Source organism: Neopelma chrysocephalum, unplaced genomic scaffold (assembly GCF_003984885.1).
Source record: "Neopelma chrysocephalum unplaced genomic scaffold, ASM398488v2 Primary Assembly neopelma1_42, whole genome shotgun sequence".
NCBI classification, from domain to species: Eukaryota; Metazoa; Chordata; class Aves; order Passeriformes; family Pipridae; genus Neopelma; species Neopelma chrysocephalum.
The window spans coordinates 11474768-11596663 of record NW_020897700.1 but is presented as its reverse complement, the minus strand read 5'-3'; the positions used below and the strand labels follow the sequence as shown (position 1 = coordinate 11596663).

The following is a 121896-nucleotide window of genomic DNA, read 5'->3' as shown; positions in this document are numbered from 1 at the left end:
ATAAATGAGAAAAAAATCCATTTGCATTAGGTAACCTGTATTGACCTCAAATAAGAGTAGTATTTTGATTCACTTTTAAATAGTGATACTAAAAATCTGCAAAAGTCAGATGGCTAATGACTATGGACATGTGGCAAAGGAAAACACTTCCTTAATGATGGTAAAAAAGCTCAGTACGTAACATAATCTAAATGAATTATGGCTGGAAATTGGATAGGTGCTCTCAAGAGTTTTGACATTTCAATCTGGTAGCAACTACTGAGAAAATGAAATGAGAAGTAAAGGAAAATAAAGTAGAATAAAGTACAATTTGCATTTTTCAATTATATATCTTCCTAAAGCAACGTAACCTTTGGTAAGGCACATGATCACATTACCAGAATTAGAAGTTAATGTCCCTAACTCAGTTCAAGCATAAAGCATACACCTTCTGTGCCGGCTGCAGTCATTGTCATTTGTCTTTTGCAATAAACACTGTAAACCTGCTGTGGAGTAGTGGAGTATGTTACAGCTTGTTTTGTGCTTTTTTGTGTGTTTGCAGTTCTGGTTAATGGTTGGACTTGATGATCTTAGAGGTCTTTTCCAGCCTAAATAATTCTCAATACAGATATATAAACAGCTAGCTTTGCCTTTACTACCGTGACCTGATAACTCCTAAATGTCATTTTTGGACTAATAATGGATGCAAAATAATAGTCAATGATTTCTTGCTTGCAGGAACTAATCAACGAGGTTTAGAGGGGGATTAAAGTTTGTGTTATGAATGCATTGTAAACACTCGTTATTAATGGAAGTTATTGCACTGACTACATTGAGAAACTCTTGTTCTCCAGAGAGGTTGGAGAAAATCTGCTTTCCAAAGGCAGAATTTAACTTCTCTTTCAAGTAGCACTGTGGAAAAGAGCCAACAGCTCTGAACTACTACTGCTTTTTCACAAGCAACTGGAGAAAAATTTTTATTAGAGCATTTTTATTACCCAAGAGATATTAGCTACTCTTGACCAACTGCATTCAGAGAAAGGAGAGGCTAGAAGACTGGCCAACAAAAGCTTTTGTAACATTTTAACTAAGGGCTGGCATGCCTGCAATTTTTTTTAAATTTTATTTTTGACAAGTAATATTTGCCTGTCAATGTGTAAGTATCACACAAGGGAGAGAAAGAGATCACCTCCTGTATGTGATTAGCAGCCAACTTGTTCCCTTACATCACCCAAAATTATAATTCCTGCCATGGTGAAGAAATGTACTTTGTCATCCTAAAATAACTTTGATAGTTTATATCTGTTTTGGCGGGATTGACCCTCCCACTTAGTGATGATTCATATATGTCCTAACCCTTAGAACTCCTGTGTGTCCTAATGTACACCCCACTGCAGCATTTTAGTACTAGGAAATTTTAGCACTAGCTTAATTGAAATCTCTTTGTGCTCTTCTGCTTAAGCCATCTTTTTTTTTTCCAAATTCTGCAAAAGTCATTTCAGAAGGCTGCTTTGTGGGTGGCAGTGGATGCAGGAGTATGCCTGGTATGCCATTACAAGTGTGACCCTCCAAAGCTCTCTACCTTCAGAACAGAGCTAAACTGACTCTCATAACTCATTTAGGGCTGCTTGTGGTATGCTCTTTTATAGAGGAAACTGAGCATAGATTAGAAGTTCAGCACAGCTCTGGCTAGACAAATAGTGAACACTGATGCATGGAGCAGGTGAAGCAGAAGAAGAGCTTCAAGGACAGTCTGAAAAATTTTGAAAATCTGTCAAGCAGATTTACAGTGTCCTGAATTCTATCCGTTTCTATCCGTTTTCTATACATACTCAGTAGTTGCATATTTAGTGAAAAAATATTATATTTTCTCTCCAAAGTGAAACAGTCCAGAATTATCCCTAATTTATATAGCAACATATGCTATCTAACCTAAAGCTTGACATACTCAGAGCCAGTGCTAGTAGAGTGCTGCAGTTTGCCTGTTGAGGGATTTGTGCTGCAAGCATGAGGAACCTTTACTCTTGAGAATATTTTACCATGTTCTTTCTTTGTCGCATTTGTCTACTGATCTATCTGGACAACACAACTTGCAGAATTTTAATGGTGTTTAATTCCCGAAGTATCTTTATCTATATATTTTTCAACACCTGAGGACTTACATTCAAGTTGTGCTCTATTTAGCAGAACATAGGGCTTAAATGTTACTTTGACTTGGAGGTAAAGCCTGCTGGTTGGGTGGTTTTGGTCTCTATTGTGCTCACACTTGGATTAGATTATTTTTGTACTCTTCTTGTAAACAAGAATTAGCTTTTTTTTTTTCTGCTGAATATCTGCTCGCCACTGAAACGATTCCGAAAGGTAGTTACAGGTTATTTTTGCTTTATGAATGTTTTAGTTTGGGTTATATCTTCAGAAACAAATAAACAAACAAAAATGAAACAGAAAATTGCTTGTATTAGGTATTTTGATTCCAAATGCAATTTTCATTTCAGAAGGGAAAATTGTGTAAAACTTTTGCAAAAGAAAATAATTACTGATATTTGAACATTTTCTGTGTAAATACACTCCTCACAGGTTTAAGGAAATGGATTTAATCAATGTTTGGTGTATCACATGCATAATCCCATAGAGTTCAAAGTCTTGTTTTACACTTCAGCACTGGGAATCAGGATTTCCCAACACAATGTGGTCAGAAAAAATGAATTAGCACTGACGCAGAGCTCATGACCTCTTTGGCGCCAAGGGGCTACATTTAGCCAATTTCCTGCAAGGATGTAGTTCAAGGAAAGTTTCTCACTGATGCCTAATGTAATTTATATGAACACATTTACCTTTTTCTTTTAACTTTTATGGGAGTGACTTTAAAAAAAACCACAATTTTTAATAGTTACTTGAATACCATTCCCTTGTTGAAAATAAGATTTAATTCCATTGCCTTTGTATATGCCCTGTATGACTGCTAAGTCCAGTGTTTTGTTATTTCAATAGACTTCAAACATGTCATAAATAAATTTCCACTGGGTTGGCACTTCCTTTTTGCTTCCTGATGTAGGGATTGATTGTTCTTTGCAAGTCTCTCGGGATTTTATGAGCTTTCTTAGAATGACTGACTTGACCACAAATTCAACCATCATAATTTTCAGAAACCGTTCACACAGAAGAGCCAATAGAGGCAATTTTTAGAACAATAGCAAGTGCTACATACTATAGGAGATCAAATGCCTTCTCAGGTGTAACAGGAGACACAGACGATGGAATTTATTCAAAATGTTTTCATTTGTGGGATTAGAGTCAGTTGCAGGGAAGGTTGTTAATATGAAAGTTGTATAACATAATAGTCTTAGAGTAAGTTTTTCTCACAAGAGGTGTCTTTGTATATGCATAAAAAGAAGAATGTGGTTACTTAGACTACTCAACTATTTGAAAATTTAGCAAGTACTATGGAGATGAAACAATATTAAAACTATGTAGTGAACCCACTTAGGATAAGAACATAGTAAAATTTTAGTAATATATAAATTCGCTTAATAATGTAATTCAAAAATTAAACATCCCAGACAGAAACAAGAAAAGAAATTCAAGTAATAAAAATGATTAACTGAGAAAGTAGAAGTTCGGTATTCAATCCAAGTGCTTAGATAGAGAGAGAGATGTCCATTTGCATCTTAGATATCCAAGTGAATACTGCTCTTCTGTAGACCTTGCATTTATACCTGACAGCCCACAAGTGTCCAGGTATGCTTGGTGCCTGAAACAAGACAATAGCTATGTTTAGTCTCAGAAATCACCTTCTAATATTTTACTAACTATTCAGTACTATTAGTGTATTCTGGTCAGTAATAAAATATTGTCTCTTAGTTAATAAAATAGGATGAATAAAATCAGCTCTTCTGGATAGTTCAACAGAATTGCTAAACATCTGAAATTTCGTACAACCTTGTTTTCTTAAGCACTTTTGGCCACAGCTGGGTATAATTTCTCTTCTGTGCCAAACTGTGTGAAATGTTTGTGAAGGTGTCTGTGTCCAAGGAATCAAATAATCATATTTGGACACACTGCCATTTGCTTAAAAGAATTGAAATTACTTCTTGTCAATCTACCTATGCCCTATATAATCATGATAATTCAGCCACTTCAATGAAAATTTTATGCCCAGTGGCATAACTTCTAGTCTTCAGTTTTAACTAATGTGCACCTAGTACCCAAAATGAAATTGGAATGGTAAAACCACATTCAGCAGAGCACTTTATCTTATCCACCTGCATGAATTTAGAAAATTACTACAGAGACCAGAACTAAGAGTTTGATCTCCACTGCTCAATAACTAATTCAAAGTGGGAGAAGTTGTATGTAGAACACTATCAAGACTGATATTTTCATTATCACAGCTTATAAAAGAGAAGGTGAGTAAAATTAGAGGAACTGCTAAATATCAGTTCCTGCAATGTCTGCAATATCTGAAGTTCTGAATCACTGGGCTCAATTTTGAGTCTGAGCTGCTTTATTAGGAGAGAAACTATGTGATGCCATACTCAGGCCTTCATGACAGCTTACTACTATGGAAGGCAGAAAAAATAAAGAGGTTGGATGCCACGACACTGGCTGTGGTACGATCCAGGAGCAAACAGCAGTCAGTCTCAGTTTTGGAAGTGGGAGATTATCTTACACAGGGAATCAACCAGTGACTACAGAGGCAATGGTGGGAAAGAAATCACTCTACAGTGATTGTGCAAGAAATTAAGTGGTGAAGCTAAAAGGTGAGAGAACTCTGAGAGACTTGGTGTACCATTTTACATAAAATTAACTTCAGGTAATATTACATAATATATACTTTCTTACAAAAAGCTAAACGTATGGTTTTCTTAACTACTGTATAATTGTAGGTAAAACATACATTTTCTCTAAATCATTCATAATATGTTCTGAGCAGATGGTGCATCATGGGTCACACTTGAAAGGGTTTGCAAATTTCTGCAGTATCAGAGCAAGACTGGTAATCTCAAAGAGCTAGCAGAGGGCTCATTTCTTTGCTCACAGTAAAATCTTGTCTTCTTCATTGTAAGAAAATTATGATATTTGGAAATAGACACCTTCTATTCTTGGCAATCTTATTTTTGTTTCTACCTGTAATTGTATTTTATCTAGCAAAATAGGAAGGAGTTCAAAACAAGAGTTTTCCCCCAGATTTCACTTCAATTCAAATATTTGATTTATTTTTTACTCTAATTACCGCTATATATTTATATATATATTTATATTTATTTATTTATTTATACATGTATTTATATCTGCTTTCTTGGTTATCTGTATACCTGTATTAAATAAATCTGTAGGAATTTAGCAGCTGTTGTAAATATTTAGAAAAAACTGTTACACTCTATACTTTAAAGGGAAAATTAATTTAATTTTTTTTAAACAATAAATAAGAACATAAACTATAGCACACTTCTTGGTGACCTCTCACAATTATGTAATTTTTTAGTCACAGGTCAAGAGAGGAATTAAGCATCTTTTTGCTTGACTTGGATGCTAGTACCTAAATTCTGCCCATGAACCACTTCCCATTTAAAGTATGTTAGAATCTAAGACCTACTTCTCTGTACAAATGGACCGAAATAATTGATTCCAACAGAAAGCTATGGGAAGGAAAAAGAAATAGCCTTACCTAGCTACAATTCCGGCACTCTTGGGGGAATGGGAACAGATGGTTTTACTACTGATCCAGGATTGTTATGCATTATTTTTCTCACTGTCTCTCCTGTCTTTCAAAGACAACAATTCCTCCTTTCTGGACCACGATACAGATTTTGTTGGATCTGGGTACTGTCTTGTAGTCATTTGAGATCGTGTAGGAAACTACTCAGGCATTTGAGTTAGGCATTAAAGGTAAACTATCTGTAGAGCTTTGTAAAAAAGGAAGAACTTTGCTTCTTAGCAGGATGTGTATAGATGTGGGGTTATGAGATTCCACATAGAAGGATGCATGAAATAATAGCCAGAAAGGACACCGTTGTTCTGCTCTTGTGAAGATACTGGTGTTCCTCCCAGAAACAGCAGCTGCTGGAAAAGGACAGAAATGGATCAAAAAGTTGGCCAGAGGCTGTATTGTTAATATTGTAGGCAATCAGACTACATATAAACTGTATATTATGTATGATATTGTAAGACAGCCTATCTCACTAGTGCTTGATATCAGACCTTAGTACCTGGTTGGGCAGAACTTCAAGCCTTTTTAATTCTCATCCAAGTCTGCAGTGCAGCAAAACAGAGAATATGTCTTATTTGCACCTTGTCATGGGAATCAGTCTACTGTTTACGAACTGTTTAGAAAACCTAATGCTGGTCTGAAAAGGCTTATGCAAGAGAAAGCTATTTCTATTGTTTTTATTTTTCAATGCATCTGTCATTGAATATATTATTTTGTCTACTGAAAAAGTATGAAATATATAAATAGCACTGGAACAATGATTTTATGGAGTTATATAAAAACCTTGCAGTGTTCTCTGTTGAATTTTTAGTTAAGCATCTCTAGAGGATATGTTTAATGTTGTTTTTTTCTATATTTTGGGATGAGATGGAAAATAGGTGTCTGTTAGAAATGCATACTATTTGGTGTAATCTGGAAATAAAACAGAATGTATCAGAATTCTAACTAAAGAAAGAAATAAGCTAGTGTGGTACGATTTTTTAAGTGCAGTAAGGGTATTTTGTTTTTCTCATACACAGTGCATCTCAGTAGATGAAAGGATCCAGCTGAGCAACTTTCTCTGCTTATGAAGATGTTTTCTACTCAGCCGATGACAGTTTAGGTAAATGATTGTTCTCTTTGGTGTAAAGACAAAATATAATGTATGCAACCCAAGTAATAAACGTAAATTAATATTCTCCAAGCGGGAAGAACATACTTTCAAAGCTTCAGAGATAGAATGGATCAGCTCTCATCAATTCCAGAACTCTTTTGTCTTTAAAAGGCAATTAAATTTTACTTTTTTTTTTGTTTCTGCTAAGACAAATTTTGATATGTGAGTTTTAGGTATCAGCGCACATTTGGATCTTCAAGGTAGGCAAGCACAACATTACCTGATTGCTGCAATCATGCCTTTTTATCGCAAGAAAATATCAAGTTAAGAGTTTTCTCATTTAGCAGACAGCTTCATCAGAAACAATCCAAATAAGACGTAAAATTGATTCATGGTCGATGTGTACATCTCTCATACCTTATATAAATTCAAGTTAAGTGTTTTCAAAGCCCACTAAGAGAATTACTAGCTTTAGTGACTACAAACTTTTCCCCTTCCCTTAGAATCCTGTATTTTCTTTAGTATTCAAAATGTGTCATGAGAAGTGTGATAGATTTTTAACCTTTTTCTCACATTTGGAGAAACAAGTTAAACATTCATCACCTCAAAACATCCCACCAGAATGTAGGGTGTCAATGACATGGTATTGCTGATAAGCACTATGAATATGAGTGTTTCATTCTTTCACACCAAGCTCTACAATAATATGTGCTCTTGGTTTGCATAAGCATGTATAAATCCTTATGAAAGTAGTTTCAAGAAAGCATCTTTTGTAAAATTAGTGATAGACAGATGTTCACCATGCACATTGGCCAAAATGCCCATATAATGGCAGCTGTACCACTGAGTTCTGCACTGGCTTGTTTTACTGCCTGGAATGCAGTGACCAGCAGGACTCAAGAGGGAGGTTATCACAATCAGCCAAAGAAGAATATGTGTTATACTACTGATATTAAATTGGAACTTGCCCTGACTTTAGTCCAACAGTAAGACTTTCTTAGTCAAAGAGAGTAAAGCATGTCATATCCCACCTAAGAGAGGCACAACAGAAGTGAGAAATGGGAGACAGTCACATAAACTAGATGAAATGAATTTATTCCCATACTTGTCAAATCTCCAGAACTACCAACTTGAAGCAGGTGATACCACCCAGGACAATTCAGTCCCTTCTCTAACATCTGCTGGCTTACTACAAGAACATGATAATCAAATAAATAGTACACAATCTCGGTATTCCATTTTAAAATCAACAACAGTTTAGCATATTCTCCATTTCTGACCTGAATTTTATTTACTTATTTCATACAAAGTATAATAATTTAAACAGAAGGGAGGGAACCTTTTCCATGGCTTTTGGGCATAAAGCTGTCAGAACATTCTGAATACCTACTGAATTTTACTTCACAGGTAAAATAGAGAAGTCATCAGTTCACATATCTTGATGGAGTTTAGGCATATGCTGCATTATAGGCATTTGCAGAAATGCATATTCAGATTAGGGAAAATTACCTTGGAAATTGTCTCCTATGAATTGGAAGCAAATGAATGAGGATTTTTATGGTCTAAGTCTAGGATTTAGGTACCCCTCACAATGACTATAAAGTCAACTGTGGATCTAATCTCTTGTATATTTTTCCTTTATGTGTCCTTTGATTTTACTCTTAATAGATTCTTCAGTGATAAGGAAGTTTTAAGTACTCAAGGGTGAGTATGCTTAAGGCTTAATTACAGTTTGATGTGACATTTCACTGTGTTGCAAACTCTCACGGCAGGAACAATACAGCGAAGACCATAATCTGGTCTAAATTATCTTTTTAAAAACTTCCTGAAACTTATATAAACAGTTTTGCTGTCAGTGGAAGTTGTTTCAGATGCACTTAATCTTAATTAACACATCATAAATGGTGGGTTATTTAATTTTCTTTGTCTTATTCTTTAAGTCCTTTTCCATGAGCCATGCTTTGAGCATGCAGTGTTGCTCGTTCTCTTGGAAAAATAACAAAAAGTCTAGTAGCTATCTGTTGCTTCATTTTGCATGAAAACAGGAACAAAAGTTATGGATGATGTCTTCTCAAGCTACAGAGTTCTAAGAGTTATATTTACCTATCCAGTAAATATAAGGAGTTTCCAGGTAAAACATTCCTGAGTATATGTAGTTCTTCCCTCCTTCAGTAATCAATGATGTTAGAACAACCTGTAAAGAACATAAGTGCTTGATGACATTCACCAGGCCTTGCTACTCCGAAGACTGATCACAGAGTGATGTCATTAAAATGAATAATACCATTTAAATCAGAAGAAAGAATCAGTGATATCAGCAACAAGCCTCTATCTCTAGACATAATGGTTTTGACTTGTCTTTAGCTGCTATCTTCTTGATAGTCTTCTCAGAGGCCAAGATAACTATGTTTGTATTTATTTATTGATTTTTGCTTTTCTGATTATTGATTTTTCTTCCTGGGAATTTGAGAAGCCTCCTAATACAAAATATCTTCATTCTAAGCTACAAGCAGGTCTAAGAAGCTGTCCAAGGGGTAAGTCGAGAAGCCAGGTTCTGTCAGCACTGGTGGCTGCAGTTGCATGCCCAATTCGAAACTGCTCAGAGAGCGTGTGCTGGTTTAGGAAACTGTGTACACAGTTCTGCAGGACCTAACTGCTGATAGAGTGAATGACTGAAATGGGACTGTAGGCTGGGAAAGGTGAAGTTTTATTCACCTGATGGTTGTTTATCATTGTTAGAGTTATTAAAATAAAAATAGTTATTTTGGAACTATTTTTCAAATTAAGTTACAGTTAAAGAATATAAGATACACTTCCCATATGTTTTAAAGAACAATGAAAAAAACTTAATAAAGGCAAATGTTAAATGGCAGATCTTTGGCAGACAAAGACTTGCGATTGCAAAATCTGAATGTTTTTAACTTAATACATTGTAAAACTAATGCAGTAATTCACTAAATTAACAGATAAATTTCTAACACTTGGATTCTTTAAAGCGTAACCTATTTTTGAGTATTAATCTTTAAAAAAATACTGATTTTTTTATATATATACTTATGGCAATATTAAAACATTACTGCCCTGTCTGTTCTTGCAAAATAAACAGGCGTGTGTGCTGTCAGACAGGTTTATAGTTCCCTGACAGATGATACCAATATGTATTTGAAAACTCACTCTCTTATTTTTGGAAATTACCTTTGATAAAAGCTTAATCTCTACATAAAGTATATATTTGTATTTTGTTCATAGTTTGGAAATGAAATTAGATGTTAGTACTACCTCTTTCTCCAGTGGATGTAACTGACTTGATTTAACCTCAGAAATATATTTTAGTGGTTTGGTTTTTTTTTTTTTAAGCTTACCTTAATTTTACTTGAGTTTAACTCAAGCTAAGGCAGTGTGTCTGCTTATATGTTTAGAGATTTTTTTTTTTCTGAAAGCAATACAAGTCCATAGCATTTTAGTGCCTCAGTTGCAGGTAATTTGCTGTATTTTAAAATAAGTATCTCTTAAATGGTTTACAAAAACTGATTGGAGCAAGTGAAACCAATATAGTATCTACCTCGATGTTAACCCATGGACTACACTGAGGCTAAAGTGTTCTGTGACTTGGTAGCTCTCTGCATCCAAAGTGCTAGACAGGGTGCAGGCTGGTGAAAAGCACATCCATCCTATGAAGGCAACCTGAGCTTAAAAATACTATCTATCCTTAAAAATGGCATTATCCTTTGGGGAAGGATCCTGTAACCCCATTTCATCTGTCTTCACAGTGTTGTCAAGCATGGAGGAGGGTATGTCTGTGCTAAGGAAGAGCAGGGAACTCAAAGGTTTTGTGGTATGTTTAAAAAGTCTCCTTACTGGCCCTTGAGCCCTGGATTTTTTTCTCTCATAGCATGAATGACATGCGAAAATAAACTCAATTGCAAGGCTGAATTTAGTTCCAAAATGCTGTGCTGGACATTGTTGAGGACTGGGTGAGTGCACTTTTAGACAGTAGGGATAGTATCGAGCATCCAGCAGAATTACAGCTTGGGGTTTTTTACAGGGAGAGTGATATTATAAACCGTCTTTTATGTTTCAAGTGTAATATGCTACGGTGATTTATACATCTGTTATTTTTTTGGAAGTTTGCTTTGGGGAGGTCTCAATTGCAATACTTTTTATTATTATTATTTGCTTGGACAGATTGGATTTGCAAACTTGGAATGTGAAGTTTCAGACTTCTTTTTAACACTTGCTTTCATGTATGTGTAGTGAAGAGAATCGCTAAGCATCTAAAACCAGATTAATCCCTATGTTGGCATGATTATTTAAAGTAGAGAGAAGAAAGAGGTCTTAATGATAGAGAGGAAAGCTATGCTATTATTAGTGAGAGATTGGATATAAAAGAGAAATGGAAGGGTTAGAGTTAACAGTTATATGTGAGAAAGGCTGACAGGGAAATACAGATAATCTTATGGGGAGACTGAGATATGGTCCAGAAATGTAAGAGAAGTGATTTAAGTTGAGAAAGGGGGCAAAGGGGAAGAGTTCAATGACCACATATGGCTGATTATAAATGTAGAAAAAGGATAAAAAATTTGCTGAAACTCAGCTGAAAGGTCAGTGTCTGTCAGGAATGGATACAGTATCCTTACCCAGGAGAAATATCTGAATACAAAAAATGTAATTTTCATGACAGAGTCTTGCTCAGAAGAACAGGGAATAAATGGTAATACACAATTAACAGAGATTTCTGTAGTTTTTCTCCAGAAGTAGAAATGCTTACACAAAAGAGCAAAGCATTGTGTTTTAAGATTTTTTTTTCCTAGAATGTGCTATGCTTTGTATTTCAATAATTCTCAAGATGAAGTAAGGTCCCTGATTCATAGCTTCAGACTACAGATAAAATATAATTTTTTTTAATTATAAATTAGTGAAATTTTAGAAACTTTTATTGTAAAATTGGTGACTTCTTAATGCTTTCTACTGTTCACATTTCATTAAAACATTTGCAGATGAAAATATAGATGAGTCCAGATATGTATTTTATAAAAATGTTTTATCTATCCAGAGCTTTTAAGAACTCTAATGTAATCTAGAGTCTTAAACCTGTATTAAACTGGTCTAATTTTATTAGTTCTTATTAGCTAGTAATATTAATTAATTTTAAATAATTAAATACCTGGTCCATTTGATCTTATTATTTCATCACTCAATCAGAAGGTTGTCCTGTGTTCTTTCTCAGAAGTTTTATCTGCAATGCAAAATGAAAAAAGAAAAAGAGCAAAAGGAAGCTATTAAATAAATTATCAACTATTACTTTCATTTTTTTCAAGAAAGATCCAATAATATTAAGAGTTATTACTATATTGTATTTTCTAAATTGAAAATTTCTGAAAATTCTGAATTGACCACTTTTAAACTTTTCTACTTAACAGCAACCTTTTGTACCTCCAAAGAATGCAAAATTAAATAATATTTTATAAATTACGTAATCTTTAAAGAATAAATTCTTAAATTAAATATAAAATAAATAATATTTAAAAGAACATAGTCTATTCCTCAGGATAATATCTTGATGAGCTTACATAAATGATTCCATTCCTGTCTTTTGGCATAGATGTGATAGCTGGTTATACTTCAAAAAAAATCACACAGAGAGAGAGAGATGTTAAAATTCAAGGGCATCTGGAGTTGTCACTGAGATCTAAAGACTAAAAATGAGAATACTGAAAGCAACCCTAACACTAAGCCTTTCAAGATGATACAGTACATATGCAAGATTTCAGGCTGGTCTTTCAAATAGAAGTAAGAGAACTGATTTACTATCAACTTGTTCAACGTGAATTAAACAAACATGTCAGCAGACTAACAATATTCATACTGTAAATAGTATGTCCTTCTGGTAATACAGGTAGAGAGGGTTTACTCTGCATAATTTATGGTCTCCATACAGTACAATATTGAAAGAGTACAGAAACTGTTGTAAATTCCTGATGAAATGCAAGCCTAAGTCTGTTTACCATTAAATGTGATTTACTGCAGTTACATGCGTTCCTCCTCTCCTACCCACCTTGTAAGTTTTGTACAAGGTATAGGGGTTTTAGACAAATAACAATAAAAGCTTTTTACTCAGAATTAGTGCAGAATAACTTGTATATAGAATTATCATCTATCTTGTTAGATCTTTTAAGCTGTATAGCCTATTTTTAGATATTTTAAGAACAGTAAATTAAGATATAAAGTGAAGACAAAAATCTCAAGATCATTATCAAATAACACATCAAAACTGAAAATAGTGTAGACCTATCAGCTGCTTTATATAATATATGCAAGGAAGACCTGTTATACAGATTAATTTGTGACAGTATGGAGATAAACAGAATCACATTTTATCACACAGAATGGAAGTCTGTATCCAATACTAATGGTAATAATCATGATGTTTGTGTTGTTGTATAAAATGCATTTTTAAAACATTATTATCACAGAAAGCAGAATTGGAAAGCCTGATAATCATAAAATGTTATCAACTGCTTGTATGTATTATTGTACACATCTCCATAACTTTAAGAATGGTTAACTAGTCACTTTGCTCAGACATAAATTTATTTGAGGTAACTTTTACAAGTCAGGACTTTACTTTTTCTAAATCTTAGTTTTACTTAGTGATTAGCATAACTTATGTCCAGAAGTTTTCAACATTTCCTCGTTCCAGATTTGGTTTGTTCTTCCCCCCACTGCCTCTCTTCTGTTTGAGCTGGGGTAGCAATTTTAAAGCTTATTTTGGGAGCTTTACCTACAGTATTTCTTCTCAAGTCTTCATAGAAGTTTGCTCTTTAATTGATTTCTTAAGGTATTTTACGCTTCCTTCAAGCAGCTGACCTATAGACATGGATGCCTGGATTCTTACCAATACTGAATTGAAGTTTGATCGTTAGCCTCTTGCTATTATGTGACATTGCCAATTTAGACACTGATGATTTGCATGACTACAAATCAAACCGATGGGAATTGTGGGTTGTTAAGTTGTATATCAGTGTTAATTGTCATCCAAAGTTCTACCTGAAGCAATATAGTAATAAGGACATTCCTCAGTATTTGCATGCCTAAACTTCACTCTGTTGGCCTATTTGGATAACAAATAGCCATCCTCTGAGGAAGAACAATGAGCATACTAGGCATACAGTGGAAAGTGCTGTTTCTCATCCTGTTAGACTGCCTCAACCCATGATGGGAACTGAGTAATTCAAAGCAACTTTCCCTCCTTTAAGGAACTATGATATCCAAATATCAAGAACCTAGAAAAGCAACTTCTCCTAACCAACCTTCTAGGATATAATAACTACTTCATTAATAACTTCATTAATAACTTTTAAAAACACCTGCTTAGAACCAGCACGGATGTCTACAATTATATTTACAGATCTGCCCACTCCTTTCACAAAAATCTTGCTTTGCAGCTTTGCTTGTTCCACTTCTGCACCCAACAAATTTTCCATACTTTAACAGTCCGATATATTTTAATTTTGAATAGATTGCTCTTCCCATGCAAGTTAAAAATCTTACTTCTTTTTAGAATTGCGGATATTCAATTTCACATTTTCTTAAAAAAAGAGAATTTTTTAATGTAGAGACTATGTCAATCCACACCAGACTGGTATAAGTTCTTTTATCTCCTTATTGGAATACAAATTGCTTTTTTTCCCCTTCAAAATATTTTTGCGTACACATACATTGACCAGCTATATGAAAGAGTAAAGCGCATCAAAGCATTTTGAATTATTTAGCTGTAAAATTTACAGTGTAGTTTGTTATACTAACCAAAACGCAGTGTTGTTATTTCCACTTTTATACTAACAACTTTGAATAGACATTACTTTATCTTATTCCTTAGGAATATTAACAAGAAATAAAAGAGAAGGTGAATATATTGGAATGCGAGTAGTTGCTGCTGTGCTTTAAACATAGTCCTTATCCTTAGGCAATGTACAGGATCTCCAATGTTTTCATTAGTTCTTAATTGTACTTGTTTTGCTAGTTTCATTCTAGAGGCAGAAATATCACTGGTCATGAAAACTCCAGTATAACTGTTTCTATTTCAAATGACATACACAAAAGGTATGAGACAATGTCTGTAGTCTTCCTTTCCTAAAAGTGCTTTCTCCTAATCACCTTTTCCTCTGTTAAAAACCCTGAAAATAAAGCTGAATCCGAGTTCCTTTTCAGCCAGATGATTAAACATTCTCACTATTATATAATACAATTTCCATTTTATTTTAAACATACTTTGCATGATATAAAAATATTGATCACAGTGAGCTTTAACAATTGTTACTGCTATAAACAGAAATGCTGCACGATGGTTTTAGTGGAAATAAATTATATAGTCATTATCTCTTAAAAAAATCACAAGAAGGAGAACCTAGGCTGTTTGGTCATTGGCAGAAAATAAGTTCTTATTGAGTTCTTTACAAAACATGAACCCCAGTTATCTTCTACATTTGCTTTCCACATCTTGAGAAAAGCATGAGTCTGTCTCTGAAAGCCCCACAGGGTCTCTGGTGAACATTTAATTCCAAATATTAGCAAAGTTTCTGTTCTTCTTTTGTTCTAATGGAAAAATGTACACCAACATAGCAAGTAGTGATCTCTTCACTAATTCATAAGTGGTCTTTTCCAATATGTGGGTACACAGCGGCACACTTCTTCACTAAAGTAAAATCCAGCATCACAGCGTTTCGTTCGGACTGTACATGGTGGTCGGTAACAGCTAAAGAAATGAAAAAAGTGGATATTAATATAATATGATCATTTATATTTGCCTGGAGTAGAAATCTGTGTGCCTTTACATTGCCATTTCCCAATGTGATATTTAATTCCTACAAATACATATATTTTAACCTCTTTTTATGTTCTTTGCACTAATTTTAGTTGGACTACTCTTCACAAAAGACACTGAAAGAATAATGAATGCTACTGAAGAGAAATAATTCTATTGTCACAGATACACATGAGTATTTTTTACCACATTGACTGGTTGTAGTCACACTAATCTTGAGCAGTGTTTCCTTAAATTTAATTTTGAAAATCAGATATTTTTCTGTACTCAAATTGGGTTGTTATGACCTACTGCATGCTGCAAGTTTGAGTTGATGATCCAGAATCACGTAATAATCAAATCTATCATCTACTCTCCCAGGACTGTTTCTCACCTTATTCATTATTGCAATAAGCCTGAGAGATTTGTCTACATATATTACACTGTGACTCTGATCTTGAAAATGAGACCATATTTTCTTTCAAGCTGCAAATTCCCATAGCCAGTCTCCAAGTGGGAATGTATCTACACTTCATATTGTATCTGTGTGCATTCTGAAGAAAAATCAGAGCCTATTTATCATGTTTCTGATAAATATTACTGGAAATGGACAGAATTAGTACCTACTTGATTAAAATAAGTTTGACAGAAATAGAACATTGAACCACAAATAACATGTACCGAAGGAGCAGCAGAATTTTTCTTCCATCAATTCCTTGACTGAAAAATAGAACTTATACAAAGATAGTATCTGTGGTTGTCCCTGAACCCTTCCTTTTCCTATTTTACTTTTCTATTAAAACAAGAACTTGACCTAAAATAACCCTACAATAACAATGATGAATACTTTCTGGTGTATAATGGAGACAAAGTACAAGTCTGGGTTTTTTTTTCCTACACTGGCAATGAGTCAAAAGACAAAAGTATATGTTTTGAATTTCATCACAGTTATACTTAAAACTTGTACTTAAATAAGTTGCCGATAAGTTAGAAATGCTGGATGCTTGCTTTGGATACCAAGTTACTACTTCACAATAATTTGTTTACGATATGAGGTCTGCATTACGATTACATTAATTCACTCCAGCTAGTTCAACCAATGAATCTGGCTATGAGGAAAACAATAAGGAATGAGGAAGACTGCAAACATGACATTTATTAACTAGTCACATCTTGTTCAGTGTTTTCAATGTCATTTATCATAGATTAGTTCACCAGTGTGGTCTCTGTAATTAAGGGAGAAACATTATTTTGTGCCACTTCATATAGATACTTGAAATCAGTGTAGCAGCTCATGGGAATGTCTCAAAGCTCTATTCATCTTTTCCCCAAAAAGTTTGTAAATGGTGGTAAAAGGCAACAAAATGGTTTGCAAAAGGATCTAATTGTGAGCAAACAGGCAGCCAGCAGTAGGTTTGTTCTGGGGAAAAAGGTACTCCACAGATATGGAATGGATAAAATACTGAACTCACCTTTTTGCCTATCTCTGTCATGCAAGTTCAGACCATTTCATGTACTGAATGACAGCAAAATGAAATAAGATAAGAAGAAAAAGAGGCAAAGCCAAACTCTTCCACACACCTATGATTGTACATAATGTAAAGCAGTCACACAGACATTAAGTATGAGGAGTTCAGTTTGTTTAGAATTCATGCTTCCTTGTGAACTTCAACTTACAAAGGAGAGTGCTATATAGCATCTCTCCCATGTGATTTTATGTCTAGCAGCAGTTAAGGTCAGGTTACTGCAGTCTTATCCTTACTTGGGACTTTTCAACTGAACAAGAAAGTCCCTATCCTCCTCTAAAATGCTTTGCAGCTGAAGTGCCTAGTTATCTGACCCTACCAAAACTGACCAAAAATAAATTTTTGAGATGGCAGCACAGGGTGAATAGTGGTAGAGTCATTGTAACTACATAAATGTGGTTTCCTTAGGAAACTGCTGAACAATAGACCTGCTCTTTCAAAAGATTTGGGCTGAATGCTGTTTACAGGGCGTTTTCATGTGACAGATGTCTGCTTTGATGAGGATAATCTGAGCATGCTGGAACTAAGACAGATGTTCAATCACTATACACAGTTCTGGGCAAGTCAGCAGCAACTTTCTCTTTGTGGTCAGTAATTGCGATTTTTTGCTGCAGAATGCCCAGACTCTCATTGGGGCAGTCTTAACAACAACACAGATGAAACAAGTAGAAATGCTACTTCTAGAGCTGCTAACAGTGTCATCAGCTTTAAAGTCAGTATGCTTTTTTTCCCTCCCCTTTTTATCTTTCATCCTGTGCTTTGTATTTGTAGATGACTTTTTATTCCTTTTCTCTGAAACAAGGCATAACCCTAGGCAGAGGGATTTTAGATACAGTGCATGAAAGTATTGGTGCTTCAAAACCAGAAGCTGCAAGGATTACTTCTCTCCACAGGGAGCTGCCTAGGTCACAGCTACAGGATTCTGCTCATGTCTAGGGCTCAGGCATCTTGCACAAAGCTATAGAGTGGTATCTCTATTTTTGTGGTCTCAGGACAGCAAGGGATCTTTCAAAGACAAACAGGATGTCACAGAATTTTTATTCCTTTTTGAGTTAGGTTGTGCTGGACAGAGCCAAAACGTGAGAAACCTATGCTAAGTCCCTTCTTAAGCAGGAGAGATTGTATCTGCTATTTTCCTTGACAGTGCTAACCTCTACAGGACTATTGGTTGTAGATGTATAGAGTAACACCATAAACAAATATTTCCTTCTGCACACAAACTGCTTAGAAAAGAGAAACAGCTAAAAATATCCTATATCACACTGTCCTCAGAAGTGAGAAAGGGATTCAAACTGTATTATATTCAATCACAACATAACAGAGAAAAGATGAACTCAATTTCCTCTTTCAAATACTAAGTCTTTAAAAAAAATACATATTTCTTATGGCATTTCTTAGCTTTTTAAATGCCTGACTTCTCCAGTTATGAATGTTCTTTTAAAGTGCACATGGTTTATATTTGTTGCTGGAAGTGCACACTAGAGTAGTGCCAAGGCTTTGCAATATGTAAAGCTTACGTAATCAGGTTGTCTTCTTTTCCTCTGCAAACATAAAATTGAAATTATATGAGTTGAATGATAGAGAAGAAGTTATTTCTGATGTTTAACAACTCTAATATTTCAGTCAAAAGCCCAAATGTAGAATAATAGGTAATGCTCATTACTATTAATATTCCCCTATTTTAGTGACTTCAACACGTGTCATTCCTAAGAGTAGACATTTTTTCATTAAGATAAACTAATGTATATGTGGCAATATATTTACTCCAACTAATTACGTTATATTAAAAATTACAGAAGATTTTTTGATAAGTAACATATTGCTATACATTTAAATGTCCCAATTTGCTATTTTCCATTTCCAGTGCCTTAACAGTTGTTTGTTATTGATATAATAGAAATAATTCACCTTATTTAACAAATAAGTGATCTTTCTGCTCCAAACTGCATTGTTTCTGCTTTAAGAAATTTACAAGAGAACTGACTTTACAGTATAACTTTTGTCACATAATATAAAAGCAGAAATAACACTTTTTGTTTCTCAGAACCTAAAGTCATCCACATTTATATATACGGACTGCTAATATTATGAGTGTAGCAGTCATGGAAGGAAAAGGTCCTGTGACATATAAAGAAATTGCAGTTTTCTTCTTGACTAAATCTCATTTTAAATGATGGATGCAGGCAGTCTGTTTTATAGTTACATATGTCCACTTTTCACAGAAATCACCCAGAGCTGGGTGATTCCAAAATTTATGAAGTGAAAATGAATGATGGTATCTCCAGAACTAAGGCCTGAAATCTAACTAGGAATATCTGAGTTATTTGAATATTTGAGTTACTTAAATTGGAATATTCAGTTCTTGGGAAAAATAGAGTGGGACTTTAAATAATATAGAAGACAGGGAGCTTGAACTTACACTTAATTTTTGCGAAAAGGAAAAAAAATCACATGCTGTAGTAGTAGCAAGAGTACAAGAAACTAAATACGCTTTAAAATACTTATTATGCCTTGTAGTTACCTTTTAAGAGTTTATAAAAGTCAGAGAAGATAAAACTGAACTGAAGACAGGCTTACTGTTTACTTAAGACTACAAAGCAATTCAACAGCCAGCTAATGTCACAACGCAGAATTTTATGCCTTAAACACAATGAAAGAACTAAAGACTGAGTTTTTACCTGCATGTCTGGTGGTGGAACCTTTTTCCTTTTAAGAAGCATTTATTGGGAGATTCTATACATTCACAGATGCATTTTGCAGGATTTAGAGGTTGATGTTTAGGACAGGTCTTTTTACATAGACACTGGCACTTTTCTTCATCAAATTCCTTGTTGGGCCCACAGGAAGCAGGGATAAGTTTGTTTTTGCACATACACTGACATGATGATCTGTCTAATTCTTTGTGAGGTCCACAGCTTGAGGGCCTCATGCCTCCTTTGCAGACACATTGACAGGTTTCTTCATCCAGCTCTTTGTTTGGTCCACAAATATGGAATCCTTCAGATGTATCTAGAAATATAGCAGAGAAGTTGCACTATTACCAGAATTTTGTGTCTATCCACTCACCCAGTTTTATATGAAGAAATGACAGCAAATCCATACCTTTTAAGATGTTTCAAGAACAAGTACATGCCAAAAGACAGGCAATACAGAGTAATATTATCAATACAGAAAAAGATACAACTAATTACTTCTTCTTCGTTTTTAATTTCTCCTTTAGTTGAATCAAAATGAATCAAAACATTCAGTCTTATAAGAAAAAGTGCTTACCAGAATTTCCAAGGTGAGAAGAGAAACCAAAATCATGCTGCGACAAACATCTGCAAATTTGATTATTCCAAATATGATTTTTTGGACAGGTTTTGTTTGCCACGTGACACCTGTGAAATTAAATATGCTGTTCATTTACTACCATAAGAATTCAACAGGAAAAAGAATAGTTTCTAGGTGTTGATTGCTTTAGTTTCTCTCCACTAAAAATATCTCTCTAAGAGTGTCACCTCATTAATAATCTTATTTTTTACTCCTATCAAATCTGTTACTCTTTAAGGTTCTTCCCAATACAGGGACTTCCAACCATTTGTTGAAGAAACCACCTCACATTTCAAGTTTCAGCTATAACTTCTAGAAGCTGATATTTGTACTTTGCTAATGCAGTTTGGAAACAGATCTAATCCTGGAATATAAGCCTCATCTAGAAAATAAAAAAATATAAAAAATATGCCAAACACAGCATAGTGGTAACAACATTTTTTATGTTGCATTTTGAAGTACAAAAATGTTTTCACACATAAGATAGCAGATAATAGTTTCTGAATGAATGCTGTAGACAAAACTGTGATTTAAAAAATACAGTTTATCAGATTCTTTTCCCCTTTATGCGAAAGTTATGTGTCATTAACTGACACTTTCTCATTAATCATTCAAATTCTAGACAGGTTTCTTGAACCTAAAGATATGGATGTCAGCAGTGATGGCTCTTCACTTTGGAAATAAAAGACAATAAAGAAGTTAACTCTTTCTCTGCTCTTTATCTGCTACAGTTTTGCAGCCAAGGTAATTATACCCAAAAAAAGCAAAAAATTCAAGCAGCAGCTGTTGCCTTTTTAAAGACTGAGTGAACTGAGCTAGTGGGTGAGCCACAGATAGAACGTTTATGTGTATTATCCCATCTTCCTTGCTTGCAATTTCTTTATCACCAGAGCTGACATTACCACTTTGATACACCTCATGTATCCAAGCTGTGTCATTTATTCATTGTTTCTGTAGTATTTCTAAAATCCTCCTAATCTGTTAAGGCAACGCAAATATTACACATCTGATGCACTTTTCTTTCCCCGGAGCACCATAACTCATGCATTCAAAAATACAGGTGCTGGGACATTCTGTGATCTTCATTCAAGTACACCACTCTCCTCCAACACATTAAACCACTCTGATTGTAAAGGCTGCTGTAATTTAACATCACACTGCATCGCCTCATGTTTTATCAAACTGGTGTTTTCTGATTTCATTCCACTAATGTTCTCACTCTTGCTCCCTCACTTGGCACATTTCCTTTAGCCTGCCTCCTGATTCTGCTCGAGAAATAGTAAAGATAATTTACAGACATATTACTCTATTCTGTTAAAAAAAAATAAAATTAAAGAACCAAAAAAACCCCACACTCACACTTGGAGCAGCCTGGCTCTAGCTGGGAGTGTTTAAAACTAATTAGAGAAGGAAACCAAGGTGACAGTATGAAGAAAACACCAAGCGCATGTGAATGCATGAGCAATGTTGATACAAAGCCCAAATTACCAGAACTTGAAAAGAATTAAATGAATTTCAGTATCAGGGTTGGAGACACCCAGCAAAAGGAATGGAGCTGCTTGTTTACAAGTTCTACTCTGGTTTCTAGGACAGACAATTTAAAAAAATTTAAAATGACATTTTAGAAAAGTTCAGGAAGGCTAGAAAAAAATAATCAGATGCAAAACCACTTTGCAGAAAATGTCATCACCTCTTTTTGTATTAGTGTCCACTCAACTGAAAAAAAAAAAATCTTGAGACAAAGAGGTAATTGTAGAGACTTGATCTGAATTATGTATCTTGAAGTCCTTTCTGTTTTGCCCTACCTCTAATCACCAAACTTCAAAAATAGGGTGACAATTTTGTAACTCAGGTGCATGTCTTGACGACATTCCATATAAATGGAGTAGAGTACTACTTAAGATACCATTATTCCAGGATGTGTTCTGAAACACTGGGCTAATACCAACTGACATGCCTCTGTTCCACAAATACGTAGAAACAGCTATTAGTTTTTAGAAGGGGGGAAAGAAAGGAAAAAAGTGGGAGAACAGGCAAAGACCTAGACCTTAATTCTCAGGATAAAGTCATGGAGAAAACATATTTTATTTAAAAAAGATAAACTATTTGTATTATACTTTAGATGTGGTCTCTCTCTTCTTTCTACGATATGCCTGTGCATCTTGGTATAATCCAGCCTTGAATTCTTATTAAATCCCAAGGGTTACTACCCTAAAACCAGAGACTGTACTCTTAGGCTTTTCTTTTCAGTAATACGTAAGAAAGTAATTTATATTTTTCTGTTAAAATGAGCATATACATAAATACATGCACACATGCAGATCTGTCACTGTGACAAGAGAGTAGATTTCCAAGTTTTGGCTTAATAATAGCTTCACTAGCATTCAAACCTATAAATCAAAATGTTAAGGAAAAAATAATAGGTTGAAAAGAAATACTTCACTACAAATTAAAAAACACTAATGGGATTATGAAACCCATCCAGGAACCCACCAGGAACATGCAAATGTCTTTCCTTTCTAGAATCTAGAAGCACTCAACTTAGTATTTTATGGGTTTTTTTTCTGTTTTATTGTACAAAGCCACAGATTCTAAACATAGAGACAGTACTGAACAGTAGAGAAAGCCTGTATATATTCTGATCTAGTACTAGTTTGTCTTATCTTTGTTGAAGCTTGATTCCTTACTCACAGAACAGACAGGTACCTGTGTGCTGTTCAAAGTCTTGTATTTGTACACCCACCTCCCTCAACTACAGGTAGCTGTTTCCTGGCTAGAATAACTCTTGCACTGGTAATTACAACAGCTCTTAACCTGGAAACACTGAGAGGCTGGCAACAGTCAGCATAATTTAACTTTACTATTGACTCTTAGGTTTGTGGTTTTTTAATAATCTGTTAATTATGTGATTAAAAAAACTATTCATAGATTAATTTCCTAATATATTTCTAATCCACTGTTAATTATCTATCTTTTGATGAACAAATTAAATGATTTGTATTCAAATAGAATACTGGAGTATTCCAGAGTTTAACTGGAACGCGTCAGAAAACATCCAGACTTAAACTGAGTGAAACCACAGAGAAAAATACTTAGCTTAACATCTCTGGGAAGTTTGCACTGTTCACTCACCTTATTAAAAATGTCTAAAATTAATTCCAGTTCAGCTTCTACTAATTGGTTCTTCCTTAAAGCAACCATTAGTCTATTATATATTTTTGGGCTCCTAAATACATATACATCATGAAATCATTACTCAGACCTCTAAATGAAGGAAGGAGTTCTTCAAGTGTTTTAATAACACTTGTTTTGGTGCCAGATTTCTTCTGTGGCTTTTTTAATTCAAAATCACACAAAAAAATCTATATGGTAATCCTGTGGAGTGCCAATTAACCCTTTATTTTCCCTTTCCATTTTATTTTCATCTCTGGCATATGAAACTGTCACAAAAGATTTGTAGTTAAAGATTCCGTAAAAAACAGACCTTTTTTAAAACACAGCATTTTAACTAGGAAAATACAGATTTAGAGAGAAATGTGGTCTCCTACTTATTTGCAAAGGTAAGTATTTTTAGCTTTTCTTGACTACTTTTAAAAAAAATAAATTGATTTTGCTGGTGTTTCCTTCAAGTCTCAATTGGATTGCAGCTCTTTCCATCAAACAACTCCCACAAACAACATTATTATTAATTTTTAAATTATCTCACTCTAGTTTATCTCCTGGATAAAAAGGTAATGCTAATTTAGTAACATTCTCTTCATGTAAAATATAGTAGCTCCCTTGCACAATGCATTCTGCTACTACTACTTATCATAACTGTAAAAACTTCCAGCAACGTTTATAATCTAATTATATAGGCTTGCTCATAATGTGAAAGGGAAGAAAAGTCTCATACTTACTGAGTTTGTGTTGCTGGTAAGGAACGTCTTATGATAGAATGAACTTGTCTGTAAACATCCAGCTTGGACATGCATCGGCAGGACGTGTGATTGGCAAAACTCACGGTTACAGGTTTGGGGCCATGAGAAAGAGGCACTGTGATCTCAAACAACTGCAAAAGGGAAAGCAAAGCAAAAAACTTTTTATATAGATCCATAATGGTCCAACTAAAACTAATGTAAGGATATACCAAAAAACTTATGAGGAAATTAAATTCATTCTTCTGCTCTCTTCCACCATTCAGTGGCACATTCAATTATACTGTTAAATAATTATTATGTGCAAAATTAATACAATAGCTATGGTATGACAATAAACATTTTTAGGATTAAACTCTCTTACGTGCCTGTTTGCTTACTATAACATTTAACATAAAAGTGTAAAATGTAAAAGGAACTCATTTTTCTAGGAGATGATTTCAAAAATGGTAGTCTTTTAAAAAAAATCTGAAATGAAACATTTGGAAGGTGCTTCAAAAAGCTGAAAACCAAAAATAATATAAAAAAGCAGGTAAGTTACAACCTAATACATCAATTATACAATTATAAGAGCTTGTGTAAAAAAGGAATATATTGGACTTAGATAAAACCTTTTTGGTTCAATAACTATAGAACTGCAGCATACTGTATCTTTTTAATTTTTTAGTATTTGTATCATTGCAAATTATATGCCTACCATAATGGAATGCATCTTGAACTATTAATTTGTTTTCAAGGTATTAAGAAATAACCACTACTGATAAAATAATCATGTATGTGAATTCATAAAATCCTAATTTTAGTGGGAAATATGTTTCAACTGGTAAAAAGACAACTTCAGTAATACCTTGTGGTAAACTGAACATATGATAACAGACAGTGAGACTCATTACAGTTTTCAATTCAGGATATCTACTTTCTCAAATTGAGTAGGTTTCACTGTAAGCCTCAATTATCAATAGTCTCCTGAAAAGTTAGGATAAATACGTTAGGTCAAATTCTTAAAAACTATTTTTTGTAGTGTTCTAAATAGGAAAACAGTTCACTGCTCATTTTAGGTGTTTAGTCATTCTTCCAAATATTTTTAAGAACAGTTCTGCATCTTCTGGGGACTTTACTACCTTTAAAAACATGGTCATTAGTTATTATTTCAGTTTGGGTTGATAAGACTGTATAACAAGACTTTAATTTTTAGCTGAGATCTATTTGCAATGCTCTTTTATAATCAATAACTTTATATATGGCCTATGGGCAGCATGCAAATGTAACTAAAATACTGGTAATTTTAAATGCTTCAAAATATGAAATACATCTACAGGATGTCCTAAAAACAGTATCTCGCAATGAAGTATGCAAGTGACAAGCATGCAGGTGCAGGATTATGTGATGTATTCACCAACTAAAAGGGCACTTGTGCAGCCAACAATAAAGCTCATACTATTGATAACTTAAACTATGTAACTTAAATTGTATAAAGCATCATCAACTCTAATAGATATTATCTATTTTACAAGAAAGATTTTGACATCGTTTAGTGACTGAATCCTTAAAAAAGTTTAACATTGGGAGTGTCACCATACAAGAACTGAAATGGCAAAACTAACATTGGGAGCGTCACCATACAAGAACTGAAATGGCAAAACTAACATTGGGAGTGTCACCATACAAGAACTGAAATGGCAAAACTATTACATTTCATTTTATTCTGCTACAGAAGATGACAATGCTATTATTTTTTCTGCAAAAATGTACCACATCCCTTATATAGTTTTAAATGTTGGGTTTTTTCCCTCACTAGAAGCTAAAAACGCTAATTGGTTTATGTTTACTTCTGTAGAAGACAAACAAAAAGAGAAAATAGTTTCTTCATATTTCAAATACTGGTGAAAAAACTATCCATCTAGGGTACTACCATGAAAAGAATTTCTATTATTAGAAAGACTTCTAGACAAAGTATATTAACACCTGTATTCTTGTTCCATCTGCAAAATAAGTAACACTTCTTAAAATTTTGGTCCTGAGTCATTAATAAGATAAAGGCAGAAGTCCATGTCTAGTTTAAAGTTTAGTACCAATAAAATCAATGCCTAATTATCACCAGACATACCTCCAGGTTTTTCACTAAGTTCAACAGAGACCTCTGGAAAGAGACTTTCTAATCAACTTTTTATTGTATTTATAATCTTTTTTGCCTTTCAAACCAATATTGGATCCATTATCCTTATCTATTATAAAATTTCATCTAAAATAATGACAAAAAGCATTCTTACTAAGATGCCTCATGCAAGGAGAGCAATAAACATAACACAGAACTATCATTTTCATACTAATATGCTTTATGTACTTATTAATTTCTTTTAAAAATATCCAACTATTTGAAGGCCATCACAGATTTTGTTTTAATGCACATACTAGGAAATTGGAAAGGAGGAAGGTGGTGGTGTACATAAAGAGACAGAAAGGACCATGTTTATGAAAAATAGCTTTCGTTTCTGCATACAGTATACATTTGAGAAAAATACATGCTGAGTTTTTTGAGTATGTTTTTAAGTACTGATCTTTAATCAGATGACAAAACTCATCTACATATGCCAGACTTCTACCTTTCTTGAAACAAGCTGTGCTTTCTGAAGGACAGCACAGCTGTCGAGACCTCTGAAAATCTGGACAGCTAAGAATCTACAAATGCAAAAGCTTTTATTATATTTAATATCTTCTAAGAAAACCAATTCTTAGAAGACATGTATGAATTGAAGGACAGAACAGAGAGTATGAACTTAATTACAACAGTGCACATGAAAAGAGGATCTTGTTTTTCTTGCTCTTATGACAGTATGAACTTGCTTTTCTGAAGCTGAAATGAAAACTCACTATAGGAAAAACTGATAAATCTTAGAAAATAAAATAAGCATGAGTCTTTAAACGGACCAAACTGCAGCTAAAAAAAAAAAAAGAGGATGTAGAGGATGTTCTGTTCTTCCTCTGTTCTTGCAGTAGATCAGTTTGCCATGCTGCAAGGCTTAGCAGACTTCAGACCACCGGAGATGGCAACATAAGACTATTGCTACACTTCCAACCTACCTAGAAGAGGTACATCCCTGTCCAGCTATCCTGTTCAGCTTCAGTAATCACTGAGAGAAATTTCGCAAAAACGGCTGAAACATATCAATCGTGAGTGGACATGATGGTGAACATGAATTGTCTTAATTTACATTTATCCTTCCATTTAACCTGTGAAAGGTATCAGTTTACAGATGAATATTGCTAACAATTATTCCCATCAACACCTCAGTGGTGCAATGAGACAAAGGTCTAAAACTACTAAAGGCAGACTAGATTCCCTGACCTGACTGAACTAGCTTCAGTTTGCTCAACTAAATTCTCTTAATAATAATGTATTTTACATCCCCCAATAGTTGCTACTATTCATACATGAAGTCAAAAAACTATATATAGCCAACTATTTATATTAGATATTACATCATATATAGTATCTCATTTCTAGTCCTGACTTTCGTAAAGTGCTTAAGACAATACACAAACTAGCATTTTGAAAAAGAATAGAAAACACATTTATTTTCATTTATGAAAAGGCTGGAAGTTAAATACTGGGGTTGGTATTATTGGTTTGTTCTTCTAACACTTTTGTCTGCACATGCTATTGGGAATCTATATTCTCATGTATACTGGAAAAAGAGATATTCTCCTCTTCTGATAATAAAAAACTATCAAGAAGATATTTCAAAAGAAATAAACTCTTGAAAAGTAGTCTATTACAGAAAATGTATTTAATACTAAGAATAATTCAGTTTAAATAATCTCTGGCATTTGAAAATAAGATGCTTTCTACAGAAAATCTGTATTCTGCTTTCAGCTGAGATAGTAGCATCTCTAAACTCAATGAAGCTGTTAAAGTGTAAGTGAATAACTCTCAGTATGCATAAGTTGTGTTTGAATCTTCAATTTAGGTAAAACCTCACTATGTGCAATGCTTTCTGGTTTTGCTAACATCTAATTTATTTTTTGCTTATCTTCCTCATCCAATAGAATAATAAGCTCAAAATCTGCTGTTGCTATAGGGCATGTTGGCAACATGTAACAGCCGAATGTCAATATCTAGAAAGGATATTTCTGTGAAAAATTCAATATAACATCTATGCATGAGGCTGGTTCTCGACTCTTCTTTTCTGGCAACATTGTTGGCTAGGGCTACTACTGCTGGTACCCACACTGCCCAAATGGGTAACTCTTCTTGGAGATCAAATGGCTCATATTTCTGGCTGATCCCTCATTCAGTAAACAACTGGTTTTACTGCATTCTTAGGCATCTAAATCTTCTCTTCCTTTTCAACTTAAAATCATAGTAAAAATCCAACTAATTCACACTACAGGCAAAAGGGAAAAGACATTTCCCACATATACCAATGCCTGAAGATAGACATTCAGGAAAGACTACAAAGAATGAGTTTCAGTTTCCAGAAGAACATGAGATCTGATAATATTAGGGATTAGGGCGGTTTTTCAAAGTGGAGAGCTTCTATTGCCTGCAGTCTTCAGAAAAATGTTAGTAATTATGGTACATTAAACAGCAAATTAAAGTACCTTGAATGAGTGTTGCTTGAGTTAGACAAATACTCAGAAGAAAAAAAATAGACTCAACTTGCCCATGCTGTCCTGTACCTTTTTGCTACCAACACTGCATTATCAGGAAACCAGAGGAAAGTAGAACAGAAGCAATATATGATCACATAACTAAAGAGAATTGTATCTAACAAAAAAAAAAAAAAAGAAACCAAACAAAATCACAAAGCTCTGTCTCAACTGCTCCACAGAAGCTAATAATCATAAATATGACTCAGTAACACAGTTAATCTCAGTGTATAACACATACTATCGGAAGCTCTGCGTAACTGAAGAAGAGGTGAAAACCATAAATAGTTATTAGTTATAGTGCATTTCATAAGAATTCAACTCCTGCCATTCAGCCATCTGACCACAGAAAGTCAGATGAAAGATCTTCCAGTCTTTCTGACTGTTTCTAATATTTCTCTTCAAAGTACTGTGTTCAGCCCTTGTCTCCTTAGGTCTTCATACAATTTGATAATTCTCCATGACAACCTTCCCTCATTTAAGCCTAAATGAAGTTTCCCTTTCAGCCAGCACACAAAGCTTGATTTCCCTTCCCTCTTCTTGGGATCCTTAGCATGACTTCTAGCATTCTGGCACCCATACATCTTGTCCCCAGTAATTCTTGATCAAGAAGGTTCCCTTGTTCCTTCCCAACAAGATAAAGGTGGGTGTATCAATAACAGGCTCTCCCTGTAAAATGGCATTTTGGTGCCTAGATCTGACACTGCATGAGATTTTTGTTCAGCTTCAAGTTATGATGCATTTTAGTTACCAAAAAAAAAAACAACAAACAACAAACCACTTTCCCCCCGGATTTTCTTTCTTTTACATGTCAGTTTTTTTAAATCCTTGAAGATCAGTGCATACGCTCTGTAATGTAGTTCTCAGGTGAGAAGCACAATAAGAGGATACCAGGCAAAGGTGTCTCTGAATTACTTCACCCAGCCAGACTTGGCCATTGACATTCTGCAACCGGCAATTACTGTGATGCCAAATCCACCAGTTCCCCTTCTTTCCCACCTTGTCATTTCTTCAGACATCCTTGCAAGAGCTTCTGAGTGTGTGACCAAAAGCGCTATTAGAACTCCTGAAATAGAAATCTTCCATGTATTCCTCCTCAATGGAGGAGGAATCACAGAATAGTGAACGGACGTTATAGACACGTTCCAACCAGCCTGCCATGGGCAGGGACACTTTCCGCTAGACCAGGTTACTAAAAGCCCCAAAAGGTGTGTAGTTTTGATTCACTGCATTGATAGCTTCTTCTTTAGACTAGACAGACTTTGTGCTACACTTTCCAGAAGAACTGTATGTTGCTATACAAAGTATTTCTTTGCTTCAGTGGCTAAATTAATTTATTCAGCACCATCATCATATGTGCCAATATCCACTGTATGAGCACACTTAAAATTATTATTATGCTCACTGACTTATGAAATATAAATTATCCAAAACTGTTATTTTCTTATCAGGATAAGGGAAGGTTATCATTCTAAATACTTTTCAAATACAGAATATACTTTTTTTTTTCCAAGACTTACATTAACTACACTATGTTCTGATGGATGTTAGTTTATTTTGGCAATTTTCCCTTAAATTGATTGAGTTTAAGTTTCCATCACTTGTGATCTTTGCACTTCCTTAAGTGTCAGTAAGGCCAGCCAAATATAACCAGTGTAACAGACTACAATGTGTCTGGAGAGATTTTTAAGGTAAGGATATAAGACTGATTTCAAAACTAATCATCTCTATACTGAAAAAAATGAAAATAAACTATTTGAGAGATGGTACATCATAGTTATTTTACTATCTAACTTTCTTGAAAGACAGTATTTCAAGGCTTATGTGTGATACAACAACAGGTAACTTATCTGATGTAATAAATTTAATACTTGTTTAATATGCTTGTTTGGTTTTTTTTAAATCCTTTTTTTTTTCTTCCAGAAATTTCAACAAAAAACACCATTTGGAACTTACATATCTCCCACTATTAATAGCACCTACTATATAATTTCAATAATCACTCTTACACAGAAAAATGCATGGGAAAAGGTATAAATAGTAACGTTCAAAACAACTGAAAATCTTGTGACATATGCATATCCAAATTTTGAAAAGGAACACCATGTAGACCTCAAACATGGCCAACAATTTCAGCTGTTAACTTGTTTCCTGCAAGAAAAGCTCCACTAAATCTAATTTCTAACTGCTTGGATAGATGTTTTCCTTTGAGGGATTATTACTGTAATCATGAAACAAAAAGATTTAGGACCTTTACAACAAATGATCTGAAAGAAGTCAAAAAATTGTCCACCCTGCCAGTCAAGAGGGAGAATGGAGTGAGACGGCTCTTTGACATCTGCTCCCTGCTTCCCTTCAACCTATAAACAAGTGCCTATAGGTAGGGCATAAAAAAAGTGCAGCTCAGGGACAGGCTGTTGCTGCACCAGGGAGTCCAATTTTTGAATTATTCTTGTCACGGAAACAGAGAACAGCTGCTTGTACTCTGCATTGGTGAGGCCACACCTTGAGTATTGTGTTCAGCTCTGGGCCCCTCAGTTCAGGAAGGACATTGAGGTGCTGGAGCGGGTCCAGAAAAGAGCAACGAGGCTGGTGAAGGGACTTGAGCACAAGTCCTATGAGGAGAGGCTGAGGGAGCTGGGGTTGTTTAGTCTGGAGAAGAGAAGGCTTAGAGGCGACCTCATCACTCTCTTCAACTACCTGAAGGGAGGTTATAGCCAGGCGGGGGTTGGTCTCTTCTCCCAGGCAACCAACAATAGGACAAGGGGACATGGGCTCAAGCTCTGCCAGGGGAGGTTTAGGTTAGATGTTAGGAAAAAATTCTTTACAGAGAGGGTTATCAGACATTGGAACGGCCTACCCAGAGAGGTGGTGGATTCACCATCCCTGGAGGTTTTTAAAAAGAGATTGGACGTGGCCCTTAGTGCCATGATATAGTAACTGGAGTTGGATCAGGGGTTGGACTTGATGATCTTGGAGGTCTCTTCCAACCCTACCTATTCTATGATTCTATGATTGACTGATAACAAATTAGAGAAAAAAACCAACACAACTACACCACAAACCAAAACATCCCCTATAGACCTTTACTAGACAAGCCATCACTTACAAACTGGAGTTTTACAGTGTCGCAGATAGAGAAGGTCTACTGGATTTTATGAATTAGCCTAGGGGGTCCTCAAAAGTTTTTGTAGACCTTATACTATATCTTAATTAAGAAACTATCTCATATCTCAATCATGGTTGTATAAACATCCCTTAGCAACTACAGAAACAGTTTTTGTGGGAAAAAAGATGGCATTAAAAGCAAAGCAGAATACTTTTCTATTTTTTCTCAATAAAATTAAGTAGCTAGAAAAGAGGAACACAGCCTGAACTAAACTATCGACCCCTCTCTGGACCACCAGAGTGTTCCACAAGGCAATCTGGGAACATCTGACCTGGTCCATCCTCCTAGCAATCAATGATTTGCCTCCTATAAAAATAATTTCTATGCTTAGTTCTTTTATTTTTAATTAATTTTGATGAAAGCTGATACCAGCTTTCTTTATACTTTAATATCTGGAACTAATGCTAGAGCTTGCCCTCACAGTAAGACCTCCAGCTGAAAAATTAATTTCCCATTAAGCACTTTTTCTGCAGGGTGAACATTATGAAGTTATCTCATGAAGTTTATGCACCAAAAATAAAGCTAAAAAATGGTGAACTATGAAAAAAAGATTCCTGGTTATTAATCATTTGCTCCCATTTCATTCAGGAAATAATAGAGAAACAGTAGTAAAAATAGATGTGTAGGGTACCTGAATTCCACAGAAGGTCTTGAATCCAATAGTTTTTTTCTTCCTGATTCTCATCTAATATAGGGTAAGCTGTGGTCACATAATTTTAAAACTATTTGAGACAGTGACAGATGAAGAGATATAGCTACAGGTCTATTCCTTAATTAAGGGTTTTTTTAAACTGCATTCTGTCAAGGACAAGATAAAACTGGAAAGCAGATGCAAGATAGAAAACTCAGAGATTAAATCACCTGTTTTTTCAGGATAGGTAAGAGAATAAAACAATGTTATTTCCTCTTTCTTCTTTATGATAACACCTTTAAGATTTTCCTGTTCAGAGTCTCTCAAATCTTTAACTAGAACTACATCGTATCATTACCAATAACATCAAGAACTTCAAAAGGAAACTCACTACTAAACATTTTCTACTGGGTAGAAACCTACCAGAGAGATGAAGAGAAAAATATTATTTACCCCAAAATGACATGGTGCTCAAAGACTAGGAAATCTGTGTTACATGGAACAACTCTCTCTGTGACTAGATCATCCTTTGTTTCAGTAACCTAAACTTCATCAATACATGTGAAAAAAAAATCATATTTCTTGGGTTTTAACATGAGAATTATATTTGTATCTTAAAGTAACTTAGGAATTAATTGCATCTTAAAGTAACTTAAACAAATTAAGACAACGGTTTCTCCTATTAATGAGAAAAACAACAGGGCTTGAGAAAAGTCAGTGTTGTAGTTTTCCTCTTTAAGCTATTTGAGTTACGTTATTCCTGTGCTGTACAGCTGCCTACCACTAGGTTAAATTTGGGATTGAAAATTCGTGGTAAAATATACCATTTCAGACAAACAGATTGGTGAGAAATTAAGGCAGAAAATGCATTTAAAAAAATGCGTAGTTTTTTCTGTTTTCTTTATCTCCCTTTTTCCTAATTCCCTCTCAAGAAGCCTCAGAGCACTAAAAAGTCTCATGATAAAGGAGTGACATTTCCAAGGGCTACGATATTATAGCTGGCTATGCAGTTCTGGATCTTCATTATAAATATGTACTGCATCTTCAGCCAAATGAATCTAGTTGAAAGAGGAAGCAAGATTTACACTAAAAAGTGAAAAACCCACAAACAACAAACCCCCTACCAAATACTGTAACAACAGCAAAATACCCTAGCAAACCCTTTTAAGTATGATTATTTTTACACATTCTTTGAGGAAAATGTTGTTGTAAGATAACTGTGATAATTCCTATAGCTACTTAAAATAATGTAACATATGCTTCTCCTTTAAAGGCAGCTCACAAGCTCAGTGCATGATCTCTACACCCGATCACAAGCCCTGAACTGGAAGAATAAAACCCACACATAAACCTGGAGGAAGATGCATTAAAACAAAACAAATAGGTACCTTATGCTAATATCTTTTAATACAGTAAAATTCAGTTCCTAATAGGCTTTATTTGTAACGTATCCTGTCTGCACATGTCCTACAACAGTCCACACTAATAAAATTATAGGCTAGTTTTCCATAGAGTGCTTGCCTCATACAGGTAAGTGGCAGGTGCAAAAAAAAGAAATGGATAGAATTAAGTTTCATGGGTAATCTCAAAACTGAGAACTGGACATCACAATTTATTTTTCCCCTAAAAAAAAAAATAATATATTTTGGGGAAAAGAGCATTAAACATTTTTTTTCCAGGTAATAGTCTTCAGCTGTTTTTCCTCTCTAGTCTGGAAAATACACACGAAAACCAGCTGAAAGCAGCTGATATATTTTCCTTTGTCATAGTAGCAATAAGAAGGTTTAAAATAAGCATGGATTAGCAAGGAACACTTGGACTGTAACAAAAGAGTGAGAACTTACTGTCTTGCTGATGTAATTTGTGCTGATGTTCATACACTGGAGTCCTTCACTATTGCAGCAACCTCCACATCTGTAGATGGATACACATGGGGGTTTAAAGAAGGTGTTTGTAGTTGCTCCAAACTCTTTTCCCACATCCACACACACTTCACGTGGCATGCACTGAGTTTTTCTCCATTCAGTATCAATACCTGCCAAGTTATAGGGAATGTCATGTGTTATAAAGTAACTGTTGAAAAACAATACTCTCCTGAAGTAAATTAGGATTCTTTTTAAACTTTGGAACCATAATATCCATTGCTAGAGTCACACCCCATAGTCAGTGAAATACACATCTCTCTGTGTTAACTCCTACCTGATTTTTCTTCTTCATAGGAACATGACATATTGACATGCAGCAGAAGAAAAGTCACAGCAGAACTAAGAGGGACCCTAACAGGGAGACCTTAAAACACAGAATCATAGAATGGCTTTTGTTGGAAAACACCTTTAAAGGTCACCTAGTAAAGTCCCCTTGTAATGAGCAGGAACATCTTCAACCAGATCAGGTTGCTCGGAGCCCTGTTCAAACTCAAATGACCTTGAATGTTTCCAGGGATAGAGCATCTACCACCTCTCCAGATAACCTGTTCCAACGTTTCCCTACCCTCATTGTAAAAAAAGTCTCCCTTATATCTAGTCTGAATCTGCTTTCTTTTAGTTTAAAATTATTACCATTGCTCTATCGCAAGAGGCCCTGCTACAAGACATCTCTCCCCATCTTTCTCATAGACCCGCTTTAGGTACTGGAAGGCTGCTATAAGGCTGCTTCTCTCAGCCTGTCACCATAGGAGAGGTGCTCCAGCCCTCTGAGCATCTTCACAGCCCTCCTCTGGACCTACTACAACAGGTCCACATCCTTCTTATGTTGGAGGCCCCCAAGCTGGACACAGTACTCCAGATGGGGTCTCACCAGAACAGAGTAGAGGGGTAGAATCACCTCCCTCAACCTGCTGGTCAGCAGCTAAAGCTGTACATGTCCTTTCTCGTTTGCCTGGGGTAAGTCTTATCTTGGGTAAAGTCTAAAGAAGTATTGCACATCTCTTCAAAGTAATTTTGAACAGTTCCACAAAGTACTTCACGTAGACACTCTACAATAGAAATGTTATATTTTACACACTTAATGTGAAATTAATTTAAATACATGTTTAGTTTGTTAACTGCAAGGGTAATATTTAAAGCAAAAGGTTATTATTTAGCAAATACAACATGTGATTTAATCTGAAGCATGATACTTGTGCCCAGATTATCCACACAAATTTGAGCAAAGATTTTACATCTTGTAAAATCAGCCTTTTACCAAATCAGCCTTTTACCAAATACAATCTTATACTGAACAGTCCTGAGACTTGCAGCTGTGCAGGACCCTTTATTCTCTTTTGGCACTAGATTATGGTAGGCTATTCACCAAAAATGGAAAATTTGCCTGATGTGTACTTTAAAGTCTCCATTAAGATATCCAATATCACATAAAAAAATACACCTCCTGCTATAAGTCCTACATTTCTCTGCCTACAAGTACTTGTTTAAACTGTTAAACTAATATATTTTAATCCAAGCAATCTGAAACACTAAAGGATATTGACATATTGGGTTGAAAGCTCTTTTTTTCTCATTTTAGCATAACATCATGACAGCTGCCCTCTTGTAACAGGGAAAAGTTACAAGTGGATTACTTGGCATCCTAAAGCCATAATGCATAAGAGAAGAAAGCATTACTAGCCATGATGTAATTGCAAAAAATGTGCAGAAACACTTCAACAACTTCAATGAGCATCCCCTTTGCTTTCTGCAAAATTTTTACAGCCTCCACAAAGTAGGATTCCTTATACCTGAAGGCAACCACTTTACCTACTGAGCTGAGAAAGCAACTTTCTCACAATGAATGTACCTAAAATATGTCTACAGAGCTATTTGTTTCATTAATGGAATGCTGACCATCAAAGATTTTATATTATAGACAACATATCAAATTAGGCTGCTGAGGTTGGTTTACTGACAATGGTTAGCTTTTAAAATGTTTTTGACACAACTGAAAAGCCTTCAGAATTTAATTTATTGTGTGTTGGTTTGTGTCCTGTACTTACTTTTCAGGATCTCTGCATTATAGTGTGCTGCGGCAAATTTCAGGGAATCATCTGATCTTGTGTCAAAGCTGGAGTGTTCCCTGTTGTGTTGCCAACCTCCTTTCCTCAACTGACATTTGAACATTTTCCAGTATTCTGGGTAAAGTACTGTCATGAGTTCATCCACACTGGACACAGACCGCAACTGCTCTTCCAGGTCTTTGCTTGCATGAGCCTGTCAAAGTAACATGCAAGATTAATTACTTTCTCTATTACACAGGGTTTGCTGGAAACTAGCCTGAAAAGCAACTCATACATTGTAAAATAAAGTCATGCTCAAAGGGGTCCTCATTATAAAAACTGCTTCCGTTAGTCAATGCCAACAGTATGATATTGACAAATACTGAAATGTTTCACTTCTGCCACTAATTCTTTATCGCACTTGTGGCTGAAAACATCTTATGAGAAAGGAGCTATAGAATTAAGCCCACACAAATACAGTTTGCAGATTAAAAAAATAAAAATGCATTTTTATCCTGGAAAGATAAGTTTTCATGATAAAACTTTAAATGTTCAAACCCCAAAATATTTAATTTGTGTTAACATTATTTAATATTACATACTCCTAAAGTAACACCAAATTTTTGCCCATTTTCCCTTAGTTCAGGAAAATCAAAACAAGCAGAAATGCAAAAACAGTTATTAGGAAAAAGAAGAAAATAATTCATGTTATTTTGTACCTTTTTAGGAAAAATCTTAGTAAGAAAATTGTATTACAAAGCACTAATCCTTAAATCAGTAGGAGTCAAAGACTTTGGTACCTTTAAGAATCTAAACCGTACACTCCCTCAATGCTGAGTTTCAACTGAAACTCATCAGGCCTCTAAGCACTACACTCCTCAACTTGCTGTTTCAGGGGTAGCCTCAAATCCTGTAATCTTACTTTCTTATTCATGGGCCTTTACATAAGCTCATTGAAATTGCAGTTTTCTAGATGACTGAGATTTACACTCCAATTTATCACTTATCTGGGAGACTCCTCTGTCCTTTTAGATGAAACAATATATTGCATCAAAGGACTGCTGTTATTCCCTGCCCACCTTTCTCATCCATGAATTTCTGACTTCCCAAACAGAAGGGCAGTAAGAAGTATTGAAGAATGTTTAGCCACCTTCTCAGTCTCCGTGGCCCTTAGATGGCAGTATGAGACACAAAATATAGAGGTATACTTTGTACAAAGCATATCAACTGGCTGCAGACTCTGTACAGTTTACTACAAAACTGTTCTAATCAAAGAAACACCTGGCTGTAACAGTGTAAGATGTGTAAGTGCAGAAACATAAAACTGTAGAAACTGAAATTTAAGACTCCTTATCTGACTTCACTATTAACAAAAAAGAAATTCTTTCCATTCAATGATTTTGAACATTATGTGAGTAAAATGGCTAGTTCTGAACTAGTTCACCTGAATCAAAACTGCTCCTTGTCTCATAAACAACTATAAGTGTACAGAACGGCACGTGTGGTTGCGTCCATTCCCTTATCTGGTGTCAAATACAGTAGAAACACCTCAGGGTAAGGCAAATTTACAGAACTCATTTCTGTACAGTTATACACAGAACTGTGAAAGTTCTGAGGCACCGGAACAGGTGGGCCAGAAAAGCTGTGGATGCCCCACCCCTGTGTGTTCAAGGCCAGGCTGGATGGAGCTCTGAGCAATCTGGTCTAGTGCAAAGATGTACCTGCCCATGGCAGGGGGGCTGGAACCAGATGATCTTTAAGGTCCCTTCCAACCCAGGCCATTCTACGATTCTAATTCCTATTTCAAAGTAATTTTATATGACAAAGTGTTACAAAGTTAGAAAAAATGTTTTCACTAAAGCCTCACTAACCACAGTGTCATTGCAGACTATGTCCTGGGAGGTTTCAACAACCAATTTGTCATCTCAGGAAAGTGATCATGCAGGTCTTGCCTCCACTGGGTCATCCCCGACCCAAGCCATGCATGAAGCAATATCTGGGGTCTTTGCCTTCAAATTTGATGGCAACACAGAGCATCTCACTCCCTAACACCCCTCCACTCCTTGCAGGATGTCATGTAGGGTCTCAATTAGTGGGTCACAGACAAAAATCCTAGCTTAACAAATAACTAATTTGGCTACTATCTGCTTGTCCTGAGAGGTGAAAATCACAGGATTTGAGTAGCCTCACTCCTGCCTGAGGGTGCTGCAGCACATGTCCCTTGACGGAAGCAGGTAGCTGCACCAGCACAGTAAATGCCAGTGTGGCAAATGCATGTTTGCCATGTGATGGGAATATGCATGGCACAGGAGGTCACAGCATGTATATCCTGTCACAAGGCTGGATGCCAGTCTATTATGTAAAAGGCACAGGAATAAAACCTGTGTTTAGACATCTAGTAGGCAATCCTAGGAAGCCCCAGCAGATCATGGGGGTAACACGGAAGGAGAATCCAAACGAAGGTTCACCACCTCTGATGAATCCTTTAAAAGCCTGTGTAGCCCACTGCAGACAAAATGTTGGCTATTGCTGTTTAAGATATTCAAGATACAGGCCTAGAGCATCAGGAAAATAACTACTGAAACTCAATATTACTTAGCTGATAAGAAGCCAGGGCATGGAGCAGGAAAAACAGAGTATTTGTTAGAAATAATGCATGCTGATGAATTCCTCTTTGGTCAGGAAATCAAGTCATGTCTTTTCAGCTGGATGCAAAATTTGTTATACTTGTATAAAATATGAAAGAATAAAAGTCAAAACATGAAGAAACTAGTTGCTTTACCTAAATATTGTATTGAATTTATTAAAGTATTGTTTTACTCTGGATATTCCACAGGTTATAGTGCCATGTGCCTACAACCTGAGTGGGGCAACCCTGGTTGTGTATATAGACTGGGGAACAAGAGGCTGGAAAGCAGTGCCACAGAAAGGGACCTGGGGGTCCTGGTTGATGGCAAATTGAATATGAGTCAGCAGTGCCTTGGCAGCCAGGAGGGCCAACCGTGTCCTGGGGGGCATCAGGCAAAGCATCACCAGCCGGTTGAAGGAGGGGATTTTCCTGCTCTGCTCTGCACTGGTGTGGCCTCACCTTGAATATTGTGTGCAGTTTTGGGCATTGCAATATAAGTAAGATATTAAGCCATTAGAGCATGTCCAAAGGAGGGCAATGAAGATGGTGAAGGGCCTTGAGGGAAAGACGTATGAGGAGTGGCTGAGGTCACTTGGTCTGTTCAGCCTGGAGAAGAGGAGACTGAGGGGAGACCTCATTATGGTCTTCAACATCCTTATGAAGGGAAGCAGAGGGGCAGGTACTGATCTATTCATTCTCGTGACCAGTGACAGGACTCGAGGCAATGGCCTGAAGCTGAGTCAGGGAAAGTTTAGGATAGATAACAGGAAAAGGTTCTTCACCCAGAGGGTAGTTGGGCACTGGAACCAGTTCCCCAGGGAAGTAGTCACAGCACCAAGCCTGACATAGTTCAAGAAGCATTTGGACAATGCTCTCATAGTGTGACTCTTCGGGCCGTCAGGAGTTGGACTCGATGATCCTGATGGCTCCCTTCCAACTCAGTGTATTCTATGATTCTATGAAGTACTCACTTAATATGAAGGAAAACAATTTCTGAAGCAGATATAAAATTAATTTTAAAAAAAATCATCATTATTGCATCTGAATTATTTTGTGCTTAGTTTAATAAAGCTATTTGCTTTTAAAGATGGCTTCAATTCAAATTTACACTGTGGAAAACCAACTTAATCACTAGTAGACTTTTGTTATGTCCCCTCTTCCAATTCAGAAAGAAAGGGAGAAGGAAATCCATACATCTATACTTAATACAATACAGCTGGTGCTCAGAATTAGGGAAAGAAAAAAATAGAAAAAATACGTTGATTTTTCAATATGCTTACAGCGTTACTTTGACACGCAAATCACAGATCTCTTCCTATATGTATATGTATTTTTTAATTCCAGTAAATTACTCTCATCTGTGACAAACTGTTTAAATGAACATTTTTTTAAGAAGCTTGTGGACTGATTTCATTTTAGAACAGCCAAATTTTTGTGTTGACATAAACATCAAACAAAATCTTAAGTTCTGGATGATTAGAAGAGTGTGTCCTGCATATAGTATAAGCATCAGATCATTAAGGGTTGTTAGAAAGAGTTTCTAAATTTCTAAGAAAGGAATAAATCTGCTTCTGTAAATGTAATTGTTTGACAACATTTTTGATTTTGTGCAAGTTTTGGTTAATTTTACAAAGACATACTGTCCTTGTACATATCTTTTATTCTTTGCTCTTTCTTAATTATGCATTGGCTTGTAGCGTAGGACACGGGATTTCCATTGCAAAAATTTTGAGACTTCAACACCTATTTGGAATATATGACAAGACACAAAGAAAGTAACATCCACAAAAATGTACAGCAGATCAGAGGAGCTCTAATTTTTCATTCATTTTATGCAAGCCCAGATTAGTTAAGTTTAGAAAGAAATATGGTTTGTAGCTGCAATTCCTGTCACCAAGGTACATTCCCAAATGTTAAGTTCAAAGGGAAAAATAAAAGGTAATATAAAATGAAAGCTGTGATAAGAGAAATTATACAACTTTTAGGACCAAAGAAAGCTTTTTGATAAATGTAAACAGTCTGTTGATTTTTACATAATCAGTTACAGTGCACTCCTGATGAAATCCTGGACCAACTGCTTAATGTTTTACTGGGATCTATGTTTGACATCGAGCAGGAAGCAGGAAACAGTACCAGCAGTGACTGCACAAGAAGTTTTCTCTATCCTATGTTTTCTATTTTCTTTCCTCTTTCAAGTCAGCTAAGGGACTAGGCTTTGTGACCTTTTATTTTTTTTTTCTTTTAATCACTAACCCTCCCTTCATAAGTGTTTATCTCAGTCCTTTGGCCATTTTACTGTTTTTGTCACTTCTAGCTGTTATCAACACTGTCCTATATGATCACCTAAAAATGTTAGAAGATAAATTCTAAAGAAAAACACTGACTAAACCTTTAACTAGCCAAACTCTACAAGATGATAGATGATAATAATAGCTTAAAGATACAAGAATAAATGGAGAATACAACTGTCATTTGGATTTCTAATGTGGCTCAAACTGCCACAACAATAAAGACACATTTACTTAATTTCACTTATTTCACATTATTTCTCAAGGAACAGTGGAAATGACAAATACACCTATAAATAAAGCAGTAAAGCTTGAGGAAAAGCACTCTCTTGCTATTATTTATTTAATTTCAGAGCATTTTGTTCTATCAAAGTATGTTTTTCACAGTGTGGCTTTCCATTACATGGTATGTCCAGTTTTTCACAAAATTATAGCTTGCGAGGGAAGGGACAGGATACCAAACAGGCTCTATATCCATTAACAAAGTGAAAACTATAATAGATTTTCAACGCATTACATTATTTATGTTTCACATGTGCCCAGTGTCTGCCTCTATTATTAATAACAAAGGTCAGAACACTTAATATTTGGCAGCATGCTTGACACATAATTGATGGTGCAATGTGCTATAGCACTACTTTATGTATCTGCTCTGCCTACAGTTGTCAGCTCATTTCATTTTCAAGGATTTTGTTGACAATTCTTAATAGGAAAATGCTGTCTATAAACCCCTCCACTTTAATATGCTTATATTCTGTATTTACTGATTGACTAAAATGCATTACAATCAAGTAGTTAAATCTGAATGTTGACATGGTGTTTAACCGAATGGAAATATTGCAAGAGAAAAGCATGGATAAACATTTCACTTGCATAATAATTTATCGCAATTTTCATGTATTTCAGTGCTGGTTTTTTTGGAAGTTGATACCAGTAAAAAAACCCCAATAAACAAACAAACAAACAAACCCTAATTAAATATCATAGCCATAGTTCAGAATTACGTTCCACTTTTATGTCCACTTCTCTAGTCACGCTAGAAAAGCCGATTTTGATCTCCCATGCACCCATTTGTCACCAGTAAAATTGGATGACTGTCTGTAGTTGCAACATTCAAGTTACCATTCATTACAGTAACAAAACAGTGCCTTACAGAAGTGAAACAGTAACAGTGAACATACATTTTTTTCACATCACTTCAAGTAAGAAGTAAGACCACTGCAGTTAATATGAACCAAATCAAAATATCATAAGAACAGCAGAGAGATTAGAATCAGTCTCTACTTCAAAGAGCTTACTTTGTAAGGCTTTGCCTATCAGAAAAACATAAAAAGTAAAAATGAAAGTATAAAATAAATAAACCAGTCTGAACTATATTATGCTTTAAGTGACTTCTACTCACTCTGGCATTTTAAATATTAAGAATAACATCAGTCAAAGAAAACAAATAAATGTGGGGGCGAGAGAGAGAATGTACAAAGCAGACAGGCAAGGAAAAATAAATGAGTTTGAGGAGAAATTTGAAAGAGAATTTGTTAAAAAGGAAGAAAAATACACTGGCTATAAGGATAAGCTTAAGACTACAGAAGTTTCACTTCTCGATTATATATCACACTTTTTTTCTCTTTTCTGGACTATTTTTTGAGAGAAAGATGCATAAACTGCTACAAAATCATCCTAAGCTTATACTGTTTAATATTGCTCCTCCTGTTTATAAGTACAAGTATCTAAGCTGAAGTAGGCTGTGTAAAATTTCCATGTTAAAGAAAATCCAATTTTATGCAAGTCAGCATTTACCAGATAATATTTTATTTAGATATGCTTAGAAAATGATGGAAAACATATCTAAGTTTATAGATTTGCACAAAGGTACTTATGTTAGGTCCTTTAGTCAAACATTTAGCTGCTGCTGAGGTTCCGAAACATGCTGATACTTATTCCTCAAGTACCTGCATTCCTCAATGGTTCTCAACCTTCGCTAAAAAAATGCCAGTACTTTCATACATTCAGTGGTAGTTACTTATGAAAACACCCTTTTCTATTTGAATTTGAATTCCCTGGGAAGCAGATAGAGATTAAAAAAAACCCAAATTAATTCTAGTTCCTTTCTAGAGCAACTCTGTGCTCTGCTGCCTAATTTCTTTAGAAACTCATTTTAGTCAGTCAGTTCTCACAGGTTTTTACAAACTTGGCCAATTAATACCATTCTTGACTACGACTGAAAGCAGTTTTGAGAAATTAGGTTCATGGTGCCTTAGCTAGATCCTTTTTTGAAGCAATTTCACAACTAGATTATAGTAACAGGAAAGATTCTGTTCTCATGCACTTCAACCTGGTCTTTGAAATGTGCTTTGTTCCAGAGCAGTAGTCTTCAGCTTGTGTTCCTAAATCCCTACAGACTATTGCTAAGAGTATAGCAAGTTGTAAATGCAAAATAAAATACAGACCATCAAACCCATTATCAATAGAATTATTTCACTATTCAGGAGCTTTCACTACATAAGTCCACAAATTAAAGGTCAAAGGCTGCACAGCAGTCATGGAAATTTGTGGGATAACCATTTGTTGTCTAAGTGCAGCTGCATCTAGATTGTTTAATTGATTCAAGGGCTCATACCGAAGCTTCCAGTTAGCATTACAGATAGATTTGGAATCAATAAGGATTTGGATTATTGCTGCTGAAAGGCTTACATCTGATTAAATCTTGGAGACATTAGGCAGTGCAATCTGTACCAGATGAGATTTGTGTATTATTTTCTCGGTCACCAGCAACTCCGTCAATCACTGTTGATAAATATGTGGATCACCGTGCATGACCAGAAAAAAGGGGAAACCATTTGTAAGTAAAAACCATTTGTAAACTGAAAATAAAGAACAACACTGTGATGATTTCTGGGCTATCAAGGTGTCTAACAGACACAGCACTCTGCCAGAAAGAGAACAGCATGAAAACGTCAGTGCCCTCTACAATGCAACCACTGCAACCAGCAAGGTTCTGGTGCTGATTGCGTGCGCTCTGATTATGAGACAACTGGGTTTATGCCACATGGCAGTTCTGTAGAATCTGACACTTTCTAGGAACAATATGTTCATTTTGAATACTTTTGAGCAACTTTTAACTAACACTGAGGAAAGTGAACCACACCATTCTGAAAAGAAAAACTTGCACTCCTACTAAAAATCCTTGCTATAAAATCTTATGCTCTCAGAAGAAGATAAAATGCCAATTAAGCAATTTTTTAATGGTCTGACTACTGCTGTTTTTTTTTTCAAAATACCCTGCAACCTTTTGTTTTCTTTTTAACAGTTGGATGTATCCCATCGAAATCAGTAAACAAGAATAAAACTATCAGGCCTCTATAAAAAGGTTGCTTATTCTCAGTTCTCAGTGTTTGCTGCTTTCACTGGCATTACGAATACTTTTATTTACAACTGCTATTAGCTTTGTAAAAAAAAAAAGGCAAACAAATATAGAGACTTTTTGGAAGAATGCTATTAACATGGTAGCACTGCAATGACCTGTCATCACTTCAGCAAGTGTAACACAGGCAGTGAGAATTAGAAAACTTCTCATTATCAAGTAGAGACTAAGTTGAGAGGTAAGGGGCAACCTCTTCATGTTAATTTGTATGCCAGCCCATTCTGAGATACTGCTTGAGCACAGTACCTGTGCTACATGAATACATCCTAGACCCTAATTAGGCAGTGAGAAGTAGGAGTTATGGCCATGTATCAAGTGAGTGCTTCAAAAAGGCAGTAGGTAGAGTTTTTATGTCATGTTTTCTATTCTACGGGTCACTTGTACATACAAAAAGGTTCCACTAAGAGCAGTAATAATAAATTGCGCATTCTTCACAACATTTTTGAGTTATGCTGAACACACAGACTACAGCATATGCTGTGTTCTCACTGTGATGAGACTATTTAGTTTTCAATTCAACGCTCATTTATTTTTGATTTTTTTTTTTAATGTGGCTATTTATAGGACAGCGGGATTACATAAACACATCACAGCTTACCACTGTTGTATAATTTCTCTTGTTACTAAGTAACTTGCCTTTTCACCAAGTTTTTAAAACCATTTTTTGAAGCCCTGAGCAAATATAATTAATCTATGGTCTAAATATTTAGCAACAGGTCACGGAAATTTCTTCAATTAATTATACTTTTAAAATGGTTCTTAAAACAAATAATTTCAGAGGCCATGAAACTAGATCAATTGAATTTCAAAGAAAAAGTTGAACTTTATTCCAAAACAAATGTTTTAATCTAAAAGGACATGATTTCCATTTTGTTAAACAAGTCTTGCACAGTTTACAGATCTGTACAGAAATATTAATTACAAGACCACCTACCTTGTCACATTGACTATTTCAACAAATATTCCAGCCATAAACATAACACACTACTTACTCAAAAAAACCCTAAAGACTAAAGAGCAAGTTATAACACAGTTGCAAAATCTTAGTTTTAAATTATTACAATCAAGTTTTGCATATACAAAAGAGGAAACACATAAAGGTTCTTAGAAACCTGCGCATTTTATTAAATTTTAGGGGTTCTAAGTGCATGGCATTAAAATTACATTATTATCTGATTATGTTATTTAGCATCATGTTTTTTCAGTTCATTTTACACAAGTCTGTTTGATAACTTGAAGGAACACAGCAGACTAACATATCACACAGCTTCTGGTAACCAAGGTATTAAATAGTGAGATTTCATTACTAAACAAAATACCATCTTTTATTTTTGTTGTCAAAGTATTAGTCAAATATTTTATGTAAAGGTTCTTTGCTAATCTAGGGAAAAGAAAGAGATCATCTGAATTTCATTATCCTGAGGCAGGTATACTATGCAGAGGACCTGCTACCCCCAACCCACTTGTGCCTACCGTGATAATCTGCATTTGAAACGTGTTCCATTCTAAATTCTATGTGGAACACCCTTTGGATCACAATTTGACACCTGTTACGGAGAAGTTACACTGAGACAAAACCATTTGTTTAAATACTGAGCCTGTAATACTTTTTTTTTCTTTTTGCTTTCCCTGATTAGCTAACTTCATTGCAAATCACAGCATAAAAGATCGGTAGTTCTGTGGAGCTGTCACATCCCTTCTGAACTATGCGGAGGAAAAAATAAAAAACAACAAGGGTCTTTGATCACAAAAAGAGAAGTAATGCTTGTGTATCACTGAAGGAGAAAGCTTATTGTACCATGTAAAAACTGACAGGTATTAAGAGATTTGCCAGCAAGGCATGAGAGATAGGGAAAGGCAAATGAATCCTTGAGAATGGCAAATCCAAGAACTAAATTGAGACTTGGTGACAATTTCCTTTCATGCAACCAAATCAGGAGAAATATATGCTCCCCATTATTTTTGGCTTAAATTATTCTGAATAGCATATTGTACAGCAATGTTACTTAAAAAGGATCAGGGAACATCAGCAGTATTAAACTAGATCCTAATTTACACTGACAGGACATAGAATAATCCAGTGCTGAACAGAGTACGCTACCAGAAGACTTTTTAAATGAGGTTTGACCGCAGAATAAAGTTTTTTCAAGAAGTAAGCCCTGAGGTATCAACTTCTATTGGATGGCAAGAATACATATAACCTCTGATTGAAGATACAACATTGCATCTTGAATCCATGACAGTTGCCGTTAGCTGAAACTTTTCCTATACCCTCTTGCTGAGCTGCCTGCATTCTTATCCAGGCCAAGAAACTAATGAAAAATAAAACAGATTTATAGGGATTATATATATTAAAAGGAGGCATACAGAGAGCAGAAAAAGAGGGAAAGAGACTCTAGTTGTTCAAAGTCTGTAGAAAGATATAACGAAGATGTTTAAAATAGCTAAGTATGGGCATAAACCTATATTTACTCATATTAAGCTTCTTTTCTGTTCTTAGAAGTAAACAATTTTTTAAAGAAGCAAATGGTTTTGTATCACTACATTTTGTATTCACTTTTGTATTCAAAGTCTTGAACAGAAGAACTTTAAAATAACAAACCCAGGTATTGGGTTTGTGACATGAAAATAGGAATGGGAGAAGAAAGAGATAAGGGAGTAAAAGTGAGTTAGTATCATGACAACGCAACCTAACACCCAGTCTCCAGCCCAGAGTGGCCTGAGATTTTATTCTTCAGAAGTAAAGGTACACCTCTTGATACTACATATTCTAACACAAAAAGTAGAACGAAATAAATCAAAAGGCTCTAGACTTTCTGAATAAAATCGATCCTATCGTATCCATCAGTTTCTTCAAAATCAAAGGTTCTAGAGATTTTTTGAGATTTTAAAAGAAGAAAGTGTCAAAGCAGGAGAACTTGATGCAGAAAGAAATTTCAAATTCTCTGGCATTACCAGCAACCCTTGAGGAAGTGCTTTTCCAAGCATATGAAACCACTTCCCAAAGTCTATCTGGAGAGATTATTTATAATGGTTTTCATATAAAACCATGATGGAGCTTTGTGCACACAAAATTAATGCAGTAGAAGGATTCCTTTGACTTTTTTTCCCAGTAGCTTATTGTAAGTTCCACAAAGCACACACATGTCTTTAGAAGACTGCAGTCCTGAACATTGGAATTTTGGACACACACTTATTAGTACCAAGAGACCATTGTAGTCACTGAGGTCACCATTTACAGGACCAGACCATGAAACAGCTTCTGTTTGTTCTTGTATATTTCTAACATTTCTTTTACTGAGAAATGCAATTTCCTCAATGCTTTAACAGCAGCTCTTTTCAAACAAAGTAGATTCAGACACAAGAAACACATGTCCCATTAGAGTAACTGGCAGTGAGAATGACATTTCTGGTATGCTGAATTAAATTTTGTTTCAAAGGAAAGTGTTTTGTTTATTTTCAATTTTATCTGAACTAGGATTGCAAAAGAAGGAAAAAAAGTAAATGGATGAATTTAAAGAACATTTTGTTTCATACTGAAATAGTTTTAAAACAATTTGGAGAGCAATTATTAATGTAGCTTTATAAACATGTGTGGCAGATGATGTTATATATTTTGATTAATTTAGCTGAGGTTATTTCTGACACCCCACAAAATAATCTCCCATACTATCATATATTTCTGAGAAGTCAAATAGCTGCCACCCACAATTACTAGGGACAAAACTCGAGCAGTATCTATTAAATTCCTGTTTTCCCTGAGAGAGAAAGAAAAGAACGAAGTATGCAGAATTTTGTTGTTCCAAAAGATTCAGATTATAGAAGTGTTGCTTTAATACGTCTCTCTGCAACTATTCACATTTGTCATTTGGATCCATTAGAACTTCAACAATGGTATAAGTGTATTTCTTTTTTGAGATGTCATTAAAATTAACTGTGCCTTTAAACAAATGTGCCCAGATGCTATGGGTACAGCTAATCACAGGCACAAAGGCCCAGTCAAGGTCAGGCTGCGAGTTTGTCTCTAATTGCCCAGTTATACATTCCTTTTTCACCCAAATCTTCTACTGACTTCAATGGGATTTTTGTTTAGTGAGGATTACAGGATTTCACCTCCTAGTTTAAGTACTGCATATATACATCACTATGTGCAGTATGTTTTAGTCCCTACAGTCACAGTATCTGTAGTTTTACTATCCCCAAATATCATGTTGAGCTTTTTAAGACTTTCACCGTCCCAAAGCCTTAAAACTCAGTTTCCTTTTGCTCTACTTTATTTTCTTTTGTTCTTCTACGGTCAACACTACTGGACTTTGAAAAACAGTTACCTGGCAGCCCATGTTTGCCTCACTGCTGCTACATTTTTCATTTCAAATGTGCTAATTTGCTTTCAAAACCTATTGACCTAACTACTGTATTAGCCATTCTACTAAAATACAAAGACAGTATTTTTCCTACCCCAAAGTCTTTCTCTTAAATTCTTGGTTACATTTCAGGTCATTATTAAAACAATCTGGTGATTTTTACATGATCTTACTGATGGCCATAATAGCTTTTGTTGACTTCTCTAAATATTTTTGCCTGCCACAGCATGTTTGTATGATTAATTCTCTATTCCATTCTTTTTACATGTTTACATCAGGTTGCCTGCAGTCTTCCTTAGTTTACCACACAACATATGTTCATGAAACATTTTTTTAATCATTATGCAAACACTACAATCTAGACAAAGTGCATGCCATCATCTTTTATCAGACAAGCTGTACAAAGACAAGGGTGTTGCTATGTTGTCAGTTCAGGCCTGTTGGTCTCTTCCTCATCCAAACTGAACTCAAGAGGAAACCCAGACACAGCTGACAAGACAGTTCACACAGAGGCCTGTTTCTAACAGCACAAACACAAAATACCATGAGTTTGAGTTTGTCTCCAGCATATCCCAGCTGCTCTAGCACTGACAAAGTCCTTTGTCACCTCCCAGAGCATGCAACTGGCACCTGCAGCACAATGTTCTGCAAACACCTTTCCAGGCGGCTGAAACACATCCTTTGACAACTTAAAAACCAAATATACTCAAAAACCAACAAAAACAAATCCCTCTGAACTGATGGACCCTCCAAAATGACAAAACCAGTAATTATGGCTCAGAGACCCAGGCCAGTGGTCTTTAGCTTATGCTGGTCTTTGAGCAACATCAAATGTTTCCATTGGCCTCAGTTCTAAATATTCATTTCCAACTTGTGAGCAACACATTAACTGTCAGACATAGACTGAGAAGCTGTGAGTTCACTATCTGATTTTTGTCTTAAGAGAGGCCAATACTCTACTGTAGTTTTATTAGCAAAGCCTCTTTCCTGTATAAGTATGAATTACAGCATTTTAAAAGAGTAGGAAAAAATACCGTATTTCCTTATCTATGTTTTCGTGGTGAAACATATAACTATAGTTGTTTTCTATTCTCTGTTGTACAGGCATTTCAGTATAATTTTCTTGTTCTTTGAACAAAATTTCTTGAGCAGTATTGCTTACATGAGGAACACAAGCATTAACTAAAGAGACACACTGGGTAAAGTATATTCATTTAGTCAAAAAGTCTCTAGTGAGTTGTAAGCAGCAGCAAATATATAATCCTTGCTCAAGTTTTGCAGTTTCTCTGATATCATTATGTAAGTGATCAGAATACTATTTAATGGGGTCCACTTTCAAGGTTACATTATGTTCCAATGGCAGTGAAACAGTCACTGCTAAAAGACATACACTCTGGTATTTTTCATGCTTGAAAAGCACATGCTAGTCAGGAGATTTTATCACCTATTTACTTAAAATGCAAAAAAGCTCTTAACTCCTACTGATAAGAAAGGGATGCAAACTTGGTGCTGAGTTTAGGACACTGCTACAAGGCTACAATCAACAGGCACTGGACCATATGCAGAAACAGTAGTTAACTTTTGGGGCTCGAGCACCAGACTGACCATATACAGTAGTAGTAGAGAGCACAGCTAATTGCTAGATGATGTATAGATCAGTACATGCTTGTGGGCTTTGCATGAGAGCATCTTAGTCTCCCTTGGTATCATGGTATTCAGTCCCATCAAATAAGGTTGGATAATAAGAACTGGCAGTTTGATTCAGTTGAAAGGCTAGACTGTTGTAATTTAAATGAAAGACGCGTTATCTCACTATTCTCTCTGTAAGCAACATGAAGCACACACATGGAGGGTATGAATTAGAACTGGACAATTCAATTTTTAGAAGGTAACTATTCCTGCTAAGCAAGTGCACATTTTCAAATGGAACTTTAAATGTCTTTTCTGTGAACTGAAATTCTTGTGTGCCTTATTTGACCTTCTTTCAGTACAGCCTGCACTAAGCCATAATAGTTTGTAGCCTGCAGACAGAACAGAAAATACTTTCCTTCTAAAGCATCCAGATATACGTCCTGGGTTACACAAAAATTCTAGTATCCACCTTCTTTTCTCTTTTCTCCAAATTCAGCTTTTTTGTGTTTTGCCTTCTTCAAAGAGACTGAACTGCTTGTGATTAATGACTCAAACACTCAACCACCTTGGGCTTCCACCACCACTGTGACATATCCATTAACAAATACTTGTCATTTAAGGATGGATCCCTGCTCTCTGTAACCATATGTGTTAGCTTCCTAAGCTCAATTTTAACATTCCCTCAGAGCATTCCCTACATGAATTGCCTAAAACTCTTCACCACCATCTTCAAGACGAAATGACATGTGCATTAAAGTCTCTCAGCTCTGACTGTCTATACAACAATGCTATTTACGCCTACCAATTCTACCCACAGACAGACTCCAGTGCTGCCAAACTCGGCATCCTTCTTAGGGCTAAACACACTTGCAGATAGTTTTGGAGAGCACATGGACATTCCTTATATGAAGATTTCATGGTACTTTCCATCTACAAAATTAGTATTCACATAGCCCTTAGTTTCTACAGCTTTGCCCAGCGTCAATACAGAAGCCCATACATACCCTAAAGTCCCATCTCAAGTCTTTGAGATGGCCATGTAAGGCAAATATCAGTAGCAGGCAGAATTATACCTATTTAGTAATACCTGCAAACTTAAAGCAACAGAATTTCTGGGAAAAACAAAGTGTACTGTAACTGACTATACCAATATTCCTGACACAGGGCTTTACATCTCCTAATAAAAGGTAGAAGTTACACTTGTTATCATATCCTGAATCAGACGGCAGAGTATATCAAAGAGATCTCGATTTGCCATAATATTTCAAATGATTGCCTCAGGATTTATACTTAATCTGGTTTTCAGAAAGCATAAGCTATTCTAGATAGAAACAGATGTCAGAAAAAATATACCCAGACAGAAAATATGGCACATTATTCTAAAAAATGGTTCTTTTTCAAAGAAATGTTAAATAGACAATGCAGTATAGTCAAATCCAGCAATGGTATAAATGGCAAAAATTAATATATAGTTATGTATGTGCTCTTTCATGATTTCAGATTTATCACAGATATATTAGTGAGTCTCAATTTCGTGATTTCAGATATATTTGTGGATCACATGGAAACATTTTTTATAAGTAAAGAACAGACAATATATGGGAAGAGCTAAAGAGCTTGGAAATATAATTTTCATTAAAGAATCTCTCAAATGTAACTGAAATAGGTAAATGTGACCTAAAACATAAAATTTGAGTGGCTATTGCTTTTTTTATTCACATACTTGACTGTCTTAAAGAAGGATGTATTTTGCAAATACAATGAAGTATTTAGCTGCTCTGAAAAAACACACAAGGGCACAAAGACATAGATGTAGAAGCCAAATATTTAAAACATTGCTAATGTTTGTAGCTTATGCTGAAAGTCCAGATTATGGGACTCATGCAGTTACAAAAAATCATGTCTTCCAAAGAGACTTAACATTTCCTGATAGCGGGCAATTTGAAAAAACAAACCTTAAAGGAACAGAATGAAACAGAAAAATAGAAAATTAATCAAATTTTTGCATCTTCTATTTTTAATCCAACTTCCAATTTCTAATTATTTCAGTACCACAGTAATTCTCTAAGCATCCAGAATGCAATATTCCAAATGAAAGTCTAGATAACAGATGTCCCCTAACACATGAATAGCTGAACTGTATATTGAAAACTGCAATCTCTATAAAGAGAAATATTTTTATTATCATTTATTCATTTAAAGAACAAGAGTTAGTGACTTTTGTTACAGGAATACATTCTTTCTTCTGATATGCATATGTTCATAAAAAATAAACATATAGAATATACCACAAGCTACTAATTACATTGTTGTCTGCATTGGAAGGACAGGTGTAAAGAACACACTGAGAAAACTAATATCTAGAAAATGTTATCCCACGAAGGATATCTCACCTTGAAAGACAGATGAACTTTATCACTGAAACATTTTACACAGAAAAATTATAATTTCTCAAAAAATTAAAAAATAACACTGATTTACATTTCATTTCTAAAGAAACGACAAAATCTGGAGAAGAATTCCATTCTGTCTCTTGCATTGTTTTTGAGCGTGTGTGACATGACTCCTTCCAAGAAATCTCCCCTCCTGCACCTCCCTATCCTTCCCCTGGATCCTCAATTTTAACATCTATTACCTTGGAGTTTCATCTTATTTGCTTCAATATTGACTCAAAAGTAGGGTTGCACCTTCTGATCTCATCCCCTTGGATATCATCACAGAAACCAGAACTCCTATACAGAAAGGATTAGTGGTAGTACAATAGTAGTCTCCTTATCAAGCCTAAATACAAAAAATGGAAACAGACGAACAATAACTCAATCTTACAGCAACATTCAAGATCTGACATTTTTGACATCTGCACATTTCCTACTGGAATGCAGGGAATTAACTTGATGGTTTCTCAAAATGGGAATGCATGTGTTTCTCTCTATGTGCCTTCCCACTCCATTACTAAATAATACTTTGCATAAACCACTAACTTTAACAAAACATTTAAATTGTAAAAGCATGGTGTATCTGTATGCTATAAACAAACACCTTATTCCACTGCACTATTATTTGAGTTTGGCAAAAAGGTCTGAATGGAAGCAGATTTGGGGTTGCTTTTTTCCTTATTTTTCTTGTTTGGTTTGCTTGCTTAATGCTGACTGGTACTGGTTACTTTCTATTCCTCCTATAATGACAGAATTACTCAGATTGGAAAGGTCCCCTGATGGTCATACAGTCCAACACCCCAATCAAACTTCCAAAGACAAAAAAAATCCACCACCTCTTTGTGAAACTTGTTCTGATGCTTAACTGTCCACACATTTTTTCCCTTTATATCCTTTGGAAGTCTCTTCTGTTTGAACATAGGATCCTGGTCTCTTATTCTAAGCCTGTGCACCTCAGTGAAAAGCCCTGTTCCATATTCTTAGTAACCTCTAAGTGAAAGACCACTGTTTGGTCCAGTCCTCTCAGGCTCTTTCCATAGGGCATATGTTTCAATCTATCTTGGTGGGCCGCTGCTAGACTCAACCAAGTTTATTAAGGTCTTGTATTTTTCTTTTTTTTTTTCCCCTGAAAACCAAACACAGTATACCACATGCGGTTTAGCAGTCATCAAGTAGAGGAGAATAAGCACTTTGCTCAATTTACTGGCTATGCTCCTCTTGATAGAGCCCAGGATCCTGTCAGCCTGCATTGCACTTAGGGCACAATACCGGCTCATGTTCATCTTAACTGTTCACCAGAATCCCCAAGTCCTTTTCTGCAGAACTGCTCCCCAACCAGTGAGCATCAGGCTCTAGCACTGCAAGGAGCTCTTCCATGCCAGGTTAAAGTCTTTGTATTTGTCTTTATTAAATTGCATCAGATTCCTATTAGTCTATTTTTCCTGTGCATCTAGGTCCCTCTGAATGACAACCCTGTGTGGAAGTCTATCAGCTTCACTGCCTCCAATTTGCTGCTATCCAAAACCAACATGAAGGTGCACTCTGTCTCACCACTATGTACCCTCTTCTCCTTCTGGTACTCATGAAGATATAAAAAAAGTTGGTTAGAGCACAGCTCTAATAACACCAAGGCTGTGGGTCTGATCTCTGTCCAGGCCATTCATTTAAGAGTTGAACTCAATGATCCTGGTGGTTCCCTTCCAACTCAGAATAGTCTGTGATCTGTGACTGTAGTAAAACAGGTTGGGGTTCTCATCCACAGACCTAGTAATTTCATCAGAGACAGCAATCATGTTAGTTAAGCATGATTTACCCTTGGCATAAAAAGGCTGACTCCAAAAGGATCCCATTTACCAGTATACTGAATAAACTCAAGTTGGCTCCATCAAAGGCCAGGACGATTCTCTGCTATTAAGACTTCCTCCCATGAACTTCAGTAATTCATGGTTGTTACAAGTTAGGTCTGTCATTGATTATTGCCTCCTTGTCCAGCTCTTTATTTGTGAGGATTCTCTCACCCAGATAAATTGCACCCTCATTAGAGTCCATTGACAGTCTCCAGAAACATTCTGGGTTGCTTTTATGGGTTGCCCTTCCAGCAGGTGTCAGGGAGGCCAAAGTCTATCACAAGAACAAGGGTCTCAGAGTTGCTTAATTATGACTTTTTCCTCTTCCTCATACTAACCAAATGATCTGTAAAATACGCTCAGCATTATGTCACCAGCCCCTCCTCTGGTCCTAACCCACAAGAAACCCGTCCACTCAAAGTGCTTCTTCACATAAAGGGAAACGTCCATCCCTTTTTTCCCTACCTGTCTTCCCATATCCATCCATCATAGTTGTTCCAACAATACCTTAGTGATGTGTCTGCATGCAGAGCTCTGTCTCCTACTGATTGATTCCTAGGTTGTGTGCATCTCTTTGCAAGCAATTCTTCCCTGACAGTCTATAAACCAGAAGATTTATGTTTTGCTTTGGAGTTGTTCTTCATCAGATTTGACCATCTGCTGATAGTACTTTTCTGTCTGTCACACAAATTTTTATTCTTTTATTCCAACAGTTTTTTTTCCTTCTTTCTCAAATCTGTTTCTATCCCTTTCAACTCCATTAAAAATCATTAATTAAGTTCTTACAGACAATCTCACAAAGTAGCAGTCTGCCTGTCAGCTATCACACTTTCAAATTAGCATTGCTACTTTTGGAAAAGCTGTATTGTGGTAAATTGAAATGATGAAAAATCCGTAGAAGTCTATGCAATAACATGTTCAACCAGTATTATCTATGTGGGCAATGGAAGGAAAGGGCTATTAGCCAAACAAGGATAAAATTGTACACAGAGATTTTAAAGACCAGAACTGAATACTGAAAATAGTGTCTTGGATTGAGTGAACAGTCACACAGCTACAGCTATCCTGCACTGGTACTCCAACTAAGTAATTTAAAAGTTACCCTACAATCTGTAGGAACATCTACAGATTGCAGCACTGAGACTGTCTAACTTGATTTCATTTTGCACAGCATACATTCTGGAGCAGGACACAGGCTCCCTAGCTGGGAGGTGCTGTTGACTCTCTTGACAGACAAGAGGCCTTGACAGAAAACATTCCCTAAGCCAGAAAAATCAGCAGGACCTTGGTTCTGCTGAGGATATTGCCCAGCAAGACAATGAAACACTAAGCAACACTGAGGATCACCAGCTTTGCATCTTGAACTACAATTCCACCTCCTTGGCCAAGCTTGCAGAAGAGCTTTAGTAAAGGGCGAGAAGAGAGCCTCATTACAGGCTACCACTTACAAGAAGTATATGCTGTTTGTCTTCCAGCAAGTCAACTGACTGATGGTAACTTAATACTTGTTTAGTGAGTGGAGGTCACTTAAAAAACCAAGATGTTATTGACCCCTATAGTTAGCTCAGAGAATCTCTGAGAGGAGGAATAGACACACAATTCAAATGTGCTGAAAAAAAAAAGTGTTAATATTGACTACTGAATTGAAAACTACATCAAACAACTCTCGATGGGTTATTGCTATAATATTGTAAAAACTGCATATCACTCATGGCTCCTCCTAAACAAAATACTCTCAATCCAAATTTCCAATTGAGAAGCTTCTTTCATTCAGACTCAGTGCTGACCATGTTTTTTTCCAATTAAACCAAGGACATAATTCCCAAGGTGAAGACAAAGTGATATGCACATCAGGAGGGCTGAAGTACAGATTTGCCTTTATTTTAAATTTCTTTTTGAAAAAAGCTGTTATGAAAGACAAACAAACATTGTCTATTCCTAGGTGACTATTCCTATATTTATACAGAGACTTAAGCAAGACTATGTAACTGTTAAGTATAACTTCCTATATATTGCTCGGTTAGAGAAACATTTTTAGAAGTTAGATCACAGCACAGAAAGAGGCATAGAAAAATCAAAGATACAGGGCCAAAAGATGCTATATTCCTTACCCCTCCATTAAGCCTTTTTTTCAAAATTCAGATGAAAGAAGGTTGTGTAACATTATAAAAGCTCTAGACTAAAATCAGAATTATTTCTATAGATAAATTCTGCAGAGTTTTTAAACTCTGGAAAGAAAAGGCAGCCCAACCCCTTTGCCCACGAATCAAAAAATATACTTGAAGGAGCAATTCTATCTTTCCAGCTGTTATGACCAGAGCTATGCTGATTTTAGTGGAGTTCAGGCTACTTACAGCAGTGGAAGATCTGGTCTTCCAATTAAATTCTGTCTTGACTTTGAGTAATTCTGTTGAGGTCACTAGAACAGGGTTACTCAGGACATAAATTTGCCCCAAGGGCTTTTGTTACCTAAGCTATATTTATATTACATTAATGTATAAACACAAAATGCCTAACAAGTTCCCACAAAGTAATTCATGTAATTAGTTTGTAACTTGTGCTTAGGTCTCTCAAGGGTTACTGAGGGTCAAATTAGGGAAACATATTTCTTAAAAGCACAGGTCCTAAAATAATAAAGCTTCAGTTTACATTTCTAAGTGGTAGCACGTCAGTATTTTGACTTCTAATAACCTTTTTAAAAAGTAAATGGATTAAAATGATAGAAAAAAAAAACATCTGAAATGACAGAATACCATATTTAAAACCAAATGGTAGTCTTGTGTGCTTCTGCAGATGAAAATGCTTTAGTTAATTTCTGTTTAAACTTCAGGACATCATACAGACACAAATAACACCACAAAAGTAAGACTCTTTTTCATATATTCTAAAATCAAAAAACAATTCAGGTGCAAACAAAAAGTAAGTATTGCCTACTTTGTACTGTCTGTAACCTATCCTCTTTTGGAGTTTAAAATTCACCAAAACTTCCACCATATAAAGCAATACAAGTTAGCAGGATTGGGGCCTAGACATTAAACATCAGTGGAACAGAGTAAGCTTTTTAAGGAAACTGATGCCACTTGTCATACATGAATAGAGCACTGTGCTTCTTTTACAAGCAGCAGCATGATTTCCTTTTAAAAAGGCAAAAATTATGTAACCTGGAGGTTGAGAAACACCATAAGACACACATTATCTATGAGAATGCTAGCAAGAGGAATTTTTCCTTATTAACTAAACCTGTCTGAGAACCCTAAAGTCACTAAAATACAATTAAAATAAATGATCAAAGGTCACCATGCGCCAGTTGTTTACTTGGATAACAAACACAGGCAGATACCAGCTGCTGATAACTCTAATTTATTGAATTTATTAACAAGCTGCAGGAATGTGCTTGTTGCATTACATGACTATGCATATTGAACAATTGTTTTATTTCAACTTTACTGTCTTCCATTTTACATAGTTCACAACCATTTACACTATGCAAACACATAACATTTTATTTTTAGATCCTGTTACATCACACATGACATTTATCAACACATTTATCAATTAGTGACAGAAAACTGAAAAGAAATAGTAAGGAAATGCAAGGGCTAAGATAAATCAGAAGTTTAAGACAACTACCTGTTGTATGCAGTTCACTAGATTTATCTGGCAGTACAACAAACCTCTGTTTTCATGCTAAATATGTACATCAGTTATTTAACAGTTGCTAACAAAGAGGGAACTTTCAAAGTGGAGATCAAAAGGAATAAAATAGTTAAATTTGCTTGAGTCCAGTCAGCAAAACAAAAACATGATGCTTCCATATACAGCTAGAGTACCAAGTGATGTGGACAGCCACAAACACATCAGCTTTAATGGAGAAAGACAGAAATACATATTTCTGAAACATGGGTAGAAATGGAAAAATGCTTTTGATCTAGCTCATGAAGGACCACAGACCCGGATAATATACAGATATTTGGGATGCTGCTTTCAGGTTGCATTACGGTATTATAACACAACATTTCTAATTTTTTTGTGTAGATATAATTCTAATTTGTAACTGCAAATAAAAAGTCCTTTGAATTAAAAAGGAGTTCAAGCAAGTCAGATAGTTCACACTGAAATAAAAGGAAATATTATTGTTTCAGATTTATGGGGAGGAACAGCTGGCACTTATTATGTCTATGTACTACATCAATCACCAGCAACACAAACTCCGATAAATCTACCTTATGTCCCTGTGAATATAAAACTGTTTTTCCTTTCCTAGACCAGATTGCTAGCTTATGTAAAGTGGTGCAGCTCTAAATCCAGCCCTCTATCTTCCAATCAGTCAAATGATGTACTAGCCAAAAATTTATCTAGTTTAACTTTTATAGATGGGGGGTAAGTTTTGGTCTTTTTGCTGTTGTTGTTTTGTGAGGGTTTTCTTTGGTTTTGTTTTTGCTTTGTTTGGTTGTGGTGTTCCGGTTTGGTTGGTTGGGTTTTTCTGGGTTTTTTTGTTTGTTTTTGTTTTTGTTTGGGGGTTGTTTTGGGTTTTGTTTGTTTGTTTGTTTAAAACCAAGTGATTGACTTTCACACAGAGTGCTTGTGTAGGATAAATAGCACCAGTAAAACAGAGTATCAGCAAGTATTGTTGGTTTTGGTCAAAGCTGTAGCTGCAATAGATGCCAATTTGTACATCATTATCTCTACTACAGCATGAGCTGTTTTTAAACAATCTACTGCAACTGGATAGTGACAAGGATAAAAAGAATAAGGGCAGTGGAAAGAACATTAACCACAGAAAGATGAGTAGGACGTGGCCTCTTGCGATCCGACCACCCAATGTACAGGACCTTAGTACTGAGAAACAAATGTGCTTTAACTTTCCTGTCTGCCGAAGAAAGAATGAAGCAGAACAGATTGTCCAGCAAGCTTCTGTTAAGTGCTTATCACAATTTTTAGTACAGAGGATAGAGCCAACTACTAGAGAGCAAACATTTCTAAATTCAACTCAAAACTATATGGGAGGACTTAATCCAGAACGTGAAGGAGGTAATAATTTTCCTTTGAATATAGCATTAACTTTCAAAGGAAAGTTGATCTTCTACCTAATGGAGAGGAGCAATCTACTGACAGATTGAGATGAGAAGACAGATTTATGTCTTTCAGTCTTTCTGTTCATTTTTAAAAAAGGTCAGTTGCAACCAGGCAGCTGACATGGCTCATACAGTGACAGAGGGCTTTAACTAGAACGGGAAAAGCATTCTCCTGTGTGTTAATTTGGACACTTTAAAAATCAATTACTTCATCTGGTTTTCTATAAGATATTCTCAATTTTGACAGAAGGAACAACAGAGCTATTACTTGCTATCTTTGAGAACAACCAGTCTGGAGGATTGGTGGTTTTAGGAGGCTGGAAAAGAAAACCAGAGTTCCCATTCCAGGCTCAACTCCAATTGCACATACACTAGAACAAATGATAAGCAAGCTATTTGCAAGTCCTTAGGAAGTGGAAAACAAAGAAGAATCCTTATTCTCTACCCCCAAGTGATTGCAAACATCTGATACAGCCATGGGTACACAAAAATCATGTCAAATTAATATAATTATCTTTTCCTGTTATGACAGGGAAATGGTCTTCTGATAAGGACGCAGCAATAGGGGTCAGATAGGGTTAGGATAAACCTTCTGCATGGTAATAAGCAGCATTATAGCATTTTCACATGGGGAAGAGCCATACTTTCTCTCTGCATGCCTGCAACCCAGCCTCACTGCACCCCTCCCAAACTTGCACCATCCCTGCATCCACACGCAGCCACAAGTCAGATCCAGATAGCCTCTGCTGCTAGACAGATCATACATACTTTTAAACTCACTATTTCTGCAACATATATAAAGTTTGAAGCCAAAACCTGCTACAGTTGCACATCAAATATTTATATAAAAGCTTCTCCTTCCCCTGCCCCATAACTGATTTTGTGAGGTCCTGTGGCCAAAGGGACCCACTCAAAGATACTGATCAGCAAACTCAGCCCTTTCTCCAATATGTTGCACCGGTTAAAGACTACAAGAAATACAAACAGTTGTCATGGAGCTGCACTTCCTCTTAAAATTATTCTTGAGAAAAATCGGTAATTTTTTCTGCCAGCTCAGATGTCTGACCCTTGATTTCTTGGAAAGCTTGTGACCTCAGTGTGAATTACAAGCCTCATCTTGTCCACTCTGTAATTTATTTTGACTTTAGTAAGGCTTTTTCCTTGATATTCTAAGATGCAGGAAATACGCTCCAGAGGAAGTTACTACAAAGAGGGAAGCAAAACTGCTGGAAAACTGCACCCTACATTGTTTGTCAATGTTTCACTGTCAAAGTGAACACACTTGTTGCTGTGCAGTTTAACATACTCACTGGGGATTTGGTTGGCTGAAGAGGGAGATTCTCAACAAGTATGCTTCTGACTGCTTCATGATGCAGTTTGTGAGGCTGTAAAAACTTCGGATTATAGGATCAGAATTCAAAAGAAACATGGTCAATCTGAGATATACTCACAGGAAAAAAAAAGATTATGAGATTTTGTTACGACATTTCTACTCTTCGGGATCTTTTAAGTTCTGTCCTTCAAGCGGAAATACTCAACTGGACAAACACAATTGAAGAAGTTTCAACTTTGTAACAGCTCTTCAGAAAAGCCATCTGTGAGTCACAAGCTGAACATGAGTTAAAAACTAAAAGGAACACTTGAAGGGATCAGTGTTTAGTCTAAAAAAGAGGAGCTTGAGGAGAGTAAAGGGCTAAGTACAAGGGAGGAGGAAATAAGTCATCTTCCATTATCCACATTATCTTGGACAAACAGTAATGGACTTATATTTACAACACACACTATTTACACTTGATATTAGGAAAAAGAGTTCTGTTGAATAATCTTCTTTTCTAGAGATCTATAGAAGAAACTATATAAGCCAAGTCCCTTTTTTGTCTCTTAATAATATCCCTTTGCTATGACTCACAAAGGCTTAGATTTTAATCTAGCCAGTGTCTTGCTTTTCTCCCAGTCTTGTCACAAAACAGTATCACTACAGATGAAGTCATAGAAACCAATCAAGACAAATTTATCTAATAGAAATAGCTGAGCATACCTTATTAGAAATTTTTAGACATATTTGAAAGTATATGCAACAAAATAAGGACATGTTGATTCAAAATTTCCTTTATTGTGAAGTTTCAGCTAGATACAGTGACCAAATAACTGCTTCAAAATTCATGTAGTCAGCTCTACATGTGAATCTGATTCCAAGAAAAAGTATCCTTGTGCATAATTTTATATATCAGAAGGAAAGCACAGTCGCTTAAAAAATCCACAAGAAATAATCCAACAGACTGATTATTCATTAAATGTGTTGGACATAACCAGCCAACAAAATCTCCTTCTGAAAATATATGAAGTACTTCTAAGCTATTACTTTGTTTTGCAGTTACAAAATGGCCTAACAGATGTTGTTTGGACGCTACTGCCAAAATCAGGATTCTCTCTACCATATTGCCACCCAGTACTTTAAGAGGACAAGGGAGAGGAAAGGAAATAAAAGGGAAACAGATCTTTTTGTGACTAATAAATCAATTCAAAATGCTCTGAAATGTATGAGTTCTTTATTTTATTTTTTTTTAGTAGTTGTGCAAAATTTATGATGACCTTCAGATTACAAAATACTTCAACCATGTAAGGCCATATATATAAATATATATAAAAGTGAACATGAAAACAGGCAGAAATCTAATTAGGCTTTAAGAAGATAATACACAAGGGGAGCCACAGCAGTAAAACATCATCTTTCAGTGAGCAGAATACACTTACATTACTGTCTGGCTACTTTTTCCATTCATGAATTCAGATATAAGCCACCAAACCCTGCACTCAGTCTACATAAAAAAAGAATCTATGGTTTAGCTACAAAATGACCCTCCGTTCTAGCTTGCATCATGCATACATTCACAAGAATGTGTAAGAAACAGCCCTTTGTGTAAGAAATACTTATACAGTTGATTTATTGACCCAGTACAAAAAAATCTTAAGGTCTTCAGAAGGAGAAGAAAATGTAATCCTGAAACAATACATTCACATAATATATGCACCCCAAAAAACAACTTTTCTAAGTCTCATACATGTAACACTGGGGATCATTCTGAAGTTGAAGATTTTAATTAAGAATTATGATAACTTACTAAACAGCTAGAAAGAATTAATGGTATTATTATTTTAATTATTTTAATAAAATATTTTGTTATAATGAGCTACTATTATACCGAAGCAATGAAAAATGAGAATTTCATTATTTTAAATTACAACTTCATATTTCATCAAAGTAATATAAAATAATATCTTTCTTTCACACAAAGTAAGGTAGCTTAGGAAACAAAAAACTTCAAAAATCGTACCTCCTTCTCTGAATAACAAACACCCATAAAGCTGCATTCTAAAAAATGCAGAAGCCCACAAACCATACTTATACAGGTAAAGCTTCTAATTAAATTAGAGAAATTTTCAAGAAAAGATATTGATACACTAATGCAGAATCTTGGTCGAACCCTCCTCCCCCAAAATTATTAACGAAATCTCCTCCAATTTTTAATGGACAATGAACCAAACATATTCAAGGGGTGCCTGAATCTACAGAACTGGATTTGAGACATGGCAAGCACGAGTACTACCTTCATGAGTTACAATCCTCCAAAATTCTTCAGTCTGTTGATTATACAGAAAGTGATCTGAAGTGGAAGATACAAAAGAGGAAATAACATGAGGGATATTAATTAACCAAACTCCTTCAGCCTTGCTGCCGTCTGCAATAATTCATACAGCCAAATCCAGAGTTAGTCATCTCCTCAAGGGGGTTTACAGGAGCACTTGAAGGAGCCTTTGCTATAGACCTTCATTGTTTAAATAAGCATATATTGTAGTGATAATTAGTATTTACATTTAGCATGTGTTCATGGCTACAATTTTTCTTTCCTACCTATCATCACAGTAAGCAAAAACTGTAAGCAAAACCAAGTTAACCATCAATCGTAAGATCAATAAGAACTCTTAAGAATGAATTATTTTAGTAATTCGAAAACAGCCAGAGTGCTGATTTTAGATCGCTAATTATCAAAAAGACATCAGTGAGAACTCTAAAGTTTCAAAATAATGCTTTAAAGCATTTTAATATTTAACTATGTTAGTGTTTTAAATCATAATATCAGAAACAGTCTGGTTGTATCTCAAGAGTTGAAAAGTAAATCAGACAGAAAACTAAACACTGCATTTAAACAAGATGCTTTTTTTAAACTATAATTTTCTAATCAGCAAAAGTGTTCTTAAGTTCTAAAAATGATATGAGTTAATCTCAACAAAACATACTCAGTACCATATTATGGCTTTAATCTAAAGGAGAATTCACAGAATATGCTGAGTTGGAAGGGACTCACAAGGATCACTGAGTCCAACTCCTGACCCTGCACAGGACCATCCCCAAGAGTCACACCACGTGCCCAAGAGTATCATCCAAACACCTCTGTCAGGCTTGGTGCTGTGATGGCTTCCCTGGGGAGCCTGTTCCAGTGCCCTTCCTCTTCCCCTCATGAGGAAGATGAAATCAAATCATCAGTCTATTTGAGTTGCACATCAATTTACACTAAGCATCTTTCATAAAAATAAAGTCATAAAAATTGCAATATTTGGCTTTTCAGAAAGAATTTTCCCCTATAATAAAGACACTAGCACTGCAGCTCTGCTTGAAGTTACATTTATATAAATAAGATCAGATGTTTTTCTGTTTTAAACTACTTAGGTTTAGGGAGAGTAAAAAAGAAAATTACTGTTGGTCCCACTTCTAATAAAATTCAAATTTAATTTAAAGCATTTGCTAAAAATTCTTGAAAAATGAAACTCAGAGAGAGATAATTTAAAACTATCTCTGAAACAGCTCCATATTGAATCTTAACTCTAGCTAAGCATTTCTAAATAAGTTAAAGTTCCAAAGAGTAACCTCATTTTCTGCATATGAAACCTCCACTGCAAAAAGTATCAAATTGTTATCCTTTCAAGGTGCAAACTGCAGTAGCTGAGCAACAATTATTTTGCTTTCTATTAATTGCACTCATAAAAATCTGAGTGTTGACTAAGCACAAAAGAAAGCTTTGCCAATAAGAAAACAAATTGGAGTCAATTAAAATGTGATCTGTATCACTTGTTTATGGATATTTGCTTGGCATACATACTGATTTTTAATCTTCCTCCTGATATCATTGTTTTGATTTTGGAGAAGCTGAACATTTTTTACATAACTGATGATATGGTATGCCTGAGACTGTAATGGCAATGAGCTCTCAGAAGATTTAAGCTTTTAAAGACTTTTCTTTTTAATTAATGTAGAGATATGAGAATTTTTTAAGAACATAAAATGCAGTTGGATCAGTCAGCTATCTAAAAAAATTATACAAAAAATAGTGATCAAAATCACAAAAACAAATATATAGACAAAAATCTAATTAAATACATTAATTAAAACTGGCTTCATGAAACACTAAGGCTAAATGAATGGTTGCATTAGATATAGTTTGGTAAGTCCATACTGCAACCTGGTGTACCCAGTTCTCAGGATGTCATCTAGATTCCTCTGTTTAGACTACCATTTGAATATGCAATAGAACAAACTACAAAGATCTCAAAGCAAAATCACCAAATTTCAGTGAGAGCTTGACTCCCTGCACTCATAAAGTAGTGTGGAAAACAAAGGCACATGAAAATGGGTTTCAGGAAGGAATGAAATCTGGAACAACACAGAAGAGTGAAGGAAGATAATTTCATAATAGAATGGTATTTTAGACTACTAAAACTCCACCTGAGGAAGAAGGAACTTCCGTTTTAGCAGCCATCTGGAAGCAGAGAAATCTTGGTTGTCCTCCAAAGCTCATGTAATGTGGAAGAACTGAAGCACACAAGAATATGAAAAGGTTCCCTAATAGTGCCTCAACTTCTTTTTTGGAAGCCAAAGGTCTTAGAAACCTTTGTAAAACCCCAAGCTCTTCGCTGACTCATCTATCTCAGTTGAAGTGAAAATACCATACAGATGGACTCTGAAAACAGACGTTCAAGCTACTAGATGCCCACGGTGTCTGAAAGTTGAGCTCTAAGAGATGAAAGGTATACCAAGATACAGTGTTCCAGCCTATCTTGATTAAGAGAAGCCTAGGCAGATTCAACATAATGAGATCCAAGTACAGCAAACGCATGAGTAGTGGATTCTTAAACAAAAAACAAAAAACCTCCAAACCTCTGCAAACCCAAACAAACAAAAAACAGATCCAGGTCATGAACCAAAAAGGCCAATATTTTTAAATCTGCCTTCAATAGAAACAATGTAGGACATAAACTTGACCTTTATTAATACCAAAGAGAATAACTTTCAAAAAAATTCCAAAATATACATGCATTCCACTTCAGGCACTAAGTAATCTCAGGTTTCCCAATTCCTTAGTCCGTGCAAAGAGAATTTCCAGAGGCTAATTTAGAATTTGCACGGGTTTATCCTTTGAAACTGTTCCCTCTCCCTGATCTCTCACGACAGCTTTGGGTGATCAAGTTTTCTAATATAGCACTCGGCTAAATGCCCATACATGCTGGACTATGCTCAAAATGCAATTCAGTTAACAAGCACACTGAAGTCCTCAAATGGTAATAACTATTCCTTTGCTCACAATCTTGCAAATCACTGACCTTCCAAAAGGTTACTGTATTTCTTTAGACTGAAAAAAAGTCAAAATCACTCACTTGAAATTATTGTATACTGCCTTTTAAAATTAACAGATGTAATATAGAAAACAAGTAGTTTATTATAATTTTACATATCCTTTTTTTTACATTTATCCCTATATAGTTGTCTAATAATATTAATGTACTTCAATCTTTCATTGACAAATAAGTAATGGCAAAAGAATTTCCTGGCAGTAATTTTTAATTTTTATATGATCTTGAAGTACACACTTTAGTGCCATTAAAATAACTATTTATGCACACTAGGACTAACTCACAGCCCACTAAATCCATTGTTAGGTCTTTCGCTAACTTCAGAAACTCTGAGTCAAATCTTGAACCTCATAACTATCAACAGAGATCTCACAATCTTCATGTACAGACACATCAGCTCAAGAATATTCAATATACAGAAATGTAGCTGGTAAACTCAAAGTGGGGATACATATCTCAAAATTACAATTGCTTGCAGAAAAAGGTCGAAATTACCAGTTTGCAGTTTGTGTAGCCAACACTACATATACAGAGATCAGAAGTATACTTCCACATGCTGTATATTTATGTTTTTTTTTTTTTTGGAACTGGAATTCCAAGCATATACCACAGCTGTTATTCAATGTCTGCATATCCAAAGTAGGCCTTCAAATCAAAAGTGAGACACCTGAATTAAGAAAGCCTGGCATTGTCTTCACTGTACCTACATTGCATCATACATTCAATCACAGCATTTATTTCCAGTTCAAACACAAAATGTGAAAGTGGTTTGTGACAATGCATGACTTAATAGCAAATTAGCTACCTAGTGAAGATATTAACAGGTGAAGCACTAATAGTGAAGTGGCTGTTGCAACACAGAACTAAGCATGGATAAAATCCTACCAAAAAACTTCATGCAGGCTTTCCCAGAGATCCATCCTGCCACAGCTACGTGCCTAGAAATACCTCATCAGTTATCTTAAACAGGGGTTCAAGCACAGGTGTCTTCTGACAAATTCAAAATACTATCTGCTTTCTAACCTTCTCTTCCCACTGTGATCCTTAATCAAACAGTGGGTTGTTGGAAATTACAGAAGCAAAACAAAAAGAGTTTCTTTGGTCTTCAGTTTCTGTAGCAATTATTATGGCTTTACATACACATTGAGCAATAGAGCAGTTTGGGGTTTTGTGGTTTTTTTGTTTGGTTTTATTTTCCCTAAACAAGAAGAGAATTACAGCAACTCTCACTACCATGACCTGTCCTCCAAAACTAGCTTCTTGCATACTTCAAATCTCTGGCTGGTGCTCAATTGCTTCCCAAATGGAATTAGTCTGACCTGGTCTGCCCTCTGCACATGGCACTTCAGCTGCATTCACAGGCTGGGAAGGGGACTCAATGGCTCAAAGGAGCACGTCTTGAGCAAAAGTGTTTTATATGAAGTGCTACAGGTTTTCTAAGTAGAGCCTCTTAGTAAGAGAATGAAAAAAGGACAAATGCCCACAGAAGAACTTCCATGACACAGCTACTGTGGCCTGAAATTTCAAAGCAGCTCTAATTTACTTGGCAGGCTGCTTCACAGCAACAGCTCTGTAACTTAAGTTACAGAGGCTTAAGGCTGATCATCACCCTGCACCCACCTACACTATCTTTGTGTTTATCAGAAGATGAAATTAAAAATCCATTCTAATAGTTTTCTTCTGACCTATAATAGAAAACATCCGATGTTCACCAAAGATGTATCTAACACACCTTTATTAAATGCCATGCAAAACAGCACTCCATCTGGGTACATTTACAGGGACAGCAAAATAAGCTGGAGTTGCATGTTCTGTCTAACCATGCTCAGTACCCTAAGACATTTCACCATACTTAAATGTGTTTGCTTATCAGTTTGAAAAAATAGTGTGTCCTAGCACCCTTTGCACATATGCAGTTATTTGGGGCTCACAAAAGGGGGTCACTAAATAGAATCTCCCCAGCAGGCTGCTCACTGTGGCACACTTAAAAGCATTTCACAGAGGCTGAGTGTAAAAGCATTTCACAAGCTTGAGTGTTGTGCAAGGTGCAACAGGAGCTTCTATCTAAAAACCACACTTAGCAGAAGGACGTCAGTGACCACTCGATCTATGGTCTGGTATCCTGAAAGATCCCCTAGGAAAAGGGGATCTATTATCCTAGCACAGTTTCTATCAGAAGTTCAAAACCACCCAACGAGTCTTACTAGGTACTCAATTTTCAGCCTGTCTCACTTCACACCAGGCTGCTACCCAGCATCTCAGTGCCGAGAAGTCAGACATGGATGTCCCTAGTGTCGTTGTGCTGGCTCACAGGATCTGGCCCTTAGCAGCTTGACACCCTTTTCCCCCACTTTGCTGCCATTGAAAGATCAGACCCTTGATCTTTTACCTAAAAATATAAGAGTAAAGGCTTGAGATTTGTACTGGGGATGTTGGCTACATAGTTTGTTTATTTCTACGTGTGGATCTACTTAAGTCTGCAGATTGGGACAAAAAGATGGATTGCGTTCTGTTTTCACATAAGTGCAAGCCCAGACTAACTACTGACTTAATAATTTATTTGGGATATAAAACTGAGCAAATAAGAGAACATAAGCCAAAATAACTCTTAGGTTTATAGACTTAACTTCTTTCATTTATGATCTTTAAACTCCTTAATAAATCAGAACAGACACATATTTTGATATATAAAGTGTATTCCAGGTTGTTTAGCATGCTCAGTTCAGGAAAAGTGGTGTATTTATATTTAATTATGGAATAAATTATCTTTGTTCCCTAAATATGCCTCTTGAAAGCTATTTTTTTTTCCTGCTAGCAATACTGCCAAATCTTATTTTCATCTTCAAATAGAATTTTTACTGTTTTACTTAAAACTCCTGGAGGCAATAACAGTTCGGACTTTCACATATGCTTCTATACAAAACACAGAAATAACAAAAAACTCTAAAAAATTTGGTATTTCTTCCAGAGCCAGAAAAGTAATTTGGACTGAGATGCCCACAATTACTGACTGGATTTGGCTCACTAAAATAATTCCTTCTGCACGTAGCCACAGCTTCCTCCATCCAGTGCTCTTTTTCAGATACTTCTAGATGTAAATAAGGGCAAGCTGGGACTGCATGAATTACTCACACATCTTGCTCCCTGTCATAACATTTATGGAAAGATCACAGCTTTTCTTTTTTCACTTAACTAGAAACAGGCATGCCATGATGATAGTGGTTTACTGATATATGATAGATGAATGTCTGCTCACATAAAAGCAGCATGCATGCTTCTAAGAGGACAATTTAGGACATGAAGGATGTGTAAGAGGCAGCATACAATCTCCAACCATGTGATGAGATAAATAACCATTACAATGAAGAGACACACTCATATGTTACTTCTCACTAATTAGCATGATAGGGATGAAATCACGTTTGGATACATCACTTGACTAAAACAGAATGCTGTTATCAGCTGTTTTGACAAAAAATAACTACATTTTGGTCTTGTATGATCATACCTCATTAATTGCCCATTTTCTCTCACAACACACACTAATCAGATCACACCACCTCAAAATGCAAAGAGGATCTGACAAACAGACAGTAAAAGACAAGAAGAACAAACCACAGTGCCAAATTTTTCTGTATGAGAGCTGTAAAATAAAAGTAATATCATGAATGGCAGTACACAAATAATTATACACTATTTATGACAAAACCATCTGAAATCTAAGGAAGCAAATTATAGAGAAAGGAGATTTGAGAGTTTCATCTCCGTGTCAAGAGTCAATTATACGATGCAACTCAAACTCATTGCCATGGCAGACTGTGGATGCAACAGCTATAAACAGCCATAACAAAGGAATTCAGCAAATATGGATGGGTGAGTATATAACTGGATAATAAACTCGGTGGGCTAGTTACCCTGGCTCAGCACTGATCTGCTACCTGATGGAAGCTAAAGGATATTCAGACACAATCCTTCAGTATTCACAACACAATCAGATGAAATACTAACCCACATGGACTTCAGAATGGTATTTCCAATACTTTTGATACTTGTCATCATACCAAAGAAGATTTTGGCATGCCATTCTACATGTGCTGGTACAAAGGTATGCTGTTTGGAGAGCCAGGTGCACCAAAGGAAGTCTACTTCAATCTCCTGTACGTAATGGCTATTTTCATTTATGCATCTCAGCACTGAATCGAATGTCTTGGAAACAAAGACTCCTAACTGAGAGCAGCTAGACTTGAGGATGAGAATATATGTTAAAGTCACCATTTCCCTTGACAGTTTTTTCAAAAGATTAGTCACTCTCACAGTTCCAAAGGGAAAAAACACACCAATGTCTTTTACTTCAGCTTTATGCCTTCTGCCATGTTACATTTTCTCTTTTCCAAAGATTTCTACATGGTTTTCCCAGTGATCTTTTGATCTACAACTCCTTAAGCTCTTACTAGAAGTTATTTCCGTCTCTCTATTATTATGGATGTCTTTCCCTCAGCCCAGTTTTTCAGTTACAGATTCATCTGTAGACATTGAAGTTGAAGGCAGTAGTTCAGTAGTTGTCTTACTAGTGCCACACAGAAGAGGGAAGGAGAGTACGTCTCTGCTACAAGTCACTGTTCTCACCTTCTACACGCATGAGGTTCTTATGATCCTGTCTCAGTGACAACACTCTAATGAAGGAGGACATGGAAATGTATTTTAACTTTCTTCTAGTACTATTTCACATTATTTAGGCTTCTATGTAACAAGTATATTCAATCTTAAATACTAAAATGCAAATCACAGTTTTATTTTAAGTACCATGAGTTTAAAGTTTCGTTATTTTGCTTTGCTGGAGATTTTGAACATTTGGGAGTGCTGGCATTTTACTACAGCAGGTAAAAAAAGCTTTTGTATGTGATGTAGCAGATAAAAATGACATAGGAAGCACTTTTGCAGCAGTAATGTATGTTTGTTTATTGCTCTCTGTATCTTTATAGGTTGTTATTTTACAGACCAAATAAAACTCTTGCAATTTATTAGTGAGGCCATTCCCTTTTTTTCAAACTACCATGGTAGGACAGTTGAACCATTCTTCAAATTATAGCTTCCAGGCATGCAAGAAGACATTTTCTCTAATACTTTGTTTCTGCCAATGCACATTAGCAATCATAAATATGAGGCCTGACAGGATCAGGATTAGAAAGCTGAAAAATCAAGGTACTCCCCTGGGTTTGAAGTAAGGGTTTTAATTGATTCATTTTTGCTTTCTTTTCTAATGAAGTTAAACATCCTTTCGCCATAAAAACATGAATGGGAAATATAGGGAACTGCATTCAGTGTTTCTCATTTGTCATATTTTCTATGAAACTATCACTTGCAGTGCTGAGGCAAAGAACTGTACTTCAACTACAAATCACCTGGGTTTTATTGTAATCATGGCCTACTAAAAGCAACTTTTTTTCTACTTAAAGCAGAGGGATACATTACGCTTCACAATTTGGGTCAAATACAAGATAAAAATAAGGTAACTATGAAACACTTCTGACTCAGATGAAATGAGTAAGTGTGAGAGAGGTGACTAGGGTCTCACTTCCACACTCAGAGTAAAACTATTAAAGAAGGATAAAGATGAAGGGAGCAAGTAGAAGCAAGAGTGAAAGAGACCCCAGCTTTGGCATCTAAGCCAGCAGAGCACAGGCAATTGTTTCATTGGCACTGCTACAAAGGCCTCTGAGTATATCTAAAGGTATATTTGTGGACAGTCACATCTAGTTATGAAACAAGTTACAGTCATGCATGTACTTCAATTCATGCAGATCAGGGAATAAAAATCTCAAAACTACTTAAAGGTATCTTATTAATACAATAAAGGTTATTAAGTCCATTGCTTCTGTCTCATGCATATCTTTATCACCCTTTATATTATGAAATTATATACAACTCAATATGATATTTTAAGTGAAAGTAGTGAAAGTTAGTTCAAGTCAGCCATCTACTCATCCACGTCAGAGAGAGTGCACACCACGATTCGTCTGTATGGTGAGTCAGGCAGTTAACAATTACAAAATCTTCTCTAAACAAAGACATGCTTTTGGCTTGAAAATATGTTTAATTCTAAATAAAAACAGTTCTCCTGATAATGCACATTTGCTGCATTCTACGACACTGAGATTTCAATCGTATACTTACATATGTGATACAGACTTAAAATCTTACGTCAATGAAGTATTAATGAGCATAAGAAGTGAATATCCTGGAGTCTTAAAGTCCTTAATGTCCTACCTAAGCAGGACATTCTCACCAAGACTGTAACAAGTATAACCGCTAGCTCCTGAAAAATGGCTTAAGCTGCAACAAGTGTCTCGTCATCATTTATTAGAATCAGTGTCCTACTTTCAGTTGGGATAGAGTTCATTTCTTCTGAGTAGCGGGTACAGGGTTGCGTTTTGGATTTAGTATGAGAATGAGGTTGAAAACACAGATGTTTTAGTTGTTGTTGGGCAGTACTTACCCTAAGTCTAGGACTTTCTGGTTTCCCATGCTCTGCCAGTGAGCAGGTGTACAAAAAGCTAGGAGGGAGCTCAGCCAGGACAGCTGACCTGAACTGGCCAAAGGGATATTCTGTACAAGAAAACATTAAAATCAGTATACAAACTGGGAGGAGTTGGCTGGGAGGAGCCAACTGCTGTTCAAGGATGGGTTGGTTATCAGGCAGCAGGTGGTGAGCAATTGTAGATCTCTCTCCCTCTCTCTGCCCACCCCCTCTCTTTCTCTTTCCCTCTCCCCTTTTCATTACAATCATTGTTGTTATTATGATTATTATCTTTTATTTTAGTTCAAGTATTAAACTGTTCTTATCAAAACCCTTATCAGTAGTAAGTGAGTGGCTGCGTGGTACTTAGTTGGCACCTGGCGTTAAACCACGACAGTTGGTAGGAAAGTTTTAGGCATTGCGTAAAAATAAGCAGTTTTCAGACTATTTTAATTTTAAATTTGTTTTCCCTTAGATTCTGTATTTTCTGTATTGCAACTGACCTATTGGAAACCAAAGCATAAAATTAGAAGTGATTATTTATTGGCAAAAATTTGAGTAATTTTACTCCAGCTGTAGGATAATTGTTAACTGATGGTTTTAAGTACACATTTAAACATGTATTAATATTTTCAAGTTATTTAAAGTATCTATGTGTACATATAGATATAGACACATTTTGTAAATGTGCACGTGTATGTCGGTGTGTCTATACATATGAGAGTGGAAACAGCGTAATTATATTCTATAGTTATATCTAAATTAAGCAACAGCATCTAGATAAAGAACAATACCTTAAAGTAAAACTCTATGACCTCAAGAAACTCCATACTAAAATTACCTCTCCTTTAATTCCACTGTATTAGCACTGAATGGGAATCAAGACAACAGCTGGTGGTAGGTATCAGATGCATTGACCTGTAGATCAATAGTTTATTTTTTAAAAAATTAGAATATACTTTAGACTTTCTCAGCATAGAGTATGCTATATAGTGTTCCTACTAACCTTAAGTTTCTGGATACATGTTGTTGGAGCTGTAGGAATAATGGGACAGCAGTTCCCACCTCTTCACTGCTGCTTTTCTTTATCCCTTCCACCTTGTCCTTCAGCTACTTGCTATATATGACTCAGCACCAACCAATGGGATTTAACCATTAAGCAAAGCTTCAGTACTGCAGCAATCTTTCAAGCTTGATCTGAGGACAAAAACTTCACTTACTTTAGAAAAATTCCTCAACAATTTCAACAAAGAGGCTGTGGAAAACACCAAAAGCAAATAAAAAGAGTTGCTGAAGTTACACAGGATAAATGCGCACATGCACACTTATTTCATTTAATGTCCCCTCCATCAGCATGCCCACTTAAACATCATAACTTCTGAAAACTGAAATTTCTGAATAAACCTTGAAACCTTGATGAGGCCATGCCATGTATTCCTCATAGCTGCCGGTCTGTCTTTTAGCTACAACAGGAGTCCAGACAGCATGAGTCAGTTTCCTAAACTTTAAGCAGTTAAGGTGAGATAAAGCCAAGTAATAATCATAGATGTTTTCCAAAGAATTACTGCCTCCTTAAGGCATTTTCTGCTCCAACGCTATTTTTCCATAGGACATTGCAAAAAGAAAAGAAAACAGGTCCTCACAGCTAACAGTACCACTGTGTTCTAAGTTATTGATCAACAAATGTCCTAGACTATCACTAAAAAAACCAAACCAAAACAAAACAAAAAAAAAAAACCAAAAAAAAAAACAAACCACCCACATCCACTCTTTCTATTCCCACTTGCTTATTCCTGCCCTCACACAAGTCCCTGTCTCCCACGTAGACACAAGCTCACATGAAGCCAAGAAGTAAACCAGACTAAAAAAATCAGTTCAACTGAGTACTCCTTAGCCCTCACACCTTCCCCTCAAGCAAGCTGTCATTCAGATCATGTTCCTCACTCAGTTCCCCAAAAACTCCTACTGGCACTAAGAAGGGACAGTGCAGGTGACAAATAAGAATGGGCAATGGGAATACCATTTGAGCTACTGGCACCAAACTATGCAGGTTCAAGCAATTAACTTCAGCTGGAACTGCTCCAGTTTTTCCACTTGTAAGACCTTGTTTCTAGCTGTTTATTCAAGGGTTTTGACAGACTTGAACCTGAAGCTTGATTTTCCACTGAGGAACTGTCCTAATGCCTGTTTTAATGTGGACAAGATATAGTGCAGCCTCCTCGCTGAAGATTTGCAGCACCTTAAATTGACAGGGAAGTATATGGAGTGATGAGAAAAGAAAAAAATGGAGGGTGCCTCAGGGGCATATTTTTAACATCTTCAGCAAAATTTACCCTACAAATAAGCATGACAGCTTACAAAGTTCCAGTAGACTTTGGCAGATTGCTCTGCTAAAACACAAAATAGTTTAAAGAAGAATCAGTACATGTTCCCTGCAGCTGTTGAACAAGACTTGCTGTGCAGGTATAGCTCTGCAGCAGGTTATGAAGTGACAGAAGTGAGGTTTTTCTTTTGTGTGCTCTCAGTGATTCCAGAGCAGACAGCTAAAATGAAGAAACTTGAGCGTAAAGGAACAGAAAGCAGAAAAAGCCTCAGTCTGCCCTAAGAATAAAATGGGAAAAAGAAAAGACACAGAGAGCGAACAGAGCTGAAACCCAGATCTCAGAGAAGAGCATGGAAGAAGCAGGAAAAGAAAGCTGTGTACTGAAGCTAGTGAAGGAGATGGGGGAGAGAGACACACACTGAAGAGGGACCTGGGTTGGCACTGAATTGGCTATGTGGAAGCAATAAGCAAAAGAAATCAAAGAGCAGTGACAGCCTGGTGCAGCTTCACTGCCATTTATTCACACGAGAAAGGGTAATTAAAATTAGGATAATGGGTACAAAGAGGAAAAAGGAGACATCAGATTATTTCACAGTTTGAGAAGAGGAGAAGCAAGGTGTAGAGAAAGCAGCAAGAAACTGGAGATAGATTTAAAACACAGGAACTGCTCAAGAACACAGGTGAAAGACAGCAGGGTAAAGGTACGGCCTGCTGTCCCACTCGGCTATTTTACTATTTACACAAAGCAGTCTTGAAGGGGCAAAAAACACCCAAAGGTCTTAAGACATGGGCTTCTGTCTCTTCAGTTGGATCAGTTTCCACATGAATTCACAATCCTCAAATAAGGTTCAGCATGACTAACACGTGCTGCAGTAAGGGAGGTAGGTGGAGGCACTTAGGCTTCCCACCTCCCCATACCCAGCTCCATTAAGACAGAGGTTAAAGAGGATGGAGCTGACTGGGATGACTGCGAGGAGTAAATAAAGAAAAAGACAGCAGTCCCAATACTTTGGGAAAATGGTCACACAGGCCCACGCCTATTGAAAGCTGTCCTCTAGACTCACACAATAAAGCTGCAGGCATTTTTGTTTATCTTTTCAAAGGCTCTAAACATCAAGCAACTCAAGAGAGTATCAGAAGAACATAAAAAAAAAAGATAAGTTTTTAACAGTAGCATTGTGCAATTTCTGAATGCTTGATTTTTACTGAAGTAGCAAGCTGTAATGTATATATTCATATATTACATACATTTATGTTTGCAATGGCTGTCAACAGTACCAGATTTATCTTGGATGTAGGTTAACATATTATTTATGCTGAACAACAGCAAGACATTGATTATACATCTTCGTATCGTAGCAAGAGAAAGACTTCCAGACACCAAACTTGTGTCACTGAAAGTCCAAGTACAAAGCAGAAGATAAACAATATTTGTTTATATGTCCTTCTAGTAGTTTAATAAGGATCACAATCACTTTAATTACAGCACTTCTACAGAAAAAAATTTGGACAACTACCTTCACTCAGCATAAACATAAATAACCCACCAATGGACGCTCTTACAAATTGTCAGTGCAAGTTTAGCTGCTCATCAACTACATGGATTTTGTTGCAAAAATTAACCTGTTTACAAATACATCGTTAACCAGATCACCCTCTCGCTACACAGAACACACCCACAGTACTATCTAATCACAAAGAAAGTTGAGTTGAGCTTAATGGTTGACCCTGAGGCATATTCTGCAGGAAGTGTAGCTGACTACTAAAGTCAGCAACATGGTCCAGTATTACCAGCCCTTCACTTCAATATTGCTGAATCTTAAGTGCATGTAAGAAGAGAAAAGAAAAATAAAACCCCAAAAGTAGTTTGGTTAATAAGATCCTCATTACTTACAAAGAGTAAATGAAAAAGACAATTTTATTTTTATCTGTTCACATTGGTAGTCAAGGTCTATGAGGATATGTTTGTGAACCACTGCAATCAGGTACGTGACTACTCTTACCTAATTCTGCTACACAGTAAAACAAGATCAGCCACCAGAAGTTATTTACCTGGAGGATCATAAGGAAACTGTTGCACACTCCCTATAAATCCAGCATAAATCCATGCTGCTACCAAAAGTAGTACCCTTATCTTACCTCCCCTTACCAGCTTTTCCAACATATGTAGAAGGAGGAGTAAGAACCAGGGGAATAGGGACAGGCTCCTGGCTGGAGCACCCCTTCTGTCAAATTAAGTACAATCTTATTTACCATAACCCAGATGCAATGCACTAACTATATATATATTTTTATATATATATATATATATATATATATAGTATATACATAACTGTATATACTATATATGCTACCTTCTTCAACTACTAGGGCTGGATCCAGAGAGGTATGACCAATTACATCTTTCTATCAGTGCTGCTTACAGCAGCATAATTATACTGGAAAATTAATGTATTTCAGACAACTCAAGTAAAAACACTGTAATTTCAGTAAGAAGAAAAAAAAAATAATTAAAAAAATTCTCCTTCCTAGGTACAGCTCTGTCAGAGTGCCCTTGAAGAGCACTATAGAAACTTCTCACACTGTTGTAATCTTTACTGAGTACAATCAGAGAGGATGTGGGGTTTTCTTCTTTGTTTGTTTTCTTTCAATGTCCCAGAAGACTTTGAAGCCGATATTGCCATCCAGCTAAAGTATTAACATATCGGAGTATCAGGATGCCGGTTGCAAAATAATTCTGATTTTATGAAAGGACATGGGAAAATTGGTAAGCAGTGGATTAGAGCAGTTCTGTATGAAATTCAGCCACTTTAATGATTACCGAAATTAATGTTTATTGATTCCATTTTTCTTTCAAGATTGCTACTCAGGTATCAGTGCAACTTTTATAAGATAAACGATTAATTTCACATTACACTGCACAAAGTAAGACTTTGCATTTACTTTAGATTCTTCAATACTGCATTAAGTCAAAGTGAAAGGGACATTCCCCTTCTAATTAAACCAATTAGCTAATGAACACAGCCTGCTCGGCTCAGAATAAGCTTTCTTTTTAATAATTTCCTCATTAGGCAGTTTGCAGGTTAAAAATATATATACAGTGATTATAAAAATTTAAGTCTTTACAAGAGCATGTGTTAAATAGTCTAAGGAGCTTTATGACAATGCACGTAACAGTGATTTTGAGGAATTCATAGTGCATATTATTTATGGGAGGAAGAATAAAATCAAGCTAACTGCAGTTTTCACAATTGTAATAAAGAAATATGCAGAACAATAGCAGAAATCAATAGGTTAGCACAAATATGAAACAAATATTTAGAATTAAAAAAATGTTATGATTACCCCGAATTCAATTTTATTCAATATATCACTTGTTACATAATATCTCTAGGATAACAATAAGGATTTAAACAAATATGCTTCAATGGGACCCTTTGTAAGATGCATAGATTCCTCTAATAGAGCAGCCCATGGTACTTCTCTAGTGAGGAAGGGGAAATATGTCCCAATAACACAAAGAAGAAAGAATAACCAATGCAAGGGAAAAAAATAAAATGCAAACCCTAGATGACTTAATCTTCTTCAGAAGACTACAGATATTTCTAAGGGGGTGACATTGGATGTCTGCTAAAGCTCACATTATATAGCACTTATCTGAAGTGTTTTCATTAATTGCCTTATCTGCTCCCTCCTCCTGGAAGAGGAGAAAAGCGAATTAAGGGAGATTTGTGACCCAACTGTTTAGGACCCAATTCCACCACCTTCCTCCAACTGTTCCTGTACTTTTCTATGGAGTAGGCATCAAGAGCAAGAGAGGATCTCCTGGTTTGCCCCTTTACTCAGCACTGCACTTCTATTCATCAAGTAGCATTTGGAAGATGGAATTTCCTACAAACAAACCCATAATAGGGGTTCCAGACACCATAAACAGCTCAAAAGAGCTACAGATTCTAATTCTGACCTACAGGGAAAATATCACCCCAAGCTGGCAAAACCTCAGGCAGACAGCAACTGAAGAGACCCCATGCATGTAATAAAGGTCTAAAGATGAAAATAAAATCAGTCTCTTGACCAAAGGGATGGGGAAAATCTGACATTGGACGCAGTCACTCTGACTGGCCAAAATATAAAAACAATCAGATTTGTATTTGATTGAAATATAGTATGAATAATATTGAAATAAATAAATGACACATTCATGCTGCTTCTTTAGTTTGGTCTTCAAAAATTTCAGGACATATACCTCGGATCTCCAAATAAACTGCATATCTTTTCCCAAGTGCTGAAAATAATTTTTGTGCCTCTGTAACACACAAGATTCAAAGAAGAGACAAGTAGAAAATATTAACTGTAGAATGAGTCTTTACAGATATTGCAGGTCAACAAAACCAAAGAAGGACCACTGCACCCAAACCAGCACCACCCTGGTACGAAGTAGCTCAGAATCTAACTGCTCACGGCACCTTCAGTATGAAAATAGACAAATAAACGGACAAGATGTCCATAAACAGATACGGAAGAGAAGAGGCAGTGGCATGCCTTCTTATATCCTCAGTCCAACAACTGTGGATGTTAGGAGGGTATGAATGGAGCAAACAGCAGAAACTGACTAAGCCCAAATATTCTCCTTACTCAGAACAGCACATGCTGCTGACACTGACAGAGGCCAAACACTTGCCTAGGCAGACCACTAGTTTGCCCCAGTGGGGTTTTTCTTATATTCTTATGCTTTAGGCTAGGATTGATGTCTATCTAAAAATTTGCAAGCATGGACAGGTTTCCGATAAATTTGCTTGGTCACGTGCACCTAGTTATTGCACAAAACTAAGTCCTCACAAATCTTGCCTGACAGGAGCATCATATTGTTAACAGGTATAAACAGCCTCTGAAAGACTGCTGGCATATTTCACAGATCACTTTGAGACCACATCTCATTTTTAAAGAAAAATCATTAAGGACATTAAATATAGAGCTCATAGTTTTTAACTCAGAAGATGGCTAGTCCCATTAAATCTCTCACTGTGCACATGTGGTAGGCAGAAAAACACATTAAAAGTATAATGAACACATAGGTTTAAATCACAGATGTTTAAATAATCATCATCTTGAAACAGGCCCCTAAGAACAGCTTTTATGTGCATTTTGAGGAAGCAGCAATAACTATGAAATGCCCTCCCTCATCCTGTTCTTCAGTATAAATACAGGTAGTTCTTTAAAGGAGGCGTTTGAATCATACTCATGTCTGACATGTTACAAAATACTCTCAAATCAAGACACACTTTAAAAACAGATATACAAGTGGAATTGCTAGGAAAAAGAACAAAACATCATTGTGTCCCTACACACATCTGTGGTGTCCCACATCTGGAATCCTGTTTTCACTCCTGGCTTTTCCCCTCTCCATTGTTCTTTTTCAGGCTAAAAATCTTTCACTTATGTAACCTGCTCTTTGAAATGAAACTGTTCCTTACCTTTGATCACCTGAATTCATACCTTTCTTAATTATCTTTTAAGACTGCAGAACAAGGAGAGGGGGAAATCAATAAAACCACAAGTGGCATGGACAGCATTGCTCCCTGCCTTGTCCAGAAGAAGGACTTTAAAGAAAAGTAAGAGGAATGCTTTTTTGTTGTTTTGGGACTTGTTTGGTTATTTTGAAGTTTACTATTATGTACAGTAAACAGAACATCCACTTGTTCATACAGAAAGGTGTTGATGTCAAAAACTTCTGGTGGCTCAATAAGCACCTAGATCAAAAGTAAGAGAAAAGTCAATTGAAAGCTATGACAAAAAACAAAATAACATGCACACACACCACCCAATATTTCAGGCAAGTAAGTTCACAAAGCTGCTGCCAACAGTCTGCCAGCATGTAGTGACACTTTCAATTTCTTTGCTCAGAAGGAGGTTGTCAAGTAGATCCTGTAATTTGGCAGGGCCTTGCATGGTAAGGGCATAAATAAAAAGAGAAAAAGGCCAGCCAAAAAAACTAACTAAGAGGTCCTGGAAGAGCCAGAAGAGTGGCTGTAGCCAGGTGCATGTTGCCATGGTTGCCCTTTCACTGGGACAGACATGAGTCTGGGGATCCTGTCAATGCCTGCTGTTGGGTTCTCTAACTGAAGTCCCCAGCTGGCCCAGGAACAAGCAGCAGGTACATGTTGACACACCAGGGTTTCAGGATTTTTCCTGAATGTAGTCTGTGGGATGCAAAGATGAAGAAACAAGACAAGCAGAGTAGAAATCTCCCAAGACATTCCATGGGGTGGTTTGAGGACAAATCAGCTGGATGTTGCACAACAAGCTCCCTGCAGGTGATCAAGTAGGGCAGTTCATATGACAGAAGATAAAAAGAAACTTTGGGGGGAGAGGATTCAATGGGTATTCTGTCTTCTTGCAAGAATAGACATGCCCATGGCCAAAGGGTAGCCTTCACCTGAAGGGGGTTTCAGGGGGAAGGTGTTACAGATTACTTCTCATCATGAGGTTTCCAACATCACTCTCCGAGTCATCCTCTGCCACACTAGTAGAGCACAGGGTGCACGTTTAGTGGCTGTGCAGCATGGGCTCTCCAACAAGATTGCCCATGTTGGGTACTGCTGAAAATGGCATATAAGGCTAATCAGGCATTTTGCCCAACCAGGCACAGACATTCTTCTACTCTTAAGTGACTTCAATAATCACTATATATAGCATAACCCAACTAATCATGGAGTAAAGCAGCAACTCAAGGGAGTTGCTCAGAGGCGCAAGGGAACGACAGAGATCATCCACCTGTCATATGAGATAAGGATTTGAAAATTTCATTAATTTTCTGAAACTGTTAGCTAAGATATTCAAAGAGTTTCATTACTACAAAGAGCCTTTTTATGATGTTAATCCAGATTAGTAGTGACTGTTCAATTTAGAGTTTGCCTAATTCTTTAGTTCTATCTGATACAATAGAACAACCTAATTCTTCCTTCCTTTGAAGCGTGGCCTTGCCCTCTGAAAAGTCTTCATTGCTCTTTCCCCTACTTCCTATTCCAAAATCAGAGTTCAATGTGCTATTAGTGCCTTACAGCCCATCCACAGATATTTCAAAAAGGAAAGTACTTCAGAGCTCATCTACAGATCTTTACTGCTTTGTTTTCAGTGATTTGATCAACTGCTGGCCTAAACACCTGAAGAAACAAACAAACAAACATTTTAAAAAAATACTAAAAAACTCAGGGTTCTCATTAATCTTAGAGATCTTCATCATTTTCACAGCTGATAATCAGAGGGAAACAGGCAGCTCTTCTTTGGTAAGAAAAATAAAAGCATTTTATCACACAACACTTCACAACTTTCAGTTGTACAGACTCCATTACTCTTACTTGAGCACCATGCTCTTGGAGGGAACCATAACTGTAGAGAGCCCTTTATCAAGCAGTTTGCCACTCTAAGGTGGTCTGATCTCAGAGTCCAACTGTTAATCAAACTCACCTCCCTCAGTATACACACACAGTGAATGCCCTCCTAAAAGGGGACAATCTCATTTGTCCAGTACTATTAACATGGCATTCCTGCCAGCTGAAACAAATTGCACTGAGGTAGCCAGGAGCTGCCCACCTGCTAGGCTCTGCTGACCCACAAGAGGAGCCAAGATCTTTCCAAACTATATGTTCAAAAAAGTACATTTTTAGATCTCAGGGTGTACCTGGGAACACAAAGCAGAAGGCACACACTCAGCATCACTAACACTCCAGCAACCAAGGGGACTCTTGGAGAATTTGATTTTGAGCCTAGCCTCTTGGCTTCTGTTGCCTGGCAGTTTAGATTAAACTACCACGAAACTGTACCAAGGAGAGAGGCCAATACCTACTGCATTCAGTCTCATGTCAGTGGGACTTCTAGCAGCTGTTAAAGTTCTTTTGAAAGCTGTGCCCTGGGGCCTGCACAACAGGGTTCTTGATATTTTTAAATGAACCAACATTTTGCCCTTCTCTATCCAGCCAGAAACACACCCAACTGTAAAGACAAAGTAATTGTCCATATTATCTTCCTTCCTGGAAAAAAAACAGTTCTCCATATTTCTCCATATTTACTGAATCTACTGTGCTAACAAGACTGCCTCATTTTCTCCAAATTACAGAATACTTCAATATTAACATATAAAGGAGACAAAATTAAAAATATTCTTGCATCAAAGAAATATTGAAATCTTAACATGAATACTTTGACACTCATAAATCAAATGAAGCAAAGTAAATGGTCAAATCTGTATTGCAGCAGCACTCTGCCCATTACGCAAGACAGGCTGGAAAGCGGGTGAAGAGGAAGTCCAAGGCTCTGTTTTCATTTGGAAACATCCGTCCCTAGGCAAGGGACAAATGTCAGTAAGGCACCACCTCGCAATTTAATTTCTCATTTTCCTTTCACAATTAATTGCATTAGTAATCTAACCATAAATAGCAATTCTATAAAAATTATACATACAGTCTCCAACAAGACTCTTGGTACTATTAATTTTAAAGGCAAATTATGTTTCTGTCAATTATATCTGTGGCCAGTTACAAGCAGTTATCATTGTAATTATTGCAGTTACGTTATTTCTAAGAAGAAATAGGAGTGGTATATTCTAAGTAATAGACAGTGTGCAAATAAGCAGAGATTTTCTCCTCAGCAGCACACCAAATACAGAATGATCCTTTTAGGGGTACAAAATACAAACAATCTTTGACATCCAGTGAAATCCACTTTCACAGTATTCCCCTAGACTCCAACTCACAGCACCCACAAAGCTGTTTCCTAGTCTGCAACACCTAGCAGTTGTTAGTCAATTAGAATGACAGGTCAAGACTGTGGTAAATTCTTAGAGCTCCAAAGGCAACATTTTCAAAGAAAAGAAAATATTTAAAAATTTAAAAAAAAACTAAACCCACCTTCTCAGAATTACTTCCAACACTTGTGGTGAGAAATACTCTCCCTTTTGTTGTTGTTGTTGTATTTTGTTTTTTGGGTTTTTTCTTAAGGAAAAAACAAAACCAGAGTTGTTCAAGCTAGTTTTTCTTTACAGTTTTCATCACTTCTCAGGCTTTCCTTATGTTTTAAATTCTTCTGTATTTTTTTCTTTTTCCATGTTAAGTTTCTTTAATATGTATATAGCACAGAATAAGACCACCTACATGGACAGTTCCCAGAGCTCAACTCGGTATGAGTACTTTCAAGTACAGGTTACTATGAACTCAAGTCCACAGATTCCAGTCTTGGTTCATGGCAGTGTCCACTTGGGCTTGCTCTGGGTCACAGGTGGCCCAGAGAAAGGAACTCATGCACACCTCCCTCACACTGCTTCCTCAGCAAGAACCCCTTCGGATCAGGAGTCAGTTGGCAGAGCAGGAACATGGATTCCACAATCTGCAGGCAACACACCTCAGACAACACCTACCAGCTTTTCCTCACATGACTATGTACGTGGATCCCATACTTGCAGGGTAAGGAGCATTAGCTGCCTATTCCAAAAAGGATGAACAGCTCTTAAACTCAATAATTATAATCCAGGCCTTCTAAAATGAATGTTTGACCTGGAAGTAATAAATACCTCAACCTCTAAAATTGGTGCTCTTTGTCTCCTTGAGCAGACTGCAGAGGTTCCCAGCTGTAACAGTCTCTCTCTATTTGAAACAAAAACACAAATGAAACAAACTAATCAACCTCAAACAGTTCATTGTCTACATAAACATGACTAAGTTGACAGCAGATAAAGTGTAAAGCTTCACTTGGCTAGTTTTTCTTTTGCCTCTAAATATTGTAACTGATGCAGCAAGTACATTCTGGTCAGCTGGAGCAGTCCACCACAAATGCATCTGTCCTGCTAAATTCAGCAGTTGAAGAAAGTTGAAGGACAACAACAGTAGTTTTGCTTTTTCTGAATGATCTCAAACAGAATATAGTATTTCAGTTGAAAGAGACCTACAGCAATTATCTAGTCCAACTGCCTGACCAGTTCAGGGCTGACCAAAAGCTAAAGCACATTATTAAGGGCATTGTCTGAATGTCTCCAAAACACTGACAGGCTCAGGCTTGATCACCTTTCTAGAAAGCCTGTTCTAGTGTTTGACTACCCTCTTGGTAAAGAAATGCTTCCTAACATCCAGTCTGAACTTCCCCTGGTGCAGTTTTAACCATTCCCATACATCCAACCACTGGACCACAGGGAGAAGAGATCATCACCTCCCTCTCCACTTCCCCCTCTCAGAGAGCTGTAAAGAGCAATGAGGTCACCCCTCAGCCTCCTTCTCTCCAAGACACAGACAGAGTCCTCATCTGCTCTTCATAGGACACTCCTTCCAGCCCTGTCACCAGCTTTGTAACACTCCTCTGCATGCATGCAAGGACCTTCACATCCTTCTTGAATTGTGGGGCCCAGAACCACACACAGCACTCAAGATGAGGCTGCACCAATGCTAAGTACAGCAAGGAGAGCAGGATAAATACTGTTTCTGAAAATCTTTAGAAATACCAGAAAATTTCACACATGCTTGTGGGGTGTTTGGAAGATGCTACAGGTCACCTTTGGAGAAAAAAATTAGGAAATAGCCAAATGTTGCATCTGTTCTCAGAAGCTATCCCTTCCACGAATTCCTCTCTTCTCGCTTTCTCAACAGAGCACAATTATTGAGTAAGGAAAGTCAGAGAATTAAACCATTTAATGGTGTAAAGGATTTTGTTACAGATGATATCTGATTCCTGAAATTACTTATTTCTCAATGCTGCCGCAAACAGGTAGAAGTAACACAGGGGATGCCACACCTGTGACACCAGAGAGAAATATGCATGTCATCTGGTCCCCAGCAGCCTCCTGGTGTCTTCCCAGAATTGTCCAATTCTTTGCCAGTACATTCCCTTGTCCAGTATAAAAGGTCCTGCCTGATTCAATAAGGAACAGGTTGTAAAACACCTTTAACAGTTTTTAAGCTGCATCCTTGAGGTCAGGCTACTGGAAAACTGTCAGTGAGTAGGCAGAGCCATTATGTGAACAGTATGGAGTACTACAGAATTCAGGGTGATGGCAGTATTGGGTAATTAATGCCATTAACTTTCCCAAGCAATCATTTTTCATTGAAGTTAACCATAATCAGAATACCAAAACTTTTCTGCAGATGATGTATAGCCTTAGTAACTACATGTAGGATGGCTACATACTCGTCTGTACTCAGTGAAGAGTACAATACAGCCAAAATACACCAAATACTACTATTTTTTAATTCAGTTATGAGAAGTTTTTCCCTGTGTTTTCTCCTCCTCTCCCTAAGAACACCATTCTTCTTGGTTATTTTGCTAAAAAAGGGCTTCTTACCATAACATTCACTCCCTCCACTGATAACTGCAGTCTCTAAATACTTGTAAGGATTTATAGCTATCTTATAGCTGACTTGTCTAAAGTCAGGAAATGTCAAAAGAGAAAACAAACTACTACAGAGCTAGAGGGCTTGATTTATGATGATTACAATGGAAGAATAAATGTCTTATAGTTTCGTTATTTCCTAACTAACATCTGAAATGCAACAAAGGGGGGAAAAGACTAACACAAATATTGTCACCAGAAGAACTTCTGGAGACAGATAAACACAAAAGAAGATAAACAAGTTGACAAACTGATATATAACAGGAATTCAAAGAATCCCCCACACTCCCCTAAACTATCAATGTTTTAAATTAAAATTCTGGTGAAATTTATGCAGCCATTAGTGTCTTTGAAGCAGATACACATTTATATGGAGGGGAACTTGGTATTCCATATCACTTGGAACAGAAGGTGAAATCAGAAAAAAAAATAAATGAATATTTATAATAGGTAAGAAAAAAATCATATCTATCCTACTTACTAAGCAAAATTCAATACCTTCCCAAACAAAACTCTTCAGAAGCAACTTAGACTTTGAAAGAGCTTATGAATTTCAAGTAACAACCTTGCCTGGAATTTCTTATAAATCATTCTACAAACAGCTGTAGCACATTTTTTTCACATTAAACAGGATATTAAATTTGATAGGAAACTAGTGTGACTTCAGTTGGATTCCCTTTGTTCCAAGGATTTTGTTTTAATAAATCACTAACCACATTCAAAAAAGCAGCAGCTGAACACAAGGTTCTAGACAGACTTTCTATCCTGGATGCAGGGTATAAGTGGAAGAGGATTATTACCATCACCCTCAGCTACAACAGCCCAACGAATAAGTCCTGGTTTATTTTTACTAAAATAAGTGGACACACATCCTTGAAAAAACAGGCAAGAGTTTAAACACACACTGAACCTCAGTGAGCATAAAAATAATTTTTTGATGGGATGCTTCTGTATGCCCCTAAACACCGCAGTTCAAGTGATCTCTAAAGCCTTTTTAGAACCTTTATAAGAGCATGGGACTGCTGCTGACAAATAACTGAAGTCCCAAACAGGCACACAAGCATACTTATGCAAGATACCCAGGAATGCACATACCTACATTGAGAACTAAAAAGTGCTCTTAGAGTTTAGCATTGTACTTTACTCACTTGAAAGGCTAGACCAAGGTTTACTATTCATGTTTCCAGAAGCATTGCTTAGTTTTTATAACAGGTCGTATTACCAACGTTCATCCTGTTGAATCTGATACAAATCATGCTTCTTAAAAAACAATCTTTCTATGCACACGTGTCTGAAAAGAGAGTGGCTACACACACATAAAAAGAAAATTTGCAGCAGACTAAACAGCAGCAGCAGAAAAAATAACATTCTCTCTACGCGCTCAATTTAGCACTTAAGCAACAACCTAAGCACTGAGAGTGAGGTTTATGCTTGTTTTCAGAGCAGAAAATCTAGCTTCATCTCTCACCAGTGCACGTAACATCACAACACAGAGTAAGGCACACTTCATAAACTTAGAGGTGGCCATAAACCTGATGGGTCTGAGATACACTGACAGGAGGAAACCCTGGAAACTGACACACTGCTTTTCCTCACACTCCCATTAACTAACAATATTTAAACTCTGTTAGCCATCAACAAACAGCATTTTATGATTAGGTCAGATTTAAAATAATTTTAAAACAATAATAATAACAAGGTGTACCTCTGGTGAGGTAGCATCCAGGATAAATGCAGCTCACATAAGCACATATATTTTCATTGCAAAAAAAGCAAATCATAGAATCACAGCACAGAGTGTTCTGTACTTTATTGCTGTCTGTGTAAAGAGGCCCCAATGAAATTTTCAGGGGTGTACTTTAGAGCAGACAAATATATTTTCATTTGCTAGTCCCATTCTAATACAAAACTAGGAATCCTTGAATAAACATAGTTTTAAACCTCTTAAAACTAAATGGGAAAATTGACCAATATTGCTTTTGTATAGTCACGTAATCCTAAAGGTTATGTAAGAAAATGATGGTGCAGCTATGACAAATTCTTGCAACTGTGTGGCTTCATTTTAGTTATTCTTACTATAATAACCTAGTTCTGCTATTGCTATCTTATTGCCATTAATGAATTCTAAGTACATGCTACTGTTACACCTTAATTTCAATAACCTAAGAAGTTTATTTTATTTATTTTTAAATAATACTCTCACAGGTAGACAGTATAGATTCACCCATCATGGCCCATTCAAAATTACCTAAAGAACAACAGCCAGAGACAAAACAGAGTGTAAAAGTTACTAAAACATTAATAGACAGTACAGAGATTAAGTTTCAAGTCACCAGTATGGCACCACAGCTCACCCTCTCCTTGCTGCAGCTGCTGCGAGCATCCCTGCGGCGGGTCCCTGCCAAACTGCGTGAAATCTGGGGGCAGAAGAGCTGATTCCCCGGGGCCCACCTTAAGCAGAGAGACAACTGAAGTACCAGGTTACGTTCCGCAGCAAGCCACGCAGGCGGAGAGAAGGGGCCAGGGCCGCCCTCCATGCCCCGCGGGGGAGAGGCGGGGTGTGGCTGCGAGGGGGTCGCCTCGTCGGGGCAACCCCTTATGCTGCAGGAAATCCGAAAGAGGTGATTTACGGGCAAGTTTCATTACCATCCCACTGAGCTGACAGTTCAGTTGAAAAGTATTAATCTGGGCCCTGAAAGCTTGTTAAATAACGAACTTTACCCTTAGGCTGAAAAAAAACCCGGGGTGGGCGGGGTTGGGGGGGAAAGCAGTGTTGCACAAGCTTATCGGTGCCCACTTGCTGCAGAACATGCCCTTGCAGGAGCTGTGTATGAAGAACTACTACTATTTATATCTGTAACGCTTTCAAGTTGCTGCAAATCTCTAGACAAGATTAATACATGAAAATTACCTGCTTAAAAACACGATATCCTTATTTTCTGCCCAGCTTTTTCTATGTTGGAGGACCCTCAACTTCATCCACACTTTTTAAAGTGTTTTTTAAAGCTAAAGTTCCTAATGTAGGAGTAGAGAGAAATAAAGATAATGTGTAAAAAGCTGACCCAAAGGACTGCATAACCTGCACTTAGGCATCGGCTTAACATGGAGTAATATGGCATATGGATGGGAAGTCAAAACAGAGGAAGCATAGCACCTATGAATTTTATTGAAGTCAACAAAGTTCAAGCAGATGACTTTATACTGACAATACAATCATATTTTCCTTGAAACAATTATTTGCAGTTTACTTAATCCTTTCATGATTACTTCAGATATTCATCTCAATATTCACTCATCACAGTAACGAACACATGCAGTACTCACTCAAACCGTTCCAGCAAAAGCAACAAAATCACAATCAAAGACTTCCAACATGACTAAATCTGTTTGTATCCAGAGTCTTTCTCTCTCTCTGCTTACTACTCACCAGTAGTCAGGCACAAAAACGTTTTTCTATTAACGTAATCACTTAACACATGCTACCCCACTCACTTCCTAGTCTCTTGACCTTTCCTTCCTTTGGTTTGCTGACTGTTCCTCTTTTTCCAGGGAGTACTTGCACTTCCACACAATGCAGTACAGTGGCAGCTCCCAAAGACTTCGAGGTTTCTTCCAGAAACAGAGTGACTGTCCACACCATGTGCATGGGAACTGAGGTGAATACCTTCACTATCAGCTGTTCTACCTCAGCAGTTTAAGTGTGCAAAATATTCACTGTGCTCCAGTTTGGATTCTTTCTATCTTTTGAGCATAAACTATTCTGAGGTTTTACAACTCAAATGCTAGTTCCACCCAGTAAATATCTGACTTACAGTCATGGGTTGTAAAGCATTGAGGTATCTTTACCTTCCACTAAGTTTTGGGATTTTGTTAGTTTGTTTTTTTTTTTTTAAACTTGTATAAATAGTCTAAGTGATGAGTGGCCAGCTGAATTGATTTTGTGTTCCTGCTTTTGAATAACTTAAGTTTGAAAAACACTTGCTAAACATTTAAGCAATATGATCACTGATAGTGTATTAGCACTCAGAGCGTTGCAATGTAAGCATTTGGCTATAATTAAAATACTTTAAGAGAGACTACAGTATAATCAGTAACCTCTTCCATGCAGATTAATATCTGAAAAGTATGACTTCTGTGTACAACATATAGTCTACAACAGTTTGAACACCTGAAGTAAGTACAGCTAATGTACACTATCAAAACTTGACTTCCCACGTAGTGACAGTAAAATCTCCCAAATTTTTAATCAGTAAAATAAACAGCATTGGGAGGGGGGAGGGAGGGGGAAATCAGCATATTAGCTTAGCTTTTAATCCACACACTTCCCTCCCTGCCCCATGCTGAAATGAATAATGAATGAAGTGGGTCATGATTGCTTTCAGTAAGTATGTCAGAAACAATGAGACAAGGCTAAGAGTTGTAATATGCTCAGACCTCAGTGGTCTTCCTAACAATGCCACATGCTTATACAGCCACATACTATGCATCTTTTTTACGCATCAGCATACCGGGAACTGCAAAACCACAAGCACCAAAGTACCCAAGGTACTTGAATTTTGTTACGAAACTTACTATGCAAACAAAAATTAACAGAGAATTTCTGTCTGGAATCCGAGAATTTAAGCGCAACTTTCATTGTGCGTCTGGGCAGAACTGAAATTTTCGAGTGTCACCTTACACCTCCCGTCAACTCTGTCACGCAGCAGCAGCTCACCCAAAGCGTCAGTAACTCCAACAGACTTTCCAGGTTTTGTTGTCATCGGCCCCCCACGCCTCCCTCGCCGCTTCGTTCCCGAGCCCAGCTGCTCCCCCGAGTGTTTCTCAGCCTTCCCTCCCGCGTTCCCCAGCCCAGGTCCTCGCACCGAGACGCCTGCGGGGCGCGCCCCCGCTGCCAGGGCCGGCAGCAGCCGCAGTCCGCGGGCCGCTGTCCCGTCCCAGCTCTGCTACCAAAGGCGGGGCCGGGATCGCTCCCGCCGAGCAGCCCCCGCACCGCAGCAGCAGCGCAGCCCGTGGGCTGCCTCTGCCCATCAGGTGTTTCGCATCTCTTTGTAAATGCAGCTGTTCCCCCCACAGCCTTGGACTCCAGCAACCCTGAAAATCCAGACACTTTAAAAAAATTTCTTCCCTCACTTTTAAGGAACCCCCCCACTTCAAAAGGCTTCTCCCAGATCTTTTCCTTGGAGCGATTTCCGAGCCGTTCCTTCAAGGGGACTCGCAGCCACATGCCCAGAGGAGCGACCTGGCATCTAGAGCGGGGGCACGGTCTTACCTTTGGCTCCCCCGCGTCGGGCTCCTCCTCGTAGTACCCCTGGCCGGATTCGTAGGCGGCGGCGGCGGCCGGCTGCCGAGGTCCCAGGAGCACGGCGCCGGCAGCGAGGCAGCAGCCCAGGGAGAGCACCTCCAGCAAGTGCATGGTGCAGGGCGGAGCGGGGCTGCGGAGCAGCCGGAGGAATGCAGGCGAAATTATGAGACTCCTTCTCTTCCTCTTCCCCCCTTCTCTCGCTGTCCTTCTCCCCCCTCCCTCCCCTCGCAATATCCAAGGCAGTAAAATCCGTGGGATGGAGAAGATGCGGTAGCAGAAGCTCCTAGACGCCTGCAGGGGAGTTCCCAACTTTCCCAGCCGCTTCGCAAATTCTCACCAAAGTTATCCAGAGTTTGCCAGGTGAAAAACCCACCAGGAAACCGGACATCCGAGGCTGCGCTCACTCAGGAGCAGGGGAGGTGGAAAGCACAGAGAGGAGGAGGAGGGAGGGGAAGGAGGGAGAGAGCCAGCGAGCAGCAGAGCGAGACCGAGCGGCCGGTCGCACGGGGGGAGTTCCCTTGGCTGGGGCCGGGGGTTCCGGGCCGAGGGGCTCTGCCGCTCCCGCCGCTGTGCCGGACGCCTGTCAGCGGCGGCGCGCCCGGGGGGTGCGCGGCGCCTGGGGCTGCGCGGCGGCGGCGGGGGCTACGCATGGCGAAAGCGCCCTCTGCCTGCGCCTCTGCGCGCTGAGAGGGGCCGGCCGCCTTCCTCCTTCTCCTCCACCTCTTCCTCCTCCTGCTGCTGCTGCCGCGGCGGCGCCGCCTGCCGCTGGCGCCCTGTGGAGCGGAGCGGAGCGGAGCGGAGCGCGCCGCGGGCGAGGGGCCGCCCGGGGCGTGCTGCGGAGGTGCCGAGGAGGAGAGGAGAGCAGAGCGGGCCCGGCCGAGCAGAGCTGGGCTCGTCCCGGCTTCGACGAGTTGAAGCCCCTTGTAGGTCCAAGTCCAGAGGGGAGAGCAACGTGCCCGGCTCAATTTCATTTGGCTCCGAAACCAAGGGATGAAGTTAGGCACAACGTGCACAGAGGAATCATGCAAGGCAATTTCTGTGAATCCTAATCAGTTACTTGCTGAGCAGTGTTGGCAGCTTCACTAAAGAGAGTATGCAGCTATTTTTGGCCGGAGAAAAAAAGATTTTTTCATGTTAGAAAGAGAGTAACCCAAAGAGTACTATAATTATTTGTAGCCTTCCTATCAATGATATCTTGGAGCTGTCTTCGAAAAGAAGTAACACCCCATTCAGAGCCCTAAATAAAACTGAGCACAGATACTGCGTTCCAGTTACACTGTGATTAAAAGTTTTTTCTAAAAAATGAACATTGTGATCAAAGAAACACACTACAGCCTGCTCAGATCTCAGCTATGCAAAAGGAAAAGGTTATATTCTCTATACTATTATTTTTTGCTTGATGTGATCAGCATTATTGAACCTTGTGTAAATATTTAGAAAGCTTTTCGATTGTTTTCTGCATCACTTGAGTACATCTTTTGGTAACAAGACTGTATGGGAACCAACTGTGGGGGCAGATCCCTGACTGCCTTGATTGGATGCTAGCAGTCTCCTCATGTTACACTGCTCTTATTCTTCGGGAATCCCATTATGTAACTATTCTGGGAGCAACATTCTGGGAGTTATACATAAAGGTGTCTCTAGTAGGCCTTTAGGTACCTCCTGTTCTTTTTGATTTATTTCTTATAATTTCCAAGACAGTATTTCAGCTTGCTGCTACACAGATAAATTATTTTGGTGCTAGAAAGTAATCACTTGATTTGCAATCAGAATGAAATCTGAAGTTTAAATAGATCTGCATTTTAAGAGTTTGTATAGTTATTAGAAAATTATTGAAGCACTAACATTTTTTAAACACATTGCAACAGAGTAAAGCAATGAAATAAAGACACAGTAGAAGTTAAGCAGAACAGTTATGAAGATACAAAATAGTGTACATAAATTAAAAGGCCCATTGTTCTTCATGGGACCCTTACAACGCTTCAGATCAAAGGAGAGGATTAAAGCCTAGAGAGAACATAGTCCAAGATGCACACCCCATCTAAATAGAACTACAGCATTACTGATTTGAGTTTAAACATGTTAAAATCTCTCAAAAGCATCACAGGCTGATGTAGAATGGAAGTTCTCTTGCAGCATGTAAATAAAACCTGCCTGAAAAATCATGCACAGATAATATTATTTCAGTAACTGAGTGCCATGCAAGGACCCTCACTGTAACTAAATCACAAAACAGGATGGAACATACCACTCCTGCTGTGCCATCATAATATCAGCTGTCTTCATTATTTACTTCCCCAGTTCCCCAGCACTTTCATTCTCCCACCCCCCCAATTCATAGAACATCCATCATGGGATCAAAGGTTTTTATGTAATAGAGCATTTTTACCAGCTGTCCCATATAGCAAGTTTAACATGTATAATTGAAAGCCAGTAATCATAGTAATAGTGGCTCAAGTCACAGTCTAATCAAAAGATTTAAAAAATAAAGTGGTTGAAATCTGTAATACTTTATAGGTTCAGTGTACAAACAAATAAATATGCCATTGGTTCTGGGCCACTAAAGTTTTACTCAATCTAGACTGTATTTCTCTCCATCCCATAAAAGATGCCTAATTTAAAGGTTTACCCATTTAAATATATTTTCTCCTTTTACCACCACCTAATGATTAATATTCCTCTTGTGTCTTCAACTTAAATAGAAATCAGCCTACAGGACAATTAATTTACAGTTCTAAGTGACACTGTACACTGAGAGTGAACTGACCTTATAAACACAAATGACTCAAGAGATATTCCTAACAGTGTAGAGACACAGGTCTGGGTCTTACCCTGTTGTGTTTCAATGGCAGCAATTGAAAAAGAAAGGATTTTTTTTTATGTCAGAAGTAAGATTCCTTCAAAATATTTTTATATTGTTTTAAAGATGCATTTAAAAAGTCCAAGCCCCAATCTCTTGTTCAAGTTGGTGTAACATACATCTGACAAACACATTCCTCCCCTCTATCTAGACATACCTGGTATGTTCCTTTCAGATACATTCTGCTTCTAAAGCACAGATGTGTTTCAATACCTGTTTCCTATTTCCAGTTATTAGCAAAATGAAAAGTCAGAGAGGAACCACTACAAGAAATGTGAGCTGAGACTGGGAAATAGAAGAGAGTCAACAGCAGCAAGAAAAATCAGTAGCATGCTTTCATAGTGTGATCTATTTGCTTATCGTAGAGTTAAATACTAACAAATGTTTTCTTTTCACAGAATGTCATTTCTATTATCTTTATTTTTTTCTGTTTGATTCAAAGCAATCTCCATTGCATTCTCCTATTAACTAGACATGCGTCTAGGATGCAGAGGCACCCAAGAGTTAAAATCAAAAATAGTATGGTTTGCTTTTTTTTCAGCACACATAGTCTTGTGTGTTGAAACTCACACTGGTGAGTTTCAGTGGAATTTATGTTTAATGTAAACCTCAAACTTAGAAAATATTGTTCCCTGAGTGCAGCAACTCAAAAGACTGTGGAAGTGCCATTCTGGAGTCATTCCAAAAGATGAAGGCATTGTAGTAAGCTTCCTCAGTTCCTCTACAGATAGGACTCCCATATATTTCCTCTCATGCTTAAAAGCATAGAAAAAAATGGATATTGATCAGTGTCTTAAATATCAATGTCCTATGTAGATACTGTAAATTAGCTGTAAATGTATAGCAGAAAAAGAAAGAAAAAGAAAAGGCAATTCAGATTCAGTGCCAAAGTGAACAGAACAGCTGCTCATTGATGCATTTTCTGACCTTGCATTATTCAATCCAAAGTTTTATTACACATTTTTAACATATTACTTATCTACTCAGAGTAACCAGCTTTACAGAAGACTTAGCTACTGAAAAATGTTGGTACAGTGGATTTAGGCTGTAGTCCACTTCTCAAAATATCTTATTTGTATAAAACATGATTTAGTGGAAATATTTAGGAGTACTGCCAGTTTTACTGATTAGGTGTGTAATGGACTTCCTCACTCATCACAAGCACATTCAAAAATGTATCTTTTTTTTGTACAGGCCCTCATTTAGGAAAGGGTCTAAACATGGTAGCTTGAAGATCATCAATAGCAATTGAAATATTTTCCTTAACTTTGATCAGGCATCTTCACTGTAAAACTTAACCCATGGGAACCTGTTGTACACCAAACCTCCAGCTACGAATCCTAAGATGTAATTTTCTCCAAAATTATTACCAGGACAAATAACTTCAGTTCAATGAGAAAGACATCATTGGTGCAAAATCATTTGCTGCAATGCTTGACCTAGCAGCCTGCACTTTATTATCTAGAAATGTCTCTTTTGTTTAGTATAAAAGTTGGTGCCTTTTGAAAATTAACTAACAAGACAAGAATCCTTAGTCCTCAGCCCTCTGACTCCAGTTGATATGCAAGGATTACAGGATTATTGGGATTTCTTTGTCCTCAATGATTCCCTTTTAAACTGTTAAATTCAAAACTATTGGCATCCAACATTAGAATTTCTCTATGCTACAGACAAAATTACTCCAATACTGTAAAATCCTTGCAACCTTGGCTATAATAAGGGGTTATTATAATGCAAAAATGGACAGCACAAGGCTGCATCTCAAGAAAAGATTTTGAATTACTCAAAGTAAATTACATGTCTCTAAAGCTGCCCTAAATTTAGAATGGAGAAAGCCCTAGCATACATTTTATTCAGCTGACTTATATTAGGATTTTCCTCTTTACCATAGTTTTTCTTCCCTCTTGTGGTGTAAGGTCTCACAGAAGAACAGGTATGCATAGAATATTGATTTACATCCTGTAAACTGATTATTATTTTTATAACCTCTGACTATAAACAGTAAAATGACTGATTGCAAATTTATGCTGGTTCTTAACTAAAAGTGATGCACAATCTAAACTGTATAGCTGAAGTCATGTCACTAAATAAACAAACTTAGATTAAACAAAACATATTAGGACCTAACAGCACACAACCACTAAACATAAAAACACTTAGCATGATATATACCTTCCTGCAGTAGTCTTCCAAGTGGCAATCTATGAGACAGCATATAAAATTCGGGAATATAACAGGGCAAAACAGTCCTAAACCAGTTCAAGAGACATTTCTATATAGTTGCTAAAACAATGGCAGAAATAATTATTTCTATAAAGAGATGCAGTTTCCAATAACTTTGTTGTTGCATACCTCTTCTCCACTTATATATGTTCTGCTGCATTCCCTGATTTTTTCTTCAGTGCTTCAAATTTTCTGTTCAATATTTTGCCTGTTGTGGAAATTAAGAATATGCTAAACCCTTCAAATGTAAATGCTGAAGCATTAAAACCGATAAAAATTGTCAAAGAGTATTGACATATATTTGCCTCCAAACATAGAATAGTGTAATGAGTTATTGTAATGATCATCATTTTTCCTAAATAGGTTTTCTTTACCAAAGTCAATTCTTTTCTCATATTTAAAATAGCCTTTTACATATTTGAACACATACCCTTCCTTACTTAATCTTCGTTTTTTAAGCCAAATGAGATCAGTTTTTCCAACATGGCTTTATAGATTTTTGTTTTCTAAAGTTACACTTATAACTGTCATTTGAATAACCTTTAGTTTATCCAGGAGTTTATTAAAAGATGGTGCCCAACACTGAAAAAGGATACTTCAAAACTGACCTGTGTTGTGCAGAACAAAACACCCCAACCCATTTTTCTGCATGTACATTTTCCTGTGGTATTTGATAATTAGGCAGCTTCATATTCAGCTTGCAATAAGCTGTAACTTTTGAATATCTTTTGAGGATTTTCTATCAAGCCAGGTGTTCCCTTTCCTGCAGTTGTAGATTTGACTCTTCCAACATAAGTGGAACACTCACATTTCCCAACAGAAATCCGCTATCTATTTTCTTCTAGTGATTTTTTTTCACTTTATGCAAATTATTTCCAATTTTAAGCCTATCTGTCTTTGCTGTCCTTGCTCCCTAGATCTCGTCTGTAAGTATAACAAAGTAAAGGTGTATTCCACCTGTGCTGCCCTTGATTCCTTGTGGTCAGAAAAAACGTTGTTAGCTATTACAAGGTTTAGTTAAGGGTTGAAACTTCCCTCCTGACTTGCTGATCCACACCACAGGGTTGGCTTCAGCCCATCATACTGATTCAGACACCAAAAATGCTGAAATGTGGGGATATTGAGGTCTGAGATTCTTGCTTAGATCCATCTTTATTTTTCACATGGTTGAAAATAGTTGGAGATTAGTTTAAAAATGCTGAAAGAGAGGTTTGTGGTTTGGGTTGGGTTTTGGTTTTGTGTTGTTGGGATTTTTTTTGTTCTGATACAGCAGGTAGTGAACTTCTGGAATTTGTTGTTATGAGAGGTTTAAACTGTGAGGTCTAAAAGTGGATCAGACATAGTAATGGAGATTAGAACCATAAACTGGTTTAAAAAAAGAGGAAAAAAAAGCTCGGCGTACTACTATGTTGCATACCTAATTCAACAAATGCAGATGATGGAAAAGCGTGAAGGAAATGGACTGCAGACAGTCAGTGTGGTCCTTAAAAAGATATACAGTCTAGACAGATGGTTTGTCTAAGCCAATAGGACATATCTTATATTTTGAGAGAAAATTAATCAATTCCTCATTTATTCAGATCCAAACCACAAAGTAAATTTGTTCTTGTCTTTTAGTCTCATGTTCAGACCACATATACTTAGTCATAACAAAAATACTTATTTTCACACATCATTATTGCACTAAAAGTCAGTCCAACAGATAGGGTTGGAAGGAATTACACAGGAAATCCAAGTTGTAAACTATTAATGAAATTATTAAAGAGTGCTATCAGCTTTTTGGATACATATCACAGAAAAACAGTAAAGCAGAAGTTTTGGATTTTTTACATCCTTTTTTTTTTAACAAATAAGACACAGCAAAACAGGAAACCTCCATACAAATGTTCAATCCGGAAGTTACCATTACTAACAGTTTGAATTTGTAGCATGCTTAACTTGGTTACTAAGAAGGTTTTGTCCTCTGCTAAACAATTGCTTAATAAAAACCATAACATGTTCCCTTAAAAGAAAAGTATGTTTTGTGCTGAATCAAGAGTGTTATTGTTGCTATCAAACCTAGGGATGCATCCTGGGCACAAACCCAGATGGATGAGGAACCACCATCTGTAAGAATTCAAAATTCAATCCCTAACCTTTTCATTTTTCCAAAGCTGCTAAGGGAAAAAAAAAAAAGACCAGAAATTAAAGAACAAAGGTACATTGATATGCAGATTGCATCAGAGGCCACAAACAATTCCTTCCTTCCCAGTCTGGCCAGGGAATTTCATATTCCTAAGCACTCAGCACAGGGTGATGGAGATCCTAATTCCCTGTGATATAGTGAAAGCTGCCCTAATTTTCCCCAGTATCATTAATGAATTTATGTAATGAGACATTCTTAGACCTACTCTTGACTGCTTCTTTATTTCAATACAACCTGTTAATCTCTCCTTTGACCAGTTTCTTGACGTTCAACACTTCAGGCTAAACTAGACTAATGCTGACTAACTAGACTAACCACCAAACTGATGCAGGCAACATGGAATGAGATCATCGCTGGGCAAAGCAGCTTCAGTACAGTACATCCACAATCCTTCTGGTTGCTTATCTCTTTTAACTTGGATTTAAGCAGCTACTACCGATCTAAAAAGTGGGTAGCATGCTGGGTGCAATCTATTTTTTAAATTCCTATCCCATCACAAACCTACAGCTACACTCCACAGGGACACTTCAGCTAATCTGTCCCAGCATAAAGTTCTTAAGTGCAAACGGTAGATCAACAGACCATTTTCAGTAGCAGGTTCCAGCTGTGGAACTCAACCTAATCTTCTCTATTGATAATGAATATAAGCCTGAGTGTATTCAAAACTAAAACCAACTCCAGCTTCTTAGTAAGACTCCCTGCAGTGATGGCATCTTCCCAGGGTAACCAGCTGATCTGGACAGAGAAGGAAGAGGTAGAGAGACAAGTATGTAAATTAAAAAGCTAAAAATTTCAGATATTTTATTAAAAAAAATGTTCCCAACTGTGCACAGAAGGTGCACAGAAGTCACTTTTGCTTATCTTTTCTGTCTTATAATTTTGGGTTAAAAATCACCATTTTTTTCAGGAGTCAGATCTTGTTTTTTCCCCTAGGAACAGCATCAGGTTAGTCATAATTGTATTCTAATCTCTTTATGTAACTGTAAGGCCACTCACAGCTATCTCACTTAAACAGGATAGAGAAAAGTCATACTTCCATCTTATTTTTCTGTTCTCTTGAGATGGGACCAACCAGGAGCAGCCCCTCAACCATGGAAGAACTGTGGGATGAGGGAACATGCTGGTCCTGGGCTCTGAGTTGCCCCAGCTGAGGAGACACAGAGGAGGTAAGACTGTCAGAGAACCTCATGTTAGCTTATTTAATTTGTTTTACAGACTAGTATGCAATCAAAGGCAACATCTCGAAGCCCATGAACTCAGCTACATGGAAAGAGAAGAAAGAGAAGAAACAAGAGAGACAGTATTTCTTCTGGGATCTGGCCATATTAGGTAAGTAACCTGGTGAAGCTTAATGAACCCAAACGATACGGTGTTGCTGCTGAGACTACAACGACAGCCACAAGAAAGATGAAACAACTTACACAATAATTTCAAATGCATTTTTCTGCTTAAAAGGGATTGCAGATAGCAGACAGCTGCACCACATGCTTTTTGCTCTTGGATTACTCCTAGTAAGTCTCTAATCTCTTATAATGAAAATAGATGGGTTTTGGTGGATCCATGGATTTCTAGTATTCTACTTGGTAAAACTACATAAAAATCAAAATAGTCCAAAAGAATATTTGTTTCCACACAAATCTGAAGCTATTCACCTGATAGGCTGATGTTTCTAGTCCACAGTTTTGCACTGAAAGCCTTAAAACAGCCAGAGGGAATTAGGAATAATAATTAGCTGTAATTATATCTTTTTACATTGTAATAGGCTTCTTCAAATCACATCTGATTTTTTTAAGTCCATATTCCTTTTCTTGCTCTTATCCAAGTATGTCAATAATCTAGCCAAAAGGGATAAGACTCAAATGAGAAATATCACTCATGTAGTGATATTCATAGCAAGGCTGTTAATATTCATAGGAGGTCTTAAAAAATCATTTGATTTTTAAAACTATGGAGGAAAAGTGTATTCCGTTTTTTTTAAAACAGAATTTCAAAGTCTAGTTTCAAGGGATTTTCTGCATATTGTGTGACCTATTGTTTAGTTAAACTGTGTAACAGATGCCTTGTTAAATAATAATAATGCTGAGTACCAGTAGGAATAAAACAACTTGTTGAGTTCAATATACTCTCAGTCAAGGTCAAAGAGAGCTGGGCTCAAACTCAGTGAGTTTTCAAAAGTTTACCCTAAATATACAATATCAGAGTTCATAATTAAGCAGATTCATTTAATCAGTCAGCTTCAAGTTTGCACAGCAGTGGGAGCAATTATAACACTACTCATTTTTTTCAGGTTGGCTTGAACACTTGACCTCATAAGCAAACTCCTTTTTTCCCCCTCTTAAGATGCAAAGACAAACCATTTGGTTTTAACAAACCAGAGCTGTCAGTTTGACATTTCAAAGTATGTTTAACTGCTTTGTTTCATTAAAAAGATGGTTTATCTTAAAAATAGACATTTACAGGCTATTTCTACTAATTTTTTCACGCGAAGGTTAGAAAAAAAGAAAAAGATGTTTCTACTTGCTTGACATTTTCTTCAGGTTATCAGTTGAACTGTATTTGTTCCAGCCTCTGGAATACATAGAAATCTTCAAATTCATGCAAAAGCCAGGATGCCTCAAGGGCACTGTTGTCTTGATATTCCTCTTGCATCATGCCAACATTCACTGCCTCACATGGGGCCAAAGAATGTGAAATACAAATGGAGAATTACAATTGTTTTCAACAGTAGTCATGTGTGGGCAGATATTAATTGAAACTAACTGCACTCAGAAAGAGTAAAGCAAATAGAAGAGGATCTCACCTCCCTTTTGTCATCCCGAAATTAAGGTTCTAGTCTAAAGCCAAATGTCCGATTGCCCATTAAAGTCCATGAAAAGCAACAAGCCCCTCCCAAAGTGGAAGTCATTTTTCATTTCTTTAGCACTAATTTTAGGACATGCTCAGTTAGTAACAGGGGGACACAATGTGCTAACTTTGAGATCCCTAAAGTTACAGAAGAAAAGTCTCATGTTGAGAATCTACATTGGAAAATCTGTCCCTGGGGAGCCCCGATGCCATAAAGAGATGTCCAAGAAATACAGGGAGAAAGTGGAACAGGAAATTAGTCTCCAACTTGACCATTTGATTATCAAAATGGAGCAAAGGCAATAGTGGCATACTTCATAAAATAAGAGCAGTATTTGATTGTTGACTGACAATGTTTTCATTTTAATATTTGGGTCTTGCTCATTTTTTAGGTCTTCATTGAACAAAAAATTGAAAGGTATGATATATCTCAGTGATTAGGCATCTCAGTAGGTTTTACTGGAGAATTATCAAATTAGTGAATGAAAAAAATCACATTACAATAGACTGAAGTCAGTCTAAAAGTTGTTAGATCTTTAACGCTCTCATCTTGCTCATGGAGTGATTTCTATTGAAGTACTTTGATTTCTACCTGAGTCATTTGGACTATCAAAATCAAGCCAAGTGGAAACAGGATATTGCTAGATGATCTGAAATTCTGATTGAATTCTGGGATACAGTCAGCAGTTGTGAAATATACCATGAAAAACACCAGGTGCTCTACAAAGTGTGAAAGTAGACTACAGATTAAATGAAGGAAAATGCATTTGAGACATCGCAGGCTTGGAAAAAGATTAAAAAGTTGAGGTGAAACAAGAATCAGATAAAGAATAGATTCCAGGTCAAAAAATAAAAAAACCCTCACAATGGAGCCTCATGGTTTGGGGGGGTTGTTGTTTGTTTGTTTGTGGTTTCGTTGTTGTGCTTGTTTGTTTGTATGTTGTTTTTAGGGGAGAGTGTGTGGGTGTTTTTGGCAGTGGTTGGAGTTCCCCCCCCCCCCAAAGACTACATATCAAAAGTTCTAATTTTATGCCCCTAGACCCAGAAAACCCAGACAACACCTCCCCCACTTTATTTTCCTGCCAATCTTGTAAACTCTGAAAACTAAAAAGCAATGTCTCTTTCTAGTTAAAATCTCTCTCTTATAAAAGACTATGTTGTGAGGCAAACTTATGAACAATTTCAGTGATCTGTTTAATCTGTTATATGTAGGTCAAACTAACTCTATCATGGCTCCTTTGGTATTTCAGAAATAATGCATTCAGAATGTTCTGGTTAGCAAAGTGAACAGATACTGCTCAATAAGTAAAGGTTACATTTTTATCAAGGAAGAAGAAACAACATCTATAGGTTCTTTTTTTTTTGCCGTTAGAGAGACCATGTTATTTTTCCTCTCTTTTTTCCTTGCACTGCAACTACAAGCCTTTACAACATGTATTATTGATAACCATAACTTTATGAGGATTTTAATTTAACACGGTAAACTGCCTTGCTGGACTCTTTATGATCTTTATAAAAGTAAGGATGGTTTGGGGTCTTTTGGGGTTTTTTTTTTGGTTGGTGTTGTTTTGCTTTGTTTTTTTAGTGAATTGGAAGAGATTTCTACAGAACTGTTATAGAGTATGGAAAGAGTGGGGAAGCATGCAGAGTTTCCTTACTCACATAGCATAATACACTTAAATGTATTATGAGATTTTTTTTTTTAGCAAACCTGATGTGAAAACTCCCCACAAGTTGATCCATTCCTTCTGTTGGAACCACATTTATGGTTATAATTTAATCAGCACTGCTTTCCCTTTTTGCATGTCACAAGATTTAAATAAATGGAAACAAGACAACTGTATTCCAGGTATTCTTTCATTTATATCTAAATATCAGTTACTCTCTATAAGTGTTCTGATTTTCAGAAGTATCATGCTTTATGAGCTACTAACTTCAGTTTATCTGAAAGCAACACTTTGAGACTCAGCTTAGAACATTCTGCCCAATACCTCTATAGGCATTCTTATTGCAAACAGTAAATGCCTACCTGGGAATGAGGAAATTCCATACTTATTTATTCGCCCTAAGTTTCTTGTGCAATAAATGCAAATTGCTCAACTGAATTAATAGCAGAGTAGAAAGAGAGCACCAACTGAGACAGGATTTCCACGTGAGAGATCTATTTAGAGCACAGATTTTCTTTTACAAAATTATGAACAGATAATAATTCCACTGCAATTTTTTTTTCTCGTGAATCTAGTTGGTTTGCCACACAGTAATTTTTTTAAATGGTACCATCTATGTGGCCTTCAGCATTACATTATTAAGAAAAAGTAGCACATAACCTTCTTTTTGTATTACCTACAGAGATTTATGCTTGGCTTTTATTAAAACAAGAAAGAGGTAGTTGTCATTTACCTTTTTACCTCCTTTTTGAGGTAATAATTCTAGGAAGTTGTAAAAACTATAACTACATTATTACATTCATTATGTATTCTTACTTCAAAGAAGAAAAAAATTGCATGAAGTAGCATATCCTATTAATCACAGAGATTTGAATCCATCTAATCTTTCTCTATAATTTCAGCTAGACATCTATTATAATGTCAAATACTATTAGTGAAGCTCTAGCCACTCAATATACACAAAACAAGTTCTTGCATGAGAATTGACTCAACAGAGCTATAAGACAATAAAAGGGCAGCAGGGCCTGTGGCCTCTGCTCTCCAATTCCATAAGGTGAAGAAAAAGTGAGTTCACTGGGAGCTGTCAACTCTGAAACATCTCAGTTCAACATGGTTTCACCAAAGATCAAATGGAAAAGGCTAATCTTGTTTTCTAGACACTTAAATCTCATTTTCCCAGGCAGATTTACCCCAGGTTCATCCAAATGTATCTTAAACAGAATATCTTATTCTGAAGTGTCTTTATTTTTTCCTAGTACAACAGGCACAATAACACTGAATACATCAGTGTCACAGTTATTGTTTCCAAAGATTAGGCAGAGGGCCACAAGACATCTATGGAAAGTAGAAAGCATGTTCCTAACACTCTTACAGTACATTTGTACTTTATGAAAATATTTATTTATACATGCATATCAGAAATCATCAGCTTGTTATCCTCCCATACATGTAATCATCCTGTATTGGCAGAAAGCAACATTAACCTTTAGTAATTCTACTGGGGCCTCTTTTTTCTTTTGTTTAAATAAAAGATTGACAGGACTGCAGTTTTACTAATATTAGGTGTTTTCTACATGAAAGATATCCTGCTGCTCAGTCACATGCATGCTACTAGAATAGTTAAAATAAGATTAATAAAACATATAGCCAAAATGTTGCTTAAGATTGGTTACCTACGGAAAAACTGTAAAGATCCTACAAATATAATACAATAAAAAATTTTTAAAGATGGTTTAGCAGGCTTTGCAAAGCCATAAAAATTCATCAGAAGCAGGGAATTCATACCAGCTTCTGTAAAACTTAAACAATATAGCTAAAAGATTACTACCAGGAACCTACCGCAAACCACTACAGAGCATGAAGTAAAAACCAAAACCACATATTACCAAGTTTCTTTTCCTTGATGTCTCCAAGGAAAGGTCATCTTTATCCAAAATATCAGTTCTTATGTAACTGAGCCCTATCTTCCAGGCTCATCCAAAGCCACCACTCAATTCTATCAGTAGGTAAGTACTGTTACATGAATAAGCATGTAAAAAGTACAATTTGAGAAAGATGAGAGTCTATTATTTTCAAGTTTAATGGAAAGTGTACAACCTCAGCCCACAAACTTAAGGGCCAGGAGTTTGTAAGATTGTACATTTAGTTGTAAAATTGCATATTAAGTCATTTTAATCACATCGTTTTGACCAGACAGAGAAAAAATGTGAAATGTGTAATTCAGTGTTGTCAAGAAAATGTAATCCTAGCTGAGGAATGTTTTGTGTGATTCTGAAATTGAATTCTCTCTGAGCAAGATGCAGCTTAAAAACTTCTTAAGCAGAAATGTTATCCTGTTTTTTTACGTACCAGTTAAGTTATTTTTTTTTCCAGGAATCTGAACTGTCACACTTAGAGATCATGTAAATTTTCACTATCTGTAACACCATATGGCAGCTCAATAATGTTGTGTGAAGAACCATCTTCCTTGTTTTGCTCTGAATACTACTGGTTTTATTTTATGCCTCTCATTCTTATGATGGAACTGAAATAAATCCCTATTCACCTTCTCCTCTACGCTTGATTTTGTAAACCTCCTTCCATATATCCCTTAGTTTTCTTTTTCCTGAGGTGTCCTAGTCAGTATGCCTTTTGTTCATGTGGAAGATGGTTTTGTACATTTGGTTATATTTGTTATTCTCCTCTAAACCTTTTTTTAATAACTGAAATTAATAGAAAAGAATTGCATAAAGTTCTTGTATGTTTGTTACAGATTTAAATGGTCACAGTAGTGTTTTCTATGTAATGTCTTTATTACATCCCTAAAAATTCTTAACATTTTTTTATTTCCTTATTACTAATCATTAAGTCAAGAAATATTCCCTATAGGGTTACAAAAATTTACTCCTGAAGAGAAATCTAAACAAAACAAACAAATTTCATATTGCAAGTCATACAGCTTTTTATGCCAAGCCTATGGCTCAGTGTAAAGTTAGAGATGCTATACTAAAATTCTAAAGTAGAGGTTAAGCAATATTTGAAGAAAGTTCCCAAATTGCTAATATCACAAAACTTGCCATTGCTAAGTAGTATTAGTGTTTCCAGGATGGTGTACTAATGTTACAGTAATTCCTTCTTCCTAAAGTCTTATCCAACTTATACAGATCATCCAAAAGGTTCTTAAGAAATAAGGACACATACTTAAGACCATCACTGTGTGGATAAGAAAAGACTCAACAATGCACTATGGCACCTGAAAAGGACTATCAGTGCTATTGCTGGTAGAAGAAGATCAGATGCTCCTATTACTGTCACCCCGCTGGACTGAAAGCATGTTGCTGTGTAATGGAGAGTAACTTCTATTAATCCCCTGTAAGAACCAAGGCAAGAAAAATACACTTGCATTAGCAAATTCATCACTGCGAGGCTGCTGCTGATCCACCAGTCAGCATATCAGAGGCAGTTTTGTCCGATGACCAACTGACGGTGACACCTGTCACAGTTATTCAACTGATGGTCATTTCTGGAAAATTACGTTCATAGGCAAAGATGTGTACATGTGAGATAAAATATTCAGTTGGATTTGTGGTTAAGATGTCATTTCCTGCTGTCAGCTCTCAAAAGATTTATGGTTTTCAGTTTGAGTTTTCTGTTGTACCATAAAAGATCATTTTAAGTGATCTTCACTTTGAATTTAGGGTTAGTTAAAGAGCAGAAAATCTTAATTGATCAAGTAAGATGCATTCTTGTTGCAAGATTGGTGTTGTCTTTACTTCAGTCATTTGGCTTCAGAAAGCTGAAAACAAATGAAAAACCAATGGTAGAACTGAGAACTTAATCTGGTGGAAATATAAGATAACCAACAAACTAAAGCTCACAGCATTCAAATTTGTAGGTAATATGGACTCAGAAATAACAGTATAGTCTCAATTGTGTTCATCTTACAAATCCTGTGCATTTCAGGTAAGAGCTCTTATTATAAGGATTATCAAACTGCCATTTTTGGCTTTCTGTACTTCCACTTCCCTGCTTCTCTTTTTTAGTTGCCCAGCATGGAGCATAGATGAAAATGCAGTTCAAATGACATAAATGGATCCATATGCGCTGTTGAACTCGCAAGCTAATTTGTCCAAGTGAGTAGAAATCAACAAGCAGGTAAAATGTCTCATTTTGCAATTCCTTACTTCTTGGTTAGTATTTGAAGTGCCTCTGAGACCCTACCTAACAAAAAGAGTTCTGAAGTAAGAATCATGTACACACGACTGCTGGTGCAGCCTGGTGCTCAAAGGGAGACTAGGGGGCAGGGGGCAGAGAAAAAGAGATATTCACTCCTATTAAAAATAAGGAAATATTACAAAATTATATTCAGGATATCATCTACCTAGAGATTTATCTCTGCTAAAGCAGGATAGGAAATTATAACACTGTTTTGTAATGGATGAAACAGAGGTGTAATACAAAAGACAGTTTAGCAATCCTAAAAGAGGAAAGCAACTATCATGGTTGATTCTGTACTGAAAAGAATGTTTTTGTTTGATAACCACCATAACAGTGGGATATGTATGGTCTGTAGTTAATAAAAATAGAAGAGAGGACTACAAGAGTTGAGAAGACTCTGAGGTTGCCTGCTACTACTCTACAGGCAGCAATACGTGCTGAAACACATCTAGAGGGACTTTAGAGATGAAGACAGCTTGAGAACTTAGTGCAAGAGGGAAGTTCTAAAACTCACCTTGAAAATTCCCTTTCTGGAAATTCAAAAAAAAACCCCAACAAACAAATGAATAAAAAACCCCCAACCAGATATGAACTAGTTTCTCCTGAGTGTAACCACATTTTCCAAATGGAAAAGAAAGTGTAAGATGAAGGTTCCATTGTACTAAGAACAGTGAAAACAGATACAAAGCAGAACATCTAGAAAAAAATTCACAACCTCAGTGCAAGAGGTGGTAAATGCAATATAAATAAGAGCATAATGAGATAGTTACAGTTGGTGAAGCACAGACTTTCCTGCACTGAAGCACAGACTTTCTTGCATCCCCTTCTCATTTTCTCTCTTCTAATTCTAAGAGCCTGAGATAAGAGAGAACTGAAAATTGGAAGAAACATATTTCAAATCATTAGAGTGAGATTATTTATTGTATATGAATCATTAGTAAATATTTTAAAAAGTGAAGGTAACAGCATTAAGGAGTTAATGAACTTCAGTTTGCTGGATGTATCCTCTAACAGACAAAAAAAAGATGTTGTAGGGGTCAAACCCAAGGACTAAAATGATTTACTGCTTAAGCATTTATGACATATAGGGTAAAGGAGTTGTCAAAGCATTCAGTTAAGGTTATATATGCTAGAATCCTGCATAGTAAATCATTAGAATTTCTACAAACTCTAGATAATTTTCTAATACAAACAGAATCAGGTCCAACACACAATCTTTCCAGGAGACTGCAGATTAAACACTGAGCCAGAAACTGGTTACCTAGGGGCCAGTAAGTATGGCCTGCTTATATTATAGATGAACAGAGGACATTTGCAAGCAACACTCACTCACTCATTCTCATATATCATCTACACAGTATGTTAAAAAGACTAAATGTTCAGCGATCTCAGTATAATGAGCCAAAGTTAGTAGTAGGATGGTAGTACTACTCCCATGAGACATGAGTGTTTATTTTCTGTATGGACCTGGGAACTCAGGTCATACTCCTAGTCTTAAAATGACAAATAGCATTACAATTAGGGGTATTTTCTGAAGTGAAAAGCAGCCCATGTGGTCTACTGACTACTTGAGTTTCTTTAAAAACAAATGGTAATTTAAAATGTGCACTAGCCTGTAAGTACCCACCCTTCAAGGAAAATAATAGTTGGATCTAATCTGTGAGAGACTAAAATCCATGTGTAATAGAGATAAAATATTGTCAGCTATAACAATTAAATTGTGACAATCAATAAAGGCAGGCATGCCATGTCTGTTTCAGAATTACAATTAACCTGCTTATCTTAAGTAACTTACATTTTCTGTGTAAGACTACACTACTATCTACTACCTTTAGCCAGCTTGGATACAACAAAAGCTTCAAGGGGACAGAGACCTTTTAAATAGTGATGCTTTTTCTCTCTATCCCTGAGCCAGGCCTTGAGAAAAAAATTTAAAAGCTTAAATAGTCAGAAAATGCTTTTCTTTAGTCCCTCTTTCTATAAGAAAAGGTTGCAAAAAAAAAGGGAAGCGTGTGAAAAGGTTGAGAAGGTGGTAGCTCAGAGATTGAGCCTACAAGACAACTGAAGTCAAAATAAATAACTTAATTTGCTCATGCCTTAAGTCAGTTAAATAAGCATGTAACTGGAGCTATATGGACATTGTGTCACTGCCAAATATCCATTAAACACCAACTCTGGGTGACTTAATCTAGAATTAAGGTCCCAGGTGTAAACTCTTACAGGTGTTACCTCTTACCTACTCCACCATGACTTGCCTACTGCATGTCCTGATGTTTCACCTGTACACAGCAAGAGAGACCAGCATAGTTGCATCAGAGAAACTCTTTGCTGGAGTAATATCAAGGAGAACTTTTCCACTCAGAATCGAAAGTAAATACGTATCCTGTTTTTTGCTCTTAAAACCCTGTTTTGGCACCAGCCTACATTTATTAGTAGTGAAAAGCAAAAGATCTGCAAACTGGAAACCTATGAATATTTGATTGACCATCTTCAGAACAATCGTGCCCCGAATAGATTTAGGCTATTTCTAACAGGACTCTTGTTAGCATAGCAGTACTCTATCAAAAAAAAAAGGAACATTATGAGAATTATGAACTTAGCCCAAGGCAGGGGAGAGATTCAACTCACTGTAAAAATCTCATTGCCAAGGACCTTGAGAGACCATCACACAGTGGTTAGCATGCTTTAAATAAAAGCAGTTAAAATGTTGCTGAGATCACACTCAAGAGTGGGAAAGAGACTGCACTAAAATCCCTGTGTTCAAATTTTTAGCATATTTTTTGGATTAATTTTCCTTTCTGCCTGATCCAGCAGCTGCAGTGATAAATTCCAGATAATTTGACAAAATCCTTTCTTCATCTGAGAGATACCTGAAGTTAACCAAACTAAGTTATTTTTTTAGGTAGCATGTGCTATTTATATTTACTGCATTATTGTAAGGTGAGATTTTATGGAACATGGAAAAAAGCCAGCGAGGCTAATTACCATGCACAAAGTTGCACAGGTAATTAAAACCATAGAGATAAATGTTGTCTTTGAAATCACAGTTTAAGATACTGTTTTCACAGTAACCCACGGCAACAAACTTTGAGGCAAGTATATTATTCACTTCCAAGAGCTCCATTGTGACAGTGAATGTATTTTTTATTCATAGTCTGAGAGACCAAGGAGTCCCTGAAAAGTATTATTTTTAAAGGAATTTTTGAAACAATTAGTGTAGAGAGAAGAGTCACATAAAGCTGCAGGGGCACAGCACAAGCACATTCAAAAGGTTTTGAAGTGGCCAAACTTTATGTACATAGAAAGCCTAAACATTTCTTGTTTCTGGGTCACGGGCGATCAAGACCTTTGACCTTCAAGCTATAGATCTCTTACGCAGGCAAATTACTTACACTGCAATACTTCATAAACAACAGAAGCCCTACGTGTCCCACCAGGCATTACAAATAGGGTGGGGTTACACTTCTGATAGATTTGATTTGGATGGAAATGAGCCTCCCTGGGAAGTCTGCTTAGGCCTTTTATATAATGCCTGATCAATGGCATGGCAATTTGGTTTAAGAATTGTAGATAATGATGCTGCTTTGCTATTTTAGGAACTTGGCTGGTATGAGTCAGCATAAATATTCAGTTCAGGGTGTTTTTTTTTAATTAGAAATATTACACAGTAGATGAAAAGGAAAATACATTCATTATCAATCTCTAATTTGTTTGAGTGTTTTTTGCTTTAGATGAATTTAGTATTTCACTGCTTTCTCTTATATGGTCAAAAATCAATACGTAAAGTATGATATGGAAACAGAAGAAAAATGAAAATTAGAGTATCAGCTTGTGTAGACTATCAGCCTGTGTAGAAGCCCACACTTCCACCAGAAGAAAGGAACAGAAGCTCTAATTATTTCGGTTTTCTCCAACTAATAAAATGCATAAATAACCTTGTCATGTTTCAATAGGAGTTAAAATGACAAATAGGATGGTTCCTCTTGAAACTATTGCCTTTCATCCTTTAAATTCCATTATCTCTTATTTATTTCTCCTTCAATTCAATGTCTTTGGGAAACACCTTAAAACACCAAGAATTAAGAGATATGTCAATATCCAGTACTGTACACTCAGAGGGATAAACAGAAAGAAGTCACAGGACAACTGCCCTTAACAAAGTAGCTTGTAACAATGCTACAAAAGGTAAATTCAATTATTCCTCAATTAGTTTAATCCACACATAAATCCAAACATTTTAAGCAATTCTAAACTCTTTTAAGAGATGACAGAATATAGTTCAGTTGTCCATATACTAGTAGCATATTTTACATTTGTTATCCAAGTTGTCTGAATTTTTCTTTCTGTATTTTGCCTCTTTATTAAATAGTGAAGGCAGATGTGTGCTTATCTAAGAGACTTAAGTCTTATGTCTCTCTCCCCTTTTCCTCCTGACTGCCTCACAATCACAGACCACATGGAGACTGGAAAGAGAACTTAAACAAAATGAATGATTCTTGCACGTGGATGTCCTGCTGCAAAAATCATAAACATTTAGAATGGTGATAGTCTCTCTGTCCATTTGGATCTGCTAAAGGCTTATGGCACACATGATGCTTTTGTATGGGAGCAGGATAGCCATCCTGGCCTTTGAACATTATGTAATTTATTTTTAGATGGTAAAAAAGCATTATGTTTAAATCACTTATTATTATAGTGCTGAATATAAAACACAAAACACTACAGACTGGCAAATCTTACACTTTTCTTATAAGTAGGAATTTTGATAGACCTAAATTTCATAGTGTTTATAACCTTGTTGGCTAAAAATTTAACATAATTTCATATGCTAATAAGTGGCAACCAGATATGCTTTACATGATGTACTAGTAGATGATGATATGGTAAGGATGGCAGACATGAATACTAACATAGTATCAGATAAATGGAATCTGAATCTTAGATTTTTTGCTTCTAGACTGATTGCCTCTGAAGTATTTTAAAATAAATAAAATGAGCATCTGCAAGGACAACACACAAGGAAACAGTAAAAGAGGTGAGAATATTATCTTCAGAGGAATTAGGTTATCTGATTTAGGAATAGTGTATTCCAAAATGAACTGAATGTATCTTTTACAAAAAAGTACTTAGATGATCAGTTAAGGATTACTCATTTCCCTTTGTAGCTCTCAAGTTTCCCACACATTCTTCTAACTGTATTACTCTACGTATAACATTTGCAGAAGCTTTTGTACAAGTGTTACTACTAAGTCTTACAAAAAAACCCACTTGGCTTTTTTTTTTAGATCATCAGAGTTCTTTAATGATATAATAACATTTTAAGATTCAGAAACAAGATTCTTATTTATAGTATTTAACAACAAGTCCCTCTCTCTTTACTGCAAATGCAAATACACTTGGACCAACTGTTTTGATATCTTTTTTCTGGTTAATGTTTTTGGACGAAATTTTGCCTTCGCATAAACATCCCAGGCTGTTAGGCTGTGCAGAATATAATAATAACAGTACAAAACCTGACAAAGTAAAATATTACATTCTGCTTTTTTATGATCTCTTCCATTTAACTTTTCCAGGAATCAAGAATAGTTACTTTTCATAAATCTGGTTGCACAGAAGAAAATTCAATATAAAAGCACACAGCAAAGTAGAAAAAAAAAAAAAAGATGTTTTACAACCCCAGCAGTGCTTGTTAATTAGATGCTAACCACCCAGATGTGCAGATGGGGGTGGGCAGGGAAGTCAAAGTGCTACTATCTGTGTATTCTTTCCCTATGTCTAAAATTTAATCTCACTTGCCGTGAAGGAGAAACAAGTCAAATTACAGATTACAAAGTAGTACATTTTACACATTTAAATTTATCTCTTTGCAGTGTGCTTTGTATTAATTGTCCAAATCCACTGAGTAGGGAACAATACAATAGTTACTTAGACACTTAGGTCCCAAATGTTTAATAAGAGTAGAAAACATGATAATGACCTAAAAGTTATTATCAACACCACAATCTCAAAGAAAAACACCTTTCTAATGACCATATTTCCACTCTGAGAAGAAAAGAAGAACATTTTTCACAGGAAGATCTCATTTCATTTAATTTTTTCTCTTCACTTACTCCATTAGTTTTCCTTCAGTTACTGATTGTCAGCTGAGGTATAGTTTCTTTCATTTCCCTATCCAACTTCTGTCATTAAAAAAGAAAACCCAAACCACTAACTAAAACTAATTAATTTGGACACTCAAATTGCATTAGAAAATATCTGCTACACCTATTCAAAATTCTTTTTAAAAAAAGTGTATCAAAGTACTATGATTGCCTGCATTTTGACCCAATCACTAAATCCCAAAGGATTAACATGAGTTTTCACAGTTCCAGAAATTATCCCGGATCCAGCAGTATATTCACTAACTAAAAATCCATGAAAAGGCAGAAAAAAATTGCTTTCAAAGTCTCTAGATGTCACTTAGTTAAAACTGGTTTCTACTTGTAAAATCAAATTTCTGTAAAAAACAATCCCCATTAGTAAATTATGTAGTGTTAGACACAAGAAAATAGGAAGACTCATTCACTGAGGTGAAGTGGTTTCAGTAACAGCTTTCTAGCTAAAACATTATTATAGAGAGCAAGGTAATAAGCTTGAGTGATTTCAGTGATTAGGAAGAGAAAATGTAGGCGAAACTGTAAAACAGTGCACTTGTAACATCAACAGAGCTATAAAGATTTTGGTTGCAATTTGTCAGCATAAAATTCATGATATTCACTCCCACTGGTCTATTTTAATATTACTTAAACATTATTCCTTCAGAAATGCTGAATTAGATTTCTTTTTAGCATAAACATATTTCTTGTTTGTGGTCTTACCATTACTTTTTCCTTGATTTTTCTGTTTCCTGCTGTTCCCCTATTTCTACATCTAAAGATTCTACAAAGTAAACAAACACTTAGATGAGAAAACAAATATTCATTGAAGTATTATTCAACAGAAGATTTACTCTTAGCCAAATAAGAACTTTATCAATGAATATAAGAAAAATCAGGTGCTAAATGAACATGCATATATGGGGAAGTACTTTCTTAACAACCTATGGACTAATTCCTTTTAATCTTTTCTAAACTCCTTTCCCACTCATTACAGCAGAAATTTTGTCATTGAAATAAATATTATCAACATCAGTTTATAACATTAAGTAATATTACATTTATGATTAAAACTCATCTGGTTTAGAACAGTCTAAAATAGCTAAGTATAATTTGATATTCTTCCACAGACCAAATCAAGTTCCTTCTTGAAAAAAAGTATTATCCAAACTTCTTTTTTTTTTTTCTTTTTGTTCCCACAGTTTAATCCATATTTTCTGGCAGTATTTTAACTTAAAAGTATAAAAATATAAGCCATTTCTGGCACCATAATTTCTCCTACAGAGCGTGTTGACCTTCTGTTCATGTTACCTCTAATCTCACCCTTTTGGTAGAGTACTGAAATATTAAACCATTAAAATAAAAGAGATTCTGTAAGCCCAATTCATCCACTATAAAGAAATAAGAGTACTGATACTGAAGCACATTTAAAGTGAAACAGCTATTAAAATTGTTTACTTTTTTACCTCACTCCTACCTACTCCCTACAGCTCCTATGCTATGAAGCCATAACTTTGCTGTAATGTAAAAGGAAGTGAATTTTAGCTAAGCACACTGACAGAAGGCTCGGCTAAATTAGGTTGTTTTTTTCAGGAAATATAAACCCACCCATTTGATTACTATGCTTGAGGTCAAACAACAACAGCTTTTATAGAAAGAAGTGATCCTTTAATCTAGCCCTAGGTGGATATTAATCAATCCTTACATAGATATAGATTGTCAGAAACAAAAAAAGTCCACAACATACCAATCCAAGCTTCTGGAGAAGAGATTGTTGTATTAGTCAAGCAACTAAGCAGTGGATATGATGCCCAACTGGAAAACTCAAGCTTGGAGAAGCATGCTACCTATGCCTTATCTGGTCATCCGTGCTTCATCGGCACACGGGAATCAGGAGCAAATGTCAATACCTGAATCTTCCCCTCCCTGCTGCTCAGGAAAACCCATGATTGACTAGAACAAGAGAGCAGATTAAAGTCAGCTGGTTTTTAAACTCCTTCTGCTCCTGGTGGAATAAAGGTAATAACCCTGCATTGAAACAAGGCTGAAAAATACAGATCATCAAAGCTACTATTTTCTTTTCATTAACCTAGAGAAATTTAAGGAATTTTTGTGTTGTTTGGTGATCCTGGGGAATTTCCTAATGGAAATATCTGTTCAAAAGTAGTGAGGCAAAAACAATTGCTTTGACTTGTTTTATACCTTTTTTACTAATTTTATCATGATAGCAATGCTAACTAGTTTATTTTGTTTATTTTGATTATTTCAAAATATGAAGGATGTTATACTCTCATATGGACTCACTAGACAACTGTGAAAAAAGCATTAGAATATTTACATATGTATGAGGGCAGCCATTTTTACTAGAGTCGCCTCACAGGCTGCTATGGTACTCGAAGGGACAAGCCCTCTTGTTTACTGAGGCCATACAGACTCCAGACTCCACTGATATTAAATACTTCATATGGATGTTTATGTGGTTTCCCTGGGTCCTTTATTTCTCAAATTGTAGAAATGGCTTTGCAAGGCAGACCACTAACACTTATAATGTTCTTCACAGCCTCCATCTCCCCTGAAACTGGGGAGAGTATGTTCTTCTTTTTGCTGAGCTGAGCTATTTCTTAATTGCCAATTTCATTTTCGATAGCAGCTTCAAAGAATTGCACCTAAATATTTCGAGATATATTTCTTGGGGTAGTGACTTTGTACTATTACGTGTCTGTTAGTAATTAATATGGCATGTTGGTATTTTTCTCTTAACCTTTTATATATCCAAGATATAAAGATTGATACTTTTCTTTATCTGTTTCCTTATCTGAGCAGAGTAATTGCAGATTAGTTTCTAATGAGGAACATTTGTTTGCCTTTATCTGCTGGAGAGTCAGGAGGTGATAAAGAAGACATATGTAATCATATTTCTGTGGAGATAGGTCCAAATTTCATTTAAGTAAAAAGCGCCCAAAATGGCTCTTGCCATTAAAAATACCATTCCCTCTCTTTTGTTTTTATTACTTCTAGTAAAGTCATACCGAGGAATTCAGACCAGTCTACAAAAAGAATATATTCATATTTATGTAGGCATCAATTAAAAACATCCATCATTGCTTTTGAATTAATCGGACTCTTTTGCTTGATTGGACTTCAATCTTTAGCATGAATGGCAAGAACCAGGGGTCTCTTCAGTGTCACTCTTTATTTAAGATCGCTAAGTGTGTACTTTTTTAGTCCCTGAATAATCTTCTTGTATACATTTAAACATATATTTCATCTGTTCCTGAGATCTTTTGATAAATCACATAATACAAATTGTCCCTCTTTCACTTGATAAAGGACCTCAGTGGCACTAATTTTTTTTGTGGGTCTTTCTTGAGGCAATGACTTGATATTACTATATGCTTGATAGCGCTATAGAAATAATTTTAGGCTCCGAAAGAGAGAGTATACTGACCGTCACTTGTACCAATAGCCTTCCTTAATTTCTCTGTGGTTTCAGTTTTCACAGTGGAGCTGAATATCACTTTTGATTTGGAAAAGGTGGTTATAAGTAAATTGGTATGTGCCTAGGTTTGGATATCACTGCATTTTCCTTAATTGCATGAGAGTGAGTATAAAATCACCAACTACTTCTTTCAGTTTGAAATTATACTCTTGCAGATTTAAAAAAAAACACCATCGCCACCAACAGCAACCAAAAAAAAACCCACCCAAAACCAAAATCCAACCAAATAACAAACAAAGAGAAGAATCCTAATCTCACATAAATATTTGCCAATTACTTTTGGGAAACATGAGTTTTACCTAAATTTCAGTTAGAGTGAATTTTCCCTTAGATCTGTAGAGAAAATCTCAAATATCTTGTTATAAAATCTCAGAACTGCTGCTTTGAGCACCTAAAAATCAATTTCTCTATGGGTGTTTGATGTTCAAATATTTTTTTAAATCTATTTATTGTTTGTTGAAACAGACATGCTAGAAATAGCGTAGGCCCTGCAGTAACTTACCTTCTGTACTGGCACAACTAGGAAAAGAACTATCTCAGCTGTAGAGGATTGATATTAATCTTCTCCCCACTTTTCTCAGCATTAGGCCAGGTATCATAGCTCTTTCCAAAACTATTCAGTTTCCCTTGTTAAACATTACTGTCTTCTGCAAAATCATATATCTATGGTTTTTTTATCCCTGTGAAGCACATCATGTGCTGAAAGCCTCCAGAGGGGTGTTGAATGTGCAGAAACACATACTCTGTTTTTCTCATAGCACCTGCCCAAATCCTGTTGCTGACATGTCAGGTGATGAAAAACATTTGATAACATAACTTTCCAGTAAGTCTTTCTTCTGAAATTAGAGTGGTTCCAATATGGCAACTACAATAAATTGCTTTCAGTATTAGCAACATGTTAGAGAATATGTATAATTTTCTTTGTGGAATAAGGGTGCAAAACAAGACCTGACTGATCTGCTGCTTAGCTGAGATAAAGTAAGTCTCTCACATTCAAATTAAAAAGAATAAAATCAAACAGCATATAGTCAGTCATAACCCGGGAGAATGACTAGGAGCATGAAGAAACCTTTGTATTGGAAGTTGCCAACATAGAACACGATTGTCTACCAGAGAGACGATAGGAGTGGGCATGGTATTTGTAATTATGATGCGTTTTTTCTTTCCCATTCTCTATCTGAAATACAATTTTCTCAGGCTATGAAGCTGTAAAATACGTAAATATTCAAGTTAATAGCAAAGGCTAGAAGTCCTTATTTCTCAGTCATGTCATAGGGAAATGGTAAATACAAATGTAATGTAAAACAGTGTGCCAAGATGTGAATTTAATTACACTGAAAGAATTAACTTATAACTGTAGCTTTTGATCAATTAAAAATACATTTGATAATGCTGATGAGAAAGAGGTTTTCATTATGTATTAATTAAGAGCACTTCTTGTTAAAATAAGAGTGAAAAATCACCCCCAAATCCCCAGTGTTCAGTGTGCTTGTGTTAGTTTTTGAACTTTCATAATGCATGCAAAAGTTTTATAATGCTATGGATACCATTAATAAAGCACATTTATTATAACATTATTTAGAACTGTGAACTCAGTTGCTAAATATATGTTACAATTCTGCCAGGAATGCCAGCAATGTTAATCATCATTCCTTATTCTACTTTCCCTATGGAAGGAGATGAAAAAACATTCTGAGGACTCACAAGAACCATTTGGGCAAGTTCCCATGTTTTTCAGAAGAAAATTTCCTCTTATTGTGAAGATGGATGTTGCCTAAAAGCTTTGTAGAGCTGTAAGTATAAAATTAATTTCAATCATGAGTCTATATTTGCAAAGAATACAATTTTTTTATTTTAATGAGTCAATCTTTGCCTAGAAAATTTAATTCAGATGTTGAGATGGATATTTTTCTTTCTTCTGTTGTGAATAATAATTTCATTAATCCCAAATATTTTTTTTAATTTTTAATTGAAATAGCTGAATACCATACACCTTAAATAAACATTTTGGCATGGTGTGATGTCTGATATCTGAGAAACAAGATAATTGATTAATAATTAATTAATAATTTGTCAGGGACCTAGGAGCCTGTAGAAATGCTCTCTTCCTAGACAGTCCTTTCCCTGTCAAAAGTAAATGACCAAAATCTGCTTTGGGAGTTTTTGTCAGTTTCTTCTGTTGGCATCCTTCCAATCTGAGAAAGTAACTAAGCAACTTGTACTAAAATGTCCTGCAATAATATGTTTAGAGTAGGTTTTAGGACTGTAAATTAGTGAATTAACTTCAGAAATTCCCACATCCATTTTTTTCTCCAGCAGCTCATTCTCTCCCTTGCTCTGTTCACTTCCTCCCTCAAATAGTGTTGATGCACCTGTTTGGAGAGTTATGCTGTAAATTGGACAACTGGAAAAGTTCTGACTAATAACAACAAAGATGACTACTAAAGAGGAGGTTTAATTGAGTAGTAAAAAGAATGTCCTATGTGTATATTTTATGTTATTCTGCACTAACATTGAAATAAAGAGAAATAACACTTTAAGCAGGCAAACACATTTTTTTATTATGAACACACATTTTTTAAAAATGAGCAGCCTAGAGAGCTGGAATGGCAATGGCACTACTTCTCCAAGCTTCTAATTGTTCATGTGAGAGGAACTATTCAGTATTTACATCATGAAGTATTCAGAGTCATATAGTAGAGAGATTTCTCTGTAAATCATGGATTATTTTTTCAGGTAGAAATCAGGTAGAAGCACTATTCAGCATTTGTTTTTGAATTACTTTTAAAGCTGGAAAAATCGATGTCAGGGAAAACAATAGGAACCAAACACGCTGAGTTACAGTCCTCTTCAGTCTTGTTCTTTAGCTAGCTTTACAGGGATAAAGATCCTGAGAATAGAGTATTGCAACATATGAGAGAAAACAGATTTATGACTTTTCTTGTTTGACTGTCTCAGTTATCAATACTGTTGCAGATTTATTTTAAGTCTTCTGTGGTACAGTGATGTTTCTTCACGATGGCTTGCCTAACTTCGGAGCTCGACTCTGCGTTCTTTTGGGACTGCATGGCTCAGAAGGTCATGGGTGTTTTGTGCTTGGCTAAATCTTAAATTGCTAATGTCAGTGAGGATGAAGGGAATAACTGCAGCTGGTATGCCTTCCTTGTATATGTTTTCAGACAGGATCGCTCTATACATTCCATAAATACTTTCAAAATCGGTTCCCATTAAACAAACCAGCATGTGCTTAGGGATTTCAGTAGCTGGCTAAAAGTAATTTTCTTCCAATCAAGTCAGTTTTTAAAGGGTATGTGTTTCCTCTATTATAAACATGCTGTTATGCTTTGGAAGACAAAGCCCTAGTTTCCCTCTCCCCACTGCTCCCCCCCTTCTTGAGTATATCCCCTTGCTCTGGAATGCAAGACTTTTTATTCATGTCTTCTTTCATTCCCAAGTTTTCAGAATCATGCCATATTGGTGGGAACAGTAAAATCAGGCAGTGTATTATAACTTTAACTTAACAACCATAGATCAAAGGAGGCAAAGATACAGCATGCAGGACCGTGTTTCTTGGAACCAGGGATTGTTCAAAAATAAAGCCTTACTCCCCTCTCGATACTTGAAGTTCATACTCTA

At 36.4% G+C, this 121896-nt stretch overlaps 1 protein-coding gene across 3 annotated transcripts; it reads right to left on the bottom strand.

The window, feature by feature from the left end:
• Positions 1 to 12280: 12280 nt before the first annotated feature.
• Positions 12281 to 93053, bottom strand: VEGFC (vascular endothelial growth factor C). 3 transcript variants are annotated; one of them, XM_027676677.1, is made up of 7 exons: positions 92619 to 93053; positions 36761 to 36974; positions 34635 to 34825; positions 24323 to 24474; positions 20382 to 20491; positions 19790 to 20120; positions 12281 to 15537 (listed from the first exon to the last, which is right to left on the bottom strand). In XM_027676677.1, the coding sequence occupies exons 1-7, from the start codon at positions 92760 to 92762 to the stop codon at positions 15423 to 15425; spliced, it is 1257 nt and encodes a 418-aa protein (XP_027532478.1). In that variant the 5' UTR covers positions 92763 to 93053; the 3' UTR covers positions 12281 to 15422. The 3 variants fall into 3 exon arrangements, with proteins under 3 accessions (XP_027532478.1, XP_027532480.1, XP_027532479.1); XM_027676679.1 differs by lacking the exon at positions 92619 to 93053 and adding an exon at positions 90777 to 90797 and having other exon boundaries at positions 12282 to 15537; XM_027676678.1 differs by lacking the exon at positions 92619 to 93053 and adding an exon at positions 89801 to 90029 and having other exon boundaries at positions 12282 to 15537.
• Positions 93054 to 121896: the final 28843 nt, after the last annotated feature.

Bases quoted from the DNA above. Each gene is read 5' to 3' on its own strand.
- VEGFC (XM_027676677.1), bottom strand. From the start codon at position 92,762: ATGCACTTGCTGGAGGTGCTCTCCCTGGGCTGCTGCCTCGCTGCCGGC. The intron at 20,492-24,322 runs GTAAGTATGAGA...TTAATTTCACAG, and splicing joins TTACCAGCAACACAAACTCA to GTGTCACGTGGCAAACAAAA. The intron at 15,538-19,789 runs GTAAAAACTCAG...TCATTTCTTTAG, and splicing joins TTCCACCACCAGACATGCAG to CTGTTACCGACCACCATGTA.